This window comes from Pinus tabuliformis, chromosome 9, assembly GCF_031772625.1.
Source record: "Pinus tabuliformis cultivar Carrire ecotype Pingquan chromosome 9, CPIR1, whole genome shotgun sequence".
NCBI lineage: Eukaryota > Viridiplantae > Streptophyta > Pinopsida > Pinales > Pinaceae > Pinus > Pinus tabuliformis.
The window spans coordinates 1,584,492,123-1,584,636,301 of NC_142307.1; the positions used below are offsets into that span (position 1 = coordinate 1,584,492,123).

The 144,179-nt window shown below is 37.4% G+C and overlaps 2 protein-coding genes and 1 non-coding gene across 4 annotated transcripts; all 3 read left to right on the forward strand.

The window, feature by feature from the left end:
* The first annotated feature begins 2,606 nt into the window (after nt 1-2,606).
* LOC149154753 (small nucleolar RNA snR60/Z15/Z230/Z193/J17) lies at nt 2,607-2,691 on the forward strand. Its single transcript, XR_016263945.1, has one exon. It is a non-coding gene; the product is annotated as a small nucleolar RNA snR60/Z15/Z230/Z193/J17 (small nucleolar RNA).
* A 23,950-nt stretch (nt 2,692-26,641) lies between these two features.
* LOC149154754 (uncharacterized) lies at nt 26,642-27,672 on the forward strand. The gene is made up of 2 exons (XM_089444221.1): nt 26,642-26,968; nt 27,142-27,672. Exons 1-2 carry the CDS (start codon nt 26,642-26,644, stop codon nt 27,670-27,672), a joined length of 858 nt encoding a protein of 285 aa, XP_089300347.1.
* A 15,393-nt stretch (nt 27,673-43,065) lies between these two features.
* On the forward strand, nt 43,066-86,618 carry LOC149154755 (uncharacterized). Of its 2 annotated transcripts, none has more exons than XR_016262947.1 (9): nt 43,066-43,390; nt 73,804-73,955; nt 74,390-74,485; nt 75,611-75,673; nt 75,811-75,879; nt 76,128-76,230; nt 85,529-85,600; nt 85,737-85,830; nt 85,916-85,945. XR_016262947.1 is itself a non-coding variant. In XM_089440958.1 (9 exons), the coding sequence occupies exons 1-9, from the start codon at nt 43,066-43,068 to the stop codon at nt 86,072-86,074; spliced, it is 1,128 nt and encodes a 375-aa protein (XP_089297084.1). In that variant the 3' UTR covers nt 86,075-86,618. The 2 variants fall into 2 exon arrangements, 1 of the variants encoding a protein (XP_089297084.1); XM_089440958.1 differs by having other exon boundaries at nt 85,742-85,830; nt 85,916-86,618.
* The last annotated feature ends 57,561 nt before the right edge of the window (nt 86,619-144,179 follow it).

Sequence of the window (144,179 nt, forward strand, 5' to 3'; positions counted from 1 at the left end):
AATTCCACAAAATAGTAGATGAAATTTGTAATCTCTTGTTTTGAGTTCGAGCACATTAGTAGTAGCAATTTTCTATCAAATTTATACATGGTATCAAAGCCCTAAAATCACATTAGAAACAATAATTCAAATTTGTCCCTCAGGAATTTCGAATTTGCAGCTTCAGTGTAGCAACTTTTCTTCAGATTCAGGAGAATGTCTTTCAATGGATTGAGATTAGAGTATGCTTTGGAAGGAATTTGGAATTTTTGAGCTTAGAACAAATTTAGGATCATCACAAATGCCCTAGGAGCAACATTCTGGAGCAGGGAAAATCTTGAAAATTGGGAAGCCCTTTAAGTCCTCATGTATAGTGATCATTGAAGAACTAATGAGTTGTTAGGAGTGTTAAACACACCTGGAAAGATATGCAAATTAAGATATAACATTGAATTCATTTCTATTGACAAAGGTATACATTTATAATACATTCTAATGACCTTTGGTTTCTATTTTCCAAGTGGTCTCTTGGACTCCATTGACTGTTCACATTCCACACAAAACTTTAGCAAATCAGGTGTCCAAGATTCCCCCCTTTATCCGAAGGGGTACATACAAGTCCAAGAAGAGAGCTCTAATACAAAAATACAACAATGCATGACAACAATAGTTTGAATGTGCACCCTGAGATGATAGTATGAGGTGGGAGAACTCGAGGTCTTAACTGGCGGTGGTTTAAGGATTACCACCAACACTGGAACACATAGTGCAATTCTTAGAACTCTTCCAAGTTTGGCAATAAGTTGAGGTATTCTGCTAGAGGAAGTGCTCCCTATTTTTTGTGAAAAGGGAGACCTTTGGGTCTCAACCTGGAACGCTTAGTATGATTCTCGAAACTTTTCCAACACTGGCAAGACGCTGAAGTCTTTTACTAGAGGAAGTGTTCCTTAATGCTTTGAAGAGGGAGACCTTCAACCTGGAAAAGGGGAGGTATTCAACCTGCATTCGTTTAAGGAAGGACACTAACCAAAGGCATTCTTAGGGGCTTCTTTGTCTCTAGCCACAACTCTGAATCTAGGTATGGTTGTCTCTATTTGTAGGCTCAGGTAACAGGTTCAAGTTGTGGCTCAGGTTCGCTTGATTTATCTTTGAAACTTGTAGATGACCATAAATTCCCCCCCTGTCAGATAGAAGGTGATAAGATGAAGAGATATCCACTGCAAGACTTTTCAATATTTGAGAACAAATCCTATTGTATGATTTAAATATCTTCTTCGATGTTAAAGCCCATTGCGAAGAACTGATCCATCCAAGGTGAATCTTTTTCTTATAGGAGGATTGTTTCTAAAGCATTTGTTTGAAGAATGAGTGTGGTGACCACAATGCTTACACAAGTGAAGATCAAAACAATTATCTTTCACATTGCAAACTTGATCACAATGTTGGCATTTCACAATCTGCTATGAATGTGGAGGAGGGGCAGAAATAAGTGAAGAACCATCCCGAAGAAGTCTAGCACTCTGAAATTTGATGGGCTTTGAGTAGTTTGGAGTATGAAATGACTCCTCCTTATCATATTCAATACATGTTATGTGCTTGTTACTGACAAGCTCTTCCCAAGGTCTAATGATGGGTTTGGGAAGTGCAGGTTTAATTTCTACATCTGCATGCAAAAATGCTCTTGAATCAACCTCAGCTTTACTATCTTGATTAGTTTTTGCATGTTGATGGGAATCAACTTCCGACTCAAAAGGGGGATTGTTATAAACAAAAATAAGTTCAGAATGATGGCTACACTATTGTAGCTCCTCTTATTGTACATGTGATTCAAGCTGTAAAAACTCTATCTTTTCTTGTGCATTGTGCAAACAAGTTCTAATATCAGACAAAGTTTCCTTCTTGATTTTAACTGTGCCATCAACAGAAGATTGTATCAAAGTTTTCAGGAACTCTAATACTTCATAAACTTTGGCCATTTTTTTATCACAACTATGAACCAAAGAGGAAAAAGCAACACTCACTCACAATTTAATGTCATTGTGATATTCTTTGTAAATGTTCACTAAACAACCAGTGTGTAATAACTCTATTCAATGTACATACCAGGACTTCAACACACAGACTTAATGCTCCAACCAACAAGCAACAATGATTGTAATGCATTCACAATCCACTGCACATGCACAATAGTTCACGCATGACCGTCATATAGATTTGAATATAGCGACCAACATTACTCACTGCAGATATAACCAACATATACATCACGTTCTCTAGCATACAATACAATGCATTCAACAAAATCAAATCGACGTTAAAGGCAAGGTAACAAGCATATGAATTCACTGTTCCAACATTCAATACATAGTTTATAACCAATGCAAACTTTTTTTATTCCCTTCCAACTGTGCATATGAACAATGGTAGGATAGATAAAGGAAACATTCCATTTCAAAGCACATCACTCAACGTTGCACATATATAAGCTTCAACCACTACATATAAACTTCAATACACCATATATATTATATGCCCATCACCAATGATACACGATTTTCAAAATGCATAATACACCATTAATGCATACCATTTAATTTATGCAACAATCAATATAACATACCAATCACCATTGGCAAATGATGTATAGCATAGTTCAAATGAAGTCTTTGTGATTAATTGATCAAAGTCTTTCGCTCCCATCTGATGCCAATAAAATTACGAATTTTCCAAGGGGAAAAAAGAAACACCAATCACCATAGTAGTCAGTATAACATACCAAGGAATTTAACACTACTCGTCACACCATATGCTATCATATGCCATAGTTCACTGTTTTCAAGTTCAATGACCATATATACACCAACCTTTAAAAAATCTCAATGCACAACATAGAATTAATGCACCTCCAAACTCACACTCAACATTCAATATGTCACTTAGTATTCAACGTAACACTCACGCTACAACCAATACATACCACCCAATACGATCATATAATTTTGCGTACATGGATAATTGCAAATAAGTACCAGTGTGTTTAGACCTTTCAATGCAAATATGAACCAACTTTCTTGTAAAAATGAATTAAATCATCATATAACTTACTGCTAAACGTACAAACCTCCATAGAGCCCAATGAACATACCAGTCAACGGACTCAAGTCTCAACATACCGACGCAAAGAGAAATCAACCACAGGTGGGCTATCACTGTTTCAATGTTCCATTCTAATGCCAATACAAGTCCAACACAACACATAAATGAATCAACAAGCAATACACAAAAACCATGTGTAGAAACAAGCTTTTACAATGTGTATATATATTCTCATCTACCAACCATAATGAGCATGGACCGTCTCTTCTTGACATAGTCACATTCAATCTCAAAACAATAAAAAGCCCTAAATTTTACGTTGCCAAGCTAAGCATATGGTTGTAGATGTTAACATTCTCTACTAGAATGTCTCGTATTTCGCAGGCATCTCAATATTAATGATTATTCCTACAAAAGGCATTGAGATGGCTATCCTACGAACAATTATGTCGGAGTTCAGACAATCAAAAGATATTCCATACTCATTTATGATAGTGAAAACATTTTATCTCCTTCGCTAAGTATCCATGGCTACAATACTTGAAATTATTGCCAATGCCCCTCTGTGCAATGTATCATATCCATTTGTGATACCAAGAGAACATGTATGACAACATTAAGTCTAAGTTAAGGTTCTAGATAGTAGCATAGTTGGAGGCGTACTGCAAGGAACAGTTGGGACTGAGCATGTCCACTGAAATTGTCAATAATTATTTGCAGAGAGTATCAAGGTTCTAGGAGTACCATGTTGCAACCTGAAAAATAGGAAAGACAAAGCACCCAAGAGCAAAGCTAAAACTAACAGAAGGAATTTTTGTTTTAAAGATGGGAGTTAGTTTGAACATACAATGGTTCAACAGAGAAACTGTAAAAACCTTAGGCAAGGAATGCTAGACCAAGGAAGTGCGAGTTGGACAAGGTAAGAATGATAGGAGAGAGACCCAAATATAGTCCATAAAACCAATGGCTCAATTGGAGCAGGGAAGGAATACGTCCGCTCTGATACCATGTTAAACACGCATGGAAAGATAGACAAATTAAGTTAGAACATTGAATGCATTTATATTCACAAGGGCATACATTTATAATACATTCTAATGACCATTGGTTTCCATATTCCAAGTGGTCTCTTAGACTCCATTGACTGTTCACATTCCACACCAACCCTTAGCGGATTAAGTGTCCAACAAGGAGACAGAGTTATGGAGCCCTTGTTTAGGGTAGATCAAAAGACCCTATGTGCAAACTTCTAAATGGAGCTAGAAGGATGCTAGTGGGCATATCAGTGAGCCAATGTTTAGTGACACAAAAAGGAGTTGTGTTCATTAATATTGGCAGATTGAGGAGCAAAGAGATTTCCCATAGGGAGATCGAGACTCAGAGGGAGTCTAGTTGCAAAAGGAGCATCCCTATGGAAGCTTGTACTTCATGATATGAGGAGATCAAACTCATTATTGTGGTAGTTGCAACAACAATGCATACGCAAAAATCGAGCAGTAGTAAAAATTGTATGAGTAGATCAAATTTCACGATGCATGCAACTATACCTCCACGAGTGAGGTGGGGCGTTGTAGAGCCCTAGTCCCAGAGTTACAAAGATTTGGGTGGGATCCATAGGAGAGCAGTAGCAATTGTAGTATACTCTTCTCATTGATCATTACCCTTGCTACATGGTCCCACAGTATTCAGTCACAGAAGGATCAATGTCAATTGATGCAATCAGATTTTGTAATGCCCTACTCGATTCTATCATGCTAATTTTTATTAGTGTTTAATTAACCTAAAAATATTGAATTATAGTTATTAAGAAATATTGGTATATACCTACATTTATGACACTGTAATTTTATTTTACTTATATGACTTTTATTACTGTTATTATTCAATTCCCAAGTTGTCTTCTCAAATTTAATTTTGGATAGGATATGGTCTCCTCCAATTTATTTCCAAATTAAATATCCATATCCCAAGGTGTCTTCTCAAATCTAATTTTGAGAAGATATGGTCTTCTCCAATTTATTTCCACATTAAATATCCATATCCCAATGTGTCTTCTCAAATCCATTTTTGAGAAGATATGGTCTTCTCCATGTTATCACCTCGATTGACCTCAGGCTGAAGGGAGGCAATGCCAGGGTAACCACAAACCAAGTTTAGCCAATTAGTTAGCCCTACTAGGTCGGGAGAGGGCTCTCTCTGTAAGGATCTCAGTCAAGATGACTGGATCAGGTAAAGGATTTTAGGCTAGGTATAGTAGCTCGAAAGTTTTGATTGGATTTGGTAGAGGTTTTTGCCAAATCAGGAGGAGCTGGGCAGTTTAAGTCTGGGAAATTAGGTCATAAATGCAGGGTGTTCTATGGGGAAAGGTAGGCATAGGCTTTAGCACTCTAGGGCTTGATGAGATGAGATTTTTAAGACTGGTGAGAAGCTAAGAAGGGCATGTGACAATCATGGATCCTTCCCGGACTGCAGAAAACATGAAATGGTGAATGGTTTCCCAAGGCAGAGCACTGAAACAATGGATTCTACCTCTCAAACTTGAAAACATTCAACTAGAAGCAATGAAATGATAGATGGCATACATAAAACATATAAACACATGATCACAGAAGAAGAAACTATGTTAAAACTCATACCACATGGATCCCATAAAAATAGCTGCAATTCTTATTAATCTCCTACCAAACTGCTTACGAAAGGTGTATAATCAAAGTCTAAGCATCCAGCTTAGTCCAACCCCTTACAAGATAAAGAAGAAGAAGATATAGACATGATTTCAACCTCCTCCCATCCTCATGGGTCTAATCCCTAAGATGAGGAGCTTATCTAACTGATACTGAACAAGAAACAGGAATATAGGCATCATTAACAACTCGCCTCTAAAAGTGAAAAACTGATTCATTTGAGATCAAACTAACTCCTAAAGCAATGAATCTACCCTCTATCACTATTTGTCTATCATAATTACATGCCAAGTCATCATTTACAATGGTAAATAATCCACCATGAGAGAGAATCCATGATTACAGTAAAAAAATAGAAAAATACCAACCCTGAGCAAAACTGCCAAAAGCGCAACGCCACTGGGCAAAAGCATAGAGTCACTTTCAGGTCCCTTTTGGAGGCCTTCCCGGCATCCAATTTGATCCCAAGATAGCTCATTGGAAAGGTATTTAAGTCTACTTTCTAAAACACCTAGAATTTATATATTTGGAGCTCATTTGACCCTTTAAAATTTGATTCTCCCAAGACTGCTTCTGTGTGCCCAAAAAGTGGCAGAAAGGTCATTTTAGGGGGTTGTTTAACCTTTTGGGGGACCAGTTATGCCCCAAAAACTTTGAAACTTGCTAGGGTGCATGTCCTCATCGCTCTAAATCCAAAAATGCAAACCATTTCTTCAATGGGTGCCCCTAGGAAAAGCGCAGCGCTGGTGGCGCTACGCTTATAAGCAGTTTTCCTGTGTATTGAAATCCAAAATTTGCAAATGACAAAATTTGCTCAAAAATTGCCCAAAATTGGTGAGAAACACCATCATCATGTGCTTTGATGAGCCAAGGAAGCTTCAGCTAGCATCCTAAGTCTATCCTCCTCTTTATTTCCTTTCAAGGCTCGCCTTAGCCTAGTTTTCATTCTCTTGACCCTCATATTGCAAATCTTGTTTCGGGTCCTATAATGATAGGCCATGCATCTGATCATCTGATTATCTCTGTTGGCTTTCCGTAGCAGATTCCCAAGGTGTAGGTTGACTCTTTCAAGCCAAGTCTCACTATCATCTTCAATCTCTTGCTCAATAGGAGTCAAAGTGACTTGTGCTTCTTTGCCACGTTGTCATTTCAACTTGAGCATTTCTAGCTCCATGAGGACTTGTTTGTCACTCAATTGTTTTTTTCTTGCTCCAAGCATGTAATGACATATTTGGCCCTCTCCAAATTGTCCGCCAAAGCTTGCACTTGAGCTTCCCTTTCTTGTATGATGATGTCTTTGATGGTTTCTTCATCCTGAGCCTCTAAGTCAATGATTTCAACCCCATGATGAGTATAACGCTGCTCCGGCTCATCATGCTCAGTCAAGTCAAAGTCCCCTCCTCATCATCAAGACTCTACTCTGGAATATTTTCCTTGCCTTTGTGCAATTGTTGCACCTGTACCTGCTGTGTCGATGAAGAAGGCAAGGTGCCATCCACATCCTATTGATAAAACACTTGCCTATGAGCTGATGAAGAAGGCAAGGCCCCTTCCACATCCTATGGAGAAAACACTTGCCTATCTGCTGCAAATAATCTCCTAGTGCCCCTTTGATATGTCATGTAAACAAGCACCTCAGTAGTTCTTATCTCCTTGGCCTCCTCATCTGTTTTCACTAGGCTAGAAGGTCCTCCTGCTTCTTGAGGCACTGGTGGAGGAATTTGAGGACCCCTGAAGATCTCATGAGAAATAAAGGTCTCCCAAGGGATGTTAATGAGACTGAGATGATGAAGCACAATGACTTTGATCAGAGAGTAATGATAAAGGTTGCTCATCTATTGAGGGTAAGGCTTCCTTTGGACAATAAAAGCCATCTTCTCAATACTCCTGAACAAGTAGTAAGGGAGGTTTAGCATCCTCACCCTGGTAAAATGCATGAGGAGCCTGATGTGATAAGTGTACAGCCTGGAGAACCTGCCCTCACAAGTGAAATACTTCATGATGATTTTCATCATGGGGACATACTTGTTCTCAAGAAACCTGAAAGGAAATAGTCTCTTCACCTGATTTCTGTACTGGGGTTTGATATAAGGTTCATAATAGTACTCATCTAGATCCTGGCGCTTGAACCACTTCTCCCCTACATTAGGAATCTTGGTGGCATCTGAAATAATGGAAGATGAAATGGTGAAAGTTACCCCAACAAGAGTCACCCTGTTGTCCTGAAGATGTGCTGCAAAGAGTCTAGTGAGCTCCGGGTGATATTGCACTCTCTCAACCTGTTCACAGAATTCATAGCAGCCAAGGTATCTAAAGCATGTGACAGCCAACTCATAGGCCTACAATTCCCTAAGGTTTAATGGCTCTTCTATGATAATCCTACCTCCCTTGTGTGGTTTTCTCGGTTGCATGGCTATATCAACTGAAGTGTCACTGCTTGTGTTCTCCCCCTCTTTAGTCTTGGTCTTCCAGGTCCATGTTTGCAAGGTTTAGGTGTATGGAAATGAGGAATGAGGGGATGGAAGATGAACTTGTGGCTAGGAAATGAATGGAGGAATAGGGAATGAGAAGAAGGGTTTTGTGTCTTGAGATTTTCTCTTGGGGAATAGGGACAAAGGGGAATGTGAAGGAATAGTGGTAAAGAGGAAAAATGGATAGAGTGATAGGGAAATAAGGATAGGGGAATATTAGGACTGTAGAGCTGGGTGCTAGGGTGAATAGGAAAGAGATAGGGTTTAAGCATCATTAGGGAGATTTTACGGTTTGAGATTAAACATGGCAAACAATGCTTGTGACTTATATTAGCAAATCAAAACCAAGGTGAAGAATGTTTGCTTACTTGTGGCAATGGAGAGCAAGGGCAATTTTGAATTTTGCTTGAGGATTTGGAGGTTTTTGGGCTCTCCTGCTAAAAGCGCAATTCCAACTCTCAAAAGCGCAGTGCCTGTGTTAATTTACACTGAGAAAATCGGGCAAAAGCGTAGCGCTAGGTGAAAAGCGCAGCGCCAGTCTTCAAAAGCGCAATGCTAGTCTGCTTCAGCCAAAAGTGCAGCGCCACTCTGCCAAAAGCGCAGTGCCGAGCTTTCTTCACTCTAACTCACTCAAGCTTGTTTTCTTTTCTCACCTTTTCACTCCTTGCTTGGAAAATGAAGATAGTGAATTTGAAAATGAAATGTGAGGGCTTAAATAGGAGTGGATTTTAATTTTTCACTTGAAAAACCCACTTTTCTAAAGTTTCTTGTTCTTCTTTAAAACTCTATTTTAATGCCTTTTTCTTCTTTGTGTCTTTGCAGGTGGATAAATGCTCAATTTGACTTGATTTTTGTAGTGTTCTTTGTCTTGCAGCAAGGAGAAATGCTCTGGTGCAGCTGAGATCAATTATTACATATAGGGACTTAAAATTACATATGAAATACAAATAAACTTAAAATACTCTGTTTTCACCTCAAAAACATGTTTTTGAGGTGAAAATTACATTAGGTTAAAAGATCATAACTCAGTAGCTATGACTTACAAACCATCATGCTTGATTTATCAATCATCCTCATACCCTTGCTAACCTTTATTTACACTTTAAAATCAAACTTTTGACCTTGGTGGTGAAACCCTAAGACCTAATGAAATCATGCTCTATGACCTAATGAAATCATGACAGCAGATTGATTATGAAACCATAACTGAAGACAACCTGAAGAAGGATCAGCAAGTATACTCTTTGCGGGAAAAATTTAGATTTTCTGAAGAGAGTACAACCATCGGTGGATCGGTATGTCATGACCTAATGGAATGATGCAAAATTTTCAGTATGGGACCCCTAAAATGAAAATGCAAAGAGCGAATTTTGATCCCTGATGGAAGTATGCAGATACTGACACTAACATTGGCCTTATTGGGGATGACAGCTCCTTGGAGGTGTCAAGAACACCGTAGACCAAGTGCCTCATCCATTAGGCAATATGGTCAAAACTAAAAAAATGAAAATTGACTCAATACAACTGAACACTAACTCTCGACCAAATTGACTCAAAACTTGACTATAAACCAAGTCGACTCAACTTGACACTAATCATTTAAACTTTATAGCCTTCACTTCGGGCCCCAAGCTCAAATGACAGTGTTCTTGAAAACTTGCAAGGAAAATCAAATTGGTATATACAATGAAGGTGTAGTAACTTTAGAAAACAACCTCAAAAGTAATAATGCTTCAAGAGCCTACCATTCACTAGCCCTCCTGAACAATCCTAACCATCCATTTCCTTTAACAAAAAGGCATTATGTCCACGATAAGCTGAGATTCTGTACGGTCCTTTCCATAGATTGTCAAACTTACCATGCTTTTCCTTTTCCTCATTCCGTGCATCCCACTGCAGCACTACCTCCTCCAACTTAAACTTTTCTGCTTTGGTTTTGCAGTCATAAATCTTCTTTATTTTCTCTTGCAACTGGAAAGTGTTTTGGGAAACCTCTTCCCTTGAATAGCATCCTCTTCGCTGCCAGCTTCTTGTAATAATCTCATGACCGAGACTGCAAGTGATGTAGGAAATACGATATCAGTACCATAAACCAACTCAAAAGGTTACATACCTACGGATTTCTTGCTGCTCACTATGTTGGCCCACAAGGCATTAACAAGCTTTCGATGCCAATTCTTCTTATTTGCCTCCAACATTTTCTTGATTATATTTACCAAGGACTTATTTGATGACTCCGCCAATCCATTGCCCTGCAGGTAATATGTTGTGGAATGACCCAATGTAATGTTGTACTTGTTGCAAAACTACACCATTTTCTTGGACTTAAATGATGTTGCATTATCTGTTATAATCTTGTGAGGGCAACCAAAACGAGACAGGATATTAGATTCTAAAAATTGGATAATTACCGTATCTGTGGCTTGCCTTGTCGGAATGGCTTCAATCCACTTGGTGAAGTAATCGGTAGCTATCAAGATCCATCGGTGCTGTGCTGATGATATAGGATGGATTTCCCCTATGAAATCAAGTCCCCACTGTTGGAAAGGTGCATTTACTTCAACTGGCTTCAAAGGAAGAGGAAGCAACTTCCTTTTTCCTTGAAAAACTTGGCATTCATGGCAGCTCATTACTGTCTTATACAAATCTGAAAACAAAGTCGGCCAATAATATCCTGCTCTCAACACTTTGTTAGTTGTTGTTTTCCAAAACAAATGACCGCCAAAATCACCTCTATGAAAATAATTCATTACCTGCTGAGCTTCGTCTTCAACCAAACAATTAAGAAGCACTCCTCCTGGATCCTTCCAATAAAGAGCACTATTTAAAATGCAGAATTTTGCAGACTTGAGTTTAAGTGATCTACCTTTGCTTCTTGACATTCTAGGAGGTGGCGAAAGATGCTGAAGAACATAAACTATATCAGAATACCACAGTGATTGGAGAAACATTTCTAAAACTTGAATGAGCGAGTCACCATCCTCATCCTCCGACATTGCTGCTATGAGATTTATGTCTAGAGCATGCAGATTTGATTCTGCCATCAGTTTTGCTAAGCCTTGTCCCTTGATCAGTTTAGTGGGTTTAATCTCCAGATCATATTCCAACATTGCTGCTATCCACTTACCTCTTCTTCCCTCCGGATCAGTTTGCATCAAAACATCTTTTACCGCTGCATTAGGAACATATGTTATGGTATGTGAATGCAGAATGTACACTCTGAAATCCTTCAATGCTTTTATGAGATCCAGTGCTTATTTTTCAATGATATTATACTGCAAGGCAACATCTCGAATAGTCCTACTGAAAAAAGCAATGGGTTGCTCAATTTGATCTCTCTTTTGCATCAATACCGTAGCCATGGTATGATTGGATGCAAATGAAAATATAATGAAATCTTGAGTGTAATCAGGACTAATCAAGACTAGGGCTGTGGTCAAAGCAAACTTTACCAAATTGAATGACTTCATGGCATCCTCGATCCATTTCACAGTGTTGTCCTTTTTCAACATATTAGTCATTTCACGTAAATGTTCCGCCAAATTGGGTATAAATCTGCGTAAGAAATTCATCTTACCATTGAAACCCTGAATCTCCTTTTTGTTGCGCAAAAAGTCTATATGCTAAATTGCCTCCACCCTCGAAGGATCAATGTGGATACCATCTTTAGAAATGATATGACCAAGGAGCTTACCCTCATCCATGGCAAAAAGACTCTTCTTGGGGTTGAGAGAAATCTCGAACTTTCTAAATCTCTGAAAGACAATCCTTAAGTGGTGCAAGTGTTCATCATCAAAACCAGAAAATATCGTCAAATCATCTAAATAAACAACCAAGAAAACATCCTTCTCATTAGTGAAAGCGATGTCCATCGCTCGCTGAAAAGTGGCTCCAGCATTCTTCAATCCGAATGGCATTTTGGCATACTGAAAAGTTCCCCAAGGTGTTGTGAAGGCAGTTTTGTCTTGGTCTTTTTCATGCACCAAAATCTGATTATAGCCTGAGTAACCATCGAGTAGTGACATCCGTGATGCTCCAACTACTTTTTGCAGAATATGGTCCATCTTTGGAAGTGGATAGTTATCCTTTAACGATACTTTTTTGAGGTTCCGGAAATCTATGCACAACCTTATTTCTCCAGTCTTCTTTCGTACCAGGACCAAATTCGAAATCCAATCAGAAAATCTGATCGGAACAATGATGCCAACTTTGAACAATCTGTTTACCTCTTTTTCGATGGATGGCAGCAGCTTTGGATTGATCCTTCTCAACTTTTGTCTAAAAGTCTTTTGATCCGACTTAATAGGAATAGTATGTTGAATTATATCTTTGTCATACACCTTCAAATCTGAATAATCCCACGCAAACACTTCATTCAGGGAACATTCTCAAAATATCTAGAACTGCATTTTTGTAGGCTCTCATCTGCGGATGCTTTGCTTGATACTCTCCCTTTACCTGTTTGATCACCAGCTCTGAATCACCATAGACAGAAATCCTTTTTGCATTCAGTTTCTTCAAAATTTTAAGACCTGTAATCAAAGCCTTGTACTCTGTTTCGTTGTTAGAGCAATCAAAAGCCAACTTGTAAGAACATACTCTAACATTACTTGGGACTTTGGTAGGCTGGAAAGCAGGGCTGCGAATCCAAATACCAATACCAGCACCATCCTTACCCACAGCGCCATCAAAGTCCATGCTCCAAAGGCCAACTTCGTCTTCTAGATGCTGAAATTTTGTTTCTTTCTCTAACTTACCTTGGCTGATCACTTCATTTTTCTGATCTTCACTGTCCTTTTGCTGCTGTGTGGGCTGCTCAGAGGAACTTGCTATTTTCTCTTTTTCCTGATTAAGGACTGCTCTAAAATTCTCGGAAATTTCTGGTACATCATCTACTTCTACAAGTTGAATATCTACATCATTCAATCCACTATCAGAGTACAAAACAAAGGACTCTAAATCAGTATGTACAACATTTATTAGATGATTCATAGGCTTCTCTTTACTAGTGATCATGTACTTCATTTTCTTTTCCCAGTACAACTTCTGCAATTGATCGAAAATAGGGATGGTAGCATAAGAGAAGTCAAGTTGTAAAGTTCCTTTGAGCTTAACACCCCATGATCTAGATAAAAGCATACCGAAACGAGGCGGTATATCAGCAACAACCACATCCATCAAGACATTTTTGGCTGGGATTTGATCTAAAGAAACCACCAAATCTTTAATGAGACCGATGCAACAAACTCTACCGGAGTCAAAGGAGTACAAATCATGATATTTCCAGGTAATATCCAGACCCAACTTCTCCATAATGGCTTTAGGCATCAAATTATGAGAAGTTCCGGAATCCAACATGGCATTATGAAGAATGTACTCATGTAATCTAAGACTCAGATAGAAAGGAGGGACTTCACTATCTTCGGGCTGACCTTCTATAGCGGGACCAAAAATGAGTTCAGGATGATCATCCTCGACATTCACCATGTCTGACAAAGGATCAATTTGCAATATTTTGGACACATGGTGTTTATAATTTCTATTCTTAACTAGCTCAGTCAAAGGAATGGACACTTTTAGCTTAGCAATTTCACTTTCTAAATTAAAAACCTTTTCTACCTCTTTGACACCAATGTCCTTTTCCTCTACTTGTTCTTTTGTTGCACCATCTTTTTGCTGATTTTTCTTCTCATTTGCAGTGACACTTGTTGATGGTACTTTGCTGGGACTTGGATCAACAAGTTCTTTCCCTTTCTTCTAAGTGTTTGAGGAATCATTCTTTGATTGCACATCCTTTCTTTTCTGAATGGGATTGACCGGTACATCTCTGCTCCTTAAAGAGTACTGCCTTTGTTGTGAAGACAAAGCATTTATATAACCGCGTTGATAATCATCAGACTCAGCCTCCAGAACTACATCGTTTGCTAATATGTAATCTTCATCCCTTTGAATGTCTAGAACCTCTGCATATTCTTCATCTTCCGTCAGAAAAATGGGCATACCATCGGCAGTGAAAAAATGGTTTGCTTCAATTACCGGATCATCATCATCTTCTTCTTCCATTCCCTGAACATAATTCTGCTGCAAAGGAGTTCTGATCTGTTGTTGTTGTGCTGGTTGGTCCAGTGCCTTTTGTTCCCTGTGCTTGGAAATTGGGGCTACTATTGTCCTCTAAAATTTGGATTCTTGATTGGTGGTTCAGGTCTATCTATGATGGTCAGCCGGTCAACCATCTTCTCCACAGTTCGGATCAAAGTATCCATCTTGACATCTGAGGTAGATGTTTCCCCCTTTATGGTCACTCTCTTTTCATATCTCATTCTTGCTCTTTTGGCCAGCAAATTGGCATCTACGTTTACAACGTTCTTCTGCATGTCTTCTAGTGTGGTGGGATCACGTTCCCGTAACTGATATGCCATATCAGCATCGAAACCGTCTGGAAACTTGAGCAAGGCTAACCCCTCTGGTGGTTTAATGTTGGCTGGAATAGCATTATAGACTGCATTAAACCTCACACAATAATCTTGCACACTTTCACCGACATTCCTTTTGATATTTTTGTACTCAGACAAAATTTGGAGTGGATTCTTCTTTACCTCCCACCAATCCAGGAATTGCCTATGTAGGACTGGCAAATCGGGCAAAAGCGCAGCGTCGGTCTCCAGAAGCGCAGTGCCAAGCTTTCTTCACTCTAACTCACTCAAGCTTGTTTTCTTTTCTCACCTTTTCATTCCTTGCTTGGCAAATGAAGATAGTGAATTTGAAAATGAAGAGTGAGGGCTTAAATAGGAGTGGATTTTAATTTTTCACTTGAAAAACCTACTTTTCTAAAGTTTCTTGTTCTTATTTAAAACTCTATTTTAATGCCTTTTTCTTCTTTGTGTCTTTGCAGGTGGATAAATGCTCAATTTGACTTGATTTTTGCAGTGTTCTTTGTCTTGCAGCAAGGAGAATTGCTCTGGTGCAGCTGAGATCAATTATTACATATAGGGACATAAAATTACATATGAAATACAAATAAACTTAAGATACTCTGTTTTCACCTCAAAAACATGTTTTTGAGGTGAAAATTACATTAGGTTAAAAGATCATAACTCAGTAGCTATGACTTACAAACCATCATGCTTGATTTATCAATCATCCTCATACCCTTGTTGACCTTTATTTACACTTTAAAATCAAACTTTTTACCTTGGTGGTGAAACCCTAAGACCTAATGAAATCATGCCCTATGACCTAATGAAATCATGACATCAGATTGATTATAAAACCATAACTGAAGACAGCCTGAAGAAGGATCAGCAAGTATACTCTATGAGGGAAAAATTTAGATTTTCTGAAGAGAGGACAACCATTAGTGGATCGGCATGTCATGACCTAATGGAATGATGCAAAATTTTCAGTATGGGACCCCTAAAATGAAGATGCAAAGAGCGAATTTTGATCCCTGATGGAAGTATGCAGATACTGACACTAACACTCTGATTGGTCCAAATTAAATATCCATATCCCAAAGTGTCTTCTCAAATCTACTTTTGAGAAGATATGGTCCTCTCCAATTTGATTCTAAATTAAATAATATATTCCCAAAGTGTCTTCTCAAATCTACTTTGAATAAGATATGGTAAGAAAAGTCAAGGATACTGAAATGAAAGGATGAGGGGGTGGTCGTGACATTAATGAAAGGTGGTTGAGGTGGATGTGAGGGAGAGACATAAAAAGGGTGGGAGTATGAGATGAGAGGGGGGAGATCCTTGGTCATGGTTTTGGTTTTGGAGGGTTTTGTTTTGGCAGAGGAATGTGGAGAAAGAGAAGGGAGAAACTTGAGAGATAATGAGAGAATTCAAACTTGGATCTATTGGAGAGTGTTGGTTTAACTTGGACTCGCTACAACTCGTTGGACTTGGGCTTAGAGGGCTAGGGAATCTATGGAGTTTCCCTGGGCTAGGAAATCATTCCTAGCTGGCTGGGAGGTAAATTCAGTTGGGTAGCCGAGAGGAGCATCCCAACAGAGTCAGGAGTATCTTAACCAAGCTATTGGATCATGTATTGTCCCATCTATTGATTACTTATGTAAACTATTGCAATGAAATTCTTACTTGTTTAATATGTTGTAAATAAATTTTAATTGTATATTATCATCAAATAAATTTTGAGTTATAAATAAGCTATTTCATAATCCAAGTGGATATTGGTGGCCACCCGCCAAGTCCACTTAGACCACCACCATTGTTTCTTTTGGCTTTTAAGTTTCCTTAATTGTAGCACAGTTTACTATTTTTAGCAGTTTTTTGGGTCCTGAGCTTCCGGAGCCGTTATGAGGCCCTAAACGACATTTTTTGGAAAAACTGGGAGAAACATGGATCCATGGACCGATGTTGCTCTTCCAAAAGTTGTATTTCTCGGATAGATCTTTTTAGCGAGATATTGTGCGCGTCAAACAGAGATTGTATGCCAAAGTTACAACCCCGAGAAGTTGATGTACCAATTTATCCAAAAGGGGCCCACAGTTTGGCATTTCATCTTCTAGGGTTAGGTTTTTGGATGTTTAGGGTTTTCCATTGTTTCTCAACAATAAATAGGCCTTCGAGCCTCATTGTAACACAGTTCAGAGGCATGTAGCCGCCACATCTCTTCTTAGAGATAAGCTACCATCACCCTAACTAGTTTATTTTCATTTCTGTTTGTAAGTATATTTCAATATTTTACAGTAATGAAATGAAGTATTATTTCCACTGCATATCTATATTTATGGTTATCTCTGTGATTTGTTGCATTCATGTTTAAATCTGGATCAGTGACATCAGAGCTGTATGCTCTTTCTCTGTCTTTCTTTGCATGTCCCCGATGTGGTCGGGATATAAGGAGTTAGGGCTTGAACTGGTCAAACTTTTGCAGGACCAACCTCGCAAATCCCGACGGCCTCCCATGGTGGATGAAAAGAAAAACGAGGGGGCAGGAGATCCTATCAAAATCTTGCTCGAAGAGGCCCTCAAGCAACAAAGGAACACGATGATGGACAAGTTTGCCCAGATCCTTCAGCGGCTACCCAGGGGCGACACATCTACTTCCAGCAGCTACTGTGGAAGCACCACACCCTTTAAGGTACAAGTTAACTTTGACATTCCCATATTTGAGGGTCATGTAGATGCAGATGCCGTAGATAAATGGTTAAATCTACTAGAAGGGTATTTTTCTGTTCATGACTTTTCCAGTTGGGAAAAGATTACTTTCGCTCTTCTCAAAGCTACCCCCCACATCAAGGACTGGTGGGAAACCTACTGCGTGCAGAAGGATGAAAGTACAGCCTCACTGTTTTCAGCCGAACCCATTTGGAATTCCTTCCGAACTGCCATCAAGGAGCAGTACTACCCTGTCAGAAGCTATGAGGATCAGTACATAAAGTGGACCACGTTGCAGCAGGGAAGGGACCAAGACATGTCGGAGTTTACCAATATTTTCCATACCCTTCACACAAAGTTGGGTATCAAGGATTCAGAGCAGCATTTGGTACTCAAATATCATGGCTGCTTGCACAAGTACATCCAGGAAGAACTAGAATTCCTGAACATCTCCTCGCTCAGCATGGCATACCGGTATGTCATCAAGGTCGAGCAAAAGTTTAACAGAAGAAGCGAGACTTTGGATCTGTGAATCCGAAGTAAGGGAAAGGTGCCCCCAAACCGCAAAACAAAGGACAAAGCCAAGGTGGGGCGACTCAGGACAACCCGCCAAAGCTACAAGCAAAGAACAGTGTCGCGAAGCCGAAAAAGGACACGGGAAAGTGGTGTGAGTTCCATAAGAGATCCACTCACAACACAAGTGAGTGTCAGGCCAAGCAGTCACTGGTGGCCGAGCTAAGGGTTTTAGAATCAGATGCATGTTCTGACTCTGAGTCAGAACCCGACAAGGGGAATGACAAAGGGAAGTAGATTATCGATGTGAAGCCCAACGCCACCGTTGCCACCACGAAGATCCAGAAGGAGGAACCCGAAGATCTAGAGAAAGAGGAGCATCTCTTCCACTCCCAGATGTGGGTAAAGGGCTCCCCACTACAGTTCATTGTCGACAACGAGAGCCAAAAGAACCTCATTTCAGCAGAGGTTGTGAAGCGGTTGGGCTTACCGACCATAGCACATCCACAACCATACACTATCGAGTGGCTTCACCAAGGATAGGATCTTCGCGTAAGCCAGCAGTGTCACCTTCCATACAACATCAAACCCTTCACGGATGAGGTATTGTGTGACGTTGCTCCCCTTGATGTTTGTGATGTATTATTAGGACAACCATACTTGTGGAAGCGACAAGTTGTGTATGAATCAAGGCCCCATGTTGTTATTGTTACTTTGGGAAATAAGTTGTATAGGATACTGGAGGTAGCACCGCCTACTGCCATCTCTTTGGTTACTACAAATCAATGCAATAAGCTCATTTACAAAACCGAAAAATTTGTTTTCCTGATGATACACCCTCAAGGAAAGAAGAAGATGGTGGCCACGACCTCCAGACAGGGCCTCTCCACACAAAAACTACAGATGGACAAGGTCGTGGAAGAGTACGAGGACATCTTCACCTCCCCCGCAGGAGTTCCTCTGCACTGTCAGGTCAAGCACTCCATCAATCTAACCTAAGGTGCGCCGCTGCCCAATGGACCAATTTATTGGTGCTCCTTTCTAGAGAACGATGAAATCAAGAGGCAAATTCAGGAGCTATTGCAGAAAGGTCACATCCGTCCGAGTTCATCGCCTTGTGGGAGCCCGATCGTGTTGGTACAGAAGAAGGATGGGACTTGGAGACTCTGTATTGACTATCGGGCGCTGAACAAGATCGTTGTCTGTAATAGGTACCCGATCCCACGGATTGATGACCTCCTGGACCAACTGAAGGGGGTAAAATATTTCAGCAAGATCGATTTGAAGTCAGGATATCACTAGGTATCAATCGAACCCTCCGATGTGTGGAAGACTGCCTTCAAAGCCAAGGAGGGCCTGTTCGAATGGTTGGTTATGCCTTTCAGATTGACGAATTCTCCTGCAAAATTCATGAGGCTAATGGATGACATCTTGCGGGCATTCACCAACTCATTTGTAGTGGTATACTTGGATGACATCTTGATCTTCATCCAGAGTTGTGAAGAGCACCTCCACCACATTCGACAGGTTCTCCAAACACTGCAACAACACAAGTTATGTGCCAATTTGGAGAAATGAACTTTTGGCATGACCTAGGTTCAGTATCTGGGATACATTATTGATGAACGGGGGGTGCATGTGGATCCAGCCAAGATCCAAGTCATTCGGGATTGGCCATCTCCAACCACTCTGATAGAGCTCCGCAGCTTTCTAAGTCTTTCCAACTTCTACCACAGGTTCGTGTTGGGATTTTCTCATATCACTTGGCCCTTGAGTCAAGTCAACAAGGGAGGAGCGAAAGCAAAATTCTTTTGGTATGAATCTCAACAGAAGGCATTCACATAGTTGAAAGATCGCCTATGCTCGGCACCAATGCTCACATTACCAGACTTGCAACAACCATTTGAGGTCGATACAGATGCCTCTGACTATGCTATTGGGCATTCCTTACTTAACACAAGCATCCAGTGGCATATCACAGTGAGACACTTTCAGACACAGTTTGGAAGTATCCCACTTATGACAAAGAGATGTATTCCATTGTGCAGGCCTGTCGACAATGGAAGCATTACATTTTGGGGAAGAAACGGTCATCCACACAGACCACCGACCCTTGCAATTCACACAAACCCAAGGGAAATTGCTGAATGATCGCCATCAGAAGTGGTCCACATGCCTGCAACAGTTCCATTTGAATATCAAGTATAAGAAGGGCAACACCAATAATGTTGCAGATTGCCTCAGTCGACCACCGATCATGGCATTAACCATCGTGCTCAACTCTTGTGGGCACGAGATTTCTGATTAGCCACTTCTTTACAAAAGCAACCCAGAATTTGGCCACACATACCAGGCACTCTTGGAGGGTCAACATATTCCAGATTTTCACCTCTAGGATGCCTTGTTATGCCACCTGGGTCACCTTTGTGTTCCTTCAAGCGAGTTTGCCAAGATGATTTGGGAAGCACACTATAGTCGGGCTGCTGGGCATTTCTGGGTCGAGAAAATGGTGGCAGTACTGCATAAGTATTTCTATTGGCCGAATCTTCGACAGGATGTCGAGAAGTACATCAGATCGTGCACTGCCTGCATCCTTGCCAAACCGACCATCAAGAAGCAAGGCCTCTATACCCCTCTATTTACCCCTAGTCGACCTTGGGAATCCATGTCCATGGATTACATGTCGGGCCTTCCTTCTACTAAGCATGGAAATGACTGTGTTTTTGTTGTCGTCAACAGGTTCTCGAAGATGGCCATTATGGTGGCCTGCAAGAAGAATATCACAACAGAAGCCACTACTAAACTCTTCTTTGAACAAGTGTGGGTACACTTTGGGATCCCACAGTCTATCATCTCAGATCGAGACAGCAGTTTCCTCGGTACAGTTTGGTCCAGTCTCTGGTCGATGCTGGACACCAAACTCACTAAGTCCACAGCCTTCCATCCTCAAACTTAGGGCCAAACAGAGGTTATGAACAGGATGATCATACACATTTTGCGCATGTACAACTCAAAGCATCCACGCACATGGGATGAGAGCCTCCCCTATGTTTAGCAAAGCTACAACAGGGCTCTCCACAGCTCGATTGGCCACAACCATTTTCAGGTGGGCTTGGGATTCCAGCCACTATGTCCCATTGATGTGGCCATGCCATTTGTAGCTACTCACGCAGATTCGGCTCATGTCCAATCCGAAACGGATAAGGCAAACAACTTCATTGAGCACATCCAACATATTCGCGAGCAGGTCCATGACATTTTGGAGAAATCAAATGCCAAGTACAAGCAGCGACATGATCAACATCGCGTGCCACACAAGTTTCAGGTGGGCGACAAAGTCTGGTTGCATTTGCGAAAAGAACGCCTTACTGAAGCCTATCAGAAACTTAGACCACTCCGATATGGTCCTTACACCATTACCAAGGCTGTGGGAGACAATGCATTTGAGCTCAGCATTCCCCCATTCCTTGGCCTGCACCCAATGTTCAATGTGGACCGCTTTCGGCCATACTTCCCACCATTACTAGACACATCTGACATTGCAGAACGGCTCACACCCACAGAGTTAAATCCAGATTGCATGGAACAAGCTGTAACTGATCGAATCATGGACACACAGATCAAGTACACACACCAGCAGAATATCCAATTGTATCGAATTGTCAAAGCAGGCCAACTCCTTCACCAGGAAAAGTGGCTCACCAAGGACCAAGTTAAGTAGAAGTTTCGTCATCTCATGGAAGAACTCAACGCAATGGGGACCATTGCTTCCTAAGGGGGAGGAATGATCTAGGTGGATATTGGTGGCCACCTGCCAAGTCCACTTGGACCACCACCATTGTCTCTTTCAGCTTTTAAGTTTCCTTAATCGTAACATAGTTTACTATTTTTAACAGTTTTTCGGTTTCTGAACTTTCGAAGTCGTTATGAGGCCCTAAACGACGTTTTTTGGGAAAACTGGGAGCAAAATGGGTCCATGGAGAAATGTTGCTCTTCCCAAAGTTGTAGTTCTCGAATAGATCTTTCTAACGAGATATTGTGCGCATCAAACAGAGATCGTATGCCAAAGTTACAACCCGGAGAAGTTGATGTACCAATTTACCCAAACGAGGCCCACAATTTGGCATTTCATCTTTTAGGGTTAGGTTTTTGGATGTTTAGGGTTTTCCATTGTTTCTCAACAATAAATAGGCCTTCAAGCCTCATTGTAACACAGTTTAGAGGCATGTAGCCACCACATCTCTTCTCAGAGATAAACTACCATCGCCCTAGCTAGTTTATTTCCATTTCTGTTTGTAAGTATATTTCAGTATTTTACAGTAATGAAATGAAGTATTATTTCCGTTGCATATCTATATTTATGGTTATCTCTGTAATTTATTGCGTTCCTATTTAAATCTGGATCATTTCCCTTCTTATTGTGTTTAAATTAAATAAATTTAATTTTAGTTAGAGGGCCCTAAGTTGGATCTTCATATATGGTATTAGAGCCCAGTTTCAAAATTTGGACCTTCCAACCCACCTATAAGAAAAACACCCTTAAAAATAAATAAACTAAATTAACAAACTAAGCAATAAATTAAAAATGCCATGTTTATAAGATGAATGGTAGCAATTCCATTCACCCATTTATTCCATGTATAGGAAAAATAAAACTCAGTGTAGTACAAGTCTACATACCTTGCACACTGTGTAAAAGGCTTCCATAGATTCACAAAGGGATAAACATCATGAAACTATGAAGAGGTTTGAGAAAGTCGCATACCCAATCACCCGTTTAGTCCTACAACGAAAATTTAAGTGAAAGTTTCCCTCAAAATATCAATACAATACACATCAAAACTACTGCATACAAGTGCAAACCCATTCCGAGCTTATCGTTTGAATTATATAAATAGTCTTTATTTAATTTGGAGCTAAATTGTCAATATATAATTTGCGGACAAAAAGATCTTCCCAACTTTGAAAACATCATAAATGGTCTTTATTTAATTTGAAGCTAAATTGTTTTTATTTAATTAAAACAATTTAATTTGCGGACAAGAAAAAAATTTCCAACTTTGAAAGCATCATCGTTTAAATTATATAAATTGCCTTTATTTAATTTGGAGTTAAATGGTCTTTATTTAATTATTACCTTTATTTAATTTGGAGCAAAATTGTCTTTATGTAATTTAGAGCGGACAAGAAAATCTTTCCCACTTTAAAAGCGAATTATAAATTTTTAAAACATTTGACATCGAAAGGGAAAAAGTATAATCAGAGTTACTATTATGGTTAGTGAGCAAGACAAAGTGAAAGATGAGATAAATGCACGCAAGTTCTAACCACGCACTTGTAAACATAAAATGATCTCATGTTTGTAAAGATAATTTTAGAAAAGTATTACTCCTATAATTAAACCAATGAAATTACTAACTTATTGGTTTGTATTTTAATATGATGGCATTTGTCATAATTTTATCCATTTTAAGCGACTCTATTATAGTTTCTATACAACACAATTTCAGACATTTGTTTCTGCTTTTATGTTAACGAACGCTGAAAGTTCTTAGAATCTTTTCAATTTTAATTGTTTTGTTTTCACCATCGATAAATAGACTAAAAATAATAGATATATTAGATATTAATATTGATATGTTGCGATAGCGACCAGTTATCGCTTTCCTCCATGGAGGACTAACCAATCGCTTGTAGGTGCGTAACCAATCATAATCTTAGCAGATTATAGAGCTTTCTATTTTCGAGCCTCTCCACTTTCTCCAGTCTGTATGGCCCTTTCTACATTCGCTCGCCACGTACCTTCCCGGACAACTGCCTCCATTCCGAGTGTTTTGCTTGCTCCTCATTCTATAGGTGGCAGCTAAGGACTATACACTCGCTTTGTCTGTTTTGCAAGCTTTTTGGTTTGCAAGCTCTACGTCCCCGAGCACTCTGGTGCGGGGAGTCCGTATCTCCTACCAGCTCTGAACTTCCCTTAGTTTTTCTAAAGAGCCTGGTTTATTTTCCTGCTTCCGGGGCAGTTAAATTTTAGCAAATGTTCCTTGCACTTCTCACAGGCTCGGGTCCTCTAGGCACTATCGCGGCGCTATATCTCCCTCGGCTCTCGCTGTGTTAGAAGGTTAGTATATTTTCCTCGATTTAAAAAGTATATAGATTTGGATGTGTGCTTTTATAAATTCTGTTGCGGCGATGTTTTCAAATGGATATGAGATAGCGCAGAAAATGAGTTTTCATATATGTTGCAGAAGACTGTGAATAGTGATTATTTTCAAGCTTTATTACCCCTGGATTTATTCTATGATTCAATCATGTGAGGGATTATCTGATTGTTTTCTAAACAGGGTATATCTATGACATAGAGCTGTAATTCTTTCCCCTCCCATGTCCTGGTCTGATATTTTTGAGTGTCTATGGTCGTCTTTAGAATACATCTCAAAACACTTTATTGTTTATAGACCTTGCACTGACGTTCGCCTGAAGATTGGCCACTGGTGGTGCATTTTCGGGATTGTCTGTTGTTGCATCGTCTCCCCGGAGGTCTCCTCTTGACTGTATTTTCCTTGTTTCGAACCTTTGCTGGTTTTTCCATCGCCAGACTTTCAAATTCAGATCACTTTTCGTCGACCTGACGTGGCTCTGATTCGCTGATTTTCGATTTTCTATCCGCCGTAGTGCTTCCTTTACTCTATCTGCCTACCCTTCTGGGCGAAAGGACATCCTCGATTGCCTCCCCCGACCTTTTATTTACTTCTTTTGGTCCTTGCCTAAGATTTTTCGCCTCTTTCTAATTAAGCCTGGAGAATTCTAGGCTTCCCAGTACTACTTCTTGGATTCTGTATGTACTTCTGGGTCTCTGCTTAGATTTTTCCTATTATCGGAGCACAACAAGATCCCGAGGTGGCTCTGTTCGGATAAGGTATTTAATTCGGCATGCTTTGACCGTGTATCATCCTTTCCCTCAGTCCTCGATACGGCTGACCTTTTATTGCTGAATGGATATCCTCCACGCGGAATCCGACACGTCGGATTTGGTTAGGGCAGCTTTGGAAGCTGAAGCCAAATATTGTGGCACTTTGAAGGCACCTAAATGGCATTCCAGGCTGGCGGAGCATATCTAGTCCTCCCTTCCTGCTCCTGATTTGAATTTGGAACGACCCTCTGCTCCCCGTCGCAAGCACAATCACCGCCCTGCTAAAATTACACCCCCCCCGGCCATTTGTTTGGATGGTGTAAAGCTATCAGACCGTATAGCCAGCTTGCAGTCCCGGGCCCTGATTGGAAAGTGGCACTTCTCGAATATGGACGATGGCCAGATCCGGAAATGGCTGGGTGCTCGATGGGGTCCTCTCATTGGGTACATGCCCACCATTGTCAGTTTAATGCGCGACTAGTATAGCTTTCATTTTTTGAAGGCCAAAGACCTCAACATCATTTGGAAACTCCCTTGGGTACATGGACAGAGTTATTTGGCGCTGCACAGGTGGTACATAGGTTTCAACCCCCTTCGCAACACCCCACAAAATAATTTCATTTGGGTCAAATTACCTGCGCTGCTTATCAAGCTGTGGACGAAGGAAACCCTTTCCTTCATTGGCAATGCAATTGGGAGATTTGTCTACATCGATCCTAGATGCCTAGGAGCAAAAGATAAGAGGGTTGCTTGGCTTCTGATTGAAAAGGATTACAGGGGCAGTTTTCCGGATCGCATCGACCTAATTTGGGGCAATTTATCTGCTTGTCAAAGGCTGGACTACTGGGGTGTTCCTTTTAGGTGTGCTCAGTGTCACAGAACGAGACATTTAAAGGAAAAATGTCCTCGACTGTTTCAAAGTAAGGCTTGGAAAAAAGTCTATAAGGTGAAAAACAATGCCAATGTCACTGCTGAGTCTCCCTGTTATGAAAACAGTGAATTTCGAATCTCCAAAGATGTATCACCTTTTGCTGATTTTCCCTCCCAATCCTGTTATTAGATTTTCTCAACTTCTCCTATACAAAAGGGGGACCTGAACGATCGCCCTTCTCTATTGCCCAGGTTTCCCAAATCTACATGCATTCCTATTTTAAGGTCGAATTCTGTGGGGAATTTTAAAGTGGTATGTGACTTTTCTCCCCTGTATCCCCCTCCTGAACCATCTCTCGATATCTCGATTGCTTCTCTCCCTCCTTTGCCCAAAGTTTGTTCCCCAACCCTAAAGGAAGGAAACTTCCACGTCATCCCCTCATCTTCCCCGTCACCTATGAGACCTGAACATTCCCCTATTGATCTTGACAATCCCCCCCCCCCCATACTCTCCTCTCTGAACCGCTCGGTTTCCAAAGGCAAAGCCCCCATGAGCTACATATCCCCCCCTCTCTCACCTCTTCCATCCCCTACCAACTCCATTGGCAGTGACCTGGACATGCTGCTCTAGAAGAATTCACTCCACTTACTTCCCCTGACTATCCATAAACCCCGAAGATCTTCTTCTCCTATCATCAGTCCAAATTCTGCTATTAATATTACTGTCTGCCAAAAAAACAATAGGGGAAGTAGACATTTTAGGGGCCGCAAAGGATCTCGGAACCTGGACTTTCAAGACTCCTCCCTTATTGATATTCCCATTTCTAACTTCTCTAGACCCGGGCCTCTTAGAGCAGAATTGCTCGAGAATAGTATCAAATGATGAATATGCTATCCATCAACATAAGAGGGCTGGGAGAAAACCCCAAGTATATTGCTCTAAAAAAATTATTTTTCTCATCTTCATACAGGTTGATATTAATTCAGGAGACAATGCATAACAGTCAAGACATTATCTCATTCTTCAGGAGAATGTTTCCTTCCTGGTATATAGCAGCAATAGAGGCGTCGGGACTCTTTGGAGGACTAGCTGTGATTTGGGATCCGAGATGGATCTCTGCTAGAACATACAGATGCCTTGGGGGAATCTTGATCACTGCTAAATTTAGAGGATGTGCTGACAGGATTCATATATTAAATGTCTATGCACCTTGCAAGGACCGTGCTTCCTATTGGGAATATTTCATTGCCTCTGGTATCTTGGAGAATGAAGCGCTCCTCATCGCGGGAGATCTTAACTGCACAATGGGACCAGATGAAGTTTGGGGGAAGGGGAAAAAACTGACTCTATTGGGGAAAAAATTAAGGAAGCAATGTTGCAATACAACTATGTAGACATCTGTCCAAAATCTTTGTCCCCCACTTGGGACAACAGTCGCTCGGGTGAAGCCTATATTGCTAAAAGGCTGGACAGATTTATCATGCATGAACAGTTGATGGAGAAACATGGTATCCCGAGCTCTCACACTCTCCCTGTTTTTATTTCGAACCATAGGCCAGTCTCCCTACAATGGATGAGCTCAAAAGCACGGAAAAGCTACCCATTCAAGTTCAACAAGTATTGGCTAGAAGACGAAGCATTTAACAACATGGTTCGGGAATTTTGGATGGCGAACAATTTTACAACAGAAGCCTCTCCATCGGAGTATTTGATTGGCAAAATGGGCATTCTTAAAACCAAAGTGAAGGAATGGAAAATTAAGAAAAAACGATCAAATTGTGTTGAACTGAAGAAGATAGAAAAAGAACTAGCTAATATAGCAGATGCTATGACTTCCCATTCCATTCCATGGAGCACTCGGGCACAGATATGGGAACTTGGAAATAAGAAACAGAGTATTCTAAAGATTGAGGAGATCTCATGGCGGCTTAAAAGCCGAGCAACTTGGCTGATGGAGGGTGATAAGAACACAAAGTTCTTTCACCGATTTGCAAGCAAAAGAAGAGCTTCACATTCTAATTAGCAAATCAAAAATGAAGAAGGAGATCCGCTATTCTCCCAAGAAGACATATCCAAAGAAGCTGTAAATCATTTTAAAAAAGCTTATAAACGAGAGACTAACAGGGAGATAAATGATATCTTATGGGTCATAGATCCTTTTCCAAGAATGTTCAATGATGAAGATAATGAAAGAATATTTGCTGCTGTAACGGAGGAGGAATTACTCTCTGTAATGAGATCATTCAAGAAGGACAAATGTCCCAGCCTAGATGGCTAGACCATAGACATCTTCATCCATTTCTTTGATATTATGAAAAAAGACATCTTGGGGATGGTGGAAGAGACCAGAATCCAAGGGAGAATAAATCAAAATATTTCTTCCACCTATATAGCACTGATTCCGAAAAGAAAGGACTCCTTTTCTTTTGCAGACTACAGGCCGATTTCTTTATGCAATGTCATCTATAAAATCATTTCTAAAATTATAGCTAAGAGAATCCGAGGCAATTTATCAGTACATATCACAAAAGAACAGCATGGGTTCCTAAGTGGCAGAAACATTCTAGATGTTGTGGCCATAGCTCAGGAAGCTTTGCATTCTATGCAAACAAAAAATATTGGGGCTGCTATTCTCAAAATTGATTTAAAAGAAGCATTCGATAGCCTAGACTGGAGCTACCTCAGATGTTTACTTATCAAAATTGGGCTGAATGACCTATGCACAAAATGGATCATGGCGTGCGTGGAAGGAGTCAATTACGCGATTCTCATTAATGGATTTCCTACAACTTTTTTTCGGGCTGAAAAGGGTCTCCGTCAGGGGTGCTCATTATCTCCAATTTTATTCATCTTGGCCATGGATACCCTCAGTCTTCACATCAAAAGAGCGGTTGTTGCCGGAAAAATTGGCCCCCTTTCCATCTCCAGAGGTAACTTTCTTACGCACAACTTCTTTGTGGATGACGTTCTTCTGTTTGCTAGGCTTTGCAGACATACTTGGCAGATAATGCATGAGATAATAAATTTATTTCAAAAGGCGACTGGCCTATACGTCAACGAAGGTAAATCCACTTTCCATTTTGGTAAGGTTAAAGAAGAGGAGATGGAATATATCACACAACTATTTAACATTCAGGTTGTTTCCATAAAAGAGGGGCTAAAATATTTGGGGTATCATCTTAAACCCACGGGATATAATATTTTGGACTGGTCATGGATAACTGATAGATTTTATAAGAGAATATCAGGGTGGGAATTTAAATGCTTATCGCTTGCTGGCAGAATGATCTTAACACAGTCGGTTCTTGCTCAAATCAGTGTATATTGGGCGCATCTGTTTTACATTCCATCGACTATAGTTAATAAATTGAACAGCTTAATGGCAACCTTCATCTGGGGTGGAAACAAGGAAAAGAGAAAATTCCATCTTACTAAATTGGAAAACATCTCCCTCCCAAAGAAGATGGGAGGCTGGGGCATCATGAATCTATGCCTCTTTGGCAGGGCTCTACTGTGCAAATCATTGTGGCAGGCGGTTTTTGGAAAAAGCTTATGGAGTCAAGCTATTAAAATGAAATACTTTAGGAATAATGATATTTACTATTGGTACAGGAACAGTTTTAAATGGCCCTCTCAAGGTTTGGTGATCTGGAGAATTTTTCAAAAGATTCTTCCTTTTTTCTGTAGGAACTTCATATGGAAATTTCAAATTGGTAACAACATCCTTATAGGTGTTGATGCCATCAAGGGAGTTGAAATGGAACCAATAATCACCCCATAGCTTCTTTCGCTCCTCCATCGGAAAGGTCTTTTCTACTGGGCACAGGTAATAGAAGGATGGAAGAATGCCATTCCATAATGGAAAACATTCAGAGAACTGGGCCTAGAAGGAGAAATGGCTGCTCAATGGAATAGAATTATTTGCAATATGAGGAATGCAGGTTTTTACAAAACTGAGGACAGAGATTGCATTGAATGGCAGGCTAAGAAAGGCAGGTCCCTTATATTAGTAAGAGACATATATCTCTCATTGATAGAACTGCAAAGAGGAACCTCCCGGAAAATCTTTCCACTCTCTCTATGGAAGGTAAGCTGCCCGCTAAAAATCATTATGTTTTCGTGGCTAATATTTCATAATAAAAATCTCACTTGGACAAATTTACAGAAAAGGTGCTGGCAGGGACCAGCCATATGCATGATCTGTCTTGCCAACTCTGAAGATAACTTGCACATTTTTTTAAATTGCCCTCAATCTCAGTGTTTGTGGATGCAATTAGCTTCATATTTTGGCTTTCCTGCAATTTCACATCCTTCCATAACAGAAGCATATGAATGGTGGGGTTCACAAAAATCTATCTGGCGTCCCATTCCATTAATCGTTATCTGGTTCATATGGAAGTGGAGAAACAAAAGAATCTTCCAAAATAGCAAGGAGTCTTTTGGTTGTATTATGGATAAGTTTATTCCTTATTACTTCTCCATTCTACAAATCATGCCCCAACAGAAAAATCATCAGATGGTTGCCTCTGACGACCAACAACTCTTCTTCCCAAGGGCTCACTTTGACGGTGCGGCAAAAGATGGCATTTGCGCTTGTGGTGTTTTCATTGGTATTTCAAATGATCTCCAATACTTCATATACTGGAATGGTGGCAAAGGGTCAAATAACAAGGCAGAGGCCATGGCCCTGCATGGTCTACTTTTATTCTGTACTTTCATGGATATTGGACCTATAAATGTATATGGTGACTCGAAAATAATCATAGAACATGTGAAAGGCAAACATGAAATTCAAAATGACAGCCTTACAGGTTGGCTAGACAGGATTGCATCTCTATGGAAGCCTACGACTTTCCCTATCTCACATATAAAGCACAATCAGAATGAGCAAGCAAATGTACTGTCAAAGAAAGGAATGCATTCTCCATTCGGTAAGTGGCACCTGTGCATCACTATTGACCCCTGTACATATGTCATACAACCCTTCTCTATGCCCGGCATATAAAGTCAACAATATCAGGTATGTTATAAGAGCCATATCTTCTGGAAATATCTCAGATCTACAGGTATTCTACATATACCAGATAGTTTTTTAAAATAGCTATGATGATATGAATATATGATATCCAAAAATTTTGTATATGTATAAATGAAAGATGAACTGTTGAAATGCGTAGAAAAGGATGCCATTTCCGGGACAAAAGCCCACCATTTTTTGTAATCCAAAACTGTTTTTGAACATTATATAAATACTGTACTGCTTTTTCTTCTGAAAAAAATATTTTGTTTTGATATGTAAAAACTCTTCTCCCACCCAGCGAGCATTCCAAAAAAAACATGTCTCTATTACGAATGATTGAGCTAATTGCCAAATTAAAAAATAATGGTGTGCCCATATCCATAATGCTCGTCTACATTTCTTATTTAAAATAATAATTTTTTTGTGAAATAAATATTTAAAATAAAAATGGTGAAGTTACTAGTGGTTTTTGAACTCCATGTTTATGAGAATCTATGGTATATTTATGGGTCATATCAGTTGAACAATATGATTGAAATTTTATTATTGGTTTTGAAGTGATAAGAATAAATATTATTCTGCAATTCAATGTATATAGATGGTTAATTTATTTAACAAACTCTTACAATATAACTGATTTATAAATATGTATACTAATTTTAAAGTAAATTTTACGAGTTATATATCTAGTCCAAAAATAAAAAAATAAAAAATAAAATAAAAAAATAAAAAAATAAAGAAATAAATAATGCTTTAAGTAAATTATAATATTAACTCTTAAACAAGATAACTTGTCTATATATTAATTATAGAGTTTTAACTTATCCTTTAATATTTCATGATTTTAACTTTGAATTGTTTTTATATATTTATAAAATCTTGTAGTCGCAAAGAGGATTTACATATTCTCCAATTATTACTTTTATGATTTGCTAATATATGTGATATATCTATAATAATTGTAATATTTTTTTTTATTATATGACCTTGTTTATATAACTCTTTTATTTACACTGAATTAAATAAATTTAATTGAAAAATACATACACATTTAGAGATTTAAAATATATATATATATATATATTGCCAAGGAAAAATCACAATTTTCTATTATAAAGAGAAAATTACATGTTGTAGATGCCTGTGCGGCATATGCCATATGTTGGGTCATAGCCATAAAAAAGGAGTCTATACAAAATTTACCCAAACAGGGTATGTTGTGACTGTTCCTGTAGATGTTATATACAAATAAATATATACCATAGACTGAGAAAAAGAGCAAAAATATACTACAAAATTAGGGCCTATTGGCCCGCTGGTAGTGTTGATCTATGTACGACTGGTGATAGTATTGGAAATGCTCTTCACCCTGTTGTTCCTTTATGAGCCAAATCCCCCTAGGCTGGTTCGTGGCCGCCTTGGATAGCATGTTTACAACCTGATTGCACTCCTTGTAAATATGTTAACAAGAGATATATTCAAATTGATATATATATATATATATATATATATATATATATATATATATATATATATATCCACGAACCAGCCTGGGGGGATTTGGCTCATAAACGAACAACAGGGTGAAGAGCATTTCCAATACTATCACTGGTCGTGTATATATATATATATATATATATATATATATATATATATATATATATATATATATATATATATATATATATGGAGATAATAAAATATGTCAAAGCATATTCATTTATGTTTGAATTACAAATAGTATCCATGATTTAAGTGTTTTAATATAATGATATAAATGTTACAAAAATTAAATAAAAGTGAAAAGAGATGATAGACATATTCAATTATGACCTAAATTTATGATGGTGTGAGAAAATCATTTGTAAAATCAATATTGCAATAGACATAAAAGTGTTTCTAGTCATATATCGTCTAGAGGAATTTAGTAACTTTTATATTATTTCAATGTATTATATATTCTTTTATGTTATCATCACTTAAGAATGATTGAGATTTGAAAGGGTGAGTGAGTTATGGTAGTGTAATTTGAAATAACCACTTGGTGTTGATCTATGACGTCAATTGATGGATAAAAATCAATACATTCAAGGTTATTTGCTAAACCCTGCTTCAATGACCAATTGTTTTTATGTCCTCTACGAAATCCTAAGATTCATAAAATGGACATAAATGATTTTAAAACATAGTATAAAGGTTGGGAAGGAGCAAATAATGCCCATAGAAGGAAGACATGACTAAAAGGGTATTATTTACATTAGTATTTAATTTAATTATTCGAATATATTAAACCAATTTATTAATTAACTTTAATATTAAATAAAATAAATAATTATAGTTACGAAAGAAACTAATTTGGTGTTAATAAAGCATTAGAGCGTGACTAATAGGTACATTGCATTAGTAACCTAGCTAGTATCAAGAGAAAATTTGTAGGTTATGTAGAGCTCACACATGAAAGGACTTGGTAGGTACTTGGGGATCTGCTTAGTATTAATAATGCTCGTTTACGAACATAGTAAAAGAAAAACTTATGCCTATCATTTTATATGTGTGTGAGTCGACTAAGAGTGGACAAGTCCTAAGTTGCATTAATAAGTCTCACGTGTCATACAAATAATTGAACAATTCAAAATGGTGAAGACGTAGAGAAATCGAGGTCGAGGAATATCATCACAAGGACCTCCTACAAATAACCAATTTCCATCGCCACAACTGGCTCTCATCTTGCGTTCCCTAGAAGCAATTAAAGAGACTTTAAGAGGGTGCCAAACAATTGAAGTGGAAGTGGAGCACCCTCCATCAGGGTTGGGTAATCTCGAGGGATTAGGAGACTCTGATAGAGGACCTCCAATAGAGGACATTACAAGGGAGCTCCAAAAGATTAAGCTCCCAGAGTTTGTTGGAGGTCGTGCCAGCGAACAAGCAGAAGCCTGGTTAGAAGGAATGAGAAGGTGCTTCGCACTAAGAGATTATACTTCCAATTCAAAAGCTAAAATAACATATTCCAACTCAGAGATAGTGCTCTGAATTGGTGGGGTAACTTAGAGCGTCAACTACACCTCGCTCTGGACACAATTACCTGGGAGTTATTTGAGGAGAGATTCAGGAAAAAGTACCTACCAGTGTATTATGAAGAACAACAGGTAGGAGCCTTCCATGCTTTGGTGCATGGGAATCGCACGATAGAGGAATATGAGATTAGATTCATGGAATTGGTCAGGTATGTCTCCTACATGGAAATTGATCAACGTCAAGCAGATCATTTCATTTATGGATTGAACCCTAAAATTAGGGCAATGGTGCAGATGTGGAAACCATTCTCAGTTGCAGAAGTTGTTGAACATGCCCGTTATGTTGAAGAGAAATTAGATTTAAAAGGTGGAAGCAAAACCATTTTTCCACAACAACCAATGTTTATGGGGAAGGCCCCTCGTAACTTCTCTAGGGGAGGAAGTTTAAGGCCACCGCCACATGAAAACAGGGTTGTACCCAGAGCACCTAAAAGGGGGGATTTCAATGGTTACCAGCGCAGCTTCAAGGACTCGCACAAATCAAGGTCATACGTGAGGAGAAAAAGGTAGGGGTAGGGGTCCCAAGGGAAGGAACTCTTTCCAAAGAACTCCACAACATTCTGTTCAAAGTCTACCACACATCACTTGTTGGGGATGCGGGGGACCTCATTACCAACACGACTGCCCTGAGTTACAAACTGGTAACAACCGTAGAGAAGGAAAATTACCAATGGGGAGAGCAAGTAGCCACCATCGAATCTATGCCGCAGTTGATAACCAACAAGTTGAAAACCAATCTGTTGTGGTAGAAACCTCCGGTATGATAAACAAAGTAAAAGTTAAAATTTTGTTTGATTCTTGTGCTACAGATAGTTTCATTTCACTACTTGCATTAGAAAAATGTGGGTTGGAAGCATATGAGCATGATGACTTTAAGCAAGTTGAGATGGCTTCTGGGAAAATCAAGCAGTAGGACCTAGTGTTGACTCATGTCAGGTGCACCTCAGGGTGTGTATAACTAAGTTGAAGGCATAGGTCACAACATTGGGGACATACGATGTAATTATTGGTATGGACTGGCTAGAAGGTCATCGAGCTTTAATATAATGTTTCAAAAAGAAGGTGATTTGTTTAGATGATGAAGGTAGGTCAATTAAGATTTCTGGTATCAAGAGAGGAGTGTCCCTATGATTCATATCCATGATGAAGGTAAAACGTTGTCTCTGACAAGGTTGCAAACTATATGTGGTTGAGGTTGTAAGTGACCAGAAAGGACCCTCCCTAGATCAACACCCAATTTTGTCAAAATTCAAGGATGTTTTTCCTAAGGAATTGTCTGTATGACCTCTTGTAAGGGAGATTGATTTCACAAACGACCTAAAACCTAGTGCAAAACCAATATCTAAGACACCCTATAGGATGACAACTCCATAAATTTGTAAGTTGCAGATGCAGTTAAAAGAGATTTTAGACTTGGGATTTATCAAACCCAATATTTCACCTTGGGGTGCACCATTGATTTTTGTCAAGAAGAAGGATGGTTCCTTAAGGATATGCATAGATCATAGGTACTTGAATAGAGCCGCAATAAAGAATAAGCACACGATACCTAGAATAGATGACCTATTTAATCAAATGAAGGGAGCAACGATTTTCTCAAAGATCGATCTACAATCTGGATACCACCAATTGAGGATTAAGGAAGGTGACATAAAAACCGCATTTCGAACTCAGTTTGGGCACTAAGAGTTCGCAGTTGTTCCATTTGGTTTGACCAATGCACTAACAATATTCATGAGCCTCGTGAATGGTGTGTTTAGGAAGTATTTGGACCAATTTGTGCAAGTCTTTTTGGATGACATTCTTGTGTATTCCAAGAATGAAAAGGAGCATGAAGAGCACCTATGGGTTGTATTGACTTGCTTAAGGGAAAATCAATTGTATGGAAAATTGTCAAAATGTTTCTTCTTTCAGAAGAAAATTCATTATCTTGGGCACATCATTTCAGGAGAAGGGATTTCAGTTGACTTGGAAAATGCTCATGAGGTGCGTAGTTTTATGGGGCTAGCAAGTTATTATCGCAGGTTTGTGGAAGGTTTTTTGAGGATTGCAAAACCCATCACCACATTACAACGAAAATGGGTCAGGTATGAATGAACATATGAATGTGACACTGCATTCACTAAACTAAAAAGGTTAGTAATTAGTGCACCGATCCTTCAAGTACCATACATGGAAAAATACTTCACTATCTGCACCGATGCTTCGAAGCAAGGATTAAGAGCAGTATTGATACAAGAAGGCGAAGTAATAGCTTACGCATCTAAAAAATTGAAGAAACATGAAGAGTTGTATGCTACCCATGACTTAGAGTTAGCAGCAGTGATGTTAGCTTTGAAAATGTGGACACTACCTTGTTGGGAGAAGCTTTGAGTTAAGAACAAATCATCAAATCCTAAAGCACCTCTTCACTCAAAGGGATTTGAAGGTTAGACAGAGGTGAATTCATGAGTGAGTATGATTTTGGGATCTCATACATTAAGGGAAAGGAGAATGTGGTGGCTGATGCACTAAGCAGGAGGCCACGAACCTTCTCCCTAGTACCCTTGAGGGTCAATTTGAGGGAACGTGTGTTGGAGAAACTCTTTGAAGATAGTTGGTATCTAAAGGTTATATCAACACTCTAGAGTGGGAAGCAGATAGAACCAAATTTTGAGGGATATGTCCTTGAACCAGATGGACTATTGAGATTTCAAGGGAGAATGTACATACCTAAGGAAGGGGGTATAAGAAGAACCATCCTCGAAGAGTCACATAGAGCACTCTATTGTGCACATCTTGGAGTGAAGAAGATGTATGCGGACATGAAGAAACTCTTCTTTTGGGTAGGCATGAAGCACGACATAGTCCAGTTTGTCGCCAAATGTCTTGAATGTCAACGAGTGAAGGCTGATCATCGCCATCCGGCAGGACTCCTACAACCACATGACATCCCTATGTCTAAATGGGAGGTAATTTCTATGGATTTTGTTGTGGATTTGCCACTCACTTCACAAAGGCATAATGTTATATTGGTTGTAGTTGATAAATTGACCAAAAGTGCCCATTTCATCCTAGTGAGAGACACTTACGATGTTACTGATGTGGCACAAGTTTTTATAAGTGAAGTTATTCAACTACATGGGTTACCCACAAAGATCATTTCTGATAGAGACTCTCGATTTACATCTAGGTTTTGGACAAGTTTACAGTTAGCACTAGGGACTCAATTGAACCTAAGCAGTGCATATCATCCAAAAACAAATGGGCAGACTGAAAGAGCAAATCAGGTTACAGAAGACATGCTTAGAATGTGCATCATGGATAATCAGGCTCAATGGGAAAGATACTTACCATTGGTAGAGTTTGCTTATAATAACAGTTAGCATGGTTCAATCAGGATGCCTCCTTATCAAGCTATATATGGGAAGCCATGTAGGACGCCATTGAGTTGGGAGAAGTTGGAGGACCGAGTAATAGTTAGGTCGGATTTAGTTTAAGAAATGGAGGAACATGCAAGACAGATTTGAAAAAGGTTAAAGGAAACACAAGATAGACAGAAGAGTTATGCCAATTCACATAGGACTAATCGAAATTATGAAGTAGGAGACCAATTTTTAATTCGTATCCGACCCAAAAAAAGCACCATTCGGTTTGGGAAAGGGACGAAGTTTTCACCTTGGTTTATAGGACCTTTTAAGATCAAGGAGAAGATTGGACTAGTTGCCTATAGTGTTGTACTACCACCACATTTGGATGAAACTCATGATGTTTTTCATGTATCTATTTTACGACATTATGTTTTTGATGAATCTCACAAAATGGATTGAAGTGAATTGCATGGTCTTGAACGCGGGAACCATAATGGTCGAACCATTACGTATTGGACCATAGAGTTCAACAGCTTAAACGTCGCATGGTGGACTAGGTTAAAGTTGAGTGGGACAAGTATAGCCTATAATCTGCTACTGGGAGGATGCAGAGACTATACACCGTGACTACCCCTCACTTTTTGAGCATCTGTGATGCCCATTTTGACTTAGATAGCTACATATGCTAAGGCTCTATTTGTAGTTCCATGTTATTTGTTTATGAATGCTATGCAATATTGATGCATTTAGTTGGATAACTGAAACTACTTATATAAATCATTAGATGGATTAGGTATTGTTGATTGAAATATTTGATGTATGACTTAATGTACAACTTACTTGGTTACGATTTATCTAGTGTATGACTTATCAGAGTTATTGTTGTTTCATGTATGGCTTAAGTGGATATGATTTATCTAATGAATGACTTAGCAAAATTATGATTTATCTAATGTAAGATTTATTTCCGGTATGAAGTACAAAATTGACATGTGGATACTAGACATAATAACACGATGTTTAAGGTCACTTATCTATATATATTTTGCCATTATATATATGCATGAATGAGAACTAACCTGCAGATTGGAAAGAACTAAATGATAACCAAGATCTACTCTTCCGATGGGCAATGTTGAGACATCCAATGAGGAATGGTATGATGTAGATTGTTCTATTACATTTTGTATCTACTTGATATGCACTCTTATGACATGGGTAAAGTGTAAATGGCAGGTTACAAGACTACTTGACTAGATTATTCGATGACAAGTATCCAACCAACGTTGTAGTGTGGTCCATATTAGGGTGTTGACCCTAGTTGTGACGAGGGGTGGAGGCATTTCCCACCGTGTAAACCTCCAAACCTGGAATCGTGGGAGAGCAGTGATGGACACGTTCCCCTGGACTTGTGATGATGATTGTCAGTTCCCCGTTGGGGAAGTTAGGTTGATATAGTCAGCGCTTATGCCATATTGTTTTTATCAGTGGTTAGATCGGTATAGCCTATGCCATAGTATATAGCAGCAAAGGATGGATAGGGTGGGAGTGGAAGTATGTTAGGAAGGATAGGAGGATATAGATTAGTTGGAGACTCTTGATGGGAAGTGGTATCATTGTTTGACTTACTTAATTTGACTACTATAACTCTCTCTATTTTGTTATGCCTTATTGTCAAACTTCTTTCGAACTCCTGTATCTTTTTCACTCGAACTTTTGGACGAAGTTTTCTGAAGGAGTGGTGTATGTAATGCCCTACTTGATCCTATCATGCTAATTTTTATTAATGTTTAATTAACCTGAAAATATTGACTTATAATTATTAAGAAATATTGGTATATACCTACATTTGTGAAATCGTAATTTTATTTTACTAATATGACTTTTATTACCGTTATTATTCAATTCCCAAGTTGTCTTCTCAAATTTACTTTGAATAAGATATGGTAAGAAAAGTCAAGGACACTGAAATGAAAGGAGAAGGGGTAGTCATGACATTAATAATAGGTGGTTGAGGTGGATGGGAAGAAGAGACATAAAAGGGGAAGGATGATGAGAGGAGAGGGGGGAGATCCTTGGTTTTGGTTTTGGTTTTGGAGGATTTTGTTTTGGGGGAGGAAAGTGGAGAAAGAGAAGGGAGAGACCAGAGAGATAAACGAGAGAATCCAAATTTGGATCTATTGAAGAGTGTTGGTTTAACTTGGACACACTACCACTGGTTGGACTTAGGCTCGGAGGGCTAGGGAACCTGTGGAGGTTCCCTGGGCTAGAAAATCGTTCCTAGTTGGTTGGGAGGTAAATTTAGTGAGATAGCCGAGAGGAGCATCCCAACAGAGTCAATAGTATCTCAACTAAGCTATTGGAACATGTATTCTTCCATCTATTGATTACTTATGTAAATTGTTGCAATGAAATTCTTACTTGTTTAATATGTTGCAAATAAATTTTAATTGTATATTATCATCAAATAAATGTTGAGTTATAAATAAGCCATTTCCCTTCTTATTGTGTTTAAATTAAATAAATTTAGTTTTAGTTAGAGGTCCCTAGGTTGGATCCTCACTGATCTTGAGCAATAATTACAAACTGTTGCAATCATATGCTGAGGAGCACAAAGCAGTGTTGATAGCAGTGCAAGAGGCAAAATGTAGAATCAACAAGAATGTAGTTTTCTCAGTAGACAATGTAGAGCCTAGTAGCAGTCAAATGCTCAGGAGACAATTGCAGCTCATAGACAATTGATTGAGTATTTTGGATGCTTCTCAATTGCAGTTGTTGTAGTAGAAACAACAACAATGGGAGAAAGTATTGTTATAGCACATTCCTATAGGAGTTGGATTGGGGTTGTGCAAAACCCTTTTCTTGCTAAGAGGGAGTGTTGAAATTGTAGCAAGAAAAAGACTCAATTTTGACTTATGCCTTAGTCAAATTGAGTAAATCGAATTTCCACATCAGCAGGACAACTAGGGGGCAGTTAACTTGTGTGACATGGCCTTGTCTACTAGTTTACTAAGTGAATTAGAGTTATAGGCTAGAAGCAGAGTTGTGCATGTAGTGATTGCTAAGATTTACCAATCTAGTTGAGTTATTGTTAGTTGAATTTAGTTAATTGAGCTCTAGTTATTAGTTGAGTCAGTTGAAGGTCAGATGAGTAGTTATGACTTTTGTTAACTCACCGATCTCTCAGTTAACTAGTCCATCAATTAAAAATAGACACAATCATGCATGGAATTCGAATTGCCTAGTTGAAGTGGAGGAAAATGCATGTTTGTATTTATATTTATATACAGTTGAGTGTACAATCTTTTGCATTGAACATGTGATTAATTCCTCAAACTATGGCACAAGGAAATAGGGAATTCTCATATTTTTTAGGGCCTAATTCCTCCACGATTGCACAAGGAAATAGAAGGTTGGTTGAGGCTTGAATTGACTAAGTGTTGACCAGAGCACTTCAAGAAGCAGGAGAACAAGATTGCAGTGCAGGGTGTGCTTTGAAGTTGAAGCAAGACATTGTAATTGTTTCTCTTTTCATCTGAATTAATGCAAAGCAGTGGAGGGGTTTTTCCCAATTGGGTTCCCTTGTAAAATCATTGTGTTCTTGTGGTTTTGATGGTTGCATGTCATTACATGTGTTTCTAAATTGTGATTTTCATTTCATAGAACAATAGAGGAAATTTGTAATCTCTTATTTTCAGTTCGAGTACATCAGCAACAGCAAATTTCTATTAATTTCTACATATTTTACCACATGTTGCTATACCACATTATCCCCACCTACTACAAAATATCAAATATAAAAAAAAAACCAGATGGTATAGAAATTGCTAGAAAGAGAAATTGGTCTCCATAAACTCAATCTCATTCCCATCATCAAATTCATACATCCTTATAAAGCCCACTAAGAGGGCGAGGGCGAGGGCTTCCTTAAGGAGGCAGTCAACTTTCATATGTAACTCACTCACAAAGAGAAATTAGAAATAAAGAAATCTGATCTAAAAGAGCCTTAGTAGATCAAATGTTGTGAGAAAATTAGTTGTCACTTATGTTTTGTAGTTAGCCCGATTAATAACCACTCTTGAATCCATGAAATCATATATCCTTGATATTGGATTTAAGACCTCTGTGGTTTATCATTTTCGACTTAGTCACCGGAGAATCCACAGTAAGAACCATTTTCTGCCAACGTTTCGAATCCCAACCGGGATCCATCATCAGGACAACTTGAATGCTTTGATAGAAGAAGAGCAGACTTTAAGGGTTTAAATAGAAATGAGGAGGGAAAAGAAGGGAAGGGAAGGTCGGCTCTCAATTTTTGAGAAGTCGGCTCCCTCATGATTTTTTTTTTTGGGCCAATTTCAAAATTCTAAACACATTAGTATAATTATTATTAAAAATATTTTGTTCATAAAATATAAATTGTTATCATTAATTAAAAATAATTAATATATTTTTTAAAAAATTGTTTTTTTTTTTTTAACAACGTGTTGAATCGGTAACTCCCAAACCTAATCTAAGGGAGACCCATGATCAACCCTCATATCTGCCACTATAACACCAAGAGTACATTCAACAATCTAAGGGAGACCTTGGATCAACCCTCGTAGTTGCCACTATAACACCAAGAGTACATCCAAGAATCTAAGGGAGACCCAGGATCAACCCTCATAGCTGCCACTATAACACCAAGAGATTGTGGCAAGAGCCGAGACTCACGGATAATGGGAGTCTACTTCTTATGATTTTGGTAAGCGCCGAGACTCATGGATAAGGGGAGTCTACTCCTTGAACCGGTAACTCCCAAACCTAATCTAAGGGAGACCCAGGATCAATCCTCGTAGCTGCCATTATAACACCAAGAGTACATCCAACAATCTAAGGAAGACCCAGGATCAAACCTAATCTAAGGGAGACCCATGATCAACCCTCATAGCTGCCACTACAACACCAAGAGTACATCTAACAATCTAAGGGAGACCCTGGATCAACCCTCGTAGTTGCCACTATAACACGAAGAGTACATCCAAGAATCTAAGGGATACCCAGGGTCAACCCTCGTAGCTGCCACTATAACACCAAGAGATTGTGGCGAGAGCCAAGACTCACGGATAAGGGGAGTCTACTTCTTATGATTTTGGTAAGAGCCGAAACTCACGGATAAGGGGAGTCTACTCCTTGAACTGGTAACTCCCAGACCTAATCTAAGGGAGACCCAGGATCAATCCTTGTCACTGCGACTATAACACCAAGAGTACATCCAAGAATCTAAGGGAGACCCAAGATCAACCCTCATAGTTGCCACTATAACACCAAGAGATTCTAAGGGAGACCTAGGATCAACCCTCATAGCTGCGACTATAACACCAAAAGTACATCCAACAATTTAAAGGAGACCCAAGATCAACCTTGCCAAAAGCCGAGACTCACAGATAAAGGGAGTCTACTCCTTGAACTGCACATCATAGCAAGGCACTATACTGAATGAGATTTGAACAATAACTTCACAAGTTTCACCCAACGAACCCAGTGGTCAAACCACACACATCACTGTGTTTAAAAAAAAAATTGTTATCCAAAATTAAATAAAAATTCGGAAAGCCATGTGTGAAAATAGAGGAGTGTTTGCGTCTTAAAATATCAACGATATTCCCCTGGTATGAAAGTGGAAACAGCACAAGACTCCAAACCTGCACGCTGTTTTGGCATTCATTATCCGAGGTATTGACACATGTCGCCCACGGAGTGGGAGGACAGATTACGTAATAAGGTCACCCTAATATCTTATCCCGTCCCAACCATTGAGAATACTGGATTAAATTCCCTGCCTCTCAGTAACAACCACAAATTCCGGAGAGAGACAACGCCCGGCGGATCTGGTCGATCGGGACTCTCCGAATATGGATTTCCGACAGATGTACCGTCGCCGCTATGGTGATTACTAACCTGGAACAATCATTTTGCTCTGCAAACAGATGGCACTCGTGTTGTGTTCGAGCTTCTTCCCCAGAATTCGATCCCCTGACGTCACTCTGAGACGCCTGCGGGAATCAGTCCACGGAGTCAGTGGGAAACCCATTTCAGTTGCAAGCAAAAGCGGGAGAGGAAAATCAGTGAAATGGTTGATCAGAGCTTCGGTGCAAAGCGGGGCGGAGGAGGAGCAGAAGAGGCGGAATAGGACAGGTTTCAATGGTCAGGCAGCCATGGAGGTATCCACCTTCAATTCGGCGGACTACAATGAGTCAGGAGTTCAATTCTGGGAACACATGGGTGCCCTCGTTCGTCTAGGTTACGGAATAGGTAACCGTGCTTGAGTTTTTTATTTTCATATATATATATATTACGGAATAGGTAACATTGCTTGAGTTTTTATTTTCATATATATACAGTCGTGGTTTATCTGTTATATGATTTTGGAGTTTTTTAACGAATTTGGGCAGAATTGGTTAGGTTGGTAGGAATACGTTGGAATTGAATTTTTCATAATCTCAATGTTTTAAGGTTTTTCATAGTGTTGAATTCATATTATTAAAAATACATTTTAAATTGTAAAATATCTTTTTTAAAAAATCTTCTTTAAGTGTTCTAATCCAACTATAACTTTTTGAATCTGCTACACACTCACTCCTAACAAGATAGACTGGTAAAGCTGTTTTTTTAAAAGGGAGATGCTCTAAACATTTGCAGAGAGGTCTTCTCCCTCATCTCAATCGGTCCAGAAAATAAAGACATGCCTATTTCTAATATATCTACTGCACATATATCCTGAATATTGGATCTACAGAAAATGTCAGAGTAAAAAATAGTCTGTTAAAATTGGCACCTGAGGCAATATATTGTGCATTAGTGTCCGATTAAAGCTCCTATAACTCTTGCATCTCCCTTTCCAAAGCCTCGATGGAGTTATCCAAATGCTTCATTATTTTCATAAATGCGTCCTTGTATTCTTCCATCTTTTACCTCCCTTTGAGGAAGTATGGTTGAGGCTATCGGGCAGGTCCGGTAGCCAGTTGAAAAACAAATTTTGTACATTACTCTTATTTTTGACAATCTATTGAGGACGTCGTGATTCTCTTGTTCAGCTGCCTTATATATGTCTTTCATCTTTTGTCATCTTTTAAAGATTCATCAAACCATTTTATTTGTTATTCATTTTTTTTTGACATTTTTCAATGATTCATTATATTCTTGGGCCTTGGCCTCTGTATAGTATGTACACTTTTGTAAATTTTAGCAGTGAAATCATTGTGCAGAGACAAATCCCTTGTTTCACAAACAAGGAAGTCTTATACACCAATTTGGTGTCTAGCTTGATCATAGCCTTAAAATTAAATTATTATTATTATATAATTGAAGAATGTCCATAACCCATAAGGAGATATAGGGAATGCCTAGAAAATATGAAAAATAAATATAATAATATGAGTTCTTTCAATAAACATGCATAACATCATACATATTACATTGTCACATTCATACAATAACTTGTCTATATATCATACATCATAAATCATGATTAAAATTTCGTTTAAGCCTGTGGGAGTTTTCCATAGTCTAACATTTTGAAATATGATTTTTTGTTATTAAATGCATGGATTATTTAATACTCAACTCATTTATTATGATCCATCTCCTATGAGTAAAGTGTGATTGAGTAAATGAATCATAGAGTGTCACCCCCTTAGGACTTGCACTTAATCTATTTTTCTTATACTCAAGTTATTCACAATGACCATCTCCCATGAGCGAAGTGGGACCGAAACTAGTGAAATGAATTGCATAGCATCAATCATCACTTCTAAGACTTGCTTCTAGTTACCAGGTTTTCCCAAGGAGGCCACCCATCTCAATGTAGCTCTAGCTCAAACATCATTAACCATGGAGTTTTTTCCATAATCACGCCTATTTAGTTTGCTACCTTATTTGCAAAGCAGTAGCAAATATTGTGCTTTGTGAATCATTCGTTTGGACCTCCCTTTTCTTTATTTAAGCATAAGCATGTTAGGGGTTTTCATAATCCAATAGCATGAAATACCATTATTCAAGACTAATTGTGTGAAGTGTTTAATATCAAGTCACTCACTATGACCCATCTCCCATGATTCCCATTTTTTCATTTGGTAACTAGGAACTCTTAGGAAGGTCACCCATCCTATCACAATGACCCATGCATTCCTAATGACTCCCTAGGAAGATCATAATACTCTAAGTAGTGTACACGACTCCCAAGGCAATCATGGATCCCAATATGGTTAGAGATCTCCTATAAAGGTACATAGGTCCCAATGCAAGTACATAAATCTTAAGGCAAAACAAATCCCAATGTAGCATAAATGATGAGTCATGTCTAAGTACAAGTGCCATTAAGTGGAGAAACATCAAGTGTCATCTTCTAACTTCACAATAACTCATAAAATTTATACCATTTGCCAAGTTTAACCATGATGGGGACAACATCAACCTCTACTACATGTGACAACTCCTAAGACAAGAAGTAGTCCTATATGTAAGGAGTAGGTGTTCTTGTGGACGAAGTTACCCCAAGGCAGGTAACTTCATGAGTCAACTTGCATAGCCACATAAGGTTTGTTAAAGATATTCATTCACATGAGTGCTTTTAAAGATAAGGGAGCACTTCTAGCATATAGTTACCATTCCTCAACACTATTTTTTGTTGAAAATGTAACCAGTGCCGGTCTTCATAATGTAATAAAATGTAGTTTTTATCATTAATATATTTATTATTAATATTTTTATTTTTTGTCAAAACTTGTTTTTCATGCTTCTAGAGTTAATTGAGTAAAAAAAAAAATATAACGAGTCAAAAGAAATGTATTTGAGTCAAGTCCCATTTGGAATTTTTGTAAGAAAAGGAAAAGGACTTTTTTATTTTGAGTTAAAGAGTCAACACAAGACCAAGTCGGCCTTCCTTGGACAAGTCGGCCTAATAGGCAACTATTCGACCCTCCTGGACATGTATATATATGAGTCAACTTGACCTCTTGGAGACACATTCACTTATCAACACATCGCATCAATTTATGTGCAAAAGACAAGAAGATAAGATGACCGAAGTCAAAGGACATAGAAAAATTAAGTTTTCTATCATAATTCTGTTCACACCTGCAGGATTTCTGCGATTTTCTGAGGCTACTACTAGGCCGAAATTCGGCTTCCACTGTAGATTCAAATTTCTGTGATTTTGACCAGATTTCAAAGAATTTGACCAGTGTTGACTTTGACTTGTTGGAGGTGACTTGGAGGAGGGCTGACTTGGGATTTTTGTGGTAGTCTTGGTCTTGGATATATCATTTTGATCTAATTCTATAAGAGAAGGATTTTTGGGTTTTCCCCCTTGTGGGGTTTTGCCCTAGCGTGGCGCCTAATCTCTGGTGTTTTTGATCTCTTTGTGATATTTATGCTTTGAAGTTTTGTATAATTGCTTGATGAAGAGAACATAAATTAATAAGAAGACAACTAACATTCACAAGTATTTATCAAAAAAGAGGAATCAACATGGTATCAGAGCTAAGGTGAGGAAGGAAGCTTGAAGATCACAATTTGTAGGAACTCTTGATTGAAGACATCTTTGTAGCAGCTATATCTTCTCTCTCTTTTTCAATGGAAAGGTACATGAAGGAAGGTCTCAAGGCACTAAGGAGTCTCTTTGAATCCATCAAAGGATACATCACCAAATTCATCTCTAATCTATCTAAAGAAATCAAGGATGGAAGTCTCTACTCTGCACTTACAGGTTCATTTGAAGATGAAAGCACATGGGTAATCGATAGTGGAGCTTCAAGGCATATGATAGGTGAACATGGACATCTCAATACTCTATCTAAAGGAAGCTCTTCTCACAAAGTCGAACTTGGAGACAAAAATAGCTATTCGGTCAAAGGGATTGGATCTACCTCCATAGAGTTGGAATCCGGTGGGAACATTCATCTCAACAACATCCTCTATGTTCCAAGTTTGAAAAAGAATTTGCTTTCTATTTCTTGTTTAGAAGATAAAGGAGACAGGGTAGCATTTATTGATGGCAAAGTAATTGTTTGGGCAAAGGGATCTAGTATAGAAAATGCAAGGACTATTGGGATTTGTGATTGGAGGCTGTATAGACTTCTAAATCCTCCTCAAGCTTAGTACATTTGGACCTCAATCCTTGTGAGTTGTGGCACATAAGGTATGGTCATCTCCATTACAAAATATTGCCATCCTTGAGTCAAATGGTTATTGGTATGCCTCAATTAAAGGAAGAACATGAAGGAGTTTGTAAAGGGTGTGCCCTTGGCAAAAATGTGAAGAAGCCATTTCCTAGTAGTGACTCAAGATCCAAGGAAATCTTGGACCTAATCCACTTTGATGTTTGTGGACCCATGTCAGAAAAATCACTTGGTGGTCATCAATACTATGTAACATTTATTGATGATCATTCCAAAAAGACTTGGATATATTTCTTGAAGTCTAAAGATGAAGTATTCAAAAAATTTCAAGAGTTCAAGGCAGAAGTGGAGAATATGACAGAAAAGAAGATCAAGACCTTAAGATTAGACAATGGAGGAGAATATACATCTAAAGAACTTGTGGCCTTTTGCAAGAAAGCTAGGATTAAGAGGAAGTTAATAGTCCTTTACAATCCTCAACAGAATGGTGGAGTCGAAAGGAAGAATTGACCCATTGAAGAATGTGTAAGAGCCATGCTACATGACCAAGACCTTCCCAAGTTCCTATGGGGAGAAGCCTCTATGACAACAGTCTACATTCAAAATAGAAGTCCTCACAAAATTCTTGACAACATGACCTCGAAAGAAGCATTTACTGGAAAGAAGCCTAATGTTGATCACCTTAGAATTTTTGGATGTCCTGTCTACATTCATATTCCCAAGGACAAAAGGAAGAAATTGGACCCTGCAGGTTTGAAAGGAATCTTCATTGGTTATAACACCTCATCCAAAGCATATAGAATCTACATCAAGGAAGAAACGACATATTGAAGTAAGCAAAGATGTCACATTTGATGAAAGTGTTGCATACAAGAAGTCCAAGGATATCCCCATTGACTCCGATGAAGAAGAAGGACTTATCTTTCCCAATGAAGAGAATCCAGAGCAAGACAATCCTCCAGAACCTACAATTGATCATCATGAAGAACTAGAAGGACCAAGCGAACCTGTACAACCTGTCATCATTCTAGAAACTCGAAAAAGACCAGCTTGGTTAAGATCAACTCTACAAGAAGCCGAAGGACATGCAACAACAAAAGGAACATTCAGAGAAAGCAAGAGACCCAAGAGATATTCAGGTTATGCAACATATATGACAAAACTCATTGAAGCAGAACCTACCACTTACAAAAAGGCAATTGAACATCAAGTATGGAAGAATGCAATGTTAGAAGAATACCAATCAATAATGAAGAATGATGTTTGGGAAATTGTTCCTAGACCAAAGGACAAATCAGTTGTGACTTCCAAGTGGGTGTACAAAATCAAGCATGCAACTGATGGGAGTATTGACAAATATAAGGAAAGATTTGTGGCTAGTGTTGGGTGTGTGTTATATTCTTTCCATGATTCGTTGCGCTAGGTGTAGCAAGGAGGTCACGCGGGGGGCTGCACCCTGAGAATTATTTTTTGGACCCTATATTAGGTGGGCAGACCTACCTATGGTTTTGTGCATGGGTTTTGCACATGGTTTTGGGCATGATGGTTTTCTGCCCATGGTTTTTTGTAGATCCAGTGAAGGGAACTACGGTTATGTTCTAATCCAGGGTTAATGGATTGGGTTTTATGATTGCTTCGACATGTATATATATGCATTGTAACATTGAAAGGAGCATAATGAAAAAATCAATCTGGTAGTCCCAGTTTTGGGATCCAGGGGAAAATCTCTGTGTATATCTGTTTTATGTTTTATGTTCTCGCCATTGTTTATTTTCTGTTTTAGAAGTCGTATGCAGGTAATTTCTGTACAGGGTTAAAACCTACAACTAGAGGATTCTCTCAACAAGAAGGAATTGATTATGAGGAAACTTTTGCTCCTACAGCCAGGTACACAACTATTAGATCTCTCATCTCTATTGTAGCTACTATGGGATGGAACATACATCAAATGGACGTAAAGACAACTTTTTTGAATGGCACAATTGATGAAGAAGTTTACATTGAGCAACCTCAAGGATTTGAAGTGCATAGAAAAGAAACTCATGTTTGCAGGTTAAAGAAGGTTCTATATGGCTTAGAACAAGCCCCTAGAGCATGGTATGCCAGAATGGATGCTTAGCTATTAAGACTTGGCTTCGTCCAATATATTGCAGATCCAAATCTCTATATCAACGTGGTAAAGAATGAGCCTATGATCATATTACTTTATGTGGATGACTTACTGATAACATGGATGGAGCATCGTATTCCTTAATGCAAGAAGGAACTAGTAGCTGAATTTGATATGAAAGGTCTTGTACTAATGCACTATTACCTGAGAATTGAAGGTTGGCAGAATCCTGGTGAGATTTATCTTGGTCAAGGAAAATATGTGATCAAGATCCTACAAAAATTTGGAATGATGGATAGTAAACCTATGAAAACACCTATGATCACCAATTTGAAGAAGCTAAGGAGTTCAAACTCAAGTTTTGTTGATCCAACATCTTACTGACAACTTATTGACTCTCTGATGTACCTCGTGAACACCCAGCTAGATATATGTTTTGCAGTTAATACTCTTAGCCAGTTTCAGATGGAGCCTAGACATGATCATTGGATAACAGCTAAACACATCTTAAGATATCTCTGTGGGACCATACATCATTGCTTGAGATATGTTGCAGGTAATGAGATTCAGTTATTGGGCTACACAGATTTGGATTGGGCAGACAATGATGCAGATGGAAAAAGTACTACAAGTGGTTGTTTTTGTTTGGGATCCGCTATGGTTTCATGGATGAGAAAACAAGACTCAGTTCCATTGAGTATTGTTGAAGTCGAATATATAGAAGCCAATGAAGTTAGTTGAGAAGCAGTTTGGCTCTGTAAGTTGCTTACAAATTTGTTTGAAGGACCTTTGGACTCTACCATCATATGTTGTGATAACCAGAGCTGCATAAAGTTGACAGAAGACTCGATTTTCCATGCAAGGATGAAGCACATTAATATTAAATATCACTACATTCGAAACATGGTGCAGGATGGGGTCGTGAAGCTACATTACAACTCCATTGACAAACAAGTACAAAATATATTGACGAAGTCTCTTCCTAACGGGAAGCTTGAGTATTTGCAAGACAAGCTTGGGCTTGTGGATATCTCCTCCCTGGTGGAGAGGGAGTGAGCGTGGACACCTTATCCTCCATGTGTCATGTACTATAGCGAATACTAACAGCCGTAAGCCTAGTAAAGACACTGGTAGGGAGAATGGTGGATTGGATAAGCATCTGGGACCGATATTCTTTGAGGATTTGTGCTTTGACCAGGACTAACCGCTGTAAGTCAAGTACATTAATCCAAGATAAGAATAGTCTTGAGGACTGGCATTTCTTGGTGTCAAGTATTTGTGACAGTGGATTAGGAAATGGTCCTGTGAGGATATACCTGGTGAACACCCAGGTGGGGTATGTGCCTAGAGAGGCTGTCGTGTCCAAATTTATGCCTCCCAACATTCTGCTCTTATCTAGTGGAGAGATAGAGCTTGTTAGTCAAGGCCTTGCTATTTTGACAGTGTTGACTATGATGATGTAAATCATCATTGATGCTTATCAATCCGGATCCTTTCTTATATGAATATTTCAACTTGAGAGTATTTAATGTGTCATTATGAATACCTCCCTAGTTAAAAGGGAATGTTGAAAATGTATCTAGTGTCAGTCCTCATAATGTGATAAAATGTAATTTTTATCATTGATATTTATCATATTCATTATTATTATTTTTACTTTTGGTCAAAAGCATGTTCTTCATGCTTCTAGAGTCAATTGAGTAAAAAGAAAATTATTATGATTCAAAAGAAATGTATTTGAGCCAAGTCCCATTTGGAATTTTTGTAAGAAAAATAAAAGGATTTTTATTTTGAGTGAAAGAGTCAACATAAGACCAACCTGGCCCTCCTTGGACAAGTTGGCCTAAAAGGAAACTATTCGACCCTCTTGTACATGCATATATATGAGTCAACTCGACCTCTTGGAGACACATTAACTTATCAACACATTTATGTGCAAAAGACAAGAAGATAAGACAATTGAAGTCAAAGGAGACAGAGTGAATTCAAAGGAGATAGAAAAATTAATTTTTCTACCCTAATTCTGTTCACATGTACGAGATTTCTGCGATTTTTTGAGGCTACTACAAGGCCGAAATTTGGCCTCCACTGAGATTAGAATTTATGAGATTTTGATCATATTTCAAAGAATTTGACCAATGTTGACTTTTGTTGACTTTGACTTGTTGGAGGTGGCTTGGAGGAGGGTTGACTTGGGATTTTTGTGGTAGTATTGGTCTTGCTCTCGGGTCTTGGATATCTCATTTGATATGATTCTATAAGAGAAGGATATTTGGGTTTTCCCCCTTGTGGGGTTTCACCTTGGTTTGGAGCCTAATTTATGGTGTTCTTTCTTTGTTTGTGATCTTTACGCTTTGAAGTTTTGTATAATTGCTTGATGAAGAGAACATAAATTAATAAGAAGACAACTAACATTCACAAGTAATTATCAAGAAAGAGGAATCAAACTTTAACCTATCTAGCACTTGGTTTCTCAACATTTTTTACTACTACTTTTCTTGTCTTTTTCTTTATTTATTTGATTAGTGCCATCTTCTTTAGATATGCATTGTTAGGCATGGGACTTGGGGCATTGGCCTCATAGTGAAGTGGCATAGCTCAAGCTCGCTTGTTTGGCCTTTTAGTTTTTTTTGGCCTGTATCAACCTCAAGCATATAACTCTTAAGATGAGGCTTTCCTCATGGGATTATTAACTATGAATCTTTCTATGATGTATGATAAGACCACCATGAGCAAGAAAATGGATTCTGTGCAAGGAATAATGGGGAAGATGAAAATATTAAGTGTGATTAGGGATATGTACACGCTACACCTTCCTAGGCCTATAGTAGTACAACTCAATACAAGAGTGAGAACACTTAACTAAAGAATGACTATAATCCACCATCGTACAACAAGGAAAATAATAACAATTTTGGGTGTTATGATCCATTATTAGACTTAACCAATGTTCATCACAGTCATGGAAAATATATGGAACATTATCACTATACATGAGCAAGAGAAAATATATGATGGTGTTTCATACATCATGCCTCATAATCAAATTGTACAATATCATTATCATCGTGCCAAATCAACTAAATCATGCTATCGTCATCAAGAATTCATTAAAGGTGGGCATATCCAATGTCCAAAGAAGATCATCATAATTAGGGGTATTTTGACATCTACATTGGGCCTCCTAAGGAAAATAACAAAATAATAGTTAAAATAATAAAATAAGAGTTATGAATTTTTGAAGGAAAAGGAAGAAAACTACTTTTTTTATTGTATCTTTGCCCTATCTCCTTAGAGGCTTACTCAAGTGTATGCATCCATTGTTGACAATAGTAGCGAGAAAGATTCCTTGATTTGTGCCTTAATCAAAGGGACCTCAATGAGTTCTTCCTTAGCATGCTCAAATTCCTATTAGTTAGGAGCTAATTCCTATAAGATAGGAATCAATTCCTACTAGTTAGGAGCTAATTCCTATAAGTTAGGACGAGTTCCTAATAATGAGGACGAGTTCCTAAAAATCAGGACGAGTTCGTAAATTTGTTTTACTCATGCGAATAGTTGGAGGCTTAGTTACGAGTTAGCTTTGGAAAAGGACAAGTGACCAGTCTCAAAGGTTATTTGTGGCTAGGACGAGTTGCATGAGTCAGTTAGACTTAGCTAACTAGTCAATCACATGTTGGAGTTCCAAAAATAAACTTGCCAAATTTAGATGGGTCTAAAAACTTATAAGGAGGATGGAGGCACATAATTGATCATTGTTTTGTGAGCATGAGTTGGTGAGACAAGGCAATAGAGAGCACGAGTTTGTGTGAAAAAGCTTGTGTGTGGGAAGGGCATACTAAGGAGAAACCTGTGTGTAGTTGATAGAGGAGAATTTTCTTGGGGTTTTTGCAAGGAAATAGGGAAGTAGGATCAGGGTTATGGCAAGGTGTTTCAGCTTAGGACAAGCTAGGAGAACAAGACTGTTTTTCTATTGAAACAAAGTTGTATTGTAAGAGATCCATTGCTCAAAATTCTATCAATAAAATTCTCAAACAAGTAGAGGGTTTTCCCAGTTGGGTTCCCTAAAAAATTGTTTTTTTCGATATTGCGTGAATGTGTTATTTTTGTTTCTATTTTGCTACAAAATAAGTAGGGAAATTTTGTGTCTTTATGAATAGTAACTAGTTTTCAGAATTATTCATTAAGCAGTTGCAGAATTTCAAGGAAATTCTACATGGTATCAGAGCAGAGATCAATATAAAGACCATCACCATCTATCAAGTGCATTTGATCAAGAGTAGGAGGGAAAGTTTGAGGTGCCACAACCCAAAGGAGCCAAGCCAAAGTGCGGAGAAGAGGACGAGGTTAGTTTTGTTTTCCTAGTTTTAGTCTACCTGTGTAGGAGCAAATGCTCGCTGAGCTTTTTTGTAAGTTTTGGGCACAAATTTTGGGCATATTTCCTCTGTGTAGCAGGACACATAAGTTCTGGTTTTAAGAAGATGAACAAAGACCCTTGTGAGCAATGTATTGAAGGGCCATAAGGCCTAGTTTCTTGCAGGAAAGTGGGCCGCATACTCTAGTGGACCAACACAGGAGATGAGGGTCTGTATGAGGGGAATAATGTAGGTTTTGAGGACTGTTTTGGAGGTCAAAAGTAGGCCATTCCTATAGCTGTTCAGGAACCCTAAGGGAAGGGTCGAATCCTCAAAAAAGAGTGGTCAAATTCGAGTTCTTTCAAGACAGAAGAATATGTCTTGAAGAGGTAAGGGATTGTCTTTCCAAGTTGATCGTTGCAAACTAATGGAGGGCTATCAATTAGGGAAATTGACAACAATTTATCTTATCCTAGTTCAGTCATCTAGACACTGTTAGAAGAATTGATATGTCAGAAATCTTTGATGCCCTAGTTGAGACTTATCTCCTATGCAAGAACAATTCCATAAGTCAGTCCCTATGTGGTCTAGTTTAGAGAAGAAAAGAGGTCGAGACCTAGTTCAAATTGTGGAAAGAACAATGGGTGTTGGGACTGTAGGTTGGGATGTCTTGAAGTGGAGGTTAGTGGGCAAAATCAAGGAAACAATGGAGGTTTGTTCATAGGTGATGAACAGTAGTGCTTGACAGCCCTAGATTAGTCAAGGTGTTGATTATGTGTGGGCAGTTTTGGAGGCCTGAGAAGAGTGACAAAGGAGCTGATGTGTCACATTGAAAAGGCAGGTTTGCAAGCCCTAGGATTGTCATTCTTGGAGCAGCCAAGAGACAACAAGAGGGTAGTTTGGTGAAGCCCTAGTTCAGTGAATGCAGGGAGGCATCTCATTGATAAGAGGGTAGTTTGACAAAGACCCTAAGAACGTGATCCTTTGGAGCAACAGAGGACATTGTTAGTGGGAAACTTGGAAGTCCCTAAGAGATGACGGATCTTGAAGGAGCAGGAGAGCAACTAGTGGGCAATTTGAGTAGCCTATGTTTAGTCTTCTTGGAGTAGCCAAGAGAGATTGACAGTGGCAGATTCGATGGCTGGAGATGCAAACATTCTGAAGTAGCAGAAGTTGCAGTGATCAACAAAAGAGGAGGCAAAGATGTGTTCAGGAGCATCATTCCCCATGACCTGGAACAAGAAGAGTTTCAACGACTTGAAGGAGAAGGGCATGCAGTTTTAGATTGATCTAGGAGATGATGGTTAGTATGCAACTAGAGGATTTGGTACTGTCAGTTTTCAGAGGGAGTTAGGTAATCCTCCTCATCTCAGAGATGTTCTCTATGTTTCAGGATTGAGGCAGAATCTTGTTTCGGTAGTTACCCTTGAGGAAAAGGGATATGATGTCATCTTCACTAGAGGTAAGACTTACCTCCAACACTTAGCTTTTAGATGTAAGAAGCAGATAGGTGTGAGAGTGAAAAATCTTTACAAGTTGTAGGTAGAGACAGGTGCAACCTTAAGCAACAAGGTAGGGAGAGCTCAGAGTAGAGAAGTGGTTGTTGAGAGAGAGTAGGATGAAGCTCTCAGGTTGGAGCCTCAGTCGGTATCTTAGTTTGAGTCTAAGCTAGTTGGTAGTTGGGCTGACCAGCAAGATGATGAGGAGCATAGTCCAAGGTGAGTGGAGGCACCCACTCAGTTAGAGACTCCGAGTATAGGGAGAGTTTGAGCCAAGTGGGCAGAGGATTTGGTTAAGTGGGATCAAAAAAGAGTTGAATCTTCCTGTATGACTTCTAGCCAGAGGAAGCAGTCGCAAAGGTACACAGGGTACATGGCACTTATGACTGAAGTGATGGACTCGCAAAACATGGTGGGAAAGAACATGTCTTCAGATTAGGTTTCGTAGAAGAGAGCATGGAAGTCTTCTAGTTCAGACTCCAGAGGGAGTCGCTGCAGTAGCAGAGAACATGGTAGTGTTGGAGACGGATTTAGGTGGATGAGGTTCTTCTAGAAGCGCCTTCCTCGCTAAGAGGGAGTGTTGAAAATAGTAGCGAGAAAGGTTCCTTGATTTGTGCCTTAATCAAGGGGACATTAACGAGTTCTTCCTTAGCATGCTCGAATTCCTATAAGTTAGGAATCAATTCCTATAAGTTAGGAGCCAATTCCTAAAAGTTAGGCCGAGTTCCTAAAAATCAAGACGTGTTCATGAAGCAGTTTTACTCATGCGAATAGATGGAGGCTCGGCTATTTGTCTCCTACTGCGAGTTAGCTTTGGAAAAGGACAAGTGACCGGTCTCAAAGGTTATTTGTGGCTAGGATGAGTTGCATGAGTCAATTAGACTCAGTTAACTAGTCAATCACATGTTGGAGTTCCAAAAATAAACTTGCCAAATTTAGATGGGTCGAAAAGCTTATAAGGAGGATGAAGGCACATAATTGATCATTGTTTTGTGAACACGAGTTGGTGAGACAAGGCGATAGAGAGCACGAACTTGTGTGCAAAATTTTGTGTGTGGGAAGGGTATACTAAGGAGAAACCTATGCGTAGTTGATAGAGGAGAATTTCCTTGGGGGTTTGCGCAAGGAAATAAGAAAGCAGGATCAAGGTTCTTGCAAGGTGTTTTAGCTTAGGACAAGTTGGGAGAACAAGGTTGTTTTTCTATTGAAACAAAGTTGTATTGTAAGAGAGCTATTGCTCAAAATTCTATCGATAAAGTTCTCAAACAAGCAGAAGGTTTTCCCAGTTGGGTTCCCTTGAAAATTTTTGTTTCATGATATTGTGTGACTGTGTTATTTCTGTTCCTATTCTGCCGCAAAATAAGTAGGGAAATTCTGTGTCTTTATGAATAGAAACTAGTTTTCAGAATTATTCATTAAGCAGTTGCAGAATTTCAAGGAAATTCTACATCCATTGGATGCAGAATTAAATTTCACACCCAAAGAGTACCCACTCTACATTCTTTTGAGTAGACCCACACCGAATTTCCCAAATTGAAAAAAATTTGACTTTTTAAGTGTGGGTCAACAAAGTATGTAGAGTGTTTTTTCATGTATTTTCAATTTTTTTTGGTGTGGGTCTACTTGAAAGTATGGAGATTGAGTACTCATGTATTTTCAATTTTTTTGATGTGGGTCTACCCAAAATTATGTAGAGTGGGTACTCTTTGGGTGTAGAATTCAGTTCCACATCCAATGGGTGCCTACACTTGATATTTGAGTAAACCCATAAGGAAAATTTTCTTTTCCTTATAAATCTTATTGGTTCTTTTAAAGTTTATTTTATTAGTACATTTTGTATTATGAAGCCCATTTTTTACCTCAAAAGTCCCTTAATGGTAGCAAGATCTTTGACATATGAGTTATGGAAGGACCAATTTGAAGTACTCATGATCAAATGTGAAGCAAAACATCATGCAATCAGGAGAATGGTACCCATGCAAAAATCTTAGCATGTGATGAGAATCACATGGTTACCTCATACAATATGAGGGGTAACAATTGGCTCCAACTCAGGGACATGTTCTCTATGGATAAGAGTACGTGAAAACTCCAAAGTTTTAGTCATACCTGCGATCTACATCCACCCTTAAACTTGACATATGATCATCAGTAAAAAAAAGTGATATGGCAATACAATCACCACCCTAGTCCACCCCAAAATAAAGATGAAACAAAATATGAACTAAAATGTTAATGCAAAGCAAGGAAAGATAACACACATTCTAAGCTACTACTCAAAGGATCTTATTCATTCATATTCCTAAAAACTAATGTGGCACCAATTGCCACGACCAAAGTAGTACAACTTTAGAATTTGCTTATTCATGGGCAAAGGTAGCATTTCATCATCTAGGTGACTAGGATAGAAATAATTAGCACCTAGTACATTCTCAATCAGATAAGGTCCAGGCCACAAAGAATCAAACTTTCCACGATTTCTTTGTTTTTCTCTTTTTCGATCCCACGTGAGGACTAAATCTCCTTTCTTCAGTTCCCCCCTTGTGAACCTTCTATCAAAAATACCCTTGACTTTACCTTGGCATTGGAAAAGCTAATAAAAGGCTTTCCTTTAGTTTTATCCAATTCCTCAAATTGTTGGTTCTTGCTTGCACTGCTTCTCTTTCAGTCATGAAATGCTGTGACAACTAGTATATTGGGATTTTAAGTGAATTGGCAATGTAACTTCCATCCTGTATGCTAACTCAAATGGGCTCTTCCCTTTGGATTATTTCTTCGTAATATGACATGCCTATAAAGCATATTTTATTTTGCTATCCCAACTTTTCTTGTTATCTCCCACAATCTTCTTGATAATCACCATCAAGTTTTTGTTATTTGATTTTGCAAGGCCATTTCCATGTGGGTAATAGTTGGATGAGTGATATAATACAATGCCATAGTCAAGACAAAATGATGATAACTTTGTTGAACTAAAGGCTTTGGCATTTTCCATTGTGATCTTAATTGTGATACCAAATTTCATGATAATCCTATCCTTAAGGAACTCATTTACCTCACCATCAATTGCTCTCTTCGTGGGAATGAATTCAACCCACCTGATGAAGTAATCGATTGCTTTGAGAGATTTGAATCTATTATTTGAATTTTCTTTGAATTATCCAATGAAATTGAGACCCCATTGTTGGAAGGGTACCTGTTTGGTCTTTACTTACTAAGGTAAGTTAAGCTCTTAATTCCTTTATCGACCCGGGAAAGTACACTTAGAGGTGCTCACCTAAAATATATAGATCTAGAAGGATCTAAGGTTCTAATGACAGCCTAGTGAAATGAAATTAACAATGCTCTCTTACAAGAGGTCTTTCATTGTCTTTTCAATCACTCAAGCATTAATCTAGATAAAACAAATCTTATGAAATTCTAATTGCCTAAATAACAAAAACAAAGTATTAATGACTGGTTAAAATCCTATCATTCCCTTACAAGAATATTGCTCAATAGAACTTTTCCCAATCATAACAATCCAAAGTAATTTCAATAACTAACTAAATCAAACAGTGAATAAGATGAGTAATGTTGCAAACCAATAACAGTTGAATCTTTTTACAAGAATCACTTATCAAACTGAAAATTGAATTTAACAATTACAATCTGAATCACTTGGAAATCAAACAAAAACTATCTTCAAAGTCAAAGCCAATAAGCAAATATGGAAATTGTATGACAACAAGCATATATATCAATTTTCAAGATCAGAATTGGTTGAATCCTTTTACAAGGTTCTTTTCACAACGAATGCAAGTCCTTTTCAATTGATAACTTTAATAACATGACCTTTACTACAACACATAAAATAACTTCTAAGTTTCAAATTCGAATATGCAACTAGTAAAGAAACTTGAAAACAAAGTGTATCGGCATAGTGATGAAGGCCCTTCAACACTTCACAAGCACACTGAAAAATGATTCAGGAGAGTATGACTATTGGATCTAGAAGCATAAACTTGATAATGAAGTTTGTATTAAATCTTGAGATTAAAAATGCACAAACTGTACTTTCATATGTTCACAATCTAGCTCTAAAACATAGTCTTCTTCCATAGGTTATTTATCATGAATCCTATAACAAAAGAAGCTATTCCTCCTCCATATTATCCTAACAGAATTCTATTAATTACATCTAGGAAGGTCGAAATTGAATCAGTTCCTTCATTTATGGAAAATTTCTCAAAATATAAATTATTCTCATCACAAAATCTAGAAATCTTGCTGAAGTGGTTGGGTTTGACCAGCGTTGACCGGACACTTGTTTCCTTCAAAACCGAAAGTGGATAGGTGATCCACCATCCGTGTACATTTTACTTCATGCCCACAATTTTCAAATTCGCTCACCTGCTGTGCAACATGTCAAACAATGGAGCATTTACAGGAAGTCACAACTTCTTGTAATTTTATGAAAAATGTCATTTTTAACATAATAATTTCAAAAATTAATTTCAAGCTAAAAATAATGATAATGACATCATATCATTTAGTTTCTAAGGATTGTAGTTGGAATATGAAGGTTAAATGGTAAAAAATGATAATCAAAAGAGGATTTTAAGTGGAATGGACAGTCGTAATTTGATACCAACATTCCCCCAAACTCAGGATTTTGCATGCCCTCATGCAAATAAATTCTACCCTGTCAAATTCTGACTTCTGCCTCTGCCTCTGCCTCTGCTTCTGCCTCTGCTGCTTGAAGTAAAGCATTGATGTTCATTTGGGCTTCATACTCTGTCTTCAGGATTTGATACTTGGTTTTAATTGCTTTCTTTTGCTTGTAAAGTTTGTAGGCCTTCCTACAAATTTGCATTTTATAGGCTGTGAGTTTCTTAACCTTCTTTTTCAATTTTTCATTTTCAAATTGAAATTTCTTGCTTTGTATTTTGAGTGTCTTATTTTCTCTTTTCACTACTCTTTCCAAAACCTTTGATTCCATAAGCTGCTGTTGTAACTTCTCAACTTTCCTTTCCAATTTTCTTTTCTTTTTACCTGAGAATTTCTGTTCTTGTTGCTCCTTTTCCTTGTCTTTACTTTCCAATCCTTGTATGTAGTCATACTGTGCCTGTTGTAGAATATCATCCTCCTCCACCGTTTTCCCTTTCTGACCTAACTTAGTCTTTCTAGACTTTCTTGTGTAAGTGGAGAAAATTTTATCCTGTTCAGCCCTTTTAGCCTCCTCCCTTACCATCCTTCTTGTTCTGATACTGCTGCTGGATGGAACAGAGTTACTTAGTCTGTACTCTGAAAAGTCTTCCTCTATAGCATCTACATCAATCAACAGTTCTGCATGTTGCTGCCCTTCCTTTAAATTCTGTTGTTCCTCTTGTGGATTCTATTGTTTTTCTTGCTCCTCATCTGCCATAAACTCATTAGTCACCATGAATTTCTTCCATCTCACAGTTATTTTTTGCAGTTCAAATTCAATCAAGATTTTTACCAAACCAAAATGGTATAGGCTCCTATCTTGATTTTTCCTTTGTTTTTGTATGGTCTTAGACATTTTAGTCAAGCTTTGCAAAAGAAAATATGGTAAGCTTATGATGCAGTCTCCTCTTAGATGCATTAACAATTTGATATGATAAAGAAATACAATGTTGTATCTTCCCTCACAGGTTATAAATTTTTGAATAACATAAACTATTTCATCCCATGGATGAATGAGCCAACTCCTTGGTATCCCTAATTTCCATTCCACTGATGATACCCTTGTCTTGGATATGAAATGTGTCCATGTTTTCTCTTTGAACTGCTTGGTTTTAAAATACTTTTCTCCTTCTGGGCTTATACCTATTGCTTGAGAAATTGTGTCTTCTGAGACCCTAAAAGACAAGTTTCCTACAATAGCCCTCTCTCCATTGAATGAGGAGGCAAACTCCCTTGCTGCTAGCTCATTATGCCCATTAAATTTCTCTAAGAATGTCAGCCATTGTTTTGCCCTAAAAATGTCTATGCAGTCCTTATGGTATTTGGTAGGGTCAAATTGTTGTGGCTCTGTTCGATTTTCCATGAGAGAAATTTTTTTATCTCTTGTTACCCTGTGTGTAAGAAGAATTTACAGTTGTAAAAAGAATTCTACCATAGTTTGTAGAAAATTACTGTATTTCCCTTATGCTGTAAAAACAAATTTCACCATAGTTACGATAAGAAACTACTTGAGCCTGAGTAAAATGCGTATCTCTTGTTTAATGGAGGACGCTGCCAATTTAATCGAAATATCCTTCAACCGGTTCTGTAGAGTCTCCCTTGTGCCGTGGCCCTTTTATTCGTATGTTGACATTGTTATTGTCAACATACTCGTAATGCTATACCCTTATGTATCTCAGTGAGGATTGCCCTTCAGAATGGTAAACAACCCTAATTCACAACATTTTCTACAGGTTTGAACTTCTACCTATACTCCGTGATGAATATAATACTTACTTCCTTTTTAACACGGTGGTTTCATTCTTACGACCTTCATTCATTACTTGCTTATGCAACGAATTCTCAGTCTCTTCACACAACATATACTTTACTGATAATTCTTTCAATGCCTTACACAAGGAACACAAGGATTTTTAATGATGATGTACGGAGTCTTGGCAGCGGTCTTTGAATGATGAAATCGGGTATGGTGCAAGCCCTTTGTTGAAATTATGAGGAATACGGATCATTATGGCACCTACAGAGTATAAGAGCATCGGGTCATGATGATTTGCTGAACTAGCCGTTAATCCTTACTTATGATCACATACCCTTTGTCTATCAAATATGTTTTATTTTCCAGATTTAAAAATCTTTAGGTTGAAAACCATAAAGATTTTAAATCCTTTGTCTTCGTGCCCTAATCCCTTCTTCAAAATTCGGTTCTGTAGCCTACTAATTGATGACCTCCAATTTGCAGTTGGTGACTTAATTGGTTCTTAAGTATGCATGCTTAGTTTTGGTAAATCTGTTGATACTTATGACTGTAGGTTGATTGAAATATATGTACAGGATGAAAAGGTAGGCTTTAAGGATCAGGCTTTTAGGAATATATACAGGATAGAAGATAGGACTAATGTTCAGAAATAGGAAATAGGTTACAGTTATAGGATATAGGTAGAAGAGTAGGACTGACTCCTACAGGATATAAGAATGAACGATATAGGATAAACTGGGTATTTAGAAACTAAAATCAATAATCATCATAAACCATCATTTAAAAATTGAAGTTAATAAAAGAAATTAAAAATATTAAAATGACAATTCTTACAGTCCTCTGATATCCCTTTGTTTGGAGGCTGGCTTTTGTTGTTTGATATGTTCAGGCATAGTTCAGACCTGTGATGGTGTCCATTTGTCTCTTAAATGTAATCTCTTTCTTCTTAGGTGCAGTCCAGTCCAGTTTAGTTTATGTTATGAAGGAGTCTTCTTTGTAGATGCAATCTTCCTCTTCTTGGGTGCAGTCCTCTTCTTTGCAATTTTCTTCTTCTTAGGTGCAATCTTCCTCTGAACAGATCCCATTATGAAAATGTGCATAGAACAGGTCCCTTTCTAAGAAATTATATATAACAGGTCCCTTTCTGAGAATGAGAATTTGTATATAACAGGTCCCTTCTGAGAAATTCTATATAACATATCCTTTTTTGAGATATGTTTTGAGTTTACAATCAAAGTCTTTTGGAAAATACTGGACAACAACCATTTTTTTTAAGAATCCATTAGAAAATGTAAAGACAAATCTCTTCCTCTCCTGGAGATGAACTTAGGGAGACAGAAAAGCATGAACAAGTTCAGATTTCCTTCTCCCCAACTAATGATTTGACTTGTCCTCAAGTCATGTTTCTTTCAGAATCCTTTTATTTTGCAATTCAATCTTAACCCAAAAAGGAATTCTTACAAGCCAATTTCTTGGTTTTCTCATAAGAATTCGTGTTTAGATTATGCCATCTCTGGTTTTCATATCTAAACATTATTTTGTTGTTGTTGTTGTTGTTGTTTTTTTTTTTTTTTAAATTTTATTGTAGAAAACAGACACTGATTAAGGCTTGGATATTACAGCTGACTGCTGTACTATCTGTACCTCCTTTTGCTGTGATACTATCCTTATGAAGTCTTCTTTACTGACGGGCTTATGATAGATCTTTAGCATGTGTCCATTCACCATATATGTCTGTTCTTCTTGGTCAATTGAAGTTAGTTTGACTGATCCATTCTCAAAGACTTCAATGATTTCATAAGGGCCCATCCAGTGGGTTGTAAATTTTGCTTTGTAATCTTTGAATTTTGAGTCGAACAGTAATGCCCAGTTACCAACTTGAAATTCCTTCTTCTTAATTAACTTGTCATGCCACTATCTTCTTTGCTGTTGTATCATTGTTGTCCTTTGCACTGCCTGTTGTCTCATCTCATCCAGCTGGTTCAATTGCATGATTCTTTCTTGTTGGGCTTCAGAGAGATCTATTCCTAAGTCTGCAGCCAATTTATATGTATGTATTTGAAATTCTATTGGCAGCATGACCTCTTTGCCATACACTAGATGATAGGGTGTAAACCCTGTTGTGTTTTTCCAAGTAATTCTATATTCTCAGAGTACTTCATTGAGCTTGTCTGCCCAATCCTTTCTGTTTGTTGCCACTGTTTTTGTCATTATCCCTTCTAGTGTTTTGTTTGTAAATTCCACTTGGCCATTGGCCTGCAGATGGTAGGGTGTGCTCCGTCTATGCTTGATTTTTACTTATTAGTAATTTCTTGAACCAATGTTGATGTGAATTGAGTCCCTTGGTTAGTTACTATCTCTCTGGGTACTCCATATCTAACAAAGATTTATTCAAAAAGGAAATTGACCACTGTTTGTTCAGTTGCCCTTGCAAGTGCCTTTGCTTTAGCCCATTTAGTCACATAATCGGTACATACAAGAATGTACTTCTTACCTTTGGATGGTGGATTGATGGGTCCAACAAAGTCGAGAGTCCATTTTTCAAATGGCTCTAGATGCACTTGTGGCTGAAGTGGCATTTCATCGGAGGTGGTTGGTCTGCCCATGTGTTGGTAGCTGTCACAACTTCTTACATACTTCTTTGAATCTTTGAAAATTGATGGCCAATAGTAGCCAACGCTAAGAATTTTGTGTGTTGTCCTCTTAGCTGCAAAATGGCCACCACAAGGTTGATCATGGCATGAGGTTAGTATATCAATAATTTCATCCTCTCTAATGCATCTTCTAATGATCATATCACAACCAGTATAAAACAAATCGCCATTAACCCATGAATATCTTGCGCTTTGTTTGATAAGCCTTTTCTTCTCCTTTGAACTGAAAGATGGTGGTACTTTTCCTATGGACAAGTAGTTAGCTAAATCAACATACCATGGAGTTAACACTGAAATTGCAAACAAGTGTTCATCAGGAAATGAATCTTCAACTTGGACAGCTTCACTTGAATTTTGTAGTCTAGAAAAGTAATCTGCTACCTGGTTCTCTTTCCCTGGTCTGTCTAGTATTGTGAGATTAAATTCTTGCAGTAAGAGTAACCACTTGGTGATCTTGCCATTAGTAATAGGTTTTTTCATTAAGTATCTAATGGCGGAGTGGTCCGTGTGAATGAGGACTTCATATCCAGTTATATAATGACGAAATTTGTTCACCGCATGTATAATTGCAAGCATTTCCTTTTCTGTTACTGTATAGTTGAGTTCAATAGGAGTCAAATTTTTACTAATAAAGTAAATGGCATAAGTTAAAGCATCTTCTTTTTGCCCTAATGAAGCCCCTACTGTTGTGTCAGATGCATCAGTTGAAATGTGAAAAGGTAAAGTCCAATTGGGTCCCCTTAAAACTGGAGCAGTGCTTAGTTTCTCTTTGAGTTTCTCGAAAGCATTTTGACAAGCCTCATTCCAATTGAAGGTTACATCTTTTGCAAGAAGTTTAAACAAAGGCAATGCTATCCTGCTAAAGTTTTCAATAAATCTCCTATAATAACTTGCATAACCAAGAAAGCTTCTTACATCTTTTGGATTTGTTGGAATGGGCAATTCAACAATAATTTGTATTTTGTTTCGGTCTACCTTGATTCCCTCAGGAGAAATATGATGTCCTAAGACTATTCCCTCATTCATCATCATATAACATTTTTCATTGCTTAACGACAAGTTGGTTTCTATACATCGTTGTAAAACTTTCTCAAGATTTTGCAAAGAATTGTCAAAGGAATCACCATATACTGAAAAATCATCCATATATATCTCAACACATTCATGGACCAGATCAACAAAAATTGTTAATACTGCTCTCTGAAATGTTGCGGGTGCATTGCACAAGCCAAATGGTAGGACATTGTAAGCATACGTGCCCCAGGGACAGGTAAATGTTGTTTTATCTTGGTCTCCTGAGGCTATGCTAATCTGATTGTAGCCACTAAAACCATCGAGAAAGGAAAATGACATTTTTCCAGCTAATGTATCCAAAACTTGGTCAATAAATGGCAGTGGACAATAGTCTTTGAGGGTGACCTTATTCAATTCTCGATAGTCAACACAAACTCGCCATTTACCGTTTTTCTTGGGAACTATTACTAATGGAGATACCCATTGGCTGTCAGAAATGGGGTAAATGAACTTCACTTTTAGTAACTTTTGCAATGCATCTCTTACAACCTCTTTGAGCATGGAGTTCATCCGTCTCTGTGGCTGCCTCACTGGTTGAATATTAGTGTCTAATAGATATGGTGAGTGAAAGTTTTTGGGTGAATTCCCTGCATGTCAGTGTAGTCCCAAGTGAATGCCTTTTGGTATTTGGTGAGCAAGTCAAGCAATTTCCGTTCTTGAGATGTTTCTAGAAAGGCCCCAATGTTCAATGTTTTTCCTGGGCTGATTTCTATTGTCTTGCTTTGTGTGTTTGTAATGGAGTCGATTGGAAAGATTTCCTCAAATATTGCTTTCAGAGAGTACATAGTACAAGTTTCCTGAAAGCTTTGTGCCAACATGTGATCTGTTGCAGTGTATTGTGCATTTCTCAATTCTTCTGAAACATCAGGTTGGGTGATAAACATTTCTACTAAATCTTCATTGTTGTTCTCCTCAATATCATACATTTGATTGATGCTTAAAACAGAGTATATTTCTTTTTGATCATTGTACTTGTCATCTAGCCATAAGTTTTGTGTTACTGTTGGGCTTGTGCTGATGGGTACAAGGTAAGTTGTTTTCTCTCTGTGCCTCTAGAAATGATCATGTTACCAGATCTACATCCAATGAATGCATCAGCAGTTGCCAACCATGGTCTGCCAAGTATGAGTGGATGTCCTCCTAAGTTTGATTTTGGCTGGAGTACTAAGAAATCAACTGGATACTCCCAAGAGTCCAGTGAAACAATTATATCTTCCAGTACCCCCTCAGGAATGACTTTAGAGCGATCTGCTAATTCCAAAACAATTGGGGTTGACTGTAAATTTGTCAGCTGCAAAGTTTTCATTGTGTCCAATGTCATAACATTTTACAGCTCCTAAATCAATCAGAGTGTTTGGAATTAAAATTTTGTTGATAATTGTTGTGACTCTAGGTATGCTTGGGTCAACATATTTTTCCATGGAAATGACATTTGACATCAAGCCAGCTAAATTGCCAATGACATGTATTGTTTGTGGATCAAATCTTTTCTTTGCAGGCTTTTTGAGACAGAGCTCTTTTATGGCTTTGGTATAAATCGGAATATCCTTGATTGCCTGGAGTAATGGCATTTTGACATACACATTTCTCAATTCATCAAGAATATCAAATTGTGGCAATGGTGTGGGTAATTTTGGTTGAAGTAATTGTTCCGGAAATGGAGGTCGTTGTAGTGTTTTGATTTGTTGACCCTGTTCTAGATTGTTTTGTGTTGGGTCACTTTGTTTACTACGTGGTTGGTTTTCTTGTTCATCATTTTGATCTCTATTTGTGACTGTGTTTGAACAAATGGAGGTTCTTTTTGCAGAGTTCGACTTGACCTTAGTTCAATGTTTTGCAGTGGTAGAGTTGGGTGCAATGGTCCCTCATCTACGCTGTAAGCTAGTCTATCTATTCGGTTGTTTGGGTTAGCTATGGGTTGAGCTAGTAGCTGTGTGGGTCTAGGAGGTTGGTTGGATGGTAGTTGTAGCTAAGGTGAATTTATTTGTGGAGGAGCAGGTAAAGTTTGTTAAGGATTCTACTGTTGATAAGCTACTAGTTGCTGAGGGTATTGTTGTGGATATGGCTGAGAATATTGTGACTGATAGTGTTGGGGATATGGTTGAGCAAATGGTTGCTGATATTGCTGAGGTTGTTGTTGAGTAAATTGCTGAGGAAAAGAATATCTTTTCCATCCTTGTTGTGGGTATGTTTGCTGCTGTTGATTAAACCAATTTTGCCAAGGCATAGGAACATTCCAAGAATTTTGAACAGACATGTTATAATTTGCTGAATTTCGATTTTGATACATACCTGGAGGTCTTGGCTGCCATGGCCTTCTAACTCCCATGAAATACATGTTCTCCATTTCTGCATTGGCTTCCAAATTGTAATTCTGCAAATTTTTTATCTTTGTGCAATCCTTAGTGTCATGATTTTCTGTACAAAACCCACAAATTTGCACATTATCTAAAGGACATTCTTTCAAAGCATGTTTTTGTCTGCATTTGGGACAAAATATAGATAATTCTCGCTCTTGTTCATCTTGTCTTTTCTTTGTTTTCAAAGTGTCTATTTGGTTCCCCAAAGTACTTAGAAGGTCTGTTTTGAAATCTTAAAATAGATTGCCTAGTTCAGCTCTAGTAATATTTCCTGTAGCAGATTTTGTGATTTTTGATGTCATGGCTCTTTTTCCATTTCTTGCCCTACTTCTAGAGTACTTTTGACACAAGTCAACAATCTCCTCAAAAGGTAAATTAGAAATGTCCCCTTTACCCATGAGATTGAGGTCATCTAGATACTCATCCCGGATGCCTTTAAGAAAGATTGTTAGAATAAGATTAACAGACATGGCTCTATGTTTTGATTTTTGTAGATTATATGAGAATCTTTCCAAGTATTCCTCTAAGGTCTTGTCTTCTTGTTGATTCATGTTAAAGATGTCATCTTTAGAATCTTTTGATCGACAATAAGGTTGATACTTCTTCAAAAAGATCTTTCTCATGTCATCCCAATCAGTGACTGAGTGTTCACCTAATCCCATGAACCACCTAAGTGCTGCTGCTTTTAAGGTAGCAGGAAAAAGTCGAAGTCTATGTGCATCATCGGTATATCCATAGGTTCGGCATACTATGTCAAATTCGAACAAAAACGAGTCCGGGTCTTCAGATGCCATACCATAAAAGTTTGGTAATACAGATGGTGGTATATTCTTCATTTTAATTTCCTCGTCCATATACTCTCCTCTATCTTGAATTGGAAATTTAAATGTGGATTCCTTTGTGTCTGATTGATTTGGATTTCCTCCAAACAGATTATCATTTCCTTGTTTTTCTTCATTCTCCCTTTTCCTTCTCCTTTCTTCCATTTGTCTCTCATACTCTCTTAGTTGTTCAGGAGTAGGTCCTCTGGATCCTCCATCTTCATCCATTGTAATTTGTGATTTGTCTAAGGTTTCTATCTCTTCTTCTTGTTTTAGTTCTTGAGGGAAAATTTGTTCAAAGATAGGTTGTTGGATTTTTGTACTACTCTCTTTTAATTTCCCTACTGTAGAAGTCTCAGGTATATATCTTTTCTTTGCCTGATGAGCTAGTAGGATTTGTCTTTCAATGAGAGTAAGTCTTTGGCCTGATCTCTGTTTTTCCTCAAGTTTTTCCACAGTAACTTTTCTAGTTGGTGTTGTGTACTCAATCTTTTCTAATGGTTCTGCTCCTAATGGTGGATTAGTTGTTGGTTGGGGGGTTTTTGTGAATCTTCCTTTCTCATCCCTAAACCTAGACATAAATAAACATGACTGAAATTTAAATTTAAATCTATGTTTTTGTTGTTTTGTTGATTTTAAGTTTTTTTTTTTGTTTGTTTAAATCTTTCTAGTTGCACCTCCCCGGCAACGACGCCAAAATGTTTGGTCTTTACTTACTAAGGTAAGTTAAGTTCTTAATTCTTTTATCAACCCGGGAAAGTACACTTAGAGGTGCTCAATCACTCAAGCATTAATCTAGATAAAACAAATCTTATGAAATTCTAATTGCCTAAATAACAAAAATAGAGTATTAATGACTGGTTAAAATCCTATCATTCCCTTACAAGAATATTGCTCAATAGAACTTTTCCCAATCATAACAATCCAAAGTAATTTCAATAACTAACTAAATCAAACAGTGAATAAGATGAGTAATGTTGCAAACCAATAACAATTGAATCTTTTTATAAGAATCACTTATCAAACTGAAAATTGAATTTAACAATTACAATCTGAATCACTTGGAAATCAAACTAGAGCTATCTTCATAGTCAAAGCCAATAAGCAAATATGGAAATTGTATGACAACAAGTATATATATCAATTTTCAAGATCGGAATTGGTTGAATCGTTTTACAAGGTTTTTTTCACAACAAATGCAAGTCCTTTTCAATTGATAACTTTAATAACATGACCTTTACTACAACACATAAAATAACTTTGAACTTTCAAATTCGAATATGCAACTAGTAAGGAAACTTGAAAACAGAGTGTACCAGCGTAGTGATGAGGGCCCTTCAACACTTCACAAGCACACTGAAAAACGATTCAGGAGAGTATGACTATTGGATCTAGAAGCATAAACTTGATAATGAAGTCTGTATTAAATCTGGAGATTAAAAATGCACAAACTGTACTTTCATATGTTCACAATCTAGCTCTAAAATAGTCATCTTCCATAGGTTATTTATCATGAATCCTATAACAAAAGAAGCTATTCCTTCTCCATATTATCCTAACAGAATTCTATTAATTACATCCAAGAAGGTCGAAATTGAATCAGTTCCTTCCTTTATGCAAAAATTCTCAAAATAGAAATTATTCTCTTCACAAAATCTGGAAATTTTGCTGAAGTGGCTGGGTTTGACCAGCATTGACCGGACACTTGTTTCTTTCAAAACCGAAAGTGGATAGGTGATACACCATCCGTGTACATTTTACTTCATGCCCACAATCTTCAAATTCGCTCACTTGCTGTGCAACATGTCAAACAATGGAGCATTTACAGGAAGTCACAACTTCTTGTAATTTTCTGAAAAATGTCATTTTTAACATAATAATTTCAAAAATTAATTTCAAGCTAAAAATAATGATAATGACATCATATTATTTAGTTTCTAAGGATTATAGCTGGAATATGAAGGTTAAATGGTCAAAAATGATAATCAAAAGAGGCTTCTAAGTGGAATGGACAGTCATAATTTGATACCAACAGTACCTCCACTATGTCAAGTTGTAAAGGTAAGGCTACAAGGTGTTGCTTTCTTGCAAACAATTGTCATCATTGGCAATATTTAACAAACTTATGGACATCTGCAAATATAGTTGGCCAATAATATCCCACCTTCAAGATTTTATGAGTTGTGGTTCAAGTTGTCTACCCTTAATGTTTTATGAGTTGTGGTTTGTGCCGCTTGATGTTCACTATAAAATCCTATATGTAATTCTTCCATTAGTTTCTTGGCCTCTATATTGTCTACACATTTCAGAATAAGGCCATCATGTTAATTTTTAGATAACAATGGTATGTTCTATGCATAAGACAATTTACTTCAATGTTCCTTTAGCAGCCCAATGGAAGATTCCAATTATATCCAGTAGCAATCACATTAACTTATAAACATTGACAGTGAATGCAGATAGAACATAAAATCATATGCATAAGACAAGCCAAGACAAGAGGACACAAGATGTGGCGGATGCCAAGGACAAACCCCAATGTGGGGAAACCCTTTGATCAAATCTTTTTATTATTCTTCAATAGTTCAGCACAGAGAGAGAGTACAAATACAAGCCCAAAACAGATCTGCCAAAGCATCAATGAAATCAACCCTAACCAGAAAGCTAGTGGTGGTCAAAACTGCCCCAAAACATCCTCCAAACAGCAGTCCAATTCGGTCTTCAAATCAGCTCAAATTCTTCGGTTAAACCCAGTCAAAGGAGAAAGAAAGTCTGCTGTAATTTTCTGCGGTCAAAACAGAAGTCAACCTGAAGTCAACGCTGGTCAAACTGTCCCCAAACACCTCAATTTTTGTGCCAATAAATGCGGCCTCTTAAAATCGAACTTTTGGCACAAAATCGAGGTCAACACTGGTCAAATCACCCAAACTCAACACTGGTCAAATCACCCAAACTCAATGTTGGTCAATGCCCTGAAATTTGCGACTTGTTTCACTGAGGAAAAACTCGGCCTCCTGCCACATGTGCGAAGTAGAGAGAGAGGGAGCTGCCACACGTGCGAAGAAGAAGAGATGCCTCCAATGCTGTATGACCCAATCAAGAGAGAGAAGATGATGTGATGAGATGATGTCCAAATGAGGAAAAGGTCTCTCTTATTTATACACTTTGTTGAGGGTGAAGAGACACATCTATTGGGCTTCATGAGCCTACATTTGACTGGAGCCGACCTTGACAATTTGTCCATAAGAGAAATAAATTCATAATTCCATTTCTACTTGTCAGAATGAGATGATCTTTATATCAAAATTGTACCTCTCCAAAAGAGGAATCCAATGCAATAATCATCTCCATCATATGAGCTGTCATAAGATGGAATTTGGCCCTAGTTGCCAGTTTTAACACATCAAGATTCTTCCAATGAAGGCCACCTTGAATCATAGAATATTTTGATGCTGTCAATCTCAGAGCCCTTCTCTTATGACCTACAAGGTGGTTTGGACAAGTTAAGTTCTTTAGGTAATAAATTATGTCCGAGTACCACTCATGTCTTTCTAAACCTAAAATTGTAGCTACCATGTCAGGGGTTTCTATTTCTTCGATATCCAATGCTTTCTCATTCCCCTCAACTAACATCCTAGCAAGACCACCTTGCTTCACTAACTTAGTGGGTCTTATTTCCATTTAATACTCTTGGATCCTAGATACCCATTTCCCTAGAATACCCAAACAATCATGTTGGGCGAGTAAATCCTTTATAGCAGCATGCGAGACATATGCAATAAATTTGGAGTATCCGATGTAAATCATAAAGCACTTCAATAAATGCACAAGGTCATAAGCTTGTTTTTCCACAATAGTATGTTTCAATTCCAAGACCCTAAGTGACTTGCGCATGAATGCAATCGGCTGTTCTAGATTCGCTTCATTCTTTTGCAACAAGACATCGGCTCTTGTTTATTCTGAAGTGAAAGAAAAGACTTGAATTCACATGGAGTAATTTGGGCATACAAGGACTAGTGCTAAAGCTATGGCATGTTTAAACATGTTAACGCTCTCACTGGTCCACTTGAATCCTTGGTCTTTCTTCAATATATTGGAGATTGGTTTAGTGATCTCAATAAAGTTAGGGATGAATCTCTTAATGAAATTGATCTTGTCAGAGAAAAATTGTACTCGTTTCTTATTTTTGGGCAAGGGAACTTGTTGGATATCTTCCATATGGGAGGGATCTATCTTGACTCCTTTAGATATATCATGTCTGAGCAGCTTTCCTTCATCATCCCCAAAGACAGGCTTCTACGAGTTTAATGATATACCATGTCTCTTACATGCTTCAAACACCTTCCTCAAATGTTGCACATTGTCACCTGTTTCCTTGAAAAACACAGTCAAATCATCACGATATATCTCTATGATCTTCTCAATCAAGTCTATAAATGTGAAATGCTTGTCTCTCTAAAAGTTATAGACAGCATTCGTTAATCCAAAAAACACTCTAAGATATTTCTAGGTTTCCAGGGCGTCATAAATCCCATTTTTTCTCAATCTTCTTCTTTAACCAAGACTTAAATTATATCCAGAAAAGCCATCAAACATTGATAACATGCCTAATCCTGTTATTCTCTATAGCAGAGTCTCCATGTTGGGTAAGGGATAATTGTCTTTGAGGGACAACTAGTTGAGATTTTGAAAGTCAATGCATAATAGGCTGGTGGGAGGCACAGCTTTAGAAAGAAAAGGAGAAAGAAAAATAAAATTTGAGTTTTTTAATTATTGGCAGGGGTGCAGTGTAAGTGTAGGGGATGCTAGGACATCCCTTGTGGGTCAAGCTATGTCCTGGCATCCCCTTGTGTCAACGTTCCTAGGATGCCTTGTTTCTATAAGGGACAGCTTGAAGATGTTTCCAAGCAGGGACCAACCCAGGGATCTTTCTGAGCTGCTTCCTTGTCTCCAAACAATGGGGGTGCATCCCCTATATATGCAGTATTATTGTTACAGAGCATTGGATGGGATCTGACTCCTAAACAACTTAGTAATAGCTGTCTAGTGCATCATGTCTAAGCATTCAAATGGCAAGGACTGTGTTTTCCGGCACTGCCCTTCTTATTTTTCTTAGTATTGTTCTGACTGATATATGTCATTCTTCCCTTCTGAGAGAGAGAGACTTTAGAATTCTTTAATTCACTAAATCAGATGACTGAATCTATTGTATTTTGGGTGATTGTGCAGGTATGTATGGTGTCATGGTACTTGTGGGAAAGACCATATGCTATTTTACAGGAGTTGACAGCTTCGGTGGATTCAATCTTTCTGTGGAATCTGTCCTGAATGGAATTGGTTTTGCAATTCCACCAATGATGGCTCTTCTTTTCATTTTGGATGTACGTGGTATTGACAATTTCTTGTTTAGCATTGTTAATGTTTCACTTCTAATTTATTCCTGCAGTGTCCCTGATGTTCACTCCTACTATTGGCTTAAATAGTTGGCTCCTGCTGCTTCTTTCGTCCTTTCATCCATCTTGTATATTGACAACTATCATAGAAGCACATGTTTTGAGGAAGAAATGATGTTAAAGAGTGTTCTCCTAAACATAAAGATAAGAAGAGGATAGGCACAAAGAAAGGAGGAAGAAAACAATAAAAGCAGACTATTTGGATGAGATATATATTATAGTTAATGTCTGTAGCGAGAATTTTTTCTTTTCTTTTCTACATATGCTAATTTTTTTTTTCATTTTTTTTTTTAAATTCATGTATTATAATGGTCCACTATCAAACCAAGGAAGCTGATCTTGGAGGATTATTTTGCTGACAGGATGAAGTTGTGAAGTTTTCCCCTTATGCCAGGGCTATTAGAGATGTCGAAGATGAAGAACTAATGAACTTCTTTTTGGGGATGTCTCCATTCGAGGTAAATTTCCCTAGACTATAATAATCATTGAAAAATAAATGAGGCAGGTAAACTGTATGCAACTATTCACTGATCATTGAAAAATACTTAGTTGTCTATTCTTGTTAAAGTAGCCTGTGTTATCTGCATTGATTTCTGACTTATCTTTTTGGACCTGTAAGTTTTCTAGAATGATAAATTCATTATCGCTTTTCTTGGCCAGTCCACCTTTCCATTTTGAGTTCTAAGATGTTTATACTTGATTTTGAATAAAGTAATTGTGCATTTGTTCCAACTATTTTCAGATAAGAGTTTTTAAAGCAGTCTACTTTAAAGTTTGTGTCTAAGAATTGTGTTGATTATAAATAAAATCTCTAGTCTGGCTGTTGTAAGGCCCTACTGCCCTTGATATACTTGTTCATGCTAACAGCTTTTGATCATTCATTTTGCAAATGGTCTAGTTTTCAAAAGCATAGGAGTGCTAGAATGGCAGGGCATTTTACATGAAACTGGAGCCTTATGTTCCAAGAGTGCATTCGATGTTGTGTGGATTTTTGAAATGTTAATTTGTACTCCAGCAGAAGGTTGCTAGGGGCCAGCTGAAGAGTTTAGCAATGAAGTCTCATTTTTTTTAGTGCAGATGTTGAAAGCTATTATGACCATGACTGTTTTTCTTAAATACACCGAATTGCTTAGCAGGAGATACAGAGTAAATGCTATTAATAAAATCATTTCCACTATCTTCTTAAAAATCTTGGTGCATTCTCTTTCCACGTGTGCTTCAAAAAGTTGAAATCCAGTCAGCCATAAACCTCCAAGGAGTTGTTTGCATCCTTCAAGTTTATTTTTATCCTGATTGAGCTGCAATCTGTAAGTGTGTTTATTGGGCAGGCTTAGTCATATTACAGTTTGTTGCACCCATCATCCTTTGTGCCCATTCCGTATGGGATTGTATCAAACTAGAAATACATAGGAGACAGTAACGTTACCAAAATAGAAAGAATGGAATCATACTAACTATGATTGATTTGCTTTGATGGTCAATAAATGCTATGGTGCAATACTTGGAAATTGCTCTTGACTTGTCCATCGTGCTTTCTTTTCTGAAATACAACAAGCCTAATCTACACATTCTTGGTGTGGCAGTTTATGCTCATTGTAATTGCAAACTCAGTAGGGGAAGAGTTATTCTACCGTGTTGCCGTGCAGGTTAGACTATCCACTTGATCCCTACTCTGTCCTTTGTAGTATAGTTAGTTTGAATTTGATATCATGGACTTTTAATTCATAAATATTGATGGTATTTTCTTATCAGTATTAAATGTTACTAGTGCAATTATTTTCAGGGTGGGCTTGCTCATGTGTTTCTGAGTGATGCATGTCAGAGCAAGGATGCATATGGTGTTGTATCATTAGTAAGATTCACATTCAAACCCTTCAATCCCACATTTTTTTATTTCATTTGGCATTATTTTATTTTATTGCTTCCCTCATATTGTTTCTATATGGGCTCATACCTCTTTTCAATGAGATGCAAGTAAGAGCATGCTGATATTCGGTTTATATTTGGCTGATATAGCATGCTGATATGCTATTCAAATATTGAAATTATATTTAATTATAACGTTACAAGCATTTGCTGATGCTTTACGCGTCTGTGCAGACTGGAATTCTCCCATTTTTTGCCCCATTTGCCCAAGCATTTGCAGCCGTGATTACTGCTGCTCTTACTGGATCTATGTATTATGTGATTTCCTCTCCACAAGGTACAGGTGTACTCTACACATTTTGTAGGTTTAGTTCAATTAATCTTCAATACCCTCTGTTTGCAACATAATTTTATTTTATATAGCAAAAAGGAGTGCAAACAGTGTCCAGGCAAAGAAGAATTTCATCTTTGTTGGGGTCCATTCCTTGTGAACTTAGAAATTGTATTAATTTCCACAAATGACCAAAAAAGGTCAATGGGATCGTGAAGAATAATGTTTGAAAACAGCAAGATCCCTTTTTCCTAAACCCAGAAATTATATTATGGTAAATGACTATTATTAGTGTCACAAATGACCAAAATAGATCAGTGGGGCACACAAGAACAATTTTTGACTGGGAGTGCCTAGAGCATCTTCAAATTGGTCTAAAACGTAGGTGAAAGAAAGAAAGAATAGACAACAAGATAGAAGGAACCCAAAAAGGTAAACTTGAATTCATAGGTTTAAATCTGGAGGAGAGTAGGGTATGTACATCTCCATTGACTAAGCAGTCAAATCATTGTGCAAAGAGGGTCACTTGTCCCACAAACAAAGGGTCTCCTACATCAGATTTGATGTCTGGCTAGGCCATGACCATAAAATTAGATAGATAGTATATATTAAAAGAAAATAAGTACCCCAGCAGCAATGCTGTGCCATAAAATATGCTCCTGAAAGTAGAAAAGACTATGAATGCCAAGGAAGATCAGTACTCTGGCGAGCAGCAGAATCAGAAGAGCCATGATCATCAACCACCACAAATGCCAATGCTGTGTTGAATATAATACTGAGAGGGGTGGGGGGTGAATCAGTATTATTAAATCAAACACTTTTCCATTTTCATATTCTGATTCATATACGCTACTTCAGTTAAGTATATCCGCGTATATACGCGACTGTGTTAAAAGCAACTAGCGTACATCTAGTAAACTTTATGATTTAGTTAGTTCATCTTCAGTGAATGCATCAAAACATTATTAACCATATGAACAGTAAACAGAACAGATCATCACACATGAAGAGCACACATGAACACCATGATATAAGGTGGAAACCCAATGTGGGTGAAAACCACCTGTTGCAATTTGTTTCTATCTTCCTTTAATAAGAAACTTCTTTTACAATGTACTAGTGTAGTCCTTTACCAGCACGCAGGCTGCAACCTGCAGAGGGCTACAACCCTCTCTCGTTCTCCAACTTCTTCTGGAAGGGAGCTACAACCCCCTTAGCTCTTGTACTAGCTGATATACTAGTATGTAGGTGCTGACCTACAGAAGGCTACAACCTTCTTCTCTTCCAGGGACCACGTTTCATCAATTTTCAGACTGGATCCATAAGTACAAAACAATCACTGCTGCAATACAATCATCAACTTATACTTGCATCATAAATCTCTAAATCAACCAATACTGAATCAATGAAACCCTATCATCAAAAACACAGTTACCAGAACGCAGACTAGAGCCCAGAACTCTGCAACAACCACTAGAACCAACAACAACCTGAAACACCAAATCTCATAATGCATACGCTACTTGACTATATCAAAACTGCGTGTATACGCGCTTTCACCAGAGACAACCCGCGTACAGATCTAAAGATAATTACTTATACCTTCGCTGTCATTTCCAATCTGAGCCAAGCATCACAAACCCATAACTAGCATACTAGATTTTCACACTTCGTCAGACATGCATTCCTTGCTCATCCACTTTGCCTAATGATCTTCTCCTTATATAGGTTTAGGCTTCTCTCAATACCATGGTCCAAAACCATGTAGAAACAATACCAGGGATCAACACAAATACCACAGACCAATACCAAAATACCATGGACCAAATACCACAGACCAACACTTAATTTTCTAATATGTACGCGCCTTTCCTTGCGTGAAAGTGCGTGTATACGCATACGCGTCTTTGGAACGTCTAACCCGCATGTATACGCGGCTTGGTCACGATGAACCTGCGTATATCTCTCTCTTGACCTATTGTACTAAGATCTATCCTCTGATTAAGTTGCCATCACCTGTATCAAACCTCTGAGTGAGTTGCCATCAAGGACAACACTTGTAACATAATGCCAACAATCTCCCCCTTTGGACTTGATGGCAACCACCACACCAAGTCACTCTCCCCCTTTGACATCAAGGGCAAAGGGCAGACCAAGAAGTTCTCTCCCTCTGCTGTCCATACTCCCCCTGAGTACCTGTTGAAATCTCTGATTGGGCTCCCCTTTTGTATATGCCAAGTTGTATCAATCCATCCATGCTCCCCCTGAGCAGATGCAAGTTCAAAACCAGCAATCCATTCAAGACCATGATAGTCATTAGCCACTATCATACATCATATATGATCTGCACCATAAGCATCAACATCCAAACCTGCAATACCATTCCTTTGATCAAACAGCAAGATGTATCATTTAGCTTCATAAACTTCATCGACTTCTAACCATAATGCCAACAATGCATTATTTGAGGTATATGCTCCCCCTGAGCCTGTGCCAACCATTACATATCATGACCGAACCATTTCCTGAGCTTGTTCTGCTGCCTTTTTCTTCTGAACTCCATATACGCGACTCTGCAGCCTCTAACTCGCGTATATACGCGACTTATCTTCATTATATCAGCGTATGCAAGATGGAATACTGAAGTTCTTCACTTTCAGTTTCCCCTGTGTCTGTTATGTCAGCTAACTGAGTTATGTCACACCTTTCTGTCTCTAATTCTGTCTTCTTCAATTCCTGGAACTGTGATGATGTATGGTCCTCTTGTTTTGAATTTTGAAATTTGCTCCTGCATTCCCTTGCTTTATGTCCAAGCTTGTTGCATGTATAACATCTTACATGTTTCATGTTCCTTCTATTGCAATCAATTGCTTTGTGTCCAAACGCATTGCAGGCAAAACAATATCCTTTGAAATACCTAGAGTGTGATGATCTTTTGTGATGGTCTTGAACCATTCTACTTCTACATCTGGCTGCAACATGTCCAAGATTATGACATACATAACATTCAACATTATTCAGTGGAGGAAATAATCGTCTATCACTTCCATAGTTAGGAGCAAAGGATTTTCTTTGAGGAATTTCTTTCCTTGGCTGTTCCATGTTGAGCATTTCAGATTTCTCATTAGAGTTCCTTGCCTCACCTTGTGAGCTAGATTCACCTTCAACAGATTCATAAAAGCCAAGACCAGTTTTGATAGTAGGGGATCTTTGACTACCAAGAATGTCATCCAAAATCTTAGTACTATCTTGAAATCGTAACAATTTATCCTTTTCTTCTAATTTACCTTTTAAGATATTTACCTCAACCTGATGTTGTTCTTCCTTTTCCAGATACTGTTTCCTTAAGTCTTCTTCAACTTTTCTTCCTTCTTCCACTTGCTGCTTTAATTTGATCACTTCATGTTCTTGTTCTTCAATAGCTTCTCTATTCTGCTTCTTTGATTTTTCAAGATCTTCTTTTAGAGAGAGGATCTTTGATTCAAGTCTCTGAATTGTTGTGCTCTGATCTTTTACTATATCCTGCAATTTCTCCCTTACTCTGGTTACTGACTCCAATTGTTCGTTTAATTTGGTAACTTCTTCAGTTTCTGCATCCTTCTTTTCATATGCCATGAGACTTCTAATGTCTTCACTACCATTGAATGAGTCATTACTTTTAACATGGGTATAATAGCTTCTATTACCTTCTTCAGACATCTTTCCTTTGTTATGAGGGCATCTAGCAGCGTAGTGACCAACTCTACCACATGAAAAGCATTTGAAAGGTAGCTTACCTTTGAACCGTCCAGTTCCCCGTTCAAGATTCTTGACAAAATTTACCTCATCTTCTTCTTCTGACATGTATCTTGATGCTTCGAATGCAGCTTCTGATGGTCCCTCTTTTCTCATCTCAAAAGCAGTTAAGATTCTGTGAAGCTGTGACATGGTGATTTTCTGCAGATTCTCCTTTTCTTCTATGGCAGACACTTTGGAATCAAATTTAGCAGACAGGGATCTCAAAACCTTTTCAACTAAGACCACTTCCTTAAATTCTTCACCCAAATTCCTCATACAATTTACAATCTCATCTATACGCAGGAAGTAATTAGCTATGCTTTCATTACTATGCATCTTAAGATTTTCATACCGGATTCTGAGAGTTTGAAGCTTTGCTCTTTTTACCTGTTCATCTCCTTCGTAGCTTAGAATGATTTTGTCCCATATTTCCTTAGCTGATTTGAAATGCATGACCTTCATAAATTCTGATTGTGACAAACTTCCCAATAAGACAGTAACAACTTTGGCATTGAGCTCATATTGCTTTCTCTCTGCTGTATCTGTAGGAGTTGCTGATGGGTATTTGTATCCTCCTTCCACGATTCCCCAAACTTCTGCTCCAAGCGATTGTAGATATGCCGTGGTTCTTATCTTCCAATGGGTAAAGTTGTTCCCGTCAAAGATTGGTGGCCTGATGGGTGCCTCTCTTTCTAGATTAGCCATTCTGATGGATCTTTCCTTCAAGCGATCAAGCTTCTTCTAAAGGACCTGCTCTGATACCAATTGTTGGATATAATACTGAGAGGGGGGGGGGGGTGAATCAGTATTAGCAAATCAAACACTTTTCCATTTTCATATTCTGATTCATATACGCTACTTCAGTTAAATATATCCGCGTATATACGCGACTGTGTTAAAAGCAACTAGCGTACATCCAGTAAACTTTATGATTTAGTTAGTTCATCTTCAGTGAATGCATCAGAACATTATTAACCATATGAACAGTAAACAGAATAGATCATCACACATAAAGAGCACACATGAACACCATGATATAAGGTGGAAACCCAATGTGGGTGAAAACCACCTGCTGCAATTTGTTTCTATCTTCCTTTAATAAGAAACTTCTTTTACAATGTACTGGTGCAGTCCTTTACCAGCACGCAGGCTGCAACCTGCAGAGGGCTACAACCCTCTCTCGTTCTCCAGCTTCTTTTGGAAGGGAGATACAACCCCCTTAGCTCTTGTACTAGCTGATATACTAGTACGTAGGTGCTGACCTACAGAAGGCTACAACCTTCTTTTCTTCCAGGGACCACGTTTCATCAATTTTCAGACTGGATCCATAAGTACAAAACAATCACTGCTGCAATACAATCATCAACTTATACTTGCATCATAAATCTCTAAATCACCCAATACTGAATCACTGAAACCTTGTCATAAAAAACACAGTTACCAGAATGCAGACCAGAGCCCAGAACTCTGCAACAACCACTAGAACCAACAGCAACCTGAAACACCAAATCTCATAATGCATACGCTACTTGACTATATCAAAACCGTGTGTATACGCGCTTTCACCAGAGACAACCCGCGTACAGATCTAAAGATAATTACTTATACCTTCGTTGTCATTTCCAACCTAAGCCAAGCATCACAAACCCATAACCAGCATACTAGATCTTCACACTTCGTCAGACATGCATTCCTTGCTCATCCACTTTGCCTAATGATCTTCTCCTTATATAGGTTTAGGATTCTCTCAATACCATGGTCCAAAACCATGTAGAAACAATACCAGGGATCAACACAAATACCACGGACCAATACCAAAATACCATGGACCAAATACCACGGACCAACACTTAATTTTCTAATATGTACGCGCCTTTCCTTGCGTGAAAGTGCGTGTATACGCATACGTGTCTTTGGAACGTCTAACCCGTGTGTATACGCGGCTTGGTCACGATGAACCTGCGTATATCTCTCTCTTGACCTGCTGTACCTGTATCAAACCTCTGAGTGAGTTGCCATCAAGGACAATACTTGTAACATATTGCCAACATGCTGAGCTTGATAATATCCTCTAGAGACTGGCTTGGGACTTGGTTTTGCTATACTAGGGGGAGAAGTTGGGAACCCCTTGCTGTAGCTTTACTAACATTTAAGGTTGATGATTCCCTCAAGGAGGGGAGAAGCCTAGTGATGCGCATTTGTGTGTGAGATATGCGCTGAGAACGGGGAAGGGTAGCAATCCCTTTATGCAGGTTTTGGGGAATAGTAAGGAGTGGTCTCATGATTTTTTGTGCTTGGGAGCATTGTCATGATTTTTCGTGCTTGGGAGCATTGTTTCTTTTATCTATTATTGTTTGTTCTAGCTATGCCAATATCAGTAAGGAACTTAATACCTCTGATGTCTGAGAGGGGCTAGAAGGAGGTAATCGACCGAGTAGGCCCCTCAACTACCTATGAGGCTTGTTTTCTACAAGTGTCTTCCTTCTAAATGTATAGGGCCATGCATTTTTGGAATTGGTAACGAAAGAAGGTAGCAAGGGACTTACTGGTGTTTCTGTATTAGTAGTAAAATCTGTCCTGGATCTTATAATAAATGGGATACCCAAAAATGAAGTGCTCCTGCATCTCCACCTTCAGGAGGGAGCAAAGCCAACAAATCTTTCCCTTTTGTAAAATTTCGTGATCCGTCTCGACTTGTAATTGGTGTAAGCACACTCTCAGCTGACCAAGGGGAATCCTAATACCATGAGACAAGTGCTACTTGGACAAGCAATGAGACATTCGGCAATACCCAAGAATTACTCAATGTAAAAGGCCAGCCTACAATTGAGAGTCTGCAGGGGATGGAGGGCAATCCAAATGATTGGAATAAATGGTTGATAGGTATCCTATTGGATTGAGATAATCTCTCTTTGGAAGGAAGAAGGTTGGGGGTACATCTAAGGAGTAATATAAGGAGGGAGTCAAACATGTAAGTAGAGAGCCAAACAATAGAGAAGTCGACACACTAAAAAAATAAAGTTGCCTCAAAGTATCAACATTGCCTTCATCTAGAAAAGGCCAAGGAGGTGAACTCCTCAGAAGAATGATTGGTAAAATATGAATATCTCTTCTAACCCTAGGTAGAGTCACCAAGGGTTCATAGCCGATGAAGGTAAGAAATAAATCTAAAGATTCTATCAAGATGAAGTGGATGGGTACCAAATTCAACTTGGATGATGTCAAGATCTCTTGAAATTGCATTTGAAGAAGGGTTACATTCACAGCTACGCAATCGATGAAACAAGTCAGCGTGTAAGGTATATTCTTTTTTTTTGGTAGGTAAGCACCCATGGGGGATTTGAACTAGTGACCTATCGCAAGGAGTGCCTTAATAGTACACCCATTCACCATCAATCCAAAGCCCCGTGGGCTACGTGTAAGGTATATTCGATGAGGGAGTACTTATGCATTTACTAAGAGAATGTTCACGTCTTATTTATGTATCCTGTTTAAGGGGGTCAATGTATTTGTATTAGATACTCAAATCCCTGTGTCCACATATCTTTGTGTCATGTGACTTAGCCGGTCGCTCTATATCAGGAGGACAAATTGGAATGAAATGATGTGGCTAGAGAAAAGTTAGCCGTCATATATGGCATTGAATTCAGCCAAACCCTGGTCAAGGATCAGCTGGTCTGGGAATAAATCAGGGATTTTCTCTCTCAAGTGGATTCTGAGTGATAGCGGCCTTCCATGTGCGGAGATGATAGTGTTGCCTTGCATCTAGAAAGATTCACGTCTGTCTCCACTTCTGTGTCTCAATATCTCACACTCTCCTGACCATTTAAGGTCAAAGTTTTAGGTGCCTGTCAATCCCTCGGGCTTATCATGCTCTGCCTTTGGGTTGCATGTGTTGGCTGAATTTAATGATGGGTAGACTTCCTGTATTCTTGACAATCCAGTAAGCAACACGAGGCTGTATGGGGTACATTTCCACCGAGTCAGATGCCATGGGTCTCTAGAATGATGTGATTGTCCTCTCTGTGCCCAGGGGTGGCTGTAAAATTATCATGCATTATTTTCCTCCTATGATGGGAGAGCTTTTGTATAACGACTGCTACAGGTAGCTAATCAAGATAATTGACGAGGGAGGATAGAGAACCTCAGTATCTTTAAATGGTGAAAAGGAAGTGGTAGCTACCCCCAATTCTATGATAGACAGGATATCTTCTGATATGACTTAAATGGAGAAGTCTTCAGCTCCTGTCTTATCTAGCAATGCGGTGTTCTCCCTCAATTCTAAGCTGATATGGGTGCACCTAAATGTTGTCTTTGTGGAATCTCAACCCATGTGAGATGCAAAGGTGCAAGTATACAGGGAGAACAATAATATTACTATCTACATGCAGAGTATGTCCAATACAAATCAGGTTTGTATGGGAACTCCCTTGGAGGTGTGATCGATGCAATGTGAACATAGAATTTCTTCTTTGATGGCAGCATTAATTTCACCCTTTGGTAAGAGGTTGAGATTCAGTGCATTAAGGAAAACAATCTGAATGGTAAAGATGATCAATGGAGATGCCTTGTATACACAAAAGAAAAGAACTCTGCACACCAATGTGCTGAATAGAGTGGGCTCTGGAATCCTCTCCTGGGTATTTGCTGCAGTTTGGATTTTGGACACATTGATGCTTCCTTACTGTATAATAACAGCACTGTGCTCATGAAATTTCAGTTGAAAGGAAGAATTCAAAGAAAATTACATATTTTGGTTCTCTCCAGCCCTGTTGTAATGTCCCATAAACATTTTGACTCGGTCAAAATAAAATCTAAATAAAAATAAAAATAACCCTATGCAAAAATAAAAATAACTTCAAATGAAAATAATAAAAATAAAAATTCTACGTTATTATTATTATTTTTATTAACTTTTGTTCGGTAGTTAAGGTAAACTTGACTTAGTCAAGTTACCGGTGGTTGAGCTCCACATTTATGAGAACCCATGGTATCATGTGGAATATAGCCTATTTAAAGGGGGAATTAAACCAGCCTAGATCCATCTTAACTCTGGATCTACTAAGTGCCGAGAGGGATCAAATCTCTTGAGATGCAAACCTCTTTTAGAGTGAAAAGAAATTCAAGTGCCGAGAGGGAACAAATCTCTTGAGATGCAAACCTCTTTTAGAGTAAAAAGAGATTTGATCCCTCTCGGCACTTGGTAGATCTGGATTTAAGATGGATCTAGGCTTGATGGAAATTGCAATACGAGGGATCATAAATCATATGGGTGTTCAAAAGTTTAAAATGTCTAAGCCTGGACATATTCATGTAACCTTTCTTACAATATTGTAAGAATCAAATAATCAATAACTTAAGCAACAGATCAGATATGATTTGAGGTTAGTTCATTTGTTTTCTCTCATTATATCTTACGAATCATCAATTATTGTTCTGCTCATACCTTTCGTTTGGCTTTGAGCTTTGGTACACGTTAAGCTAAGGTACATGCAAATACATGAAAACATTTGCTTCTTGCATGCAGATCCCACTTATGTGGTTGCCCCAATCCCCCGTAGTCATCGTGCACGTGAAGATATGAAGAAATGCTTTGCAGGTTTGTTGTTGTGTAGTTGGTTTCATGAACATAGTTAAAATAGTTTCTAATCCCTGCAAATATCTGAGAAACGTAATGAATGGTGGGGCAGTCAGTTAATACTTGCTAATTTGTCACTGGGGGCATTGATATGTAGAATAGCCTGGTATGAGAGGAGGCAAATGAAGAAGATTTACTCGCCTCTGCTGGAATCACTTCTTGCACTATATTTGGGTTTTGAGTGGATTCAGGTATGTTTCTCAGTACAAACGTTGAATATGTTCTCATTGGTATGGACTAACATTTTCTCATATATTCTGGCTTCTGCTATTGCAGACTAATAACATACTTGCTCCTATCATCACACATACAATCTACTCTTCTGTAGTATTGGGACATGGTCTATGGCGGATCCATGATCATAGACAGAAATTGAGGCAGCGAATCAAGAGAGTCTCGCAAAAAGAGGATACGGGATCAAAGGTAGAACATTGAGAAATCAGTGCAATGCTTTGTGGACAATGCATGCAAATCGGTTGTCTAGGATCATTCCCCTCATCTTTACTTCAATATATATGGGCAGTGAGAAGGAGGGGAATATGGCTTCGATTGAAGTCCTATTGTGATATGTCCAGGGTGTTATGTGAACTATATTTATATGGATACTGTATAATAGTCACGTTGAGGCATGAAACACAGTGCTTCTAAAACACTGAAGCTTATGTAATTAGTACCGAGGGTAATTATAGAGAAATTGCAGCAAGAAAGTCACAATAGCTTAGTAGATTAGGTCTCTGTAAATATACAAGGGGTGCACTCCCTCTCGGCAATCGTCTATCGGTAGCCAATGGACCATATATATTTTGATGTCGTCTAGAGGTAGTCAAGTAAACAAAGTATAGCCAGTTTACACCCCACAAACCATTCTGGCTTGGAGGAAATGATCCCAAGAAGATAAACATTTTTCCAGTCTTTGGGGTGCTCTTTAATAGATAACCTTGTATTTATACATTGTGATAGCAATTGGAAGAGTTTGTTACCTTTTGTCTTCATGCATAATGAATGAGAAATGCTTCAATTTAAATTCCATAAAGAAATTTGAAAAATTGTCTTACAAAAAATAAATTTTGTTAAAGTCTATGGCCCATTTTTTGTTTTTCTTGGGAGCTTTTTGCTTAACATACTTCATTTTGAAGAGAAAAAGGGCTGTTTGTATGCGAATATGGCTAGATTGTCACAGTATTATATTTTAGTCAAGTATTATATTTTAGTCTTTAGATGATGACAAAAAAAAATGCTGTATTTTAAGCCATATATTGACAAAAAGGAACCAAATTCTTACATCAAACCAAAAAATTCGGGGCAAGGGGGATTTTTTCTAACCACCCAAGAAAAAAAGGAAAAAAAAAACGAACTTGCCAAATTTTGATTTGTGGATATGTTTGGTTGAGTATAATTCATCTTTGCTTCCTTTTTCTGAGAAGACAAGTATGCCCTTTATTTCTTAATATAATAATCTTCAAAACAATTAGACATTGGCACCAACCTCGCAAGGAAAGGCTTAGGTTTCAATATTAGGGAGAATATGGTTCTTCTCTTGACTTGGATTCTGACAATGTCAAATCTTTATTGTAATCTATCGAGATCAATCTTCTCGCTTCATTGTTTCATCCAACCACATTTTGTTAGTGATTTGATGAGAAACAATCTTAGAATGAAGCAACCAGTGGCAATTCAATTTTCTATTAATAAAGCTTTTATATAAAGCTTAAACAGATCCTAGATTTAATCTGAGATCTGAAAATTTTCCCATGGAATGTATTTAAACACAAATGATCAAAGACTTGCAAATGGATTGTACCCTTCACAACTTCATATAAACCAAATACTGGCCATTATGGTGATTTATGCGTAGAGAATTCTACAGCCTTGATTAGCATCATGCTCCCCAAAATTACGTGACCTAAAATTCTGCTTGATATACATCGATTCAAAACGCCAAAAGGAAATGTTTCATGTTTCTTGAAAAGACCAAAATTGGTGCTATAAGTAATTTTTGGTGTCATCGCATAGTTTATGTATTCAGACACAGATATTGCATGTATTTCTAACCCTTAATGCCATCAATGGCCCAGAGCATCCACCATTGACATTAATTGACAACCCTCCTATCAAGCAGGGCCTTTTGTGGCATTTCTTGCCTCCCAAAGGCTTGAAGTGGCCATATAATGACCGATCCTCAACCTGATATTCTGGTTACTGAACCAAAGGATTCACGAGTGTTGGTCAACCTTAGGGGAGGAGCTAATGAACAATGGTGCCACCAACAATGAAATGGGTACTCGAGGTCTTTCATGAGGAAAGACATGCCTGTTGATCAATCTCACATTACTATCAGTATAGATGAATTTAGGAGTGTTGGTTATACATGGAAGAGGAGCTAATGATCATGGTTTCAACAAAACCTCCAAGGGAATGTGCACCCGAGGTTTTTCACAAGGAAATGAGGCGCCGCATGATGAATCTCTCATTGGTATTTGTATGGATGAATATGTTGTTTTCTATGGAAAACTTTAATGACTCACATGACAACACACTACTCGGCCATTATGTGCGTAAGATTCCTCTGAACTTCGTCATTAAGCCTTGAATTAAGGAGGTCTAGGAGACACATGGCTTGGGCTGTGCCATGATTCATAGCCGATTTCTTTTCTCTTTCCTTTAGAGAAGGAGCTCACTATAATGCCATTATTTCTCAAGGCCCATGGATATGTGGTAACACCCTAGTCGTATGTCGGGAATGAATCTTTTATGCTAGACAACATTGCTAAACTTCATTGTTCTATGTGGGTTGAATTCCTTCATATATATATATATTTAATATGTAGTTTTAGGATTTTTTTGGGAAATCTTTGCATGCATCAACTTTGTAGGTCATGAATTAGCCAAGTTTATTTAACTATAGCAAAGTTTATTTAGCTCCGGGTCATAAAGGTGGGTTTGTTTTAGGGCTAATTTGTCCAAAGATTTTAAAGGCTTTATGTACATTTAGGTTGGTGGTAAAGTGTTACCTCAACTTATGAAGTAAGTCGATCCGCTAAATATATGTTTACATTGTTAAAGCCATGATCATAAGATTGGAGATTGACCCCTCGTGGTCAAAGTTGATGCAACTTTTATGAGCAATAATGTTCCTTAGGTTTCTGCGAAAAAAATCCTCAAATGATGGGGTAACCTTGGGCAATTACATGTGATTAGAAAGTCATCATAAGACATAAAGATGCTTCTTCACCTAAGGTTTTGATGACCAAACCTTTATGGGATTTAGGTCGATGCCATACAAATTCGTGGGTTCAATTATGCGAAAGGATATTCCTAGCTCATTAGGCACTTCCTCAAAGGGCAAAGGCATTGCCCTCGTTATTACACTTTTAGTCAGATATGAAGGCCAAAGAATATTTAGAAGGACCTCGATAAGTCTAATGTGATGGTTATCTTCATATCTCATGAATATCTAGTTGCAAAATATTGTTCGTGTTCTAAGTGGCACAGATGATCATATGAAAATGGACTACCACACCTCCATTACATGATGAAGGTTATGTCCTAGAATGCTAGGGGTTTGATAGAGGCCTTTGGAGAATCCATGCCATGGAAAATACATAGCCCAATAGCTAATCTTGATATTCCTTATTTATAAGAAGTAATAATTACATGTTTTAGGTTAACGACCATGAACTATTTATAGACGCATTCGCTTTTTTAAAATCTTTGAACATGTTGAAGGTGTTAGATTTTTTGGTACCCTAGCTAGTGTGTCCAAGTCTTGGGTACACATGTGACAAAAGAAGGTACAAATGAAAGTATGGTAGATAATAGTGTTGCAAGGTAGGTGTTGGAACATGTTCATAGAAACTAGGACAATACTGAGAGTGGGGGTGAATTAGTATTATGAGAATTTTAAACTTTTCACAAAGTAAAGAATACTAGAAACATCAACAATTTCTTTAATAACAATTCAAACAAGCATCAACATAAGAAGCATATATGCAACACATAAAGGCTTCAATCTTCTCTTCAATTACTTCCACAAAGGAAAACTTCAACTTCCTTTTACAATGTTCTCTGGCATCTACCAAAAGGAAGCTACTACTCCCTACTTTATCAACTATTATTGAAATGAGCTACTACCCATGGTTTATTAGCTGCTATTGAAAGGAGCTACTACCATTGGTTTATCAGTTGCTACTGAAAGGAGCTACTACGCTTGGTTTATAAACTACTATTGAAAGGAGTTCTAACCCCTGATTGTTTACCAACCACTAATGGAAAGAGCTACAATCCATGATTTGCAAGCCGTCACTTGCTTGACCTCCTTGATTCATCTTTCATCTCATCTTCAAACTCAAATCATGAAGACCACACTAAAGAAATAATCTCTCCTCAATCACACACCCAATCACCACCAAAATCACCTTCAACAATCTTTGAACTCTGATAAACTCATCATCAACAACAACAACAACAACAACAACAACAACAACAACAACAACAACAAAAACCTTCTTGCTAATTCAATTATGCTTATAAATAATTTGAGCTAATATTTTTAGATTTCCAACTTTAGTTAAGTTCAACTCTTCACCATGCATGAATTCCCTAATTTTCAGTCATATTCCACTTCTGTAATGTCTTCTTAATGTGTTCAATTAGTCTTCAATCTTCGCTTTGCTGTCTTGATCTCAAAATCTAAGTTAGTTTGCATATTTTCACAAATTTGGAAGTTTCACAGGGTTTAACGGAGAATTTATCTGAAGTTCCAAATCTAGCAAACTACCAGATCTAGCCAAAGCTGCCAAATATACCATTAAGTGCCAACTCGTTCATGCACACTACTAGTTTTGGTTGAATTGCCAAATATGGCACAAATTGGCGAAAAAGATGCCAACTCGCTTATGCATTATATAAGCCTGAAGACCTAAAACCTTTAACATAGGAAACCTGTACATATAACTGTCTGTTGGGCCCCTTTGCACTATAGCCCCAAGGGCTTGACCACGTGCATCAACCTTTTGCACCCTTGGTCACCAAGCCTTCGCACATATCGGAGTGTTGGAGCATGCCTTTAACCCCCATTCTTATTTCCGTGAAAATAAAACTTGGTTCTGCAATGGAAATCACTGGGGTCAATCCTCCAGGAATACCTGTCCTGTGGGGACCTCTGTGTCGTACCTACAAACCATTTAGAAAATCGTTGGGATGATTTGTCCTTACGACCTTGTCTCGCTTTCTTCGTCACCCCATCTGTGCCAATGAGAAAATTGTCAAGGTTACATGTGCACCACTATGTCTGCCACTTGTAATTCTTTGCCACGTGTCACTCGTTGATTGGTACCATGTGTGACTTGCTGACTAGTGCCACGTGTCACCCATTTTGGGCCACTTGGCTACATGAAAACACCAAAAATGCATGCCACATGTCATCCTCTGATAGGTCCATGTCATGCTGACATCATACGCCACTAGGGTTTCCACTTGTGCTTGTCAATTCTTCCCATCAATTAGGTCTTGCCACGCATCATCTGTGGATTGGTCCATTTTGTCAAATGTATACTCATCGGTACGACAAAAAGGGGGTCCAAAACTTTGTTTTTTTATTATTATTGATTTTACGTTATAAATTTTTTGGCTCAAGACATGAATTCCTTGTTGCAAACGAGGGAAACTTTCTCGTCTCCCCAGAACCATCTTCTCGACAATAAAACATGCAGTTCCTTTGGATCCCGCCGAGGAAAAGCCCACAGTGGTTACGTGTAGCGTGGGCCCTCTGTTCTTCCGCTGCACTGTAAAAACACACTGTCCCTCTTAAGCTTGTTCATTGGTCCACCTGCGCACCCACGTGGCTACCTAACCACATGTATGTTGACTCAGTCGCAAGACCCATGGCCAAAAACACCAAAATTTTGACTTTTGTCCTTTGAACTTTGACCGAATATATCTTTTGATCCATGAAGCCTCTTTTCATACTTCAATATACCATTGGAAAGGTCGTTCTAAGCATTATCCATCTATGTCATTTCTAAGTGCATCTAATTTGCTCTTCTGTGTCTCTGCTCTAAAAATCTTGCATACAACTGATCTTGGCCAATCCATGACTTCCCTTGACATCCTCTGACATCAACACGATTGCCTCTTCCATCAATGAAAACTCATGTCTAACGTTCCCTGCCTTTGGCATTGATGGCAACACCAAAATCATTGAAAACAATCCCCAAAAAGAGTAATGGTATTTACCCTTTGTTTACTTCTCCCCCTTTGACATCAATGGCAACGAAAATAATATGCTCCCCCTGCAACCAATCTTCTCCTGTCTTGTTGATCTCGTGGATGTGAAACTCCCTTTTAGATATGTTGAGTTTTAGTTAGTTTCCTTTCTCCTTCTTGGGGAAGATTTAGTGGAGGGAGGTAAGATGAACTACTCCCAATATTTGCCTTAAGTACTCAAATTGATCTCTTGGGAGAGGTTTGGTGAATATATTAGCTACTTGCTCTTTTGTAGGTACATACTCCAACTTTACAATCTGATTTGCAACTTGTTCTCGTAGAAAATGGTACTTTATTGGAATATGCTTTGTCTTGGAGTGAAAAACAGGGTTCTTGGACATGCTAATTGCACTTGTGTTATCACAGATGATTGGAATTAGTTGATCATATATTACTTGCACATCTTGTAAAGTTTGCTTCATCCATAATAGCTGAGTGTAACAAGAAGCTGTTGCTATATACTCCGCTTCAACAATAGAGAGAGAAATTGAAGCTTGCTTCTTGATCAACTATGAAACAAGAGATTCACCAAGAAAGAAAACACTACCACTAGTTCATTTTTGGTCATCTTCATCACTTTCCTAATCAACATCTGTAAAAACAGTTAGTGAAAAATATTTACCTCTGTGGTAGCAAAGTCCATAATCTGTTGTGGCTATTAGATATCTGAGAATCCTCTTGGCTGCTATGAGGCGACTTTGTCTAGGAGCTGCTTGAAATCTTCCAACAATACCAACTACTTCGATAATGTCTGGTCTAGAGGTTGCCAATAATAGATCTATATAAATTTTGATCCACCTCTAATGTTTCATTAGTATTGTTGAGTTTGCAACTTGTAACCATTGGAGTGCTTACAAAAGAACACTTCTCCATTCCAAATTTCTTCAAAACTTCCTTGAGATACTTGGTTTGTGAGATAAAAATTCGTTTTGAAGATTGCGCAATCTGCAAACCAAGGAAATAAGAAAGTTCTCCAAGCATAGACATCTCAAATTCAACCTTCATATCCGCTGCAAACTAACAAGTTAGATGATCTAAATCACTTGCAAAAATAATATCATGAGCATAGACAACCACACTAACAATTTTCCATCATTGGATTTCATATACAAATCACTGTCAGCTGTGCCTCTTTTAAAACCACTTAAGAAAATAACTATCCAATTTGGAGTACCAAGCCCTTACGGTTTGCTCAAGACCATACAAGGCCCTTTTCAGCCTACAAACATAATTAGGTTTATTTGATAATTGAAAACCATCAAGTTGATCAATATAGACTTCTTCTAGCGATTCTCCATTTAAAAAGGTAGAGTTGACATCCTTACGATATATCTTTAATTTCATGAAACTTGCAAAAGCCAAGAACATGCAAATTTCTTCTAATCGTGCAATATGAGAAAAAGTCTCATCAAAATCTAAAAATTCAATTTGTGCATAACCCTTGCAAACTAACCTTGCTTTGTTCCTTAACACTTCATCATTTTCATTCAATTTGTCCCTGAAGACCCACTTCGTGCTAATAACATTCTTATCTGCTAGTCTTGGAACAAGCTTCCTTTTGGTATTGTAACAAGGTTGGGTCTTCATAATGTAAATCTATCATTAATATACTTATTGTATTTATTATATTTTTGTCAAAGCATGTTCTTCATGCTTAGAGAGTAAAAAATTATTATGAGTCAAAAGAAAATTTATTTGAGTCATGTCCCATTTGGACATTTGTAAGATATATAATTTAAATTTTATTTGTGAGTCATAAGCTCACAAGATGATCAAATCGACCCTCCTTGGACAAGTCGGCCTAGTGGTACCTATTCGACCTTCCTGGACAAGTATATATAAGAGTCAGTTCAACCTCTTGGAGAGCTCATTCATTCAACACACCATCAAGTATCTTCTGCACCTAAACAAAAAAAAATAAGAAAGTTGAAGTCAAAGGAGAGAGGAGATAGTCAAAGCACTTGAAGAATATCAAAGTTTTTACCCAACCACAACTCATACGTGGAATTTTTCTAATTTCTAAGGTAATTGTAGGGCCAAAATTCAACCTCTACTGCAAGGCCAAAATTCCGAGTTTAACCAAATTTTGAGGAGGTTTGACCAACTTTGACTTTAACCATTGGAGGAGACTTGGAGGAGAGTTTGACTTGATATCTTTGTGGCAGTTTGGTCTTGGTCTTGGTCTTAGATATCTCTCATTTTGCTCTGATTCTATAAGAGAAGGATTGTTGGGTTTTCCCCTTGTGGGTTTTGCCCTAATTTCTGGTGTCCTTTGTCTCATTATGATATTTATGTTTTGAACATTTGTATAATTGCTTGATGAAGAAGATATAAGAAGTAATAAGAAGACATCTCATATTCACAAGTAATTATCAAGAAGATGAATCAAACATTAAAGTACATTGCGCTTGATTCTCTAGTACTCCCAAGTATGGTTTTTCTCAATCTAATCAAGCTCTTCATTCATGGCTTTTAGCCAATTGTCATCTTGATTGGCCTAAGAAAAATCCTTTGGTTCCATCATTGATAACAAAGCTACATGTGCTTGTGTATGGGGGTTTATTAGCCTTCTTCTTGTCTGAACACCTGTATTCAAGTCACCAACAATTTGGTTAGTTGGGTGGTGTTTTTGCACATACCTTGCAAGATATTTGGATTGTGGACTGAGGGGTTCTTCAATGTCTTCATCTGTAAATGGCTCATCAACCTTCTCATCATTGCTGACTAGATCATTGGAGTTGATATTCACTGGTTGTTTGTCTTCAAATTCAATGTGCTCATCAACTTTAACATCAATGCAATCAATTATTTTTCTTGTAGCATCTATAGCCTTTGCTATTTTGATAGTACCCAAGAAAAATACCTTCATCATTTCTTGCATCAAAATTACCAATTTTTTCATCGTTCTTGTTGATATAGCACTTCCTTTCAAATACTCTGAAATGCTTGACTGTAGCAGGTATGCCATACCATAGCTCATATGGGGTTTTGTCACTGTTCAGTTTGAAGTGTGCCCTACTTAAAATCACCACTTTTGTGTGAATGGCTTCAACCCAAAATCTTCGTGGTATACTTCTTTCTCTGATCAGGGCTTTAGCCAACTGCCAGATAGATCTGTTGGCTCTCTTTGCTACTCCATTCTGTTGTGGAGTATCTGCTATGGTAAACTACTTTTGATGCCCTGTTATTTGCAAAACTCATCAAACTCTTTGGAGGTAAACTCACCACCATTATCAAATCTTATGCACTTTATTTTACAATTTGTCTCATTTTTAGCCATGGCCTTAAAGTTCTTGAACTTTTTAAAGGCCTTTGATTTTTCTCTTAAAAATGCCACCCATGTCATTATGCTAAAATCATCAATGATAAGCATGAAATATAGTTTACTTGAGGGTGTCTGAGTTCTTGAAGGACCACACAAGTCCATATGTACTAATTGCAATGGCTTGGTTGATGAGTTCTCCTTGGATTTGAATGGTACTCACACTTGTTTTCCAATCTGACAAGACTTGCAAATAGTGTTCTCTGGCTTAGACAACTTTGGTAGATCTCTAACAACATTCTTCTTGCCCAATTTGACAATCTAATTAAAGTTTAGATGTCCTAACCTTCGATGCCGTAGCCAAATTTCATCAATATTTGTCAAACAACACTTATGTGTCTTCTCTTTTAGAACATAGACATTACTGTGTGTTATAACAACTTAACGTAATATCTTTGTTGTGCCTGCATACTTGATTTGACAATTTTTAGATTTGAACAACACATCATAGCCTTGGTCACATATTTGAGACACACTGAGCAAATTTTGCTTCAAGCCATCAACAAACAATAGATCCTTGGTCTTACCTCTGCCATTAGCTAGGCTAACAATTCCTTTACTCAAAATCTTATCAGGTGCATTATTTCCAAAGGTTACATTGCCTTTGTTGACAGGTTTCCATGACAAAAGCTTTCTTTTGTTTCCCGAGATATGCCTGGAACAACCACTATCAACATACCACTGACTACCATAATTCTTAGCATATAACACCATATTACAGTGTTCTTCAATTTTCTTTTTCTTCCATACTTTGGGTTGTTGATATGTTTGACTGATTTCTAGATCAGGGCTTTTGTCTCTAAGTCTGTAATCAACTGCTTTGTGCCCATAGTTTTGATAGATATAACATTGAAACAAAATTTTCAATGGGGAAAATTGATTGCTATACCTGGGTTTGCTCATCCTTTTCCTAGCAAATTGGTTATTAGGATGATAAATTATTCTTCGTGTCCTAAGCTATCTGAATGATAGATTCACCCTACAATTTACTTCCTTGTGCCCATAGTTAGTACAAGTAAAGCAATAACCTGGAGATACATCCTGGTACCTGGAAGTAAAACAATTTTTGAAGATAGGTTGAGCTACTCTTTGAGGTAATTGAGCTTTTATGAGACTTGAACCTCTCCGTTGAGGAATTCAAATTGCCTCTCCCGCGTTATTAGTATTTTTCTGAGCCAAATTCAACTTGATTATTTCATCTTGGAATGGCTAATTTGCATGAGATTTTCCTTCGCTGGTTGCTTTGTTCATAGCTTGAACAAAAGTGATAACTTTCTTACCTTTCACTTCAGTCGTTGAGCTTGACTTGACCTCAAATCCAAGACTTGTTCTATCATTAGAGACTCCCTATGCTTCAAGAAGTTCATTTAAAATTTTGGTCCCTTTTCCAATTTTTCATTAAAGCTCAGCCGAGTTTTTTCCTTTTCAAGTTGTTTCCTCAGAGAAACATTTTCTCCTTCAAGCCTTTCACATGCTTGATTTTTCTCAATGCGCCGTTGATTCAAAGTTTCTTGGATCTTCTTGCCTTCTTCAATTTGTAGGAGTAGGGTTTCTATTGCTTCAACTTTATTCCTAAACAATAGTTCCTTTTGTGCTTTGTTTTTCTTTCTCAGCCTTTGAATTTCCTCTAGGGCGCTGATCAACTCTCCTTCTAAGTCAATTTCAACCTCTTCTCCATTAGAGTCAACAAATTCTACTTCCAGTGGCCATGAGCATAAATTATTTTGAGCTTTCATAGGCTTTGTGCTCATTTGAAAATTTATTGTCTTCACTTTCAGAGGAGCTAGAGTCTTGGATGTAGAAACTTTTCTTCTTAGAATTCTTCTTATCCTTTTGCATTTTTCTGAACTTCTCTCTAGGGTCATATTCATTCTTCTTCTTTCATTTACATTTAGAAGCATAGTGACCTACTTTACCACAATTAAAGCACTTAAAATGTAGCTTACCTTTGTACTTGCTTGAGCCTCTCTCAAGCTTGCTCACGAACTTAGCGTCGTCTTCATCTGATTCACAACATGAGTAATTATGTTCTGCCTTGGACTTCTTATCTTCTTTGAAGGCTGAATCCTTTGCTGTAGACTTGTCGTTAGAAATCCGCATCTCATAGGAAATAAGAGTGCCAAGAAGCTACTCCAATGTGAAAGATTTGAGATTTGTCATCTCCTCAATGGATGAAACCTTAGGATTAAATATATTAGGGATATATCTCAACACCTTTTGGACTACTATTGGCTCTTTTATATCTTCATCAAGAGCTCTTATTATATTCACAACTTCATACACTCTAAGAAAATATTTAGCAATATCTTCATCATCATGCATGTTCAAAGACTCAAATTGCATTCTAAAACCTTGAATTTTGGCTTGTTTTACCTTGTTGTCATCTTCATAGAAATTGCTTATCTTGTCCCATATTGCTTTTGTAGTAGTGCAATCCATGACCTTGACTAATTTCGATTATGCTAGGCCAACGAGTAGAGCATTCATAGCCTTGGAATTGCATGAAAATCCCATCTTGTGATCTCTAGTAATCATGGTTGGAGGCTTTTGATATTCTTCTTCCATTGTGTCCCATACATCAGCACCAAAAGATATAATGTATGTTTTCATCCTTATTTTCCAAAACACAGTTTGTTCCATTGAGCATAGGTGCCCTATTGGTGAATCCTCATTCCTGGTTTTCCATAGTCGCTGATCTTTCTTCCAACTATTAAATTGGTCCTGAAGTAACCAAGATTTGATACCAATTGTTAGAAACTAGGAAAATAATGAGAGGAGGGGTGAATTAGTATTGTGAGACTTTTAAAAGTTTCTTTCATAAAGTAAAGAATACTAGAAACATCAACAATCTCTTTAATAACAATTCAAGTAAGCATCAACACAAGAAGTGCATATGCAACACATAAATGCTTCAATCTTCTCTTCAATTACTTCCACAAAGACAAACTTCAACTTTCTTTTACAACGTTCTTTGACATCTACCAAAAGGAAGCTACTGCTCCCTAATTTATCCGTTATTACTGAAATGAGCTACTACCCTTGGTTTATTAGCTGCTACTGAAAGGAGCTACTACCCTTGGTTTATCAACTGCTACTGAAAGGCGCTACTACCCTTGGTTTATCACCTACTATTGAAAGGAGTTATAATCCTTGATTATTTACCAAACACTACTGGAAAGAGCTGCAACCCTTGATTTGCAAGCTACCACTTGCTTGACCTCCTTGATTAATCTTTCATCTAATTTTCAAACTCAAATCATGAAAGCCACACTAAACAAATAAATATCTTCTCAATCATACACTTGATCATCACCAAAATCACCTTCATCAATATTTGATCTCTGATCAACTCACCACCACCACAACCAACAACCTTATTGCTAACTCAATTCAACGTATAAAGAATTTGAGCTGATATTTTTAGACTCCAAACCTTAGTTAAGTTCAACCCTTCACCATGTGTGAATTCCTTAATTTTCAGTCATATTCCAATTATGTAATGTCTTATTGATGTGTTTAATTAGTCTTCAAATTATATTTGTTACGCTGTCTTGATCTCTCTGGGTTAATGTGTTGATTTTCGCAATTCTCAAATTTTCATAGGATTTAGTAGAGAATTTATTTGCAGTTCAAAATCTAGTGAACTGCCATATTTGGAAAAAAATGCCAAATATATCACCAAGTCTATCCATGCCACCAAATAACTGCAAAATTATTCATGCGCATTGCTAGTTTTCGCTGAACTGCCAAATATGGCACAAAATAGCCAAAGTTGCCAACTCGATTATGCATTGTATAAGCCAGAAGGCCTAAAACCTTTAACACGGGAAACCTTCACATATAACCACCTGCTAGACCCGTTTGCACTATAGCCCTAAGGGTTTAACCACGTGCATCAACCTTCTATGCCCTCGGTCGCCAAACCTTCACAAAGAATTGAGTGCTAGAGAGCACCTTTAGCCACCGACCTTACTTCCCTGGAAATAAAACTAGGTGCTACAAAGGAAATCACTGGGATCAATCCTCCAAGATTACATGTCCCATGGGGACCTACGTGTTGTACCCATGAACCAATCAGAAAACCACTAGGATGATCTGTCCTTGCCACTATGTCTTGCTAACTTAGTGACCCCACTTGTGCCAATGGGAAAATCGATGGGGTTATGTGTGCGCCACCATGTCCACCACCTGTACTTCTCTTCCATGTGTCACTTGTTGATTGGAGCCATGTGTCTCCTATTTTCGACCCACTTGGATACCTGAAAAGACCAATAATGCATGCCACATGTCATCTTATGCTAGGTCCACATCATGCTAATGTTATACCCCACCAACACTTCCACCTGTGCTCCTCATCAATTCTTCCCATTAATTAGGTCTCGCCACGTGTCATCTGTTGATTGGCCTTGCTATCAAATGTCCACATCACCAGTATGACAAAAGGGAGGTCTAGAACTTTGTTTTATTCGTTGATTTCACATTATAAAAATTTGGCCCAAAACAAGAATTCCTCATTGCAAATGACAAAAACTTTCTCGTTTTCCCGTTAATAAAACATGCAGTCCCTTTGGATTGCGTTGGGGAGAAACCACCCGGGGAAAAGCATGTCGAGGTTACATGTAGTGTGGGCCCTCCATTATTCCGTTGTATTGTTAAAACACATTGTCCCTCCTAAGCTTGTTCATTGGTCCACCTTCATGCCCATGTGACTGCCTTGCCACATGTATGTTAACTCAACTACGGGACCCATGGCCAAAAACACCAAAATTTGACTTTTGTCCTTCGAACTTTGACTGGCCATATCTTTTGATCTAGGAGGCCTTTTTTCATACTTTAATATAATGTTGGAAAGATTTTTCTCATCACTATTCATATATATCATTTTAAGTGCATATGATCTAGTCTTCTATACTGAAAATGGCTCCAAAATGGTCTTCAATATTGAAAAAACACATTGAACACACTTTTTCAATGTATATTCATTTTTTTGTCAATGTGGGTCTTCTCAAAAGTATGCATAATGAGTACTTGTTGAATGCGGAATTTAATTCCGCATCCAACGAGTGTCTACACTTAAAATTTGAGTAAACCTATATGAGATAAACAAAAAATATAATTTAGAAAAGTAGTTTTTCTTCTTTTCCCTCCAAAATATTTACATGTACCTCTTTTTAAATTTAAAGGATTTTGATCGGTTTACATAGTATGACATGGAAATTACATGAAAATTTCAACGGCATTTTTAGGTTGAAATTTCTTCTAATGGGGTCTCTAGTGCAATTGAAATTAGTGAAATCAACCAACAAAGGAGTCTTCACTGGACTCCAATGTATCCCAAACTAAACTATACCTCAAATATACCGAATTATCCTTTTTGTTTTTTTGATGGATGTCATGGGGTGTTTTGATATGTTAGGAAACAAGACCAATTTCAAAGGAAATGTGAAGATAGGTATGCATCAAATACAAACAAATACCAACTAACTAATGATACAAGGTGCCATCTACTTTGGGAATAGTATAAGTGGTAGCAAGTTTGACTCCATACTGGAAGGGAGAGGGGTCTAGTTTACAATCTTCCATGTGAAAGTGACAAACAAGGTCACATGCATACTTAGATTTAGAAAGGGAAATTCCTAGGTTTACAATAATTGGAGGCCATGAAAATAGTGCAAATGTTCTAAGTTTTCCATTTTCTTAAGGTTGGATTTTAGTTTATGGCCACTATTGACGAGTCTTATAATTTTATCAATGTAATGAACACGTATTATGAGATGGTTACCTACTTTTTTGGTATATACATTTGAGTCAAAATGATATCTATAAAAGTTAGTGTAAAGAAGAAAATGATCCATTTTAGCACACCATGTTCAAGGAGCCCGATTAACACCATAGAAAGAATTTTTAAGGAAACAAACAAGGCTATAATAATTATGAATATAGCTAGAAGGTTGTTCCATGGAAAATTTTTCTTGCAAATCCCCATGTAAGAAGGGGGATTCAATATCCATTTGATGGACCTCCCATTTCTATGAAGCAACAAGGGCTAGAAGAAGGTGGGTGGAATTTATTTTAGCTACAAGGGAAAAGGTTTTAGTATAGTTAATCTCTTCCACTCAAGAAAGTCCTTTGTCAACTAATCAACCCTTGGGTCTTTTAATACTCCATCTAACACATACTTAGTTATATATGCCCATTTATATTTGATGAGTTTTCTTCCTTTTCAAACATGTGTAAGTTCCCAAGTATCCTTCACCATGAAGGAACGATATTCTTCATTCATTCTTGCATCCTAATATGGACAGTCATAAGCTTTTGCAATTGTTGTTGGATAACTAGTATTTGGAAGTTGTTGAGCCAAAAGAGAGGAAGCTTGTTGGAACTATCAATGTGTATGATGTTGATATGAAATATCATGGCAAGGTTACTAGCTACTACTTATGTTGTATGGACCCATTTAGGAAGTTGTGGTGCAAGTGCAGGTTCAAGTTCAATGGACCCAACTAGGGGAAGGTAAGTAGGAAAAAGTTGATTTTCATCATCACTGTCATCATTTGAAGAAGAAACCATAGTCAGAGCACTAGTAGAAAAGTTAGGAATAGAATATGGAACAATAATAGAAAATGGATCACAAAATTCGAATATGGCACGAACATCAAATTAGGCTAGCCAACCGAGAGGCATTCATCAAATTTAACATCTCTCCTAGTAATAATTTCATTTGAATGAGGTTGAAGATGTTAACAAATAGAACATAAAACAATAAATTGGTGGAAAAGGCTTAGACCATGTTCAACACTAGATTCATCCCATGAGATCAATTTATAATACATGGATGTAATCACCTTGTAAACTATGGAGTGTTGGCACACTAACACCTCATCAAGGATAAGGATTACAACTCATAACAAAGCATCTTAGACCTTGTGATTGTCTAAGAGATCACAATCTAGTATTCCCCCACCCAATCACAAGTCTAAATAATTATACCTCTAAGGAAACTTGAATGAGTGTGCGAACTAGTATCATATTCAATCTTACAATTTGAAACTTATAAACTAAGCTTCAACGAAGATATGCTTGAAAATTTATATTTATTGGATCATTGTAGTATTTGTCATATATATTAATTCTTTCAAAGTGAAAAAAGTGGAGGAATAAACTTATATAAGTAGATTTATTGGTGGGACCCCAATTGGAAAATTTGGCTATGAAATCTTCTAGGGGGATTTTGAGGCCTTAAATAACATATTTTGGGGTAAAACTTTCTCACGTAAGTGCTAGATCTAATGCCATTGCTATACACTCAAATACCTTTCCAACTGTGCAATAATCACATCAATCTAAGTTCATATGCAAAATTTATACCTCCAAGAAGTTGACGTAACATGTTTGACCAATATGGCACAAAAGGATCCATCTTAGTTCTATTTACACATGCATGTGGGGATAACCACATGGGGAATTTGAATAAAATCTAGAAAAGTTAAATTTGTAACTCTAGTTGAGTTGAAGGAGTCAAACTTGACCCCTAGTTGGCTATCGAGCTATGTTATAATGGGTCCACTAGGAGTAAAAGGGGTTCCATTCATTTCAATTGTATTTTGTTCCATAGTAGTGTTGAATTTTGTTGCTATGGTTGGCCTTCATAGTGTACAATTTGTACTTGTAAAATATAAACTATATTTTGTGACAAAAAGAAAAATTATATTTAGCATATTCTTCATGCTTGTAAAAGAAAAATTATTTATTGCTTTGTCAAAATAAAAATATGAAATGCATGTTATTCATAGCCTTTACAAAATAAGAAAATTTAATTTCTAAAGAGTAAATTTTGTGTCCCCAAGATGACCAAGTCGACCCTCCAAGAGACATGTGACCTTGTTAAATTTCCATGAAACTCTACAACTACTTAGATGAATATATGAAAACTAAAATCTAGTTTACTTTCACCATGATATATAGTCTCTTAGAAATTCATAAGAAGTGGAATAAAAACACAGAGATAAAAACACATGCAAAAATTGACACACTTATTTTCTCAGGAAACCCAACAGGGAAAACCTGCTTGCTTGATGTGGTTATTTTATTAATTGTTCTTGAGCACTTGGATCTATTAAAAAGCAATCTGTCTCTTTGATAAAGTGTTCTGCTTTTCTCTCAAATATCATCTAATAAAATTGATCTTGGTTAGCCTTGATCCTACTTGATCCTAGCCCTCTAGCACACAATTTTTCCTCTGTTGCCTCCTTGAATTTCTTTGCAAAACCTGCTCTCTTCTGCTTGATTTTTGTGTGCTAGAGGCTCCTTAATCCTTGCGCATTAGGTCCCTATTTCCCAATGCACATGAGCCCATATTATCTAACACAAGTTAGCTATTATTTTATAGGGAAAAACCCTATTTCCTTAAACACTTGGCAACCCTATTTCTTAGGACCCAACTCCTATTATTTGTAGCCCTATTTCTTAGGACTCAACTCCTATTCTTAGCAACCCTATTTCTTAGGAAACAATTCTTGTGCTCTCCACAATCAAGTATTTATCACTAACTCGTGAGATCTATCTTGTCACATAGACCTTTGTGCACAAACCACGAATTCGTTGTGCCTTCATCCTCCTCTTTATAGGCCTAATTCGAACATGAAAGAAGACCCAATTCAAATTTAGAACTCAAGTTTTGATTGATGAGTTAACTAAGAGTGTTACTCTTTCTCTCTCCAACAAACACTATAATTATTAACTCATTCTTCCCTCAATCAAGATTGAAGGCTAACTCACTCTAATTGAATTGCTAACTGCCACCTCGTTCTATAGTAAAACTGATGAAGACTTCACTTAACTAAAACTCCAACTCTACGCGTGCTAATTTGATGATTATTCTAGTAAATTGGATATAACTCATCCTAACTGAAGTCTAACTTATGATATTGCACTCATACTGGGAGAAGGACAATTGGAGGTCTTTGCTAGCTAAGGCACAAGCCATAAGACCTTACTCGCTACATTTCAACACTCCCTATTAGCGAATATGGTATATCTAGAAGAACCTCTTGCACCTGGATTTGTCTCCAACACTACCACGTTATCTGTTGCTGCAACTACTCCCTCTGAACTAGAAGACTTCCCTAATTCCTATTGCAAAATCCAATATGAAGAACTGTTCTTCCCAACCATGCTCTATGAGTCTATCACCTCGTTCATAAGTGCCATGTAACTAATGTATCTCAGTGGCTTCTTACTTTTCCTAAAGGTGGCACTAGGAGGTCCAAATCTCTTATGATCCTCTCTAAACAACTCGTCTTCCCACTTGGCTCAAACTCTCCCTGTACTGGTAGTCACTGAATAAGTGGTTGTCTCCACTCACCCTGAGCACTACTCCTCATCATCTGGCTGGTCAACCCAACTGCCAACTAGTTGAGACTCAAACGGAGATACTGGATAGGGCTCCATCTTGAGTAGCTTCTTCTCAATTACTTTAACCTACACTTGCTCTATGGATTCCCTTAGAGATCTTCTCTCCTCAACCATCACTTTTGTACTCTCCACACTTCCTACCTTGCTGCTCAAGATTGCACCTGTCTCTACCTAGAAATTGTAGAGATTCTTCATCCTCAAATCTATTTTCTTCACACATCTAGAACCTAAGTGCTTGAGGTAAGCTTTAACTCTACTATAGATGACATCATAACCCTTCTCCTCAAGGATAGCTACTGAAACAAGATTCTGCTTCAGGCCTGGAACATAAAGGACATCTCTAAGATGGATAGGATGACCTAACTTTCTCTGAAAACTAACAGTATTGACTCCCCTAGTTTCATACTTGCCATCATCTCCTAGCTCCATCTAAATGACGTGTCCTCATCTAGGAAGTTTAAATACTTCTTATCCCTGGTCATGTGGAAGGATTTTCTTTAATCAATATACCATACACTGTTGTCTACTGAGCTTTTCATGTAAGCTATCAATGATAAATATTTCTCGAACTCGACATAAACACATCTACCTTCGCTGATGCAATTGCATTATCCTTACTAGACTCCTTCTTTCAATTAGGGAACTTAGTGGCATAGTGCCAAATCTCATGGCAATGGAAGCATTTGATCTCGCTAAGATCCTTCTTCTTCTTCTCACCCTTTTGACTAGACTCAACCTCTCCTTGGCTGATCTTTCCCTTGGCTTTGCTACCTTTGCTTTGCAATGTAAATTTCTCCTCATCCTTTGCTAGAGATTCTCTACTAGTTCTCGTTCCTCTTCGGATTTCTTATTGAACGCAGTCACTCCATAACCTTTTCCACCTAGGAATATTCTCTCTGCCACTTATTGCATCCTGAAAACTATACCAAGGTTTGTGAAGTACCAGAAACGATAAGACTCACAAGGTCATTGTATGCTATAGTCACGCCCACTCCACTTAGCTCATCTCGAACCTAAGTGAAGTTTGAAGATATGTGATGATGGGATCTCCTTTTCTCATTCAGATACTTCTTAGCTTCTCCTTGAGAGAAAGCTTCCTTGCATCATTGGAACCTTTATAGAGATTTAGGATGGATTTAAACATCTCACATGTTGTCTTCTTCTCATGGAGATGAGGGATAATATGATCTTTGATCACCTCAAGAATGATCCTCCTCACCTTGGTGTCATTCTTGTTATGCTGGATCAACTATTGGGAAACTTGAGGCTGAGATATTGCCTACTTCACATACTCGAACACCATTATCTTCTAACAACAATGATATCCACTCCTTCCATGAGCAGAACTTCGAGGCTCCCTCTAAACTATGATGTGACCTTAGTCCTTGGAATGCCATAATACTATCCAAAGAATTTCTCCGCTCTCCAAAATCTTACGCAAACCTTCTGCTTGATCTTCATTGTCCACTAACTTGTCAATCTGGTGCTAGTATTTATACTAATCTCTACTTTGAAACTGTGTTAAATTACCATGAAACTATGCAACTGCTTAGATGAATATTTGAAAACTGAAATCTAGTTTACTTTCATGAAGATACAAAGTCTCTTAACAATTCGTAAGTAGTGGGATAAAAACACAAAGATAAAAAACATGCGCAAATTGACACACTTATTTTATTAAGAAACCCAACACGAAAAACCCGCTTGCTTGATGTGGATATTTTATTGATTGTTCTTAAGCACTTGGATCTATTACAAATCAATCTGTCTCTTTGAGAAAGCATTCTTCTTCTCTCTCAAATATTAGTTGATACAATTGATCTTGGATGGCCTTGATCCTGCTTGATCTTGACCCTCTAACACACAATTGTTTCTCTACTGCCTCCTTGAGTTACTTTTCAAAACTTGCTCTCTTTTGCTTGATTTTATGAACTAGAGGCTCCTTAATCCTCACCCACTAGGCCCCTATTTCCTAGCGCATATGAGCCCTTATTCTCTAGCACAAATAAACTCCTATTTTATAGAGAAAATCCCCATTTCCTTGCGCACTTGGCAGCCCTATTTCTTACGACCTAGATCCTCTGCTCTATGCACAACCAAATCCTAAATCCTAGTGCACTTGTTTCTCCTATTTCTTAGGAAGCAATTCATGAGCTCCCCAAATCAAGTCTCTCTCACAAACTCGTAAGCTTTATCTTGTCACACACACCTTTGTGCAAAAAACCATGAATTCTTTGTGCCTTCATCCTCCTCTTTATAGGTCCAATTCGAACATGTAAGAAGGCCAAGTTCAAATTTAGAATTTGAGTTGTGATTGAAGAGTTAACTGAGAGTGCTACTCTTTCTCTCTCGAATCAACACTGGAGTTCTTAAGTTGTTCTTCCTTCAATCAAAACTAAAGGTTAACTTGCTCTAATTGAACTGCTAACTACTGCCTCGTTTTGTAGTCAAAATGATGAAGACTCCACTTAACTGAAGCTCCAACTCTATGCATGCTAACTTAATGATTATTCCAGTAAACTATAAATAACTCATCCTAATTGAAGTCTAATTCATGAGCTCACACTCATACTGGGAGAAGGACAATTGGAGGTTGTCACTAGCTAAGGAACAAACCATAAGACCTTGTTCGCTACATTTTCAACAGGTCTACCCATGAGAGATACACATTCACATGATTGGGAGGCTATAAGTAGTCTATTCATATCCCTTCATGGAACACATAGAATCATCTTATCATCTTTGTTCTATGCAAAGAAGTCTAGGACACTTGGAGGTAGAAACCTGAAACATATATCTCATCTTCTATACCTTGTTCTTATGGATTAAGGTAGCCGAGTTTTGTTCAGAAGTTTGAGGCATATTTTTCTGTGGAAAATACAAACTGTCTGCGTTACAAATTTCTATGGTAGATACGAAGTTATGAGGTACTAATTCTTTGGAATCATCTGAATTCTAAGGATAATATAGAGGATGAATTTAAGCCCTCTTGAAGACCCATGATAGATCTTATTGCATACCTTTTTGTCGATAGAATTGAAGGGTATTTTGTCTTAGATTTTGGAGGTTTGTATTGGCACTTGTGAATGGTCATTTTGTTACTATGCTTGTCAGTTTGTCTATGAATTTAATGTATCTCTTGTTGAATTGAATAATTCTCTAATAAAATGGTTGTTGGGTTTTCCCCCCAAGGTAAAAATCTTGTGCCTCTCTTGTTCATTGTGATCTCTACTGCTTCATTGTTCTTATGGTTGAATTTCTGAATGTGTAATTACTTAATGATACATTAAAGTGCTAAATAATCATGTACATCATTGGAAGTAATTATCAAGTTTCATAAAGAAGTGCTCATATATTTTACACTCCAGAAATAAACAAGTAGGATAGAAAAACTTAAAAGTGGGAGTGAGATAGCATACTAGAGGGGGTTTAGTGTTTGTAGTAGCTTATTAGGCCTCAATTCTTAGGTAACTTCACAGAGAGCACCTTCTCTTTTGTACTTGCATTATTTCCATTTCAGACAAAAGAGAGCAAAGCAACCTCACCTTTGAGCCAAGTTTTCACTCATAAGGGTTTCCTAGAGCATATCTTGTGTTCATTGTGGTTTGTTAGGCCCCTATACTACTAGTGTAACCCCTATTGTTATTAGTACAACCCACTTATTATATTGATGTACCCATGTAGTGCCCATATTGTTACTATTGTGCCACATAGAAGCCCACTATTGTTATTATTGTGCCCTTACATTATTATTGTTATGTCGGCTCTGATTATGTTATGACCCCTTAGACTCCTATATATAGAAAGGAGGTCTTTTCATTTGTATCATCCAAGAATTGTTCATTTGTGTAATGTAAAGGAGGTTGCCCCCTCGAAGAGGCTGAATTCTAAGGCGTTGATCTATCTTTTATATTTTTTCTTGAGCTGGTTTCATAACATTTGGTATCAGAGCTTTGGATTCTAGGGTTTCGCTGCTCTAAACAGGTCATCGTGGCATTTTCGCTATAACTTTTTTTTCTGCGAAGTTTCAGAAGCTAAAAAAAACACATTTGAGAAGAAATCGCGCTGAATATTGGGTCCGAATTTCAGAGCTTTTCGCGCTATATTTGCAGAGATATGATTTGCAGAAGCTAGTCTTTTTGTAGACCCCTGAATTACATTCCAAATAGGTGACCTGGGGAAAATCGTCATAACTTTCTCTCTAAGCATTGGATTGAAATTTTGTAAGAAGGTACAGAAAGAGGACGGACTGTAGTTTCTTGTATATATTTTTTAGAGCCAAAGGTCGAAACAGTGACACGTGGCACTTCATACAAGTTCACTCTTCTGGAAAGGTCTATAATCAGGTCATCTTGGGAGATTGTGCATAACTCTTTCTTGGAGAATCCAATTTGGATCAGACTGGTGGCATTGGAAAGAGGACACAAAGGGCTACTACAGATCGCAATTTCAGAACTTAAAGATCCGAAAGTACAGAGTTACAGTCGTTTCAAGATCGAGCTACTAAAATCAAGAAAAAACAAGATGAGGAAGTTTGATGGCAAGGATCCGGTAAATTGGATACTTCAGATGGAGCAATATTTTGATCTACATGGTGTACCACTGTTACAAAAGGTATGTATTGCATCTTCATATTTAGAACCGGATCAATTTTTATGGTATGAAGGGCTTTGTTCTCGTAAACAACTTGTTACGTGGTCAATTTTCACGGAGGAAATGATAGCACATTATGAGGATACAAAGAGCAACACCTTCTTTAGAGCAACACCACAACAATTGGAAAGAGTAAAAGGGCTTTATGACATAGTGGAAAGCAAAATTATGGAAACAAGGAAGCATACCCTTCACAATTATAAAGATGGAAGTGTTGTTTCTCCCAGCCTTCCACAACCTACAAGGGTTACACCACAACAATTGGAAGAAAAAAGAGAAAAAGGGCTTTGTTACAATTGTGATAGCAAATGCACTAAAGGTCATAAGTGTGCTGAGAAGAAATTATTTTACATAGAATATGAAGAGGAGGAAGAAAAGGATCAAGAAACATCAAAAGAAGAGGATATACGCCAGGACCCCACCCCAGAGAAAGAAGAAATGAATCAGACCATATCTTGTAAAGCATTGGCAAGAATTACCACTCCTCAAACTCTCAAAATAGAAGGACATATCAAGAAGAAAAAGGTGCAAGAAGTGAAAGATCACATCGAGAAAGAAGAAATGAATCCAACCATATCTTGTAATTCATTGGTCGAAATTACCACTCCTCAAACTATTAAGATAAAAGGACATATCAAGAAGAAAAATGTTCAAGAAGTGAAAGATCACATTGAGCATCAAGAAATGAATCCAACCATATCTTGTAAAGGATTGGAAGAAATTACCACTTCTCAAACTCTAGAGATAGAAGGACATATCAAGAAGAAAAAGGTTCAAGCAAAGAAAGATCACATCGAGCATCAACAACAAGTTCTCCAACTTTTAAAGGATAACGCCACTTCGATGCAAAATCAAATGAAGCAACAGGTAGATCAACCGTAGTGAAAAATGTTTTGATGTAGGTGATTGGGTATTTTTACTGCTACATCTCAAGCAAGCTATTTATGAGAAGGAAATGTTGGCAATACTACATGCACTTAAAAAATGGCGACCTTACCGAATGGGAAGACTCTTCAAGGATGAGGATGTGGAAGCATTGTTTTGTGCTATTTCTATTATCCAACCAGATTGGATAAACGAAGCAAGGGATGAATGGAATAAGGACAAAGAAGTATGGCCACTTATTCAAAAGTTGCAAAAGATCCCAATTCAAACAATATTGCCAGAAATTGAAGAGGAAGGAAAAATCATATTGGAACCTGGAGCAGTCACAGAAACAAGAACCTGACAGCTACGAAATCGATCAATTTCAGAGTATCTCATCAATTGGAAGAACTTACCCACTGAAGATTCCACATTGGAGGACAAGAATTTTATACAGAAGCATCAAGAACTACTCAAGCTTTGAGGACAATTCTTTTTGGAGGAGAGGGGCATGTTAGGCCTCTATACTACTAGTGTAACCCCTATTGTTATTAGTACAACCCACTTATTATATTGATGTACCCATGTAGTGCCCATATTGTTACTATTGTGCCACATAGAAGCCCACTATTGTTATCATTGTGCCCTTACATTATTATTTTTATGTCGGCTCTGATTATGTTATGACCCCTTAGACTCCTATATATAGAAAGGAGGTCTTTTCATTTGTATCATCCAAGAATTGTTCATTTGTGTAATGTAAAGGAGGTTGCCCCCTGGAAGAGGCTGAATTCTAAGGCGTTGATCTATCTTTTCTATCTTTTCTTGAGCTGGTTTCATAACATGGTTGATTTGTGATTGTATTTTTATTGTTCTCTATTTTCCGCATTTTATCTTTTACATGCATAAGCATAAACCAGTAATTAATAAATCTAGAATATGAGGAAATTAACCCTCATAGTATAAATTTTAGTGTATTTTTATCATATATGTTGTAACGAATTGTATAGTGGAATATACACAACAATTTACAGATTAAAAAACCACCAATATGGATCTTCAATGGTTCATCTAAAATGAACTTTGAAAGAGATTATAAATTTCTAGAGACGACTCAAGTTTCCATGTCTAAGCATTCCATAATTACTTGACAATTTAATCATTTGGCAAGTAATTTTGCTAGAAGAAAATTGATTGCAACAAACAAACCTTATTTGTATTGAATATAGAATTATTTTTGTAATAAAAAATATTGATTAGCAGAATGAATAAGAATCATGATATAATAAATCCTCTTGATGGTTTACTTATAACATTGACTGGTCAAAAGTGTATTGTTTTCATATTGTTGAGAGTGGAAACTTTAACACCTTATTGTTTATAGTGTTTTCCTTGTCGGTTAAACTCCATGAATCATTGTTCAAGGTTTGTAATATAAGTTCCCAATTGCATCAACCATTCCACACCTAGCACTATAGGCATCTCTTAAAGTAGTAGAGCATAGAGTTCTATTTTTAATTGTAGTTCTTGTATCTAAATTGAAACCTTATGACATTTCTCTACTTGTTCGACTTGTTGTCCATTAGCGACCGTCACGATGAGGCCTTGGTGGGGCACACTAAAAGGTTTAGTTACTTAGAAAAACCAATGTCTATACACTTGTGAGTATTTTCAAATCTATGAGTATTGCGAAATTTCTATATTTTATGACTCCTTTAAGCTTCAAGGTCTAAGGTTGTGGTTTCCCTATTAGGGTTATTAGTGAAATTGTAGAGTTGCTTTCTTTTCTTCTTAAATAGTAGATCCTTTATGCTTTGAGATGTGGTGGAATGTATTTTGTAATCAAAGGTTATAGTTGGCCTTTTGGAGTAATTATATTTCTATATTGCTAAACACATGAGATTGAAGCTAGTGATGCATTCTATGGTGTATTGTCATGGTCTAGATTTGTGTTGTATGCTATCATGATTTCATCATCTAGATTTCATACTTCTACTTGTCTTCCATCCATAATTTTATATTAGCGTAAGGACATGACTTCACATCTATGTCTTAGTGTCCAATTTTTCCCACACTTTTCTTTTTTGTCCTTCTCTTTGATTCATGTCTAGATGTGGATAAGTCCCTTTCTTCTTCGTAAGTACATAATTTCTTATTGTTGTATATGTGTCTTGGTGACAATTTATAACCACAATATCTACATTTTTTTATTGCTTTGTTATCTGAGTTTTTTTGCTAGTTTTCATCTTCTCTCGTGAGTGATGACTTATTGAACTTGTTCTTTTGTTGAATTAATTTCATTTTATGTCTAGCTTCCTCAGTTGTTTTAGGGATTCATAGCTTTATTTCACTACATATGTAATATTTGATTCCACATATGTACATTTTTAGAAATTGCTCATCTCTAAACCTATTTTGTTTAGTTGCCAAAAATTCCCATTCGTGTGTATAATCATTTATGTTTACTCTTTGTTTAAGATGTACAAACTTTTTATACACGTCATTGTCTTATTCATCATGAAACTTGGTTAATAAGAAACTTGTGAATATTTTCCAATGAAAAGAATGAATATCACATTTTTTTGCCCACCATAAGAACCAATCAGAAGTGTCCCCCTCTAAATTGCTGGAAGTTGTCATTATTTTTTCTCTTTCACCTAATGGGGTCTAATTCAAAAATATCTTCCATTTTGTTGACCCACACGATTGCTCCCCTATGGTTCCTTCCATCATACTTTAGTACTTCCTTCGTAATTTATTGATGATTTCTATATGGAATTCTTGTGCAATGCTTATTGCCTCAAAAAATTACTATAGGTGCTTCTTGATGGTCCCTTTCACTTATATGTTGTTATTGTGGAATTGATGTTGGTTTCTAGTAGGTTAAGGGTTTTGCAATAATGCATCTACCCTCTCGGTTAGCTAGTCAATTCTTTTGTCTTGGAAGTTAAGTATCCTTGTTGCTTCATCCTCATCATCATTTTTCATTCTTAATGTGTTTTTCCATTGATTTTCAGAATCCTTTATCAATTTGTCAAATTTGCCTCAATTTTTTATTAATTTATTAATTTTTTTCGTTAACAATTTTCATCCCTCTACCAACTTTGTTTGTTCTTTTTCAATATTTCTAAAGCAATATCTTGCTCTGTTGACCTCATCTCTATATCGATTTACTTTGGCTTGTAATTCATCGTTGCTAACAAGCTAACAATCTTGAGGTTGGCCTTCATGGCAGACCCCACTTCTTCTCTATTTTTTAATTTAGTTTAATTATTATTATTAAAAAAACTTATAATAAAGTTTTATTAAACTTTATAATAGAGTTAACTTTATAAAGGTTATGAAATTTATTAAGGTTAAATTTATAAATGTTTATACAATAAACTTTATAATAAGGTGACTTTTTTATAATTTATTTATTATTATTATTATTATTATTATTATTATTTTATATATATTTTTTATATTATCTGATTATATATATATATATTTGAAAAGTGGGTTGTGTTTGTATGGCTTTGTTGGAATTGATCAAACCAAAAAATATATGGGGGGAGTGCGACCGTGGGTAGTCAACGACATTAAGATGGACAAGTTCGGTAAGTTGACAATGATGGGTGTAAGAAGACAATGGTGGTGGAAGGCAGCACTTGGTGGCATCATACAATTTGGATGTGACATGACTCATATGGAAATGGTAGTGGATACATGTGGGATGGGACATGAAACAACACAACGATTGGTGACAAATTGATAACGATGTATGAAGGCGATCCGGTACAAACCCAATAGTGAATTGACAACGAAACGTATAGACAAAAATTAGTACAACGAATGAATGATGATGGTAAGATTATTGATGTAGGATGAATGTATGGCTCATATTTGTGGTTAACACATGACTATACCTCGCTATCTGTAATACCAATGTAACAAACATGAGCTATTTGTATTGAAGAAAGAATTAATTTTATAATAAAAATGTATTGATTAATAGAATGAATAAGCCTTCATGATACAGTAAACCCTCGTGATGGTTTACTTATAGCATTGAATAGTCATGAGGTGAAAGGGTATATGCATGATTTGTAAACTTTTGTAGATATTCCACTAGACAATTCATTGCAACAAATCTAATAAAATTATACTTAAACATTTAAAATATATAGTATGAGGGTTTATTTCTCTTTAGATTTTTGGATCTGTAAATTGTTATTTATTGCGTATGCATGAAAATTATAATTATGCTAAAAATATAGAAAAAAAAAAAACCCTCACAAACTGCAATTGACACAAGATATATCATAGGAAACCCTTTCGAGAGAAAACACAGCTGGAAGGTGAGATTGCTCTTCTGTCTTTCTCTGAGTGGAAAATGGATGCAAGTACAAAGAAGTAAGGCCTGTGGCTCCTGGGCTACTAAAATGAACAAATCCTCTCTGTGTGCTCTCTCCCTATCCCTCTTGGAAACTCTACTAGTCTATGGAACAAATGCACTTGAATAGAATGGAAACCCTTTTCTTCCTAGTTGTTTGGTTATAACATACACCGATAACCTACTAGTGGTTAGGTTTGACTCCTTGAACTCCTAACTAGAGTTACAACATTGACTCTTTTAGATTTATCTTCATCATGATCACATGGCTAACCCCTTTTCCACGAGTAATGGGGGCTGATTTGGCATCCTATCAAATTATGGTGGTCAAAATAGGAAGGTCAACCTCTGAGCGACATAACTTTTGCATACAGACTCTGATTGAGGTAATTTTTGCACTGTTTGAAAGGCCTCTGTGTGTAGAACAGAAAAAATAGGTGCCACACTAAAGCAACAAATTTTTACCACCCAAAAAAGTTTTTTAATGCCTTAAACTTCTCCAGGATGGTTTATAGGCCCTACTTTTCCAAATTGGGTCCCACTAGTGAAAATGGTCTTGTGAGCTTATTCTTCCTATTTTTCCACTTTGAAAGCATCAACATGGATGATAAACAATATAATGATCCAATCTGGATCACACCTCCCAATTTTGGGAAGATTTTGGTCCTAAAAAGCTTCTACTGATTGAGCTGAGGAAAATTTTCCTCCACCTTCTCTGGGGTATACGAGAGAAAGTTTTAAGGATGAAATTTTATTTTAAAGTGTAGAAACCTAGGAAAATATTACTAGTACCTAATATCCAAATTAAAAATGTTTGGCGATATTTTTGTAAACATATTAATTTTTTTAATGATTTTATATCGTCTCTATAAAATTTTGATGAATTTTAAGGTAAAATATTTTGTCCAATAAAATTCGGGCGAATCAATTTTAGAAAAAATGGACATTAGCAAATCTTTTTTTAGTGAAAAACATGGACAATTAGCCCTTTAATGAAATTTACCCCCTCGAATTTTTCTTGGGGTATATTATTTAACTTTTCCTAGAAGCTATTCAACCCAATTTGCTAAAGTTCATGCTTTCCCTGTCTTGTAGTTTTAGACCTATTTTGCAAGATTGTATTCTCTGTCAGCTTTTCTTGAGCATCTAGTGTGAAATCCTCTATAGATGCCAGGACCTTCTTCTCTTCTTGACCTATTATGGAAGGCTCATAGAGTTTCATATCCTCTATATTCACCACTAAGTAAATGCACATGTATGGGGGTAGACTAAGTCTATAGGCAATATCTCCCACCTTTTCTAGCATATCAAAGGGACCATACCATAGAGCCTTGATTTTCTTAATAGAACCTTGTATCCTCTCCTTGTTCAACTGTAACCATACTTTGTCTCACACCTTGAATGAATTCTCTATTCTATGTTGATCATGCATGGCCTTCTATTTTTCTTGTAACTTATTCAGTGTCTCTTGTACTTGTCATGGATTTTCTTGATCTTCTCCACAATTTTTCTTCCCTCGAGGCATCCCCTATAAGATCCTCCCTCACTCCTCCTTGGTTGCCCATATGCAATATCCAAAGATGAAGGTGGAAAATATCCAAAACAAGTTTCAAATGGGGGACTTACCAATAGAAGTGTGGACTGCTCTATTATAAGTGTGATGTACATATAACATATTTTCATCCCAACTCTTCTGATGCTTCTGATTGTAACCCCACAAAAGCTGCACCAAATTCCTGTTGACTACTTCCATTTGTCCATCTATCTGAGGGTGGAATTTTTGAAAATGGTTATTATTGATGTCAAAGGCTATCCAAATGAAATACAAATTTATGTAGTCAAATAACACATTTCAAGACCTTTCTACTGATATATGGCATGCCTTCTAGAAATATTGTTTGTGGATTTTTGATGCCCTACTTGGATACCCTATCTTTGAATGCATTTTTACTCCATTATCTAGCTCAAATGGTAGAATAATATATATGGTTGGGGGCTTATTTCGATACATTTCCAATGTTACATGTCACTTCCTATAAATCCTCACAGTTGAGAGAATTGATTTTTTGAATATTCATTAAATACTATGCCAAGTTAGCTTAGCTAGTGCACAAGTTAGCTTAGCTAATGGGGAAGTTAGCCTTGCTTTTGGGGTTCAAACACACTATATATAGGTGTTATGTGGAGGAACCTAGGACTCACTCACTCAATCCAATTTGGGTTTGTATAAGCAAGCGAGGGAGAAATTATGAGGTTCATGCCTCATGAAATGGTGAAGTGATGCCAAGTTGGAGGGGTTTTCTGTAGGAAGGGTTTTTGGCACTCTTTGGGAAGGTTTTTGGTCTTAGTTAGAAAGAAAGTTTCAGATCTAATCTAGACGCCAAGTTTTAACCTTGTTGAAGGCCAAAACTTAGTCTTGTTGAGGCTGAGTTTCATGTCTATTATGTGGGATGAATTATGGTGTTTGAAGGTTGAGTCCTAGAGTTTTGAAGGAAAAGTTCATGTCTAGTTTGAAAGATGGGTTGTAGTGTTTTGAAGGCTGATTTCAAATCTAGTTTATAGCCAAATTTGTAGTCCTATTATAGACCAAGTTCTGGTTTGATCTTTCAGGTGGTCGAGCTTTGTTGGAGAACTGTTGCAGGGATCTTTGGAGTCCGAGTATGGTTGGATAAGGCAATGTTAAGGGAGATGCTAGCTGAAGGAATTGTGATTTTAAGGTGATGATATGGAAGAAACCTATTGTGGATAGAGTTGAATTAAGAATGGGGCTATCATGGACAATTTCTGTGAGAGGTCTATGCGCTGCATAAGGTGAGTGTTTAGTGAAAAGGTTGATAGACTGCAAGAAGCAGACCTTCAAGGTTGTCAATTTTTTTTTTAACAAAGTGTATTGAAAATCCCTATGTAGCAGAAAGAAATCTATAGTGCTGAGTACAAGATTCTAGGTAGGCACACCTTATATTTGAACATATAATAAGCCTAAGCATTCATAGTTTAACATTGAATATCAAAGTTGAGGAAGTTTAAGTGCCAAATGGGCATGCTTCTTTTTGATCAAATACAAAAAATTGACGTGTAGGAGATCAGTGAGTCTAAAGAGCCAAGTCAAGAAGCCTAGTTGAAGAGAATAAAGTTAAGGTGTACAAGTCAAGTGGTGGTGATCAAGGTTGAAGGTGAAAACCTGAGGGTTGAAGAATTTGTTAAGGATTAGAAGTTATTCATGATATGAAGGAACAACTTGAATATGTAGGTTGGTGCCAATAATTTGTTGTGTTGGTGCTCAACTTGGGGGGATTGATTCTTCCCATAGGTTAGTGCCTACATTTTTTGAGTTGGTGTTAAGCTAGGGTAACGAAATATCTCATAGGTTTGTTCCTACAAAAGTTTTAGGTTTATGCTTACTTTGTAAAAGGATGTTTACAAAATATTTACAACGAAAAATTGTATAAGTGTTTCTTATGTAGAGATTTGTGTTTCATGATTTATGTGCATCAAATGTTTTAAAAGATAAAAATAGTTGAAAATAATGAATATTGATTCACCCCCCTCTCATTATTTCCAACAATTGGTATCCGAGCCATTACCCTCATACACATTGTAACAGCGAGAAAGTATACCTTAGAAACACAGATGGTAAATTCAAGAAGGACCCCGAAAGAAGTCTCCTGCATAGCCATAGATATATAATTTTTTAAAGAACATGAAAATAATAAGAAGAGTTAGTCAGATCTAGAAGAAGTTTACACTATTTATTTTGAGGCAGAATTTATTGTTATTCAAGAAAAAACAGTCAAGCTTAGAAAAGAAAATATAAGGCTTAAAGAGAATTTGCAAATCCTTGAAGAGAAGAGTCATAACATTGATGAAACAAAAGTTGTCCTCTTGAAATATCAAGCAAAGGAAGCATAAAAGAGAGAAGAAATGTTGTCAAGTTAGCTGAAGGAAAAGGTTGAGGATTATGAGAAGCTAGAAGTAGAAGTTGATAATAATTTGAAAGAGCAAGAGCAAAAATTTGAAGAAGTCATCTCCTTGAAAATTGATCTAGAAGAAGCTAAGAGAACAAAAGAAGTGATGAAAAGAAATATGAAGGAAAAATGTGACAACCTTGAAGTAGAAATCGTGTCATTAAGGAATGGAGTAGGAAAACTCAAGAAGAAATTGAAAGTTCTCAAATGTTGGATGATATTCTTAGTATTCAAAGATCACCATATGAAAAAACCTGCCTTGGTTGTGTGGGAGAGATTTCATACAAAGAAGATGCAAGCCTTAGGTCACCAGAAAATAAGATTAAGGAAAATCCTGAAAGTCATGCTAATATTCTTCAAAACCCCAATGAAAATGGAAGATAGGGAAGAAATTAGGATGAGTTTGGAAGAACTACAACACCTAGAGGCTATACAAGTAGCAATGAATTAAGAGACAATGATTAGAAAAGAATTGAATACTATCCAAATCAGAACAACTTCAAAAGAGGTGTTTCATCAAGATAATCCTTCTCATCTAGATATCAAACTATATTTCTTGGTCATTTTTTTTTTCATGCTCAAAATTTGGACATAAAGAAAGTAATTATAGAGCCTATGATAGGGATGATTATAGAGGGCCTTATCATACCTCTAGAGAAAAAATTGCAAGCAATCAAATTGGATGGTCCAATGGCTATAAAAGTAGAAATCATAATTCATTTTCCCTCTTATTCAAGTACAATATATAATGTTGCAAATTCTACAATTATGGGCATATAACACATGACTGTAGAAGCAACATGAGATGGTCTCGTAAACAAATCAAGGAGAATATATCTTTACCAAGCATAAAGAAAAATACATTAAGGTGTGGAGAAGAAAACAAGAAGAGCCCAAGATGGGTATGTATGCTCAAGACATAGATCGTTGTGGATGGCGACTTATAGTCGAAGCACTAGATCAATGCAATGCACAGGTCCTAGCTTTTGCTTCCATGAAAGAATCAAGTTCCACCTCATCAATGAAATAAAGGAGTGGAAAATTTCTATATACAAAGGATGATTGAAGAGCGTGCCCAAAGCCCAGGAGATTTTTCCAAAAGGAGAAGAAGAGAGGCAACATCTAGCCAGAGAAGAGGAGTGTCACGAGAGACTTGTGGATTGGAGCCCTCTCTAAACATAAGGGAAACATTGGACACGTATGAGTTTGTGTCTAAAAATTTGGAGGTTACAGTCTCAAAGGGTTTCAAGAATCATGAAACTTAGGTACTTGTCTTGGATATTCCAAAGATTATTTTGGAATGCATTAGTAGAGACGAGGAAAATATAGCAATAACACAAGAGGTTTTTAAGAGATTTTTTGAGAATCCATTAAGCAAATTACATGTTTCAACCCATGTTTCTATATTGTTGACCATCCATTATGTTTACAAATGGGTTTTGAAGGAACTGACAAGATAGGTTGTTTACTCAAATGAGGAATGCACACTCAAAAAGGATATAGCTATTGCACTTATTCATTATGAACTAATTAACCTTACACAATATACCATGCATCTTGTTAAACTTGTGGATGGAGGACGTAATTTTGTGGAAATCAAATATGCTATCTTTCTTGTTCAAACTTGTGTTATTCAAGAACCCGAGGTTAGTATATATGAGCCTTTGAAAACTTATTGAATCTCTGGGAAAGGTGCTACAAAGGCTAGGCTCTCCTGAGTCCTTGCAACAATTAATGAAATTTGTAAGAAAAGTTTCATGAAATTTAGTTGGTCAAAATACATATTCAGTTAGGAAATAGGAGATAAATATACAATCTAGAGATAAGAAGGCTATTCTCGGTCGACTTGGGGAAAATAGGCATGATAACAAACTAACCAGCTGAGATGGTGGATAAGAAATCCTAGGGGTTTCCATGATCTGGTTGGATGCCTATTTGAAGACTAGGATTGTATTTATGATCCTTTTAGAGTGAATGAAAAAAAATATGTTATTTACATATCACAGTGACAACAATCTGGGATGTTAAAAGGAGATGATATTTCTGACCATTTCTTCTGTGTCTTAATGGAAATTTATGTCCAACATTGTTTAACCTTTGAAATATCAATGCTTGTTTCTCTTCCACTCCCATCCCAACAAATGACACATGGCTTTTCCTTTACATTAATTGATATGTATTTGAAAATCATGGTTTTGTTGGTTAAATATTGTGTAGTGGACCCAAGAATGAGTAAATTCAATCTTCTAAATGAGGTGCTTGTAGTAACTACACATTTCATTCAAAGGAATGCAGAAGATAAAAAAAATTGCGTCCCATCCTAGAACTTATTTATGAGCTTTGTGAATTGGATCATGGATTCTAACTCCCCTAATCTTGCTCTTGATGCCAACAATTTTCAAGTACTCACTGCATTTGAAAATGCTTTCCATTCTTTACAACCTTTGAGAGTACCTGGTTGGAGTTTTGCTTGGCTAGAATAAAGAGGAAGAGTATGAGGATTTGTATGAAGAAGAACCTATGATTCATGATTTTGAAGAACCAATTGAGCCAGATGGAAATGAGGATGAGTTACAAGGAAAACATGATAACAATGTGCATCAAATGTTTCCCTTTGAGTAGGAACTTTTAGTGGTTACAGATTATGGTGAACATGAAGTCCATGAGAATGAGGCTTCAAATACCTAGAAGGAGGGCTTCATAAATGAGGAATAAGGTTCAAATAAATTTAAAAAATCCATGATCCAATAAATTATTGTTAAAAAGACCTCTATGGAGATTCCTAGCTTAGTCTCAGTGGAGTTAGGCCTAACCAGCCTTGATGACACTTTGGAATACATATAACGGTTGAATAGATGGAGCAAAAATATATTAGAGATGATATATATATATATATATATATATATATATATATATATATATATATATGGTGCTCTAAGCTATGGAGAAAGACGTCTATATTTGACATTTATTGTCAATATGAAGATAAAGATTGGAGAAAAAACTTGGGGGGGAACCCTCAGTGATAGAAAAAGAGGAATATCTACCAGGAAGTGTTGAGTAATGTAGACAAAATAATAACCCTCTCCTATTGATGTCATAGGGGGAGAGAATGCAGATGGGGGAAGCAATTGTTTGAAGAAGCAGATACCAAAGTATTTCCATCAATAACAAAGGGGGATATTGTTGAAAATGGTTGTTATTGATGTCAAAGGCTCTCCAAATGAAAGAGAAATGTATATAGTCAAATATTTTATTTTTCTACCTTTCCAATGATATATTGTACGCCTTCCAGAAATATTGTTTTTGGATTTTTGATGCCCCATTTAGATACCCTATATTTGAATGCATTTTTTCTCCAATTACCTAGCTCAAGTGAGAGCATAATATATATGGTTGGAAAGCTTACTCCGAGACCTTTACAAAGGTATATGGAACTCCCTCTAACTATTCATGATTGAGGAGAAATGGTTTTTTGAATATTCTTTATACAATCTGCCAAGTCAGCTTAGCAATACACAAGTTGGTAAGTCGACCCTGATTTTGGGGGTCAAACACTCTATATGTAGGAGTTATGAGGAGGAACCTAGGACTGACTTTCTCAAGCCAATTTGGTTTTGTCTAAGCAAGAAAAGGACCAGTTCTCAGCCTCATACCTCATGAACCAAGTGAAATGAAGCTGAGTTGGAGAGGTTTTCTGTGGGAGAGATTTTTAACACATTTTTGGAAGGGTTTTTGGCACTCTTTAGGAATATTTTTGGCTCTAGTTGTAAGGAAAGCTTTGGAGATGTTATAGAGGCTGAGCTTTTGCCCTATTAAAGGCTGTACCTTAGTCCTATTGAGGTTGAGTTTCAAGTTTGTTCTGGGGTCGAAATTCTGTTATTTGAAGGTCGAGTCTTGGAATTTTGAGGTTGAATTCAATTATAGTTTGAAGGCTAGTTTCTAGTGTTTTGAAGGCCAAGTTCAAGTCCATTTTGTGGCCAAATTTGCAGTCCTTTTATAGACAAGGTTCCATTCGAATATTTTAGGTGTCCGAGCTTTGTTGGAGAATTATTACAAGGATATTTGGAGGTTGAGTCTTGTTTGATAAGGAAATGTTAAGGGAGATGTTAGCTGAATTAGTTGTGATGTTAAGGTGATGATACGACTGAGCCATATGGACATAGGTGCAGTAAGAATATGGCTATTGTGGACAATTCTTTTGATATACCTGTGGGCTACATAAGGTGAGTGTTTAGTGCAAAGGTTGATAGGCCACAAGAAATAGATCTTCAAGGCTGTAAAGTCGTGTTTGGTTCCAAGTGTGTTCAAAATTTCTATGTAGCAAAAATAAATCTATAGTTCTGAGTACAAGCTACTAGGTGGGAAGATATTCTCTTTTAACATATAAAAAGCCTAAATAGTTTCAACTAAATAATGAACAACAAGATTTAAGGAAGTTGAAGTGCTAGATGTGAATACCTCTTTTTGATCAAATACAAATAAATAACATGTAGGAGATAAAGTCTAAAGAGCCAATAAAGAAGCCTAGTTGAAGAGAAGAATGTTAAAGTGTATCGGTCAAGTGGCTGTGATCAAGCTTGAAGGTGAAAAATTGAGGGTTGGATGGTTAGATGAAAAATCACTGAAGAATTTGTTGAGGACTAGAAGTTATTAATGATATATCCAAGGAACAACATTAAGACGTAGGATGGTTCCTACAGTCTTATGTGTTGGTGCTCAACTGGGGGGGATTGGTGTCTCTTGTAGGTTGGTGCTTAGCTAGAAGAATGAAATCTCCTATAGGTTGGTGCTTACAACATTTTTAATTTTGTTCTTACTTTGTACAAGGATATTTACAAAGAAAAAATGTACGAGTGTTTCCTATGTAAATATCTATGTTTCATGATTTATGCGCATCAAATGTTTTAAAAGATAAAAATAGTTAAAAAGAATGAAATACTAATTCACCCCCATCTCATTTTTTCCAATAGGAATGTTGTAGAACTCCTCAACTTTGTGTCCATCTTCTCCCACAAGGTACTCCAGAATGCATTGAGAAATCTTGTGTCCCTGTCTGAAACAATGCTCCTCGGTATCCCAAAGTGCACCCAAACTTGTCCAAAGAACAAGTTTGCTACTTATTTCCCATTGATGGTCTTTTTACAGGGCATCATAACAAACATCTTGTTGCACCAATCAGCCACCCAAACAAGTAGTCATGTCCATTCCTGGTTATTGGTAAACCTCCCACAAAGTCCATGGAAATGCTTTCCCAAGGACGAGTGGGTACAGGTAAGGGATGATATGTACCTTGTTTCCTGTTACTAGGCTTTCTAGTACAACAAAGTATGCATATTATTATGAACCTAGATACCTAGTTTTACATCTTGGGCCAATACACATACCATTTCAATTTGGCCATCATATTCCCTACACCAAAGTGCCATGCAACCTTGGAGGTGTGAGCCTCTCTAATCATTTGCAATAACTTACTTTTAGGAACATATAACTTATCCAACCTGTAGAATAACCCATCCTAGAGATGGTAGTCAACTATGTTGTCACCATCGTGCACATGAATGTGGCTCTGTAACTGTTGAAACACCTCCTTGAAGTCCTCATCCTTTGAATACACCTCTCCATATGCATCATGGGTGAATGGACAAAGTTCCCAAAATTGTGATATTTGATGTGGGTGGCCTTGAAAGCATGTCGGCCAACTAGTTTGTGGTGCCCTTTTTATACTTGATCAGTGAATGAGACTATTGTAGAAATCCCATCCACTTGTAATGCCTGATTTGTTGTAACTTACTATGGACTTGCAAGTACTATAGTGTTTGGTGATCTATATGGATTACTATCTCCTTTTTCACAAGTCAAGTGGGAGTGGGGCATAAAGCTCCTTGTTGTGGGCAAGGTAGTTAAGATTTTTCCCAATTATTACTTTAAAATGGTAACATATAGAAATTCCTCCCTGCATCATGACCACTCCCATAGAATACCCACTATCATATGTCTCCATTTCAAAGGGTTGTTGCAAGTTTGGTAATGCCAAAATTGGTGCTTGACTGATCTTCTTCTTTATCTCCTCAAAGGCCCTTTGTTAGCCCATTCCATAATAGAAAATCTTTCCACTTACTGCTATGGTTTGTAGTGGTGCTGCTATTATTGAAAATGAAACTATGAATTTCCTCTGGTACTATGTTGCCCCCAATGAAACTCCTAACCTCAAAAACATTAATAGGCACCAAAAATTTCATGATGGCCTCCATCTTGGAAGGATCTATATTTAGCTATCCTCCACATATCACATACCCCAAATACACCAAATAATATTGTGAAAATTCACACTTCTTGAGATTTTCTAGTAACTGATGCTTTTTAAATTTTTCCAGCACCTACATCAAATGTGAGATGCGCTCTTCCCAGGTAGCATTGTATACTAGTATATCATCCAAATATACAATATCAAATGAATCTATAAAATGGCACAATATATCATTCATTAATATCATAAATGTAGATGATGCATTGCATAGTCCATTGGTATGACTAACCACTTATACAAACCTTGCCTAGTTTTGAAGGTGATCTTCCAGGTATCTTCTTCTCTGATACAAACTTGGTGATATCAATATTTTAAGTCTAGCTTGGTGAATTATTTTCTTGTTGCAATTGATCTAGTAGATCATTTATTTTGGGTAGTAGGTACTTGTTCTTAATCGTAATTTTCTTCAATGCCCTATAATCTATACACATTCACCAAGTCCCATCCTTCTTTACAATAATGGTGATTGATGACTCACATGGTGATGTACTTGGTTGAATGACACCCTGTTCTTGTAGTTGCTACAACTATTTCATCACCTCACTTGCTTCTATAACATACTGTGTGTACAACCTAATGTTTGGGAGTGGGGACTCTGGAAATAGCTGGATCTCGTGCTCCACTTCCCTCTTGGGTGGTATCCCTTTAGGATCTTGGTACACATACCTATATGCCTATAGAAAATATTCTAGTTGTTGTTTCTATTTATTAGTACACCCCTCCAAGGACACCTTTTCTCTCTGACCCTTCTACATACCAATTTTCTCTTAAAAATACTAATGTACTTTTTGTTAGAACTTATCAAGTTTTTGGCTTGGTTGGAACTTACCAACAAATTTTTCAACTTGTCTTTGTGCACCTTGATGATAAATGATTTTGGGTCCTTGATGAGGCAGTACTAGTTGGATATTCACATGAATATTTCATTCCACATATACATATAGGGGCCTCTAAACACCACTCCACATACATCAAGGGTAACTACATCTAGTTCTACTTCATCAATTCAATTAACATTGATAGCAAATTTGATTTTTCACTATTTTGTTGTCTTTATTTCTGCATCCTTATTTACACATGCTAATGGATATGGGATTGGATGATCACAAACTTCCAATCCCAATTTTTTGACTGACTCTATCGCAAAGAGATTTTCTTGTGATCTTGAGTCAAATAACATATCAATCTTGGCCTTTTTAACTTGTATATTTATATGGAAGAGTCTGGTCTTTTCATTCCCTTCTTGCTACTAAAGGATACTTAGATTCACTTCCTTATGCATTGATGTACATACAATATTCTCATCCACATTCGAGCTTCTTTCAACCTGGTTGCTCGAATCAATGACCATGCAATTCTTCTTCTTATTATCTTTCTTTTTGTTCTTTAGGTTAAGATATGGATGCAACTTCCAACACTTGTCCATTATATGACCATTAATGTTACAGTGGTTGTAATGGTTGCTAGGATCTTTTCACTAGGGTGTTGTGGCTGCCACATTTTTATCTTTTCCTCCTTTCCACTTATTCTTCCCATCCTTAGAAATATTATGGTTCTCCTTTTGCTTTGATCCACTTGATTTCCATTTAATTATGCATATGTTCTCTAGGTACTGTGCATGTACAAAATCCTTATTTATCGATATGGGCTTGAACAACATCACTTAATTTCACAAATGGTTGTGTAGACTCGTGTAGACTCCCTAGATACTTGAGTAGTACATTTAGGTTCTTTGGGGAGATACCCAACAGTATGACCATCTTTCTAAATTTGTGGTGTACTCCTATACACTTTTCCCCTGCTTATGCCTGAAGTAGTGCCACCCTATCCACTGGTCCTCTACATACCTGGTAGGGCAAAACTGTGACTTTATGATGGTTTTAAATTCCTCCCACTTAGTCACTAAAATATCTCCCTCCAATCTCAAGATATTTGTGGGGCTTTCCCACCAAGTCAGGGCATGGCCCTTTAATTTCAATCACACAAACACATTTTCTATTCTTCCTCTATACAATGAACACTGAAATAAAATTATAATTATTGCACCCAATGATTTAGCTTTAGGGTGTCGATATCACCTTGATATGGCTTGATATCGACCTTCACTTCCATTGTGAACAGGGACTATGAATGATTCATGTCACTCGAACTAGGTTGATCTTTTTTCAGTTTCTTCTTCAACTCCTCCTCTGTTTCTTCGAATCTCCCATACGATTGAACCTGTGCATTAGAACACTAATATTATTTGAAATTCCCGAGCTTATTGGTTAGGTACGCCATGAGGAGATTCATGTTACAATTTATATTTGCAACTTGTACTTCTGGTAGTGAAAACTTCTCCTTCACAAGATCAGGAGGGTTATTCATAGATTCGTCAGCCATGACTAGTGTTTTATGAATTTTGGCTTAGAAAATCCAAATCCCCTACAAATGGCCACAATATAATCACAGAAACTTTCTCTGATACAAATATGATCCATAAATTATCGTGGATATTCTACTAGGCAGTTCGACACAACAAATATGATAAAATTTAACTTAAAAATATGAAATCTATACTATGAGGGTTTATTTCTCTTTTGGATTTATGGATCTGTAAATTGTTGTTTATTGCTTATGCGTGAAAATTTAATTATATAGAAAATAGATAACAACGAAATAAAAACTCACAAACCATAATTGACACAAGATATATCATGGGAAACCATTTCAAGAGAAAACACAGCTTGAAGGTGACTTTGCTCTATTCTCTTTCTTTGAGTAGAAAATGGATGCAAGTACAATGAAGTAAGGCCTATGCCCATGGGATAATAAAATGCAAAAATCCTCTATGTGCTATCTCCCTATCCCTGTGCTCTTTTATGGAACAAATGCACTTGAAAATAATGGAACCCTTTTTTCTCCTAGTGGCCCAATTATAACACAACTCGATAGCCTACTAGTGGTAAGGCTTGACTCCTTCAACTCTTAACTAGAGTTACAAAATTGAATCTTCTAGAATCCTCTTCATCATGATTATGTTTCTATCCCCTTTTCCATAATTAATGGGGGCTGACATGGCATCCTCTCGAATTATGGTGGCCAATTAGGAAGGTCAACTTCTGAGTGGCATAAATTTTGCATACAGAATCTAATTGAGGAAATTATTTCATTGTTGGAAATGTATCTGTGTATAGAATAGGATAAAAGTGTGCAAACCTAAAGTATCAAATCCCCCTCCCGCCCCACCTTCCAAAAAAACCACTATTTAATGCCTCAAATTGCTCAATGAAGGTTTCAGACCCTAATTTGCCAAACTGGGTCCTGCTAGTGAAAACGGTCCTATGAGTTGATTCCTCCTCATTTTCCACTCTAAAAGAATTAAGATGGATGATAAACAATATAATGATCCAATTCATATCAATGCTCCTTGAATTTTCATTTAATTAATTAATTATTATTTGTACTTATAATTATGTTTATAACATTGACATCCTTTGCTAATTGGTGAACAAATAGGATTCATCAATCTATTATCAATGAAAAAATAGAATCACCATATTACTTTCTAAATTTAGACATAATTTGGTGTTGAATAACATTCCTATGAATAGTTCAATAGTTAGATTATTAAGGAGACTAATTGCCATGCTAGAATCCCCAAATGTTGATTTTATTTTGCCTGACGAGAATTCAAAATTTGAAGTTTAACTATCATCATTGATATCTCCCCTTATTAGTGCAAGAAAAGCATATTGTTGAAAGGATCCAAGCTTAAGATTTTGGACTCTTTTATTATTCAATGGTTCATCGCTATATCTAGTGGATTTTCGTTGAAGGATTTGGTAAATAAGGCTCTCAATGAGACTTATTTTCTCCTATTCAAGGAAAATATATTTTCTCCATTTCAAAAATAATTTAAATATCTTTTCCCTCTTTTCAAATTTACCATAATGTGAGGAAATTATGAGGAATTCACCAAGATAAAAAACGCAATTTCCAAAAGTGTGATAAGATTTTATTTTCTAGAAACCAAAGGGAATATCTCCATGTCATGCCGTCACGAGGTCACCACATTGTTTAAAGAGTGCATCCCATATAGAACCCCAATACCATCAAATTTACTCCAATGATGACTTATTGCACTTACGACAATATGAAAAAACTTGAGGTGGAAATGGTTGATGAAGCAATGAGAAACGAATCAACACCTTTTGATTTCAACGTAGGTCACATGGATCCCTAGAGAGCTAAGGGTACTAGGTTAATTTACAATCTAGGAATCAATGAATATGTCAAATTTATATGTAGTCTTATGTATTCTCAAGAAACCATTATGTTTATAACTTGTACAAATGTTAGTTGTCCTACTTAAAGAGGAAAACCTAGGAATCTCAATTACCCCTAATTTTTTGTTGTTTTTTTATCAGAGATACTCTTTTACTATGTCGATAAGATTTATAAAAATTTCCACCATTATTGGCCTTACCATTTGATCTTGCATGGGAATTATGATTGCTCCAAGAGGGCTAGAAGTGACAATGGAACTGCAAATGCTGAAGTTTACCAAGAGAGAGAAGTTTACACAATATCTCCATGCACAATTCCTATACATCATTTGCATCAAGGAGGTCACATGAGGGTGGAGTGCCCCCCACCCCCTTCCCCCCGCACCAATGACTAAAAAAAGAGAAAAAATGGGTGGTTTCTGCATCCTTTTTTGGCAATTTTTGGCATGAGGTTTTCAATTTGAGAGGTTTTGTGGTGCATGGTGGTTTAACTAATGGTTTTGATATTCTAGTTAAATAAATATGGTTGTATTCTATTCTAGGATTAATGTATCGGTGGTTTATGGATGCCGAAAGCTATAAATATTCTATTATACCATTGTAAATAATAATACACTTAAAAATATTTCTAGTTTTTGTAGTATTGAGTTTCAAGGGTAAAATATTCGTGTTAAATGTGTGTGCCATTATGAATTTTCTATTTTTATTAATATGTTTGCAGTAATTAATTGTACATGATTAAAACCTACATTTGGTATAAAAATAGTGTGACTTCAAGGGGATGTCTTTATAGCTAAGGGTCTTATCTCGAGCCAGTGGAAAACTTTGCTATAGTGGGAGATCTACAATATCAATTCTTTTGGTGAAAAGAAATGATGAGCAGTTCAAAGATAGATATCAAGAAATTCAATGGGAAAATATATAAGTTGTGGAAGATCATAATGGAAGATATTTTAGTGGACATACATCAATGGACCATTGTGGATCTAGGTACTAAATCAACTAGAATGTTGACATAATATTGGACCAAGTTGGATTGGAAGGAAAAGAGCACAATATGGTTGTGTCTCTCAAATTTCGTATTACTAATTTTTTCAAGAAAAACTTTAATGAAGGAATTGTGGAACAATTTAGAGGTTTTGTATTAGTCTAAGTGTCAGATGAACAATTCTTTCCTACAAAAGAAGCTAAATAATCTAAGGATGAAGGATAAAAATTACAGAGCATATGAACACCTTCAATACTATTGTAAATCAATTATTATCCATTAATATTAAGGTTTTAGATGAAAATAAGTGTATCATTTTGTTGTGTTCTCTACCAGACTTGTGGGATATCTTGGTTGTTTCCATATGTTGTAATGCAACTACTTTACGTTTGATGAAATAGTGACATCCTTGTTTTGAAAGGAGATGAGATAAAAAAACATGGAAAGTCAGAACACAAATGCCTTATATGTAAGAGAATGCTCCCATGATGGAAATAAAAATAAGTCCTCAATGTGGGAGATCTAAATTAAGATAAAGATGTAAATATCTAAGAAAACTTGTAAATGAATGTTGGAGATGTGGAAAAGAAAGGCATTACAAGAAACACTATAGATCTAGAAGTGTTGTGAAAGGGAGGGGATTTGATGATGCTCCTTGTACAAAAGAAAAAAAAATCCTCAGAGGAAGGAGGGGATGTGTACTTGGCTTATTCAAGCACAAAAGTCATGAGGCATGACTGGTCAAATCAAGTTCATATTTTCATATGATTCCTCACAAGAGGTGTTTTTGCAAGTAGAAATTTATGATGGAGGTGATGTTTTCCTAGGAGATGAATTGATAACTAAAGTCAAAGGATGAGGAAATTCAAGTTGAAGCTCATGGATGAAAGGATTAGAACATTCGCTGTTCAAAACATCTAAGGATTGGCCAGAAATTTAATTCATGTAAGAAATATGTGTAATGCAATTTTAAAAACAATGTTTGAAAATGAAACCCACTGGATGGTTCAAGGAGAAATGATGTTGCTAAGGGGAGTTTGGATTGGAAATATGTATAATTTGATATGAAAAACTATTAGTGATAAGTGCAATAGTTCCATTTTTCCTAAGAGTGAAATTGAAGAAGGAAAAACTCCTATAGTGTCTGGAGAAAATACTATGTTGTGTCATCAAAGAATGGGACATACTAGAGAGAATGACCCGAATGGGCATGGGCATGGTTGAAAGTATGTTTCTTGATTTTTGTAACTATGGTTAGTGTTCATGATATATATTTGAGTCATTAAGGTATTTGTAAAGTATATTTTAAATGCTAAGTGTCAAAAGAAAAATATTTTGTGTCAAGTCCCATTTGGACTTTCAGAAGAAAGAAATTTGAAAATTTGAAATTGGAGCTTTTGGTTCCAAAAGTTAATGATGACCTCCTCTTAGTCAGTCGGCCCTCAAAGATGTTCACGTAAGCTCCAAGTAAGGACACACCATTTGGATCATTGAAACATTATAAATAAGAGACAATTTGACCTTCCTCAAGACACAGTTCAATTACGCTCAAAATAAGTTCAGACTCGCAAGGCTTTGATTAGGGCTTCTGTCATTTTTTTTTAGATCTATTGAGAAATTTTGTCCAAGAATTTACTCTCTTATAATATTTTCGCTTGAAATTAAAAAATCTGATGTCAAGGTTAATTCAACTACTTCAAGTCCAAACAAGTCTTCCTTATGTCAAAAGAATCAAAGTTCAAAACTATAGGTTTTAACCCCGTACAGAAATTACCTGCATACGAATTCTAAAACACAGAAAATAAATAATGTGAGAGCATAACACATAAAAACACATGCACAAATATTTTCCCCTGGATCCCAAAACCAGGACTACCAGCTTTATTTTTCATTATATTCCTTTCAATGTTACAATACATATCTATACATGCCGAAGCATCCAATACCATGGACCGAAAACCATCGCGTCCAAAACCATGGACCGAAAACCATCGCGTCCAAAACCATGTGCAAAAATCATGCACAAAACCATAGGTAGGTCCGCCCAACCTAAGAGTGAATAGAGACTACGGGCAATGTGCGACACCATTGCTCAACATGCCCGTCGAATGTGTAAGCGAACAACTCACAGGAAATTTCGTCCGAAGGGACTTCATTCCTTTCATAGAAGCCTAAGAAGGCAACTTTGTGTCTGAACAACGCTGTTCCGCCTTCACCATCGTACTTGATATGTGACAAGTCGTCTATGACATCCTCTGACACTTCGAAGTCATGTGCATGGGAAAAACATGCCAGAGTTGAGATTGTAATGTAAGTCATGGATGGTGTGCAAAGATTCAAAACAGAATTTGAGGGATCAACTTGTCATCTGGACCTCCTTCTAGTGCCAGAAATGTTGACAGTACTGGACCCACCAACATGTTAGGGGATCTCTCCGCTAAGAAGTCCCAACTAGACCTTAGACTGTTTGGAGTAGGAGTCCCAACAATGGGTAGTAAAGTAATGCCTTGATTGCGGTAGCACGCAGAGGTAAGTGTGATAACTTTGTTGAAAGCAAGTGTGTGACCTTGCAGTGAGTCAAGTGAGATGCATGGGGGTTCTAACACACGGAGGGGAAAAGGAAGTGTGTCCCTTAGAAGCCTGTAATAGTACGCAGCCTGAAAGGAACACATGAGCATAATGACATCACAAGCTGGAAAGCGGAATAGTCCACAAACCAAAGTGACGGGTTAAACCAACAACACGTCTGCAACAAGATTCATACAATTGCATACAAAATAATTCATACACAAATGCATAAGTTAAATAACATACATTGCTAAAGCAACCAAAATAGTCAAAATACAATAACAACATATGCATGAAAACGTGATGGCTCTGTTATATATTATTAAGTGAAAGTTCCATCCATACATACACCATTAACAACCACTAGCCCCAATATTGGAACATTATAGTCAACACCGCATGATCCTCCAAAGAGATGTACTTGCTCTACGCTGTGGAGAATCCAAGGCTCATCACAATACTCTCCAAGACTTCTCTAAGTAATGCCTAGCCAAAAGCTTGGCTCCCAAAAGCCTGTACTATGAGTTATGAGGTTATATATATAGCAAAGGGTGGGGTGACCCTTGACATTCCCCTTTGACTCTTGGACTACCCTCATGACTCTTCACATTACATAGTGACTGTTCACATTCCACTAGTGACACTTGGAATTTCACTTACAACATATTTACAATAATATAATTTCCACATATACCCATGTGGGACAAAATAGGCTTGAGTCAGCCTAACAAGACAAACAACATCACTCAGGGTCTTGTGGAAAGACAAACTTGATAACCTCCTCGTGGTGGTGTTTGGTGACAAACTGATACCAAGATTGGTACTACACTATTGTGTCTCCATACTGTTTGGTGATGTCTTTATCGAAGCAGACTCTTGCCTCCATAGCTTTCGGCTATATGGTTCTGAAACCTCTTTCCAACTCATCGTGAAGCATGCGCAGGACTGTCCTGAGTGTGGCTTGAACACCGATGTACTTCTACATGTTCTCTGAACTCAACTGCAATTCATCACTAGTGGCTTTGAACATCAACTGCTCTATGTACCTGTCAACCTCCAACATGACTTGGTTCTTCCTCATGGGTTGAGTGAGGGTTCCAATTGAAGGGATCATGTGTCCTCACTATGACATTGAGACTCCTGAAAAATCGTGCATAGGAAGCCTCAATGCTGGTGATAAGTGGAGGGAGCTGCTCATAGTTCTGGGTCAACATCCGAATCCGTGCTTTGTCTAAATCTACGTGCGGCTTCATCATCTTGTGCAAGTAAAGCGGTGCCCCCTTGTACCTCATTGTACATTCCTGTAAATGCACAATAGCAACATGGATGTATTTGAGAGTTAGGGCTGTCTTCGTGCACCACTGCTGAAAACCGTATATATGGACAACTACCTTGTGCATGGTGATAAATCTGCTATACAGTGTCTGCATGGTGGTCTCCAGAGTTGATATTTTAGCAAGTGTTGATTTCTTCATTTATGCCATAGTGGATCCTACGGATTGCTCTGTTATCTTCCTAATCTTTTGCAAGTCCTTTGCCATCGGATCATTCTTTGCTATCAATAACTTGACCATTGAACTTTTGGCTTCTTCATAAGCCTCAGAAGCCTCAACCATGGCAGCTAGATTTCTTCTAACATATGATACACTCACCCTTTCCTCTGAGTGGATGGTGATGTGCGATCATCTGAGAGATGCTTTCTTCATGCTTGTACAATCCTTTGTTGTGACTCATCAAATGACAGATTGTACATGTCCATCAATGGATCATATTCAAGGAGGAAAACGTCTCCTTGCTTGCTCGGGACTGGTTGTGATTTTGGACGTGGCAGAGACTGTGGTGCAACCTCGAATGCGCTCAACATGAGATCAGTGTCTTGGTCCTGTGGCTCCTATTCTGTCTCGATGTTCGTGTTGAAAATGGCAACAAGAAATTCTAAAAATAGAAGTGCTAAAAATAGAACTGCTATAAATAGCAGTCCAGGTACTAGTGCTGGACTAAGCAACAAGGAATGAAAAATGGAAGTGCTAAAAATAACATTGCTATTTTTAGCAGTTCAGGATAGATTCCTATTTTAGTTAGTCCCTGAACTAAAATAGTGAAGTAAAATTCGAATTTGATCTTAGCAGTTGTTTGTAAAATAATTAATTAATTCATCTTGAGTTAATTAGTTAAGGAAAATCAAACATGAAGTCTATGTGGGGACATGCAACAATTTCTCCATTAATTGAGGAATTTATCCATCAGTTAAAGAGATAAGGATGAGTTGTAATTAGTTGGCTCAGTTAACTGAGTCAAGTCTAGTTAGATTAATTCAAACAGTTTGTTGAATTAATTGTGAGTTCAGTTAGTTAATGCTTGCATGCATGTAACTGTTGCACTTCAAATAACTGAATATTCTCTCATAAATAACTCATGCATGTCAGTTCAGATAGAGACCCAGTTGAGATCAGAGGAGGGACAATGTACTATCAGTTGGATGGATTTTTCCTATAAAGGAAACTCATCTATGCAGAAGGATTTATCTCCTTCAAGATTGCGCAGTTACTACTGGGCCAAGTGAGTAGTGTGAGGTGGGAATTCACATGTGTGGAAGCATTGGACCCCAAGAAAAACTGCGCAAGGAAATAGGAGGCTTGGAGGGTAGAGGAGAAGGTTGTGAGAGCCTTTGACTGTCTATGAGCAACATTGTTTGATTGCAGAGAGAGTAGGATAGCTTGAGAGCTGATTCTTTTTGTAACTTGAACAAGATTTCCACTTGTATGATAATACAAAGATTGGGGTTTTAGGCTGAGGCTTTCCCCGGGTTATTTCTTCTGTATTATGTGTGATTGATTTCTTATTCTCAGTTATATGTGTTCTCTTGATCTTGCTCAATTCGATTAAGCTTCTGCAAAGTGTTGTAGAAGTAGATCTTGTATTATGTTTTAGTATACTGCATAATTTGTTGATCTACAATGGGAATTTCTACATGGTATCGGAGCAAAGGTGATCAAGGCGAAGAACAGTATACAAGAAGGAGAAGTTCGAAGTTTGTGGTTCTTGAATATAGAAATCGAATTCTTATCACATCTCAATTTCACCTATGGCGTTTAGTGGTTTAAGACTCAAGTATGCCCTTGATGGCAACTCGAATTATATAGCCTAGAAGGATCGCATGGAGGCAATATTAGAGGATAACGGTCTAAAGGACTTCATTGATCAAGAAGTCCCCAAGCTGACTGATGCTACTCAACTGGCGGAATGGAAGAAATGTGTGGCTAGAGCAAGGAGAATCCTCTGAGTGGGATTTCGAGACCACATTGTCTCGAGCCTCCATGGGAAGGAGACACCGTTTTCGATGTGGAAAACATTGAAAGATCTATATCAGAATAGCAGCGATCAGAGGAAGCTGGCGCTGAAAGACAAGCTTCGTAAGATCAAGTGTGAAAAGGGCGACACGATCTCTACATATCTGAACAAGCTCACCACCTGCAGGGATGAGCTTGGAAGTGTAGGGATCACGACCTCTGATGATGACATAGTGAGTCTTGCACTCCTTGGTCTTCCTAAGAGCTGGCCTAGCTACCAAGACTCGGTTAATGGAAGAGAAAAACTGCCAGATTGGGAACGACTTTGGTCAGATCTAACGCAGGAGGAAATAAGAAGAAGCACCAGAGATGGATCTTCTTCATCCAAGGAGGATGAATAAAATTGTGCCTTAGCGAGTAAGGCAAAGAAAGGGAAGGAGAAGGATTCTCATCCTAAATCCAGTTCTTCCCATGGTGGGAAGAAGTTTGACGAATCTAAAGTGCGATGCTTTCGTTGTCATGAAGTGGGCCTTGCTACAAATTTTCCACGGAGGAAATCCAAGAATGGATCCGTGGAAGGATCAGAAGGTGAGGCACTGGCCTCACAGTTCGAGTTGGATTTCACACTTTTCACATGCATGGTTTCATCCATGGTGGGAAGTGGTTGGTTTTTTGACAGTGGAGCTTCTTTCCACATGACCGGCGACAAGAGTTTGTTCAGTACCTTGGAGGAGAAGGATCTCCAGATGCGGATCACAATGGGTAATGATGAAAAGTATAGTGTCTCAGGTATAGACACAGTGGTTTTTCAGAGGGAGCATGGAGCTCGCATTACCTTGACCGATGTCAAGTATGTACCAGGACTGAAAAAAATTTGGTGTCGATCGCAATGCTGGATGACAGAGGCTATGATGTAGTCTTCAGTAAGGGAGAGGTTTTCCTTCAACACATCACCACGAGATAGGTGAAGCAGATCGGTTCACGGGTCAAGAACATGTATGCTCTTTAGGTTCAAGATGCATGCAAAGCCTTGAAGAACAAGGAAACTGATGGAGACTTGGTGGTTGAGAGGGAGAGTACATTACCTCTCAACATGCAGCCACAGGAGAAGTCTCAGACGATTGTGGAGGAGCCACGATTGGTGAAGCAGCTTCAGGAGGTTGTGGAGCAGCCACAACTGGGGAAGCCGAGAGGAGATAGAGTGGAGGCATCCACTCATGCAAAGACCTCCAATAGGGGGAAATTTCGAGCCAAGTGGGTAGAGGGATCACATGCATGCATACCTCCTGTTCGGAGGTGGGGTAATGTGGAGTGACAATCCCAAGAAGGCTGGAATAGGGGCAAGATCCTTGAGGTACCCAACCTCTTTGATTCGAATTTGCTACAGGAGCCCCGACGAGGAGTAGCATGACTTGCTGAGTGGGTAGAGGCAGATGAGGATGGAGTAGCAGAGAGAGCTACAGTGCAGTAGTCCCAAGATTGTGTAGAGCTAGCAGGCTGCAACAATGCGAAAGGTACAGGAGTGCTGCACCAATGCAGGATGGCACAAAGGGGTGTGCAACGATGCAAGATGCATGGAGATGTTGCAGCAGCTAAAAGGTCAGAGAGGGAGCACTTGTTAGCGGCAGAGGGAGCTTCAGCATCAGAGTATGTTTCTAGCCCAATAGAGAGGTCAGTTGGGAGTTTTTTTTGTTTCTAGAGTTGCTGGAGTGTCCACACTTGGAAGAAGTGTTGCATGCAGAACATTCCAAAGGTTCGGGATCAGGTTCGAGTTGAAGTCTTTCTTATTGAGATGGAGTGTTGAAAATGGCAACAAGAAATGCTAAAAATAGCAGTTCAGGAACCAGTGCTGGACTAAGCAACAAGGAATGAAAAATGGAAGTGCTAAAAATAGTAGTTCGGGATAGATTCTTATTTTAGTTAGTCCCTGAACTAAAATAGTGAAGTAAAATTCGAATTTGATCTTAGCAGCTGTTTGTAAAATAATTAATTAATTCATCTTGAGTTAATTAGTTAAGGAAAATCAAACATGAAGTCTGTGGGGACATGCAACAGTTTCTCCATTAATTGAGGAATTTATCCATCAGTTAAAGAGATAAGGATGAGTTGTAATTAGTTGGCTCAGTTAATTGAGTCAAGTCCAATTAAATTAATTTAAATAGTTTGTTGAATTAATTGTGAGTTCAGTTAGTTAATGCTTGCATGCATGTAACTGTTGCACTTCAGATAACTGAATATTCTCTTATAAATAACTCATGCATTTTAGTTTAGACAGAGACCCAGTTGAGATCAGAGGAGGGACATTGTACTATTAGTTGGATGGATTTTTCCTATAAAGGAAACTCATCTACGTAGAAGGATTTATCTCCTTCAAGATTGCGCAGTTACTACTGGGCCAAGTGAGCAGTGTGAGGTGGGAATTCATCCTAGATATGGCTGCTAGCAGATGTTGATGGTAGATGATGATGCTAGTGATAATGATGTTGATGTCAGAGATTTCTACTAGTTGATGCTTACAATTTGTCAAAGGTTTCAACTAGTGGATGTAGAAGAGATGATGTTGATAATGTCAGAGATGTTGACTAAGTTGATGATGATTTGTTATAATGTTTTCATAAAGAAATTCCGCAAACATGAGAACATCTAGATAGTCATTATGAATACCTCCCTAGTTAAGAGGAAGTGTTGATTTTTGTAACCATGGTCGGTATTTATAATGTATATTTGAGTCATTAATGTATTTTAAATCATATTTTATATACTAAGAGTCAAAATAAAAATATTTTGTGTCAAGTCCCATTTTTATTTTCAAAATAAAGAAATTTAAAATTTTGAAATTGGAGTTTTTGGTTCCAAAAGTTAATGATGGCCTCCTAGTCAAGTCGGCCCTCAAAGATGTTTTGGCCGACTCCAAGTAATTAGATGCAATATTTTGGCTCATTGAAAAGTTATAAATAAGAGGCAATTCAACCACCCTCAAGACAAAATTTGGTTCTGCTCAAAAGAAGTTTAGACTCCTGAGGCAAAATTCAAGCTTATGATCTGAGGCATATTCTACTTTGTGTGGGCACATGAAGAGGGCAAGTAAATCACATATATGAGACAACTCATATAGCACATTTGAGGCAACTTGTATAGATATCTAAGGCAACTCTCTTAATTGTTCTGAGGCCAACAAAGTTCTTAGTTTGAGGCAAAAAATAAGTTCATATTTGTGGCCAAAAAATGTTTTGTTCTAAGCTGGTGTAGTATGATCTATGAAGGCTAGTAAAGTAGAGTTTCCGAGACAAGATCAAAGAATGTTTTCCTAGGCAAGATTGAATTGAATTGGAGGATGGACCATGGACTATGTTTTACCTAGTTTTTGACTTAGATGTGTCTTTGTTGAATTGAATAAATTTCTATTGAAACAGGTTGTTGGGCTTTCCCCATGAGGGTTTCCCGGGGTAAATCTCTATGTTCTTTGTGTGGATTTTCTCTTTATTATTTCACCGTCTTAAATGTTTTATGGTTGATGTATTATGTATAATTATTGAATGATGGAATATTGAATAAGAATGTCAAAAGATGAAAATCATAAAAAATAATTATCAATATAGAAGACTCTTAGAAAATCAACATAGTGCTCTTTATATTTTTATTTTTGTGAACATTGCTTATATGGGAAATATAATCAAACAATATTCTCCTTTGTTGTTATGAAGGAAAAGGGCATATTATAGTTGGTTCATAGTGATTTGTTTGGAATAATTGGGTAAGTCTATGTTCTATGTCTATTTATAAATGACTTCATGAGGAATATATTGATTTATTTATTCAAGAAAAAATCCAAAGTATTTGAAAAATTTAAAGAGTTTAAGGCTCTTGTGGACAATCAAATAGAGAATAAAATTACGCTATTAGAGATGGATAATGGTGGATAATTATGCAAGAATGAATTCAAGGAATGAAATAAGAAGTGCAATATAAAAAGGTAGAGTAATACTTCATACACACTTCAACATAATCGAGTTGTAGACATGATGAATGAAATATTGATGGAAAAATCAAGGAGCATGCTCAATGGTAATGGTCAAGGATAGGAATTCTGAGCAAAGGTGGTGGATACTACATGTTTTCTGGTAAATTGACCACCCCCATTAGTGTTGGAGGACAAGACTCCACATGAGGTATGTGTTAGTAAGAAACCATATCTTAAACATATCAGGCTATTTGGTTGTGATGCTTATGTACACATTTCAAAAGAAAATAGGAGTAAGCTAGATAATTGTAATTCCTCGTTTTAGATTGACTGTGAGACCAACACTTTTGTCTTACTTGGAATTTTGAGATAGATGCTATGGATTCTACTTTATTTTTGAGGACATCAGGGTTGATGATCCTATGATTATTTAAGTAGTATGAACCCATGTGATGTTGATTAATGATGTATTTATTTTGATTTTAAGTTTCATTGCATTTATGCTTATGTTACATATGGCTATTGATGAATTCAATGATGTTCTATCATGTTTATAAACTTAGATGACTATTTTGGGACATTACATTACTGACATTTGTTTGAGTGTGGAAGGAGATTGCCTTAGTAAACATGCGTGTTGTAGTGCCCTACTCTGGTTAGATGACCCTGATATTACAATTGCCTAGATATAACCTATGTGATCATGCATTATTATTTAAGGACCTTAGGTCGATGATTCAATTATTTGACTTTTACTATCAATGGAGGTGATAATAAGTTTGATATGTCAGTTTGATGTTATAATGATAATGGCTATGATGGACCTGTTTGATGACTATTTCTAATGACGTGATGGTTTCATTATGTTGTCTTGTTTATATTAGCTTCTTCCTTACAGTTAGCAATGATTATGACCTCTTGTTTGATTGAATAGTAAACTATTGTATCAAAAATTTAAAATTCAATTTAATATTATGTTATGATTACTAATGGAATATTAGTGGCTAAAAGCATTGGTCAATTTCTTAGTCGAATGACTCACACATGGGTGATGGGGTTGTATAGATATATGGAACTTCATGGGTGAGACAATATCCCTAATTTCACCCGCTAGCACTCGTGCCATGACTTTGGGCTGGAAGGTGTTGGGATCCCTTCACCTTGAAGATCACGATGTTATGTGGGCAGACCCCAGATTGGGTCACTCATGAGGATTTAATGGGGGGTGCGCATCAAGGGATATTTCTTGATCCACAACACCATTACTCTCACTATAGAGGGAAACATAGGAGAGGACAATGGTCTCCATATTAACTCACAATTTTTCCCCTCATAGTCACAATACGCCTGAAGTGTAATTAGTGTGGCACTCTTAGAACTTCAAAGGTAAGTTCTTGAAGGAAACGACTGACTTGGAACCCTTGGCATCAAGGAGAAAAAGCTGAAATATAATTAAGAGCTAATAATCATACATTGATGAACACTAATTCAATCCCTGTAGGGAAAATAAGAAGAATTATAAAAACTAGACCAATTGACTAACTTTACCCTTCTCATGTTTGGAAAATATTAAGTAGATAACTTGCATTAAAATAACTCCAAAGTATATGTTTCCTAATAGAAAAAGGGGAAAGAGCATAGAGTTAATTAGAAACATTAATCCTAAGATAGTTTAACCTCATTAAGGAAAGAGGGTGGTGAATGAATTAAAGAATAATAATTTAAAATTAGAGAAATTTAGTTTCATGAGAGAATCTCCATGTGGAAAGAGCCAACAAAAAGATATCCAAATAAAATTACAATTTGAGATAAATTAGGTTGTAGTTGGGGAACCAAATCAGAGACGTACCAGTTGACTTTAGTAATGAAAACAAAATAAGGAGTATAAAATGGGATCAAGAGACAACTAGGAGAAGAAATAGGGAGTCATTTTGGGGTGAGGGAAAATATGTTTTTTTAAATAAGTAGTTAAGTAAATAATTTAGGGGAGCCTTAGTGAGAGGATTACATATGGATGGGTGAATAATCAAACTTTTAGATCAATAAAAATAATTTTTTTTGCATGAAGTGACAAGTGTCACCTATGAATACTCTAACAAAATAAGTAGCAAGCTATGGAAGAGGGATCACTTCTTTTCCTCTTGTTGAATGAATTACATAATGTCATTATGATAGTGACTACGGTTTCTATAATGAGTTTGGTATAGTGGAGGCCAGTAGAGAGGGAACTCCTGAGCTAGGAGTGCTCTCCTCCATTGCTATTATTCTTCATCTACTTTACAACCCCATTGTAGCTCGGGGGTCTGTGGGGAAGAAGAGTACCCAAGGTGTAGGCTGGGAAGCCAACCGGTGAGTTAGAATTGTTTAGTCAGGACATGGAATCCTTAACATGTGTATGAGGATAGCAACAAGGGAGCACAAGAACCAACGAATATGAGTTCAAGATTCCACTCCTTAAGGTATGATATCTTTGGTTTTCGTAAAGTTCTCTTACATGGTTATTTACTGTATATAATTGTAAAGGTGAAAAATATGAAGTTTAATTGTAAAATTATGGATTGTTGATGTATATGTCCATATAATTATTATGTGATTCTGATGTTTGATGTTCCTTTATTTTCTATGTTAATTTCAAATTGGATGATCTAATGGATGATTAGTTTTAAATGGAACTCTTCATTTAGTTACAATTTGCAATACAATACCTTAGACCGCACCACTTATTTGTTAATAAAATGTAAGAATGGTTTCCTGCATCTAATAACTTTTTGTTGTTTTCTTGAGTTTGGTTGTTAAAAAAAATGCATCCTAGGGAGGGTACCTACACTTGGTATCAGAGCTTAGGTTCAACCTCTAGGACCTATGGACCCTTTTTTCCTTAAGAACGTTTTATTCCTTTTAGGAAACCTGCAAATTAGTGCTCAAGGCACCACAAGGTATTTAGGCTTACTGAAAGTCATGCAAATGATTATTTTTTCGATGCGATAATCTTAACATTGTAACAAAGCTTAATTACAACACGAATCTATATGTTTCACACCAAATATTTAATTTGAGATAACTTGCTGAAGATAGGTGTTTAAGGCACAACACCATTTCCATAGACATTGTATTCTTAATAACATTTGATATTTCCCTTCATTACACATTTGTCACCATCTTTTTGTATTTTATTTCCTTATCTTCTCTACCTAGAAAAAAATTATAATCATCACCATGACAATAAACTTTATAACCATTTCCTTTATAATAAAGGCTACCTAGTTTTCTTTGTTGATTTGTGAAAGATTGAAAGTGCATTTTGGACTTTTTCTCTTGGCATGTAGAAATAGTTTGTTAGACATAGTTATTAAGAAGAACATTTTAGGCTAACATTATCATTTCACCTTAATATTATTCTTTCATCCTAGTCATTATACATGGTAAATGTTTTCCAATTTTTTAAATGTTTAGAAGAAAAACAATTTCACTATATTGGGAAGGGAGGTGCTAGTAATGAAATTAAAAATATTAAAAATCTTATTATGAATGGTATGCAAGGTTTGCATCATTAAATTGTACACGATATTTATGTTTTCACTAGTTAGATTACTTGATTTTTTTTAAAATAAAATCCCCTTTATAGATCTCCCTTTTGTGAAGGTTAGTTATGTTATACAAAAAAAGAAAAAGAAAAAAGAAGAAGCTAACAAACAATAAATTTGTTGTAAATTGGCCTCACTGTGGAAATATTTGTTGAGCTTTCAAAAGCATTGTTCATTCCTGGAAAATATCGATTGTTGGCTATCAACACCTTTTTTTTTTCCCTACATTTATTTTCTCCGGGTTATAGATTTTGACATACATACGTTGAATAAATAAATAACAAATAAATAAACATAACCATGCTTCACAGAACTAAACAATTTCAGAATAGAGTAGGGACATTATTATCAAGCATTATATATATCAAACTCATGGCTCCTTTGAGTTGTTCGACTTGTCTTTTTAGGCTTCCAACCATTCTATATGTAACTAGATTTGTTAGTTCCTTTTCAATAAGGGTTGGTAGTTGTCTGTGTAGAGCTTCAATCATTATCATATGAAGATAATACACCATTCTTAACTTGAGGGCTTCCTCCATATTTTCCTTCTCCAACCTTTCACCTTTAACCGCTGCATGTTTCAACAAGAATGTGGTTTTCTTCTTTATTTTGGATGGGTGACGAGCTTAAAGTTTGTCTTTGTTATACAACCTTCCCCAAATCCAACTAGAACTTGGTATGTCTTCTCAATTGCGATGCTCTTCATATTTTATT

Bases quoted from the DNA above. Each gene is read 5' to 3' on its own strand.
- LOC149154754 (XM_089444221.1), top strand. From the start codon at position 26,642: ATGCATAACAGTCAAGACATTATCTCATTCTTCAGGAGAATGTTTCCT. The intron at 26,969-27,141 runs GTTTGGGGGAAG...ATGCATGAACAG, and splicing joins GCACAATGGGACCAGATGAA to TTGATGGAGAAACATGGTAT.
- LOC149154755 (XM_089440958.1), top strand. From the start codon at position 43,066: ATGGCACTCGTGTTGTGTTCGAGCTTCTTCCCCAGAATTCGATCCCCT. The intron at 43,391-73,803 runs GTAACCGTGCTT...GTGATTGTGCAG, and splicing joins TCGTCTAGGTTACGGAATAG to GTATGTATGGTGTCATGGTA. The intron at 73,956-74,389 runs GTACGTGGTATT...TTTTGCTGACAG, and splicing joins CTCTTCTTTTCATTTTGGAT to GATGAAGTTGTGAAGTTTTC.